Source organism: Dasypus novemcinctus, chromosome 11, assembly GCF_030445035.2.
Source record: "Dasypus novemcinctus isolate mDasNov1 chromosome 11, mDasNov1.1.hap2, whole genome shotgun sequence".
In the NCBI taxonomy this organism is placed as follows: domain Eukaryota; kingdom Metazoa; phylum Chordata; class Mammalia; order Cingulata; family Dasypodidae; genus Dasypus; species Dasypus novemcinctus.
In genome coordinates this window covers 16,474,369-16,592,023 of record NC_080683.1, presented here as the reverse complement: position 1 = coordinate 16,592,023, position 117,655 = coordinate 16,474,369, and the positions used below count along the sequence as shown (strand labels likewise).

General features: G+C 51.9%; 7 protein-coding genes, 3 long non-coding RNA genes and 1 pseudogene across 22 annotated transcripts in view; 6 read left to right on the top strand and 5 right to left on the bottom strand.

Annotated features, from left to right (window-relative positions):
* The first annotated feature begins 30,566 nt into the window (after window positions 1–30,566).
* AARS2 (alanyl-tRNA synthetase 2, mitochondrial) lies at window positions 30,567–43,252 on the top strand. The gene is made up of 22 exons (XM_004454211.5): window positions 30,567–30,833; window positions 31,628–31,819; window positions 32,740–32,885; window positions 33,090–33,257; window positions 33,796–33,940; window positions 36,000–36,145; window positions 36,366–36,474; window positions 36,811–36,849; window positions 36,956–37,067; window positions 37,592–37,725; window positions 38,118–38,262; window positions 38,501–38,673; window positions 38,797–38,910; window positions 38,998–39,138; window positions 39,854–39,991; window positions 40,072–40,181; window positions 40,332–40,440; window positions 40,742–40,864; window positions 41,092–41,202; window positions 41,791–41,874; window positions 41,973–42,083; window positions 42,546–43,252. The coding sequence occupies exons 1-22, from the start codon at window positions 30,591–30,593 to the stop codon at window positions 42,708–42,710; spliced, it is 2,958 nt and encodes a 985-aa protein (XP_004454268.2). The 5' UTR covers window positions 30,567–30,590; the 3' UTR covers window positions 42,711–43,252.
* LOC105745726 (uncharacterized) lies at window positions 34,620–45,210 on the bottom strand. The gene is made up of 5 exons (XR_001118348.4): window positions 44,955–45,210; window positions 36,965–37,080; window positions 36,323–36,454; window positions 36,021–36,178; window positions 34,620–34,867 (listed from the first exon to the last, which is right to left on the bottom strand). It is a non-coding gene; the product is annotated as an uncharacterized lncRNA (long non-coding RNA).
* TCTE1 (t-complex-associated-testis-expressed 1) lies at window positions 45,201–60,924 on the top strand. Of its 3 annotated transcripts, none has more exons than XM_004454209.3 (5): window positions 45,201–45,524; window positions 51,882–52,239; window positions 53,236–53,804; window positions 56,789–57,238; window positions 59,576–60,924. In XM_004454209.3, exons 2-5 carry the CDS (start codon window positions 51,975–51,977, stop codon window positions 59,783–59,785), a joined length of 1,494 nt encoding a protein of 497 aa, XP_004454266.1. In that variant the 5' UTR covers window positions 45,201–45,524; window positions 51,882–51,974; the 3' UTR covers window positions 59,786–60,924. The 3 variants fall into 3 exon arrangements, with proteins under 3 accessions (XP_004454266.1, XP_004454267.1, XP_004454265.1); XM_004454210.3 differs by having other exon boundaries at window positions 45,260–45,323; XM_004454208.3 differs by lacking the exon at window positions 45,201–45,524 and adding an exon at window positions 50,626–50,891.
* Window positions 52,753–55,216, bottom strand: LOC131280387 (uncharacterized). The gene is made up of 3 exons (XR_009187917.2): window positions 55,044–55,216; window positions 54,004–54,102; window positions 52,753–52,882 (listed from the first exon to the last, which is right to left on the bottom strand). It is a non-coding gene; the product is annotated as an uncharacterized lncRNA (long non-coding RNA).
* On the bottom strand, window positions 60,233–68,287 carry TMEM151B (transmembrane protein 151B). The gene is made up of 3 exons (XM_058306810.2): window positions 67,890–68,287; window positions 65,370–65,810; window positions 60,233–64,208 (listed from the first exon to the last, which is right to left on the bottom strand). The coding sequence occupies exons 1-3, from the start codon at window positions 68,013–68,015 to the stop codon at window positions 63,081–63,083; spliced, it is 1,695 nt and encodes a 564-aa protein (XP_058162793.1). The 5' UTR covers window positions 68,016–68,287; the 3' UTR covers window positions 60,233–63,080.
* Window positions 68,288–73,535: 5,248 nt separating this feature from the next.
* NFKBIE (NFKB inhibitor epsilon) lies at window positions 73,536–80,832 on the top strand. Its single transcript, XM_012523583.4, has 6 exons — window positions 73,536–74,138; window positions 76,400–76,502; window positions 77,172–77,394; window positions 78,354–78,442; window positions 78,573–78,812; window positions 80,224–80,832. Exons 1-6 carry the CDS (start codon window positions 73,771–73,773, stop codon window positions 80,287–80,289), a joined length of 1,089 nt encoding a protein of 362 aa, XP_012379037.2. The 5' UTR covers window positions 73,536–73,770; the 3' UTR covers window positions 80,290–80,832.
* Window positions 80,833–81,878: 1,046 nt separating this feature from the next.
* Window positions 81,879–85,292, top strand: SLC35B2 (solute carrier family 35 member B2). The gene is made up of 4 exons (XM_004454214.4): window positions 81,879–82,024; window positions 82,544–82,737; window positions 82,914–83,068; window positions 83,791–85,292. Exons 1-4 carry the CDS (start codon window positions 82,014–82,016, stop codon window positions 84,727–84,729), a joined length of 1,299 nt encoding a protein of 432 aa, XP_004454271.1. The 5' UTR covers window positions 81,879–82,013; the 3' UTR covers window positions 84,730–85,292.
* Window positions 85,293–85,543: 251 nt separating this feature from the next.
* HSP90AB1 (heat shock protein 90 alpha family class B member 1) lies at window positions 85,544–91,808 on the bottom strand. Its single transcript, XM_058306808.2, has 12 exons — window positions 91,694–91,808; window positions 90,004–90,150; window positions 89,467–89,673; window positions 89,197–89,356; window positions 88,918–89,051; window positions 88,478–88,783; window positions 87,879–88,044; window positions 87,492–87,682; window positions 87,248–87,395; window positions 86,861–87,129; window positions 86,024–86,357; window positions 85,544–85,899 (listed from the first exon to the last, which is right to left on the bottom strand). Exons 2-12 carry the CDS (start codon window positions 90,148–90,150, stop codon window positions 85,790–85,792), a joined length of 2,172 nt encoding a protein of 723 aa, XP_058162791.1. The 5' UTR covers window positions 91,694–91,808; the 3' UTR covers window positions 85,544–85,789.
* On the top strand, window positions 87,972–93,583 carry LOC131280386 (uncharacterized). The gene is made up of 2 exons (XR_009187916.1): window positions 87,972–88,084; window positions 88,791–93,583. It is a non-coding gene; the product is annotated as an uncharacterized lncRNA (long non-coding RNA).
* A 3,845-nt stretch (window positions 93,584–97,428) lies between these two features.
* Window positions 97,429–97,543, top strand: LOC111759522 (U6 spliceosomal RNA; annotated as a pseudogene).
* A 13,469-nt stretch (window positions 97,544–111,012) lies between these two features.
* Window positions 111,013–117,655, bottom strand: part of SLC29A1 (solute carrier family 29 member 1 (Augustine blood group)) — a 12,584-nt gene continuing 5,941 nt past the window's right edge. For 5 of the 11 annotated variants that reach the window (XM_058306806.1, XM_058306800.2, XM_058306801.2 and 2 more), the window contains 13 exons: window positions 117,482–117,566; window positions 117,180–117,265; window positions 115,235–115,316; window positions 114,875–115,077; window positions 114,636–114,775; window positions 114,179–114,313; window positions 113,994–114,091; window positions 113,786–113,864; window positions 113,219–113,310; window positions 112,851–112,959; window positions 112,531–112,616; window positions 111,962–112,161; window positions 111,013–111,681 (listed from right to left, as the gene is read on the bottom strand). In XM_058306806.1, coding sequence (XP_058162789.1) covers window positions 111,570–111,681; window positions 111,962–112,161; window positions 112,531–112,616; window positions 112,851–112,959; window positions 113,219–113,310; window positions 113,786–113,864; window positions 113,994–114,091; window positions 114,179–114,313; window positions 114,636–114,775; window positions 114,875–115,077; window positions 115,235–115,316; window positions 117,180–117,208 — 1,365 coding nt within the window. In that variant the 5' untranslated portion in view covers window positions 117,209–117,265; window positions 117,482–117,566 and the 3' untranslated portion in view covers window positions 111,013–111,569. The remainder of the gene's footprint in view (window positions 111,682–111,961; window positions 112,162–112,530; window positions 112,617–112,850; window positions 112,960–113,218; window positions 113,311–113,785; window positions 113,865–113,993; window positions 114,092–114,178; window positions 114,314–114,635; window positions 114,776–114,874; window positions 115,078–115,234; window positions 115,317–117,179; window positions 117,266–117,481; window positions 117,567–117,655) is intronic. The other 6 variants (XM_058306799.2, XM_071218473.1, XM_058306802.2 and 3 more) reach the window with 3 other exon arrangements.

Genomic DNA, 117,655 nt, shown 5'->3' with positions numbered 1-117,655 from the left:
CACTTACTGAGTGCGTTTTCTGGGCCTGGCATGTGGTGCACATTATTTTTGTTAAGCAGCCAGCTGCACTCTTTCAAAATAGAAAACTGAATTTGAGCAATGGCTTGCTCAAGGTCACCCAGATAGATCGTAAGTAGCAAAACAGATTCATTTTCAAGTCTCCTCACCCCAAATCCACCACTCCTTCCATCAAATCAACTAAAATTTATTTTACTAATCCTTTCCAGCAGCCAGTAAATCGTGAGCAGAAAGCTGTTCTCCAAGTTTAGCTTAAATCCGTAAATTCAAATTTTAAACCTAGTCTCTCACTTGAATGAAAACATTAGGTTTTGATTTTTAATAATTTTGGTACTGATTATAAAAGATACAGATGATGACTGTAGAAATCTTGGGAAATATAGTAAAGTATTTTTAGTACCTACAATCCCATAATACAGCAATGAACCACTTTTTCTGGATATCTCTTGCTGTGTAACAAATCACCCCCAAACTTTGTTGCTCAAAACAATGAAATCTCAGGATTCTGTGGATTGGCTGGGTAAGGTAGTTCTTGCTTGGAGTCTCATGTGGTTGCAGTCAGAAGGAGGCTGAAGCTCTCTCACTCAAATGCCTGGTGGTTGACTTTGGCCATCAACTGAGAGCTCTGCTGGTACACGGCATGGCCTCTGGATCCCAAATGTAATCCCAAGCGAACCAGGGAGAAGCTGGATTGCTTCCATAGTCACAGACTCAGGGAGATGGAACCTAGACCCCTCCTCTCAATGGGAGGGTCAAGGTCACATTGTATGAAGGACATAGGTAATGAAAGATCTTGTGGCATTTTGGAAAACACAATCTGTCATACAGCTACTAATATTAGGGACTCTTCTTTTTCGTTGCACATGTATGTTAACATAATTGGAACCAAATTACATATTACAATTTTTTATCATGTTTAATTTTCTGTTTAATTAATCCTTGGTAGAAAAGGTAGCAGCTTTGTAATAGAAATATTTGCTGGGCACCAGCATAGCTGTCAAGACTCTGCAATGCAGGGAGGGCAGAGACTTTGTTCACTGTCCCTAGCACAGCATCTGGCACATGTAGGCACTCAATAATCATTTGTTTAATATGTGAATAAATTGGTGGATGGATGGATGGATGAATGGGTGAATGATAAAATGGCACTTAGCTGAGACTCTCCCTCTCATCTCTGCATCTTCCTGGGTGAAAAGAGATCAGGTCCCTAAACTGCACCACTAGGATCCAAGATATCAAGACTTAAATGTTGGTTCCGAGATTGCAGAGTTGGCTGGTGAATTCCGGAGAGGAAACGTCGCTTGTACCTGTTGAATCCTGTGAGCGGAGATTTATAACATAAATCACCCATTCCTTTCCTCTAATAGAGGAAACCATACTGCAGGAAATTATACCAAATAAACACTCCTGGGTCCTTCTGGGTCTTGGCAGGACACAAAGTACCTGCTGTCCAGAGAAACTTTACTCTAGCAGGATGGCAGGATTTAATGACTGAGTGGACAGAGACTTTGGTAAAAAGTTTCTGGTATTTGGTGATTCTCGGGAGTTGCAAGCTAAATGGGCGTAGAGTCTGAAACAGTATTTCCCTGTCCCATCAGCAATGCAATCAGTGCATATAGGGGAGTCAGGAGAGCCTCCCCCATGTCAAAAACATCGCCTGAAATCCTCATTTAACATGCTCATCCCACAAAGCCACACCAGAGGGCAGTGTAAAACCAGCGCAGGGGAAATAACCTGCGCTCCGAGTCTGCTCTGGCCATCAGGCTGAGAGGCATCACACTTCTGTCGAGTGTGCTAGGGAAATAGGTGGAGTGGATTACTGATGCACGGTCACCTCTGAGAACTTCCAGTGGCAGGGAGAGAGGGCCTGGCAAAGATGGGGGAGAGGGAGCATCAGCCACTTCAGAACCCGCTACCACCACGAGCCCCCAAAGCCTCAGGGGATCTCACCCTCAGTTCAGGTCAGGAAACAGTTACCACGCCCCTGCCTGTCCTGGGCCCTGTGCTGCATGCAGGGATTCAACAGTGAGTAGGACATAGTCCCCTCCCTAGTTGAGCACCCATGGTCTGCTGAGCTCTTTACACATTAACTCATTTAATCTTTTTTTTTTTAAGATTTTTTATTTATTTCTCTCCCCTCCCCACCCCCCAGTTGTCTGCTCTCTGTGTCCATTTGTTGTGTGTTTTTCTGTGACCACTTCTATTCTTGCAGCGGCACCAGGAATCTGTGTCTCTTTTTGTTGTGTCATCTTGCTGTGTCAGCTCTCCGTGTGTGTGGTGCCATTCCTGGGCAGGCTGCACTTCTTTCACGCAGGGCGGCGCTCCTCACGGGGCGCACTCCTTGCACATGGGGCTCCCCTACAGGGGAGACACCCCTCTGTGGCAGGGCACTCCTTGTGCACATCAGCACTGCGCATGGGTCATCTCCACACGCGCCAAGGAGGCCCGGGGTTTGAACCGCGGACCTCCCATGTGGTAGGCGAATGCCCTATTAGTTGAGTCAAATCCACTTCCCTCATTTGATCTTTTTTTTTTTTTTTTTTAAAGATTTATTTTTATTTATTTAATTCCCCCCCCTCCCCTGGTTGTCTGTTCTTGGTGTCTATTTGCTGCGTCTTGTTTCTTTGTCCGCTTCTGTTGTCGTCAGCGGCACAGGAAGTGTGGGTGGCACCATTCCTGGGCAGGCTGCTCTTTCTTTTCACGCTGGGCGGCTCTCCTCACAGGCGCACTCCTTGCGCGTGGGGCTCCCCCACGCGGGGGACACCCTTGCGTGGCAGGGCACTCCTTGCGCGCATCAGCACTGCGCATGGCCAGCTCCACACGGGTCAAGGAGGCCCGGGGTTTGAACCGCGGACCTCCCATATGGTAGACGGACGCCCTAACCACTGGGCCAAAGTCCGTTTCCCTCATTTGATCTTTACAACAGTGAAGTGCTATTAAAATCATCCCCATTTTACAGATAAGGAAAGACAGACTCAGGGGTGAAGCAACTAGTCCAATTAGTAACTGGCAAAGCAGGAATTTAAACCCAGTCTCTCTAGATTCAGAGCCTGGGCTCTCATCACTGAGCATGAGCCTTCTTCATGTATGCTCTCAACAATAAGAGAGAATGTCTGGGCGGCGGATTTGGCCCAGTGGTTAGGGCGTCCGTCTACCACATGGGAGGTCCGCGGTTCAAACCCCGGGCCTCCCTGACTGTGTGCAGCTGGCCCATGCGCAGTGCTGATGCACACAAGGAGTGTCATGCCACACAGGGGTGTCTCCCCTGTAGGGGAGCCCCACGCGCAAGGAGTGCACCCCGTAAGGAGAGCCGCCCAGCGCGAAAGAAAGTGCAGCCTGCCCAGGAATGGCGCCACCCACACTGAGAGCTGACACAACAAGATGGCAAAAAGAAACACAGAGTCCCGTGCTGCTGACAATAACAGAAGCGGACAAAGAAGACACAGCAAATAGACACAGAGAACAGACAACCGGGGTGGGGGTGGGAGGGGAGAGAAATAAATAAATAAGTAAATCTTAAAAAAAAAAAGAGAGAATATCTGCCATCTCGGTGCCAGCCAGGCTACCTTCATTCCCATCACAGGCTGCCCAGGAGAGGCCTGGGTTGATGCCTGTTCCCAGAAACACAAAAATCTCCTTGGACTTGTGGTTCAGAGTAACATAAATAAAAGATTAAGACTAATTTTAATTATGTTATATAACACACATAATATATAAAACAGATATACAGAATGAAGATAGCAGCTGATGTAAGTGGAATGCCTGTTCTCTATAGAACAGACTGAATTAGGTGTGGGAATCTTTGAATAGCAGGTGTTGCGTTGCATTGTCTTAGTCCCAGTCCTGCATATGATCCTCTTTGGAAGCTGGGTCTGTGGAGATGCTACTTGTTAAGATGAGGCCAAATTGAATGACTGGTGTCCTGATAAGAGGAAATTTGGACACAGTAGAAGATAGAGAGAAGATAGCCATGTGACAGAGGCAGAGATTGAGCTATGCCATGGGGTGCCCCCAAGCCACTGCCAGAACCCTACAGAATTCAGAGGAGGTGCAGCCCTGCAGACACCTAGATGTCAGGCTTCTGGTCTCCAGCACTGTGAGACAATAACTTGCTGTTGTTTTAGTCACCCGATCTGTGGTTCTTTGTGACGGCAGCCCCACCAAACTCATACCAGGTTTGACCAAAAATGGAATAGGAATTCACTGCAGATTTCTTGGTGGGGAAATGGCAAGGCCGAGTGGTGTGTCTTGCATGTCCTCTGCCCTACCAGGTCTGTTCCCACCTTCCCCACCCCGCTCCACCCGGCTCTGTGCTGAGCAGGCTGACCTGTATGGACTGCATCCTCCAGCTCCCAGAGGAGGCACTGCAGGGAGGGAGGGAGACAGGGCTAGGGAGGGAGGTCAAGATACTTATTCCCAGGAAATGGATGTGGCTCAAGTGATTGGGCTCCTGGTGAAGTAAGCCTCCTGGTGAAGGTGAGCTGGCTCATGCCATGAGCTGACACAACAAGATGGCGCAACAAAAAAAAAAAGACACAGAGGAGAGAAAGGAGAGATGCGAGAAACCAGGGAACTGAGGTGGCTCAAGTGATTGAATGCCTCTCTCTCGTGTCATGGGTCCCAGGATCAGTTCCTGGTGCCTCCTAAAGAGAAAGATGAGCAGAGAAGACAAGCAGACACAGAAGGCATGCACAGCGAATGGACACAGAGGACAGCAAGCACAGGCGGCAAGGGAAGAGAGGGTAAATAAAATTAAACAAACAAACACAAGATATTTATTCCCCCAGCTCCTTCCTGCTGGGCCTCCAAATGCCTAAGACCTTCTACCTAGGCCCACGGCTTCTGTCAGGTCACCCTCTCCACACAGCTCTCTCAGTTGCTGCTTTCCTAAACCCCACACAGACCCTTGTAAACGGACTTTTTGTCAGACTCTTGAGTGGGCCGCCATCTCTTTCCTGCTGGAACCCTAGTGTTGTAGGTCTGATGAGCTGGAAAGGCACGTGGGAATGCCACTATCTGAGAAGAGGCCCAGACCAGAAGGCAAGGGGATAGATGATTTACTGGATTTGAAAAGCTGACCAAACATAGCGGGCAAAGACAACTCCAAGGTTTGTAAGCCTGAGGACACCAGATTTTGGAAAAAAGGTCTAACTATACGTTAGTTTCTGGGTGTACTGGAGAAGAAAGAGGAGTGGCAAGGAAAATAATTAACATGGTTTCAGCCAGGCTGGGGGTAGGGGGAAGTCGGTGTAATAATATGACGTTAAATGGACTTTTCCTGTTGCCTGGAATAGGCACCTGGGGTCAAAGTTGGAGACAAAGAGACATTAAGTAATTCATATTCCAGAGAAAACACCCCCCAGCAGAGGGCCAGACTCTTCCTTAGAGCCATTAAAAGGCTACCAAACCTCTGACCATGTTTTCCCTTCCAGAGAAAAGGAAGTAAATCAACATCGTGGTGGCCTTCACACCAGCCGCCATCACGACCATAAACATTATGGCGCAGCGGGTGCAAGGCTGGGGAGCCAGACTCCCAAGTGCCGCGCTGGCTGCTTCTACTGACTAGCTGTGCTCCCCTGAGCAAGCGGCGGGGCCTCTGGGAGCCTCAGTTTCCTCCTAAGGGATAATAATAGTAAGGGGGTGAGGGGTATATGGGGACCTCATATTTTTTGAATGTAATATTAAAAAAATAAAGACAAAAAAATCATTAAAAAATAAAATAAAAATATACATTACTAATGCATGGTATTAATAATAAGATGGTTTGAAGAAAATGTACACCAAATATAAGCTATGGACTATAGATGGCAGTAATTTATGATGATGTTTTTCATCTTTTGTAACAAGTCTCACAACAATGTATGGCATCAGTGGAGGGGTGTATAGGAATACTGTATGGTATACATGATATTTTTGTTAACATACAACTTCTCAAATTAAGAAAGAGAACCTCCCTGAAAGGAATTGGATGGGGAAAAAAAGGAATAATAATAGTAACAGACTCACAAACACACACATGCAAAGCACTTAGAACAAGCAGCACATGGTAAGAAGCCATGTGGTAAGAAGTCAATGCCTGTGAGCTTCTGCTATTAAGAGGATTTCCTTCTATGACCAGTTTCTATAATAAATAAAGTACAAACACAAAACTGATGGCCTGTTGTCTTAGGGACGGTGGGAGGAGAGAAAACAGTGGAAGTGATTTTCATTTCTGCAAGTGCCTGAGAGCTAAAGACCTTTGGGGAAGAAGGGAGGTTATCCCCTTAGTTAGATGCCTCCTCGCCTCCACTCAGGGTTTGAATCAGGACCAGGACCAAGACAAGGTGGCTGTAGAAGAATGCACTTTCAGGAAGAAAACCGAGAAAGACTGCCTCCTGGGGCAAATGGGCTCCCTCACACAAACGCTAAGAAAAATGCAGAAATGGCTGGGGGGGAGCCCACTGGCCTGGGAAATGCTCCCCTGGAAAAGGGGGATGTAAGAGAGAACTGAAGCAAACGTCTATGGTAAATTAGGGAAATAAATGCAAATTAGCAAGAAGGGACCAGTCTGGCTAAAAGCGTCCCAGCTGGTGTTGTGAATAGAGGAACGTCAGAGGAGTCACACAGCTCATGGAGGAAGGGCCAACTATAAAATAGTGACAAGATGCTGTGTCCTATCGAGCTCTGCCATCTGCCTCTTCATGCCCACTCGCCTTTCCATCCACGTTTTTTTTCCTTATAAGCGTAAGAATAAACCTGGGAAGCGGATGTGGCTCAAGCAATTATGCTCCCATTTACCATATGGGAGGTCCGGAGTTTGATGCCCAGGGCCTCCTGGGGAGGGCAAGCTGGCCTGTGTGGCGACTGGGCCACACAGAGTGCTGGCCTGCAAGGAGTGCCGGCCTGCACAGAGTACTGCCGCACGCAGGAGTGCTGGCCCACGCAGACAGCTGGCACAGCAAAATGACGCAACAAAAAGAGACACAGAGAAGATATTATAACAGACGCAGCAAATAAGGGAGCTGAGGTGGTGCAAGAGAATGAGTGCCTCTCTCCCGCTCCGGAAGGTCCTAGGATCGATTCCTGGAGCCACCTAATGAGAATACAAGCAGTCACAGAACAACACACAGCAAATCGACACAGAGAGCAGACAACAGGAGATGAATAAATCTTTAAAAAAAACAACAACATCTTTTTCCATGAGAGAAAGAAAGTAACAAGGGTGGAGGGTTTCTGTTCAGAATATGACCAATAAGAGTTTAGGATTTGGTCAGATGTTACCATCCACTTGATTGGACTCGTATTTTTATTAAATATCTAGGCTGAGAAAAACAAGATATGTCCTTTTTTTACTGAACTTCCTGTAACATTCCTATGGGGCAGGCACCATTATTATCCCCATTATCTCCAGTCCTCAGTTTGGAGGGGCTAAGTCACTTCCCCACAGTCACAGGTCCTTACAAAGCCCAGCTTACACCATACTAGCCCGCCATCTGCCCTTCAGAGGGCCAGTCCCCTGTGCTCACGACTGTTAAATGTAGGGAGCGTCCTAAATTAGCTAGTGGTGCCAATACCCAGTCAGTAGAGCTCTGTCCTTAGGTCCCACATGTCCCTCCTTTCTATATTTTTCCATCTACATATCGGACCGTGAACCCAAGTAGACCCAATAACTGGAAGTCTAGATCCTGCTAGGAGTCAAACTTGCACTCCCTGGAAACCGCCCTAACAATGGCAACACTGAACAAAGACTCCAGAAAGGGGAGTAAAGATCTGTGCTGCAAACAATTTTCCTACCTTTAGCAGGAACTTACTTGGATTATTCACTGGCCTTTCCTGGCCTTATCCATCACCCCAGGCAACAGTTTTCTCTTGGGGCAACTGGTAGAGAGACAAATTTAAGCATCTAAAAGAGTTTTTAAGTGTAAAAGGGTCATAACACAAATTTTAGTAGCTCCCACCAGGCAGGAATTCTCAACGTGGGGCCCAAGAACTTGGATGAGGAAAAAAAACCTAAATCTTTATTTTCACTTACCTCTCACTGAAATTAAGCATTTCTTCTATTATGAATATAAGCAAAGACCACAATAATGTTTCTCATTTTCCAGAAACATGCTACACCCAATGTGCCTTTTTTTTTTTTAAGATTTTATTTTATTTCTCCCCTTCCCCCCATTGTCTGCTCTCTGTGGCCATTCACTGTGGGTTCTTCTGTGTCCACTTGCATTATCCAGTGGAACTGAAACTGCATCTCTTTTTTGTTGCGTCAACTTGCTGCATCAGCTCTGTGTGTGTGTGGTGCCACTCCTGAGCTGGCTGCGTTTTCTTCACATGGGGCAGCTCTCCTTGTGGGGCACACTCCTTGCGCATGGAGCACCCCTACATGAGGGCGCCCCTGTGTGGCATGGCACTCCTCGCGCACAGCAGCACTGTGTGGGCCAGCTCACCACATAGGTCAGGAGGCCCTGGGGAGCGAACCCTGGGCCCTCCATATGGTAGACGGACACTCCATCAGTTGAGCCATGTCCACTATCCCAATGTTCCTTTCTCATGGGTGAAAAGGTCCTTTAAAAGTTCCAGATGTATCTTGTTCACCTAAACACAGGATTCGGATTTAGGGAAGGGGTAAGTGTAGGAAAAAACACAGAACTGCATATATAACACATTTTTTTAAATAGCCACTCTTTTGGGTACAAAACCTACGTATTTAGGAGGAAGTCTTTGAGAGGAGGTGAAGAAGAAAAATTCTGAAATCATCACTATTAGAAGCAAATGTGGTTTTGATTTATTCTGAGAGGTGGCATTCATACCGCTGCTGAGCACTTAACTGAACCCACTTAAGGGGAAGGAATCCACTTATCACCGTGACGGACAAGAGCAGTTAACCGTGAAGCTGACAGCTCCGACCGCTCACACTGGAGACCACAGGCTGACACTGACCCAGGAGCTGCAGGGCAGTTTCTCACAGCGGTGAAAGGGAATGACAGAAACACCCGTGAGGACAGTCTTCCAGGCACCACTGCCAGCCGGGGCCCGTCCTCTCACCGATGAACATTAACAAACTGGCACCAAACAAGAAAGCCGAAGGTGGCATGTGATGGCTGGGGCTCAGGGTCACAGCCAGTCCACTTCATAGCAAAAGTCCACGACTGCTAGAAAAATCATCCAGCACCTCATCCCATGCATCCGTGTTTGATTTTGATGACAAGTCTGAAAATGGGGGACAAATGCACATCAAAATGAGAACCAGCAGTAAGTGCTGTGAAGAGAGTGAAAGGGTCAGGGGGTGGAGATGAGGGAATGAGAGGAAGGGCTGAGAACACACGGTGCTCTGTAGACCAGACTGTGGATTGTAAGTCTCTCCTGAGAACATCAGGAAGCAATTTTACACTTTTGGGGGAAGGAGGGAGCGCAGAGGGCTAGATGAAAATTCAAGTGCTTAGTACAGTATGCTAAATAGTTTCTGCCCAGTTTATTTGTCTGTTATGTCACAGATGACCATGTGAACTCATTCAGGGTAAATAGAAGCCTACTCATTTATAACTGAAATTTCATTTCAGCAAAATTCAAGGACTTTTCATTTTGCTACTTTATTTACTCCATTTTTACTATCTTTTTTTAACCAGTCACAAAGCTTTGCATGAAAAATGTGCAATGAACTCAAATATTTGTTAAAAGCTAAATAAAAATATTTATAGTTTGTCTATATATGTATGTGTGCATACATGTATAAAAACGCACATATAAACTTATGTGAAAGAAAATTACATGCAATTAAAAAAAGAATCCATGCTCATATATTGCTGGGTTTGGGCTTTGGCTAAAGGCTCAGCCAAAATCCACACCCAGGTGTTAACTGTGGGGACTGGAGAGGTCAGCAAAATGCCTGGGGTGAGACCCCACGGAAGCCAGAAGCCAGCCTCACCCACGTGTCAGAGCAGGAGCGTGCTCACGGCAGGCCCTTCTCCACCTTTGTTCTGCTCCTCTGCATTCTCCTACCCTCTAACCCAACCCCCCGTAATACAACTCTCTTCCTGAGGGGGAAGGGGGAAATGACTGAAAAAGAAATGTCTGAGGAAAAGAAAATGTCAAGTGCGTTTCAGGCACCAATATTTCTGCTCCAAAGTAATTAACTACTCTTTTTTTTTTTCCAGTCTGCCAAGAGCCATCTAATACCTTCGATTTATCATTCCCTGCAGTCCCCTGCTCGGGTGAGGTTAACATCATCATCTGCAGAGCAGGAAGCTGACAACCATAGTTAAATAATTTGCCCATTATCTATCAGCCTGGCATTGAGGATGAGAGTGAGCGAACTCGCTTGTCTGTGAGCGCTGTTCTAATTCCCAGAGGCTCCTGGCTGCTCCTTTAGCTTTTACCACTACTAAAGATGAAGGAAAAGACAATACTAGCTTCTGATTCCTGGAAGACATACCCTGTCTAATAGCTGCTTACCCAAGGCCCCAGAGGGTAGCACACTGGCCAGCCTAAAGTTTGTCAGAACCTATTCCATGGGTAGGAGGAGTTTGGAACAAGAAGGAAAGGAGAAATTCAAGGTGTTGGTTTCATGAGTCTCTGAGTGGACTTTTTGGCTCCAGCTTCCATAAAACCCAAGTGCTCCTATCTTTAAGGAAAATTAACAACCCCAAGAGCTAGAACACTGGCAACAAAGCTTCTCCCACTACACTTGGATGTCTCTCCAAAGAGCCTTCCTTGATGCCCCAAGGTGGGATGGACTTTGTGCTCCACCAGTTTTGATCACTTTGAATATCCACATGCTCATCTATGATCCCAGCACCCCACTGACCGTGAGATCCTTGATGGCGAGGACGAAGACTATTGGTCTTGCCTGGCAGGTAATATGCATTCCATAAATATTTATAGACCAGAATTGAATTTAAATACTCTCCTTATTATATCAACCAATAGAGTGTACCTCCTTTTTCTGCCACCACTAAGGAATTTTCTAGAGATGTTTCCAGATAATAGCCCGTTGACCCTCTTAGGCTTCAAAGCTTGTTACTGAACTCTTTCTAAAGTGTTTTGATATTTCCTTGACTTGTTAACAAAATACAGTCTTGGGGATTGAACCATATTCCCCACAAAAAGGATGTTCAGGTCCCAATCCCTGTCCTGTGGGTGTGAACACATTTGTAAATAGAACCTTTGATGAAGTTATTTTTTAAGGTGTGTCCAAACTGAATGAAGGTGAGCCTTAATCCAACGTGGCCAAGTACTTACAAGAAAAGGAAATTGGAAATGGAGAAAGAAGCCACGGGGAGCAACCAGAAGCAAAGTCAATGGTACCTGGAAGAAAAAGAAGATAACGTCACCTAGTCCAGGGGCCATGTGACAGAAAAGCTAAGGAACCCCCAAAATTGCCAGTCAGCCAGAAGATACCAACCCTGGGAGAAAGCAAGCCTTCTAGCCTCTGAAACCAGGAGCCATTAAATTCCTGTTGTTCAAACCCAACCCATTGTATGGTATTTGTTTTAGCAGCTGAGACGCAAAAACATACAGCAAACATAATGTAAACTTTCCCTGATGTCTCAGGGTGTATTCATTGGCTTGTGAGTTTGGCTGCTCTGACGTAAAGTGGCTTAAATGAGAGAGTTTATTTCTTTTGCATATAATAAGAATGCTGAAATAAATAGTCCAGCACTCACAGGGTGACTCTGCAAGGTCAACTCTTTCCATCTTCTTGCTCTGCCATCCCTGAGTGTCACCCCATCTCTTCCACCCCCAAGACCCCATTCCAGCCCAGGGAGAGGAGGAGGCAGGGCAGAGCTTCTGTGACCTGGCACACTCACTTCCGCTCCTATTCCAGGGGCCAAAACTTAGCCACACCTAGCAGCAAGAGAGACTCAGCAGTCAGGGTCCATGGAACGGTCGGAAGTCCTATAACTCTAAGAAAAGGGGAAACTGGACATTGGGGGACACAGCCATCTTTGTGAATTTTAATCATAGCACTACACTGTTTTCTGGTGGTTCCTGCAAGAACAATGGAAACATGCAGGGATGACTACTAGCCAAGACCCGGCTGCCAGGCTGCTCCTTCCGGGTTATCAGTGTGCTTGCTTTATAGAGGCCTCAACTCCCAATCTGCCCAGAGCTGGAAAACCAAATATCTGAGTTTTTTAGAAGTATGTAGCTCAAATACACACATGTGCGGACATGCATAACCAGATGGGGGTGAGGCAAGCATGGTGACAAATGATAGAGGCTTTGGAGCCTGCCCGCCTGGGTTCAATACCCTGTTTTACCACTTAAGTCTGGTGACCTTAGCCAAGCCACTTAACCACTCTGTTTCTTCATCTGTAAAATGGGAATGATAATAATAATTTATCTCATTGGGTTGTTGAGAGGATTAAACAAGTTCCTACATGTAAAGCATGTTACCTGGCACATAGTAAGTGCCCAATAAGGAGCTGTTATTATTCGCAGAAGCTAGGTTACTGCTTCCACAGGACCTGAGCGAGAATGGGAAAGGCCTTCCTTTGAGTCGAGGTTTGTGGGCTTTATGGAGCACTCTTCTTTGCTCAGGGGCTTTTTTCTCTCACACCCAAGCTCTGGGCTATGTCCCAGATGGCTAAAATTGCTAGAAGCTGGGAGCCCAGAGAAACAGAGTAACCATTTTAAATTGAAATCAACTTTAATTTTGATATGTTTTATCTCACATCCTGCATGCATTTTTAATAGCATCTCAAAGACAAAAAAGTAAGCTGATAGCAAATGAAAATTGCATTAATGTTAGGATTCCTAATTGTGTTTACTTTTCCATTCTCCAGAGATCCTTATAGACAGAGAAGGGCCCCATTTCATGAAGGGATAATGGAAGGCTATGTTCTCATTTATCAGAATGCCTTTTACAGAAGGGCTTCCCGTCATAAGTCTCTAGACCAAAGCCAGAGTATCTTCATTCCTAAAAGCTCAAACAGGAAAAGGGGAGTTGCAGGAAAGTCAGATACTCTGGCAAGTGAGCCGATCTGACACCCCCACGCCCCAGCCATCCCAGGCGAGGCCTGCTTTTGTAGTATGTATCCTGGAAAACAATGTTATTCTGCATCCCCAAATCCAACATAAAGGAAGTGGTCTGTCCAAACACCTTTCTGAAAGGGGAGAGATGTGATGATAAATTAACCTGCAGAACAAACGAAATTTAAAACAAAGTGAAGAGAATTAAAATCAATATTTTTTAAAATGTACCCTGACAGCTGAGCCACATATATTACATTTATTAAGATGCAGAGCCTTTGTCTCACACCTGGTGCTGCACTGAAATTATGGTCAATTGGGACATGCTGTGGTCTTAAATCTTTCCTGTTATTTATTCCAAGGAACTGGATTTCATTGTCTTGTTATTCTATATACTCTTTTTACATTTATACATTTTATACATTCTTGAATAGAAAATTCATTTACATAGTTCACAAAATCAAAAGCTATGAAAAAAGTATACAGGGAAAGCTTCTCTCCCACCCCATCTTCCATCTGGCCAGGTGCCCCCTCTACCCCATTCCAAGAGAAACCACTGTTATTTCTTGAACATCCTTTCCAGCAATAAGCAAATATGACAATGGATTCTTTTTCCTTTTCTTTGTGTGCAGAGTAGTATACAATACACCCTATTCTGTGTGTCTTTCTTTTCACATTTGGAGATCTCTTCATGGCATTACATAAAGAACTTCTTTATTCCAGATTCTCTCAAGAAAGGGAAAAACACTACACAGGATCCCCAGCCTTGGGCAGTTCTGATGAGAAAATTAATTTTTAACCATCCAATCCCTAGGAAAGCTACTATAGACGCTGCCACAAATGAGCTGTATCGCCTGGTCAAAAACACTACCTAGCTAACGCGGTGGGGCTCGCTGATATGCTGATTGTACAACTAAGCCCTACTTTACTTCCCTTCATATCAGTAAAACATCTCAGGCCTGCAAGTGGAAGGTGGTTTCCCAAATAACACAACTTCAGCATTCATAACCACATGTAAACGAAACTGCTCAAGCTTCAGCTTTTTTACAAGTCATATGTACTACTTTTATAACCAGAAAAAGATTAATAAATAGTACTTTTTAAAAGTCAGTGAATAAGTGATGATGTTCAGGTAACATGCACTCTATGAGATCTGGGTCCTTTAGGCCCCACTCTCTAAAATGAATACCTCTAAATTGGTTAGCCAAGGTAATAACCTTTTATAATTTTCTATCTGTCTGTCAGATGAAGAATTAATGGCCAGGGGCTGCAGCTGAGATGATGAGAAAAATCCCACCGGACTCAGCACTAGTGATGAGTGGAGACTTGCTTTAGCACAAACCAAAGATACATTGTAAGAATAGAGCAGACAGGAAAATGCCACTCTCCAAGGCGTCACAAATGGTTCCACCCTGGAAAGGTTTACACAAGAGGCATGAAAAGCTCCTAGAGGGGAGCGGGTATAGTTCAGTGGTTGAGTGCCTGCATCACATGTATGAGGTCCTGGGTTCAATCCCCAGTAACTACTGAAAAAATAAAATAATTTTTAAAAGCTCATAGGGTTAATATCCAGGTACACAACTGGCTGCTATCTCTACAATCACCTTCTTCCACTTTTGTAGCCACTTTCCACCCCAATTATGTATTATGTCCCTCTGACGTCTGCCACAGGTGGCCTGGCAAAGGTGTGGATATGAAGTCATGGAAGGGGAACAGATATGGCTCAAGCTGTTGAGTGCCTGCTTCACACATGGGAGGTCCCAGGTACAGTTTCTGGTGCTCCGAAAACACACACACACACACACACAACAAGCAAACCAAAGAAAAAACCAGCTCAGGGGAGCTGGTGTGGCTCGGTTGTTGAGTGCCAGCTTTCCCCATACAAGGTCCTGGGTTCAATCCCCAGCCCTGGTACCACAGAAAGAAAAAAAAAAAAAAAAAAAGAAGTCATGGAAAATATTCACAAGATAGTTGACTTAAGAAGCCACAACCTAATTCATTGTGTCATATGAAGAAAAAAATGTGTTAACAAAAGAAACATGATTTGCATGGAGTCTAGAAAGGAGGAAACCCAGGACCAAAATGTGAGAGTATATCTCCAGCCTTGGTTAGAAGAGAACGTGACAACAACACCAGCCAAGGTGAACATTCTGACTGGATTTTCAGGCACGCCACCCTAAGTCAATGACGTCAGTCACTAAGACATCATCCTGCTCACTCCCCTTGCTATGATGCTATGTTCACCAAGGAGGCTCCTGAGGACATCTGCTTCCCATGCTCACAGGAGAGAGAACGCTGTGGCCATCTGCCCCAAGCATCTGATCTCCTTGGCGCTTCGATTTCTCATCACTCTGGTCTGTGTAGTAAAATCTCCTGCAAACTGGGTTAGCATGATCTAGACACACGGGGGCACTCACGTGTTTTTGTCTTTGGACTTGTAGTCCTGCGTACCAAACGCTGAGCCCTGGTACTGCCATGCCATTTGGAGAGTCTCAAGTGGCCTGCTGACCTCCCCTGGCTTACACTGCTCTCTGGACTCCCTACGGCTATAAAAGACTAAAGAACCATGAAACCAGTAATATGAGCAATCCCCTCGTCCAAATAGGTATACCCCAGGTGGAAACTCAAGAGCAATTGCCCTCTACCTGCCTCCCTCTTGCCCACTCTCCACTCATGGTCCCCTTAGTTTTTTTTACCCTTCTCCCTCTCCCATCCCAACATACACACATCTCAGGGGTCCTAGTTCCAAGTCAGTTGATTTCACACAGTCTCCCCCTCAGACCTCTGTATTGCTTTCTGCCCTTAAGGTCCCACATTCGCTAAAGAAGGCTAAGTCCTTCAGAGCAAAACTTCTCCAAGACAAAAACGTCCCCTAAAATGTTTTATTGTAAAAAATTTCAAACATAAAGAAAAGTTAAAAGAATTATACAGTAAACACAATATCTACCACCTAGATTCTATACTTGTTAACATTTTCCTGTATTTGCCTTATCACATATCTATCCATCAATCCATCATTTGATGCATTTCAAACTAAGTTGCAAATATCAGTCAGTGTATTTTACCCCTAAATACTTGGGCGTGCATGTCATCAACTAGATTCAATACTTGTTTAGGTTTCTTGGTATTACACACTATGAGGAAGCAGACATGGCTCAACTGATAGCACGTCCGTCTACCATATGGAGGGTCCAGAATTTGGTCCTCAGGGCCTCCTGACCGTATGGTGAGCTGGTCCACACACAGTGCTGCCGCACGCAAGGAGTGACGTGCCATGCAGGGGTGCCCCCCGGGTAGGGGAGCCCCACATGCAAGGTGTGCACCCCACAAGGAGAGCCGCCCTGTGTGAAAAAAGGCACAGCCTGCCCAGGAGTGGTGCCATACACACGGAGAGCTGACACAGCAAGATGACGCGACAAAAAAGGTGCAGTTTCCCAGTGCCACCAGATAATGCAAGTGGATGCAGAAGAACACACAGTGAATGGACACAGACAGCAGATAATGTGGGGGAGGGGGAAAAGGGAAGAGAAATAAATAAATCTTAAAAAAAAAATTACACACTATGAAATGTTTTGACATGAGTTTGACAAATGTATACAACAGTGTAACTAAACCCATCGAACCAGAAAGTTCCCTCCATTGCTTTTCTAGTTTATCCCTGCCTCCACTCCTCAAAGGCAACCACTTAAAAAAAAATTAGTTGTTTAGTTTTGCCTGTTCTAGAATTTCATTAAATGGAATCATGAGGCATGCACTCTTGTGTTAGGTTTCCTTCCCTCACCATGTTTTTTGAGATTCATCCATGTTTTTTGTTCCTTTATATTACTGAGTTAAATTTCATTGTATGAGTATACTACAACCTGTCTTTTCTCTTGTTGATGGGAAATTGGACTGTTTCAAGTTCTTGGCTATTAAAAATAGAGTTGCTATGAATACCTATGTACAAGTCCTTTTTTTTTAAGAAATTTTTTTATTTATTTCTCCCATGCCCCCTTGTTGTTTGCAGGTACCAGGAACCAAACCCAGGACCTCCCATGTGGGAGGGAGGAGCCAATCACTTGACCCACCTCTACTCCCTGCTCGTTGTGTCTCTTGTTGTCTTTCTTTGTTGTGTCTCCTCGTTACATCATCTTATCAAGTCATCTCGTCGCACCAGCCCGTTGAGTCATCTTGTCATGCTAGCCCATCACACCAGCTCACTGTCTTGTTCATCTTCTTTCAAAGGCACCAGGAACCAAACCCAGGACCTCTCATGAGGTAGGTGGGCACCCAACTGCTTGAGCCATATTCGCTTTCCTACAAGTCTTTTTGAAGATGTGTTTTCATTTCTCTTGGTTAAATACCTAGAAATAGAATCATTGAGTCATGGGGTAATGTAATTAATTATTGATACGGTTGGATATAGAGCTACCATTTTGCTATCTGTTTTTTCTCTGACTAACCTGGTTTTTGTTCCTGTGTTTCTCCTTTCCTATCTTGTTTTGAGTTAGCTAAATAATTTTTATAATTCCATTTTCATCTTTTTGCTTTTTTTAAATTTATTTTTTGCTTTTAGCTGTACTGTTGCATTACGTTTGAGTGGTTACTCAAAGACAATGATTTTCAAGCATTTTGATCTCAGGACCCCTTAATACTCTTAAAAATTATTAAAGACCTCAAAGAAATTTTAAATGGGTTGTATCTATATTTATTAGAAATAAAATATGAGAATTAAAATATTTACTTTTAATTAATTAAAATAATATAGGCCCACTACATGTTAACATAGCATATGTGAAAACATATGTGGAGATCATGTGGAAAATAATTATATTGTCCACAATTTTAAATATTGGTAAGTAGAGTAGTGCTGTTTTATATTTCTTGCAAATCTCTTTAATGTCTGGCTTATTAAAGACAGCTGGAATCTCTTACCTATTTCTGAATTTCAGCTGTTGCTATGTTGTTTTGGGTGACATCTATAAGGAAAATTCAGCCTCACACAGATATGTTGCTGGAAAAGGAGGACCTTGCAAACTTCTTGAATAGGTTTTAGGTACCTCAGTGGTCCTCGTACCACACTTTGAGAACCACTGCTCTAGGTCACCTCCTTAACTTTTCAGAGTCTGCTTAGAGCTAATATTATACCACTTCATGTAAAATGTAAGAACTTTATGACCAAATGGTTCCATTTACTGCTCCTGTCCTCTATGCTATAGTCATGCGTATATATAACATATATATTACACATCTATCACATAACATAAAGGACAGGAGTGATAAAAGAACTATACAACTTCCACCACATGTGCCCTCTGAGCCAGCAAAATTTCTTCTTCGCAAAATCATATTTTTGTGAGAATAGGCCCTGCTTTTTGTGGCAAGGCCTGTTCTGACTAATAAAGGATTGTGAAAAAGGAAAAGAAAGAAAAAAGAACTATACAACTGCAGAATTCTTATGCTTTAGATAGTTATGAGTATTTTAAATAAATTAGAAAAATAAGAAAGCCTTTTATATTTATCCACATAAATATCATTTCCTGTGCTCTTCACTTCTCGTGGAGGAAGTTTTCAAGATTTTCTTTGCCCTGATGTGTAATCTTATGGAGACTGTGGACTAAAAAATTTTGGGCATGGGACTGAGGAAAGACCAAGTGGTCATCTGGGTGTCTCCCAAAATCTGAATGGATAAAATATCCAGTCTGTTGTTTAACTAACTTTTCATCCTCAGGTGGTTGTTTTTGGGGTCCCGGAGCCCCTGGATAGCCCCCAAATGGGAAAAGCGGGGCCTAATAGTCTAGTGATTATGGAGAGTTGAGGGGCTGGAGTAAAAGAAATTATTTATAGGAACTAAAAGGAAGGTTGAAAGTGGAAAAAAGAAGGAAAGAGGAATGGGGGGTAAGGGGTGATGAGAAGGGAGAGATCTCAGATGAGCCAATTTGGGGAAATCTCAAGTTTCCCAAAGAGGCTACTGAAGTTCTGGTGGTTGTGGTGGTTTGAAGATATATGTAGTTCCCCAGAAAAACATGCTCCTAAACTCATCCCTCTGGGTGAGAACCCGTTTCAAGAGGGATCTTTTTCTATCTCACACCTTACACAAAAATTAACTCAAAATGGATCAAGGACCTAACTATAAACCAACAACCATAAAACTCTTAGAAGAAAATGTAGAAAAACACCTTCAAGATCTTGTGGTAGAGAAGCGGACATGGTTCAACTGATAAGAGTGCCTGCCTACCATATGGAGGGTCCAGGGTTGGATCCCCAGGGTCTCCTTACCCATGTGGTGAGCTGGCCCACGCACAGTGCTGCCGCACGCGAGGAGTGCCATGCCACGTAGGGGAGCCCCAAACGCAAGGAGTGCGCCCCGCAAGGAGAGCCGCCCTGCGTGAAAAAAGAGCAGCCCGCCCAGGAATGGTGCCACACACGTGGAGAGCTGACACAGCAAGATGACACAACAAAGAAGAGACATAGTTTCCTGGTGCTGCCTGACAATGCAAGCAGATGCAGAAGAACACACAGTGAATGGACACAGAAAGCAGACAACAGGGGGGAAGGGGAGACAAATTAATAAAATAAATCTTTTTTAAAATTTTTAAATATTAGAATATGAGTCATCAGAAAAGAGAATGAGGATAGAGAATGGAATGCTGAGGATTAATCTGTACAGAATTGGCAAAAAGTTGTTTGTAAATCTTTGGAAATGAATAAAAATGGTGAAAGCACATCAAAGTCTTTATAACTAGCAGAGGTATTATATAGGTATGACAGTGGTTGAAAGGAAAAGTCTAAGGACATTAAATTACTAGAAGGAAAGCTAAAAACTGTAACATGGGACTGTATAACAGTGAAACCTCACGTGAAATATGAATATGGGTAATATTGCATATATGACTGTTTTTACAAAATATAAATACAAATAAACTAGAGAGATGGAAACAGCTATATATGGCAAGGGAAGCATGGACAGATTGAAAGGTGATAAGTCTTGTGTTTGGTTTTTGTTTGTTATTATTTTTATTGGAATCATGAAAATGTTCTAATAATGATTGGAGTGATGAATGTACAACGATGTTACTATACCAAATACCACCGACTGTGCACTTTGGATAGATTTATGCTGTATTAATATCTAACAATTTGATGAGGTTACTTTGGTTAAGGTATGGCCCATCTCAATCAGTATAGGCCTTAATCCTATTACTGGAGTCCTTTAAAAGTGGAATCAATATCAGACGGAGAGACAAAGCCACCAGCAACGGGCGGAAGCTGAAATTCAGTGGAACTTGGAGAGGCCAGAAGAGGTCGCCATGTGCACTGCCATGGAACAGAGGAATTGAGGACCAAGCATCACTGGCAGCCAGCCCCAGAACACCAGTCTTTGGGGAGAAAGCATTGCCTTGATGGTGCCTTCATTTGTACATTTTCCCAATCGCAAAACCATGAACTAATAAAATTTCATTGTTTAACCCGCCCCATTTCATGGTATTTGCTTGAGCAGCAAAAAACTAAAACAGGAGTCCTTAGTGAAATCATGCCATGGAGAAAGAACGCTGTAGTGGCAACACATATAGTCAACAGGAGTCTTTAGAGAGGGAGAATCAGAAAACTGAGAATTTTCCAGACTGAAGGGAGGCACCAAAAAAAAATTTTTGTCATGATCCCAACAAAAGAGGAAGATAAAACCTTAAATGAGATCTTCACAAACAAGACAAACAGAAAAGACAGAGGCTTCACAGAAAGAGCCAGGAAGAGTCCTTCTCAGGGGAAGGGATCAGGGATTAAATTCCCCACTCACGAGCCAAAAAGACTTCCTACCAGGAAATTTCTCACTCAAATGGAAAGGAGTCAGGAGAAGCCCCACTCAAACTGAGCAAGCCAAGGTGTGAATCCCTACTCTACAAAATCTCAGGGTATGAAAGAAGTACCCTAGAAAGAATCATAGTCAAGTCCTTTCCATGCTTTAATGGACCTTTGTCCTGAGCACTGGATTAGGAAGGAGTTAGATTCACCATGGAGTCTCTATATCAATCAAAGTGAAGACGAAGGCTTCAGAGGTGCACACCTGGGGTCCTGGATGAGAGATCCAGGGGTCCAGTGATGAATCCAATCCTATCCAAGTCATGGTACCAAGTAACTGTCAAAGAAAAAATGGCAGCACACAATGTAAAACAGACAAGGATGACTTTATTCATAGCTACAGTACAATGGTAGGAGAGAGAGAATAGAACTCAACTGCAAAGAAGAAAGGGGATGGTTGAGTTTTATCGTCAGGGCTTTCCATAGAAACAGAACTAAAGATATTAATGACATGTGTGTGTGCCTGTAAATATTGAGATTTATAGGATTTATAGGATTTAGCCTGTAAATATTGAGATTCATAGGATTTAGATTTATGGGGATTGGCAAGTCCAAATTCCACAGGGCAGGCTACAAGTTGGAAATTTTGATGAAGGTGAGGCTGAATTTCCCAGAAGCTGGCTGGTTAAATTAGATAGGAAGTTCTTCTTCCTAACTTCTGAAGGCCTCAATTCTGGCTTTAAGAACTCCAACTCGTCAGATGAGGAGACTCCCCTCATTGCTGGGGGCAATCTCCTTTGCTGACTGTAGATGCACTCAGTCATAGATGCAATCAAATAACTATAGATGTTAACCCATATACGAAATACCCTCATCTTAATAAACAGGCCAAAACAATTGCTTGACCAAACAATTGGACACCATAACCTAGCCAAACTGACAGATGAAATTAACCATCAAGCAAGGATAGAGGTAAAGGCCATCTGACAAAAGAGGAGAGGGGGAGGTTGGGGGCAAGATTGATAAGTTGGAATAACTAGTATCTGCAGTAGTCTTTTCTCTGTTTTTCTCTGCAGTCCCACTGCTGCTAGATTAGTTTCAAGGTAGTTGGTGTACGGGAAGGAGAGGATAAGGAGTACGTAAGAAGCAAGGCCAGCAGGAGCTAGGTCAAGAGGAAGAAAAAGTCTTGGTCAGTTCTTTGTTGTTTTGTGGGTAGTTTATAATACATTCTTTTTTCAAACCCAAACTCATTACACATAGAGTCCATGCTTGTATTTAATTTTAATTTTTTGTTTTGAAATAATTTTAGACCTAAATTGTCTAATACAGTGTCCAGAAGCCACATGTGGCTATTGACATTTAAACTTAACTTTAAAATAAGTAAAAAATCATTTGAAGTGTATAATAGCCATGTGTGGATAGCAGCTACCTACTGCACGACACAGGTAATGAATATTTCCATCATTACAGAAAGTTCTATCAGACAGGACTGTTTTAGACTTACAGAAACATTATAAAACATTGCAAAAATAGTACAGAGAATTCCTGCATACCCTTTACCCAGATTCTCCAACTGTTAACATTTTAGTGCACACACGTTTATTTTTTTAATTGAACCATTTGGGAATAAGTTGCAGACATGATCCTACTTTACCCTTAAAATCTTTAGCGTACATTTATTAAAAAAACGAGGGGAATAGGATTTGACTCAACTGATAGAGCACCGCCTACCACACAGGAGGTGTAGGGTTCAAACCCAGGGCCTCTTAACCCCGTGTGGAGCTGGCCCGCACGCAGTGCTGCTGTGCGCAAGGAGAGCCGTGCCACGCAGGGGTGTCCCTCACGTAGGGGAGCCTCACGCACAAGGAGCGCACCCCATAAGGAGAGCCGCCTTGTGCAAAAAAATGCCACACATATGGAGAGCTGACACAGCAAGATGAAGCAACAAAAAGAGACACAGATTCCCGGTGCTGCTGACAAGAATACAAACGGACACAGAAGAATGCATAGAGAGCAGACAACGGGGCAGGAGGAGAAATAAATAAAAATAAATAAATCTTGGAAAAACAACAACAATAAGGATATTCTCTTACATATCCATAGTAGAATTACCAAAATAAGGACATTATCACTGATACAAAACTATTATCTAATCTACTAACCTTATTCAAATTTCACCAATTGTCCCACTAATATCCTTAGTAGAAAAGAATAAAAATTCTCTGGATCCAATCTGTGTGATAATTGCATTTGATTTTCATGTCAACAAGTTAAAAAAGCTAACAACTCCTGAACCCACTGGGAAATCTTATCATCACAAAAAGCGAGACAATCAGTCATTATGTAGAATCTGAGATGATTCTCTAGAAAGCACTGTCTGAGAGATATCCTCACACACACACAAGCCTGAATCTAATCAAGCCACTAGATCAAGGGTTGGTAATAAGGGGTTTGTGAGCTTGAATTGAAATTCAAAAAAAAACGTTATTCTTGTGGGGCCATGTTGGTGAGGGTGTGATATATTTATTAAATAATACACAGGAGAGTGTGGACTTAGTAAGGGCTCCATGGAACAAAAAAGGTTAAGAACCCCTGCTCTGGATCTAACCAGTACTCCACAGTAACTGTAGGGCTAGAAGAACATGTAAAATACCATCAGGAGGAAACTATCAACCCAAACCTGAATGTGGGAAACACTACAGGACAAATAACCAGTTTCTTTACTACACAAAGAACATGGAAACGTTTTTAAAAAAGAGAAATGCCACAGATTAAGAAAAATTTCAGAGCCATATCAACTAAAAGTAACATGTAGACATTGTTTGGACATTGATTTGAACAAATCAACTATTAAAAGACATCTTTAAGACAATTGTGGAAAACTGAAAAGGACTGGGTATAAATGATAATAAGAAATCATTGTTAATATCATTGGGAGCAATAATGGTATTGTGGTTATGATTTTTAAGTCCTTATCTATTTATTAGAGATACATATTAAAGTGTTCACACATGAAATGATATAACTATGACTTGCTTTAAAATAACTGGTTTACATAGAAATAAAAATCATGTTTGGTATCAAAATAAAACAAACACCAGCTTAAAAAAAAAGGGATGAGTGAGGGAAATGATGAAACAGGAACAGAATGCTGAAACCAGGTAAGGAATAATGAAAGTCCACTACTACTCTACTTTTGTGTATATTTGAAATTTTCCATAGTAAAATGGTTAAAATTTTAACTTCTAACCTTCAACTTCTAACCGCAGTATCACCGTTTCTCTTTTCAAGACCATCATTAATGCTTTTTTTAAAGATTTATTTTATTTATTTTTCTCCCCTCCCCCCCCAGTTGTCTGTTCTCTGTGTCCATTTGCTGCGTGTTCTTCTTTGTCCACTTCTGTTGTTGTCAGCGGCACAGGAATCTGTGTTTCTTTTTGTTGCGTCATCTTGTTGTGTCAGCTCTCCATGTGTGCGGCACCATTCCTGGGCAGGCTGCACTTTCATTCGCGCTGGGCGGCTCTCCTTATGGGGCACACTCTCCGTAGGGGAGCCCTACGTGGGGGACACCCCTGCGTGGCTCAGCACTCCTTGCGCACATCAGCACTGCACGTGGGCCAGCTCCACATGGGTCAAGGAGACCCCAGGTTTGAACCGCGGACCTCCCATGTGGTAGACGGATGCCCTATCCATTGGGCCAAGTCTGCTTCCTATCATTAATGTTTAATGACGTTTAAGCCTTCAAGAGCATATGTTCTCTCAGTCATTCATTTGTTCAAATATTTATTGACAGCACTACTCCACTGCCAGCCACAGGCCTGAAGAAATTTTTCTCCAGGTCTGGGATAGAAACAATTTCTTGGCAGGGCCATACAAAGGCATCTTGACTTCACAGAGCAGAGCACTGGCTCAGAACCAGTATAGAAAGACCTGGATGTTCTACTTTTTAAAAAGATACCCTACATTTGTTCTGTGCCTTGCTAATTTTCAAAGTATTTTTCATCTTTATCTTTTACAACTTGTGAGTTAAGCAAAATATAATTATCCCAATTTTACAGGAGAGGAAGTGTAAATCTTTTTGCACATGATCACAAGATGAATTAATGACAAAACCAGAACTGAAACCGAGGCCACATGAGCCTTTTTCTAAAAGCATACCATTTCAATGACATCCCAACTGCCTCCAAGCTCATTAAAGCATAGATACTGACAGAAAAATAAAAGAGGAAATTAAATACCATGACATGAACATTTCCTACACAACCAGAAGTAAAAACGTGTTCAAAGTCAGGGGCTAATAAGTGACAGTGCTGGAATTTAAACCCAGATCTGCTTGAATTCAAAGACTCTGGTTTTTCCACTTCTCCAGCCTAAAGAAGCCCACAACCAGGAAACAAGATGACACTTTGGTTGTCTAAAGTACCCAGCATCCATTTCCAACCCTCTCTTCCTTGCCAAATCCTATTGCAGAAGCTGAAAGAAGCCAGAAACTCATTTTTGTAGACTCCCTTTAGGAACCAATCTGGACAATGAGACGTTGCTGAGGGACTTCTGTGTGTTTTCTCATGAGTCGGGTAAGTTGTGTGGAGCTGTCCCTTCTCCCTTCTCCCTGGCCTTGACTATGAATGTCATGTCTAGAGCTGAAACAGTGATGTAACAAGTATGAGGATAAAAAAACCCAACACAACAGAAGGGGGAAGAAAATGGAAGGTGAAAAGGAAACCAGCCTCAGTAATCAACAGAGGTTCTTATTATTTAAAAATTACAGGCCACACACTAAGGATGGTAGACCAGACATGTCATTATTTTAAAAATTAAAATCTCAACTAACAAAGAGATCCTTAATGCTTTGTTCCCTTGGCCAATAACTGACTCCTCTGTAGATTTTAAATATTTAATCATATCCCTTTCAAATACCATTTCTGAAGTTTGCTTCCCCTCCTCTGCTTACTGTGTCAAGTTCCATCCTTGTGCTGCATACCCACCCCCCCCATCCCTACCTGACTCCTCCCTGAACTTTAAGGCAATTCTTAGAAGGCCCCTGGGTTATCCTCATGTATAAACAAAAGCCTACAATTTTCAAGCTTAAAAGAACTGGGAGTTGGAGTCCACAGTCTCTGTGGAGTAATGCTGTCCTTCCTTCCTGCAATGTGTTCTTGTTTTTAAATCCCCAGGCTGGGATCTTCTTTCCACGCGCTAAGCCCCAAACCACTTGCTCTCAGTGTAATGCCTTCATTACATAAGCCACAGTTAGGTGCGTATTCTGAGCACAAAGCAGAATTCAATTCAAAAAACATTTACAGGGAAGCAGACTTGGCCCAGTGGTTAGGGCGTCCGCCAACCACATGGGAGGTCCGCGGTTCAAACCCCGGGCCTCCTTGACCCGTGTGGAGCTGGCCATGCGCAGCGCTGATGCGTGCAAGGAGTGCCCTGCCACGCAGGGGTGTCCCCTGCATAGGGAAGCCCCAAGCACATGGAGTGCGCCCCATAGGGAGAGCCACCCAGCGCAAAAGAAAGTGCAGCCTGCCCAGGAATGGTGCCGCGCAGAGAGCTGACGCACCAAGATGACACAACAAAAACAGACACAGATTCCTGTGCCGCTGACAACAACAGAAGAGGACAAAGAAGAACACGCAGCAAATGGACACAGAGAACAGACAACTGGGGCGGCGGGGGTGGGGGGGGAGAGAAATAAATAATAAAATTAATATTAAAAAAAAAAAAACCTTTACAGAGACTTACTTACTAAGGCCTGAAACTGCACATGCAGCTTGGGGTTAGAAGTAAATCTGATACATTCTTGCACTCTAGGGGCTCACTCTAGGCAGAAAGGAGATGTGAGCTCAACTAACCATAATACAAGCCACAATTACTTCAATCCTATACCTACACTGAGCATCAACTCACAAAATGGGAGAGCTCAGACATGAGGATATGTGGCAAAGATACGGAGAGTGTTCGGAAACTTCCCTCCTCTAAAGGTATCCTGGCCTGCAGGGGTGGCCTGGCGTATTGTCACACAGCAGCCTGCGTTCCTGGCACCTCCTCAGAGCTCCAGCCATGCCCCAAGCCTGTCTCTCCACATTCACCTGTGTCTTATTATCATCTCTAAATGTGCAGGTCCAAGGTCCTGGAGCAGGTACATCTTCCATATGGGAGTCTGACGAGACAAAACCCGGGTTCAAATCCTGATTGGACAATAACAAGCTCTGTGGCATGAACTGATCTGCGTCTGGGGAATCTCGGCTGTAAAAGTGGGATAAAAATAGCGTCTACATGGTAGGACTTCTGTGAGGATTAAATGGGCTAAGGAAAAGCACTTAGCTTTGCACATAACTAAAGCTCGATTTAATAAAAATATATTAATTACCGTGGACCCTCAAAAAATGCTTGTTGATCGAATGGCCTTTTCCAGTTCTCCAAACAGCCGCGAGCGAGGCAGGGAGGGGCACTACGCACCATTTCACAGATAAAGAAACTGAGGTTCTGAGAGACAAAGGAGTTTCGTTCCGTGGGCTTTTAGTGACCTCCAAAGCCGAGCTCTTGTCCCCCCGGGATAAGTACAAACCCCCAGCCTTGCGACCGGCGAGGGTCTACTAATTCTTGAGTTCCAGGTCTGGGGCGGCTCCTCTCTCTAGAGACCTGCCATCCGGATCCCCTGAAGCCCCGGCCGCGTCCCCGCGCGCCACTCCCCTCCCGCGCTCCAGGCCAGCAGTCTCTAAGCCACAGACGGACCCAAAAGGCACCTTCGCTAGGCCCCGGGGTGGCGGGGAGACCAACACGCATGCGCAAGACCGGCTCCCACTTGCTCTAGGTGAGCGCCACTTGCTCTAGGCGAGCGCTGCTCGCGCAGAAAGTCGAGAACCCTGGGGTCCTCAACCCTCCGGCCGGGACCACGCTAATGATTCTCCTAAAGCCTGTGCCCAGACTCCTCAAAAGTCCTCTTTTACAACCTGGTCACTCAAGGTATAGCGTAGTAGACTAGCAGTAACAGCATCACCTGGGAACCTGCTAGAAAGGCAGAATTTAAACCCTGCCCAGGACCTAACAAATCAGCATCTGCACTTTAACAAGATCCCAGGAGATCTGTAGGCATATTAAACTTTGAGACGCTCTGCTCTCACCAATCCAGATAAGACAATGCCATAATAAATATGTCAAACCCGGAACACCTCTAGTCAGCCAGACTTTTAACCTAGACATTAAAAGAAAGCCTTAAATGGTTTCTAAGTGGAAATTCCCAAAGCTGAGTTCCCTGTGCTCAGTAGGGTGAAAATTCCCTCCTAGTCCAGCCCTGGGTCTGACCATCAGTTCAGTACAGAATGCATCACTGATCTCGGGTTCCTGCTTCTCAAAACCACCGGGAAAATCAGAAAGAACAATTTCCACTCCCAGAGTAAAGGGGAATAAGCGGGGGCTCAGAGAATAGGGTGCTGCCTGGAAGTGCCAAGATAAATAGGTGAAATGGCAACATAAGAGAAACCTCAGTGCCAGAAAAGACAAAGCACAACAATAGAGACAGACCCCAAAACAGTGCTCACAAAACTCAAAGTAAAGAGGCACTATTTGCATTTTAAATCTCAAGATAAGGGAAGCGGATTTGGCCCTATAGATAGGGCATCCGCCTATGACAGGGGAGGTCCAAGGTTCAAACCCAGGGCCTCCTGACCTGTGTGGTGAAGCTGGCCCACGCACAGTGATGATGCACGCAAGGAGTGCCGTGCCACACAGGGGTGACCCCCACGTAGGGGTGTCTCCCAAGTAGGGGAGCCCCACGCACAAGAAGCCCACCCCGTAAGGAGAGCCGCCCCGTGTGAAAAAAAGTACAGCCTGCCCAGGAATGGTGCTGCACACATGGAGAGGTGATGCAGTAAGATGACGCAACAAAAAGAGACACACATTCCTGGTGCTGCTGACAAGAATACAAGTGGACACAGAAGAACACACAGCGAATGGACAAAGAAAGCAGACAACTGGGGCGGGGGGAAGGAGAGAGAAATAAATAAATAAATGAGTCTTTAAAAAAAAAAACCTCAAGATAAATGTCTTACAAATACTAAGACAGTGAATCAGTACTCCTACGAGAAGTTCCCAGGTCAGTAATTTCCCAGTCTGATGAGTTCTTTCCATCTCCATCTACCCTGGGAAGCTATAGATCTTAAATTTAACTTCCTCATCAGATGACAGTGGCAAATCAAAATACCACATCCCAATCCTTTGCTTCACTGGGGAAAAGTAAAAAAAAAAAAAAACAAAAACACAACAAAAGACTGGAAACAAAACCTTCTTCAAATAGAAAACAACTAAAAACATATGAAAAACAAAACATGGCTCTGTACTAAATCCACACTAGTATAAAAACATGGAGTTCCTACTATAACACAGAAACTTTCTGGGCAAAAACTGAAAAAAAAGTTGACAGTTCTCGGTAGAGGGCCCAGCTAGATTTCTCTAGCAAAACACTCCCATCTCAGTTTGGGTAAGAATTTCACAGTCTTGTCTCAAGATCATCAATTCCACAGAAATCCCCATCTGGCCCTAGGTTCCTGTTCCAAAAACACTGGAAAAAAACAAAGCAGGCAAAACACACTTTCGAAACAACACCTTTAATCTATGTGGGCGCAGGGAGAAACAGAGGATCATGGGATCACAGAAGCTGTGGGCTCTGTCAGAATACAACATTGAGTGTTCACTACCACTACAGAAACTCAAGTCCCAAGGAAAGACTACATATTTCCCAAAGGGATCACATTTCAAAAGACCCCAGATACCATAACTCACAAAAGATAGTGATCAAAAGAGCCTTCCTCTGTGTGAGGCCTTCTGGGTGACCACACCAGCCTCAGCTCTACCATCCCTATGGGGCTTCAATCTTGGTAAATTCTCTTCTCTTCCCAATATGTTTCATTTCCCAAATGAAGGAGCAGAGGGCTTCCTGAGAAGCACCAGGTGGACCCTGGCTGAACCCATTTGGATCTGTGCCAGCCTCAGGTCACAGCTACAGCTGTTACCATGGAGAAAAAGATAGAAGGGGTGGGGCAGATATCTCTGCTTCATTGGTAGGTTGGGAGAGAAATCTCTCCAGCTATAAACTGACAGCTTGTCCCTGTCCTGCCAACCTGGATTCTCTCTCATCCCCAGGCAAATTAATAGACCGAATGTTTTCAAGCAATTAATGGAGCAGATGTTGTCGGGCTTGTGTCTCTGCTAGACTCCTGCTCCAAAGGGCTTGCTACCATTCCCAAGGACAAAAAGGCCTTCTCCAATGCCAAAGGCAAAAGGAAGTGGCAAGTGCCTACAATAGAGCCTGGCACACAGTAGGTATTCAATACATATTTTTATAAATGACTCTTGAATGTTGATACCATGTCTCTTGGCATTCTCTGCCTTCCTTCCTCAACCTGGAAACACATGCACACGCTCTCTCTTTCACACAGCCGAAGCTGGATCCACACCTGTTCAATGTAACACCATTCGTAAGCTTACAACATTAATAAGTATAACAACAATCACTACTAAAATACAGGTTTCCGGAGGGCAGGGATTGTGTGAATTTTGTAACTAACGTACCCTAAGCGCCTAAACAAAGTGTGGCACAGAGTAGGTTCTCAGCGAGCATTTTTTCATGCCGGATGAACTGAGGGCCTACTATGGGCCAGGAATTGTGCTAGGCCGACTCCTGCAGGCGTCCCCTTTCCAATCACTTCCACCTAGGCGGCAGAGGCGACCCTCTGAGTCCTCCCATCGCCAGGGGCCGCTGTAGGAAACGTCTGGTTTCCTTCCCACGTTACCACCTAGCCGCGTCGGTGGCCTTTGACCCCGTGAAGTCACCGCCCGGCGCTAAGATGGCGGCGGCGGTGGCGGCGGGAGTCGGGCGCCTGCGGGGGGCCCTTCGAAGGCCGACCCGGTGGCGGAGCCCCAGCCGTCGCTTGCTCTCATCCGCACCCCGCCCAGCTCCGGCTGCGGCCGTCAGGGACGCCTTCCTGAGCTTCTTTCGGGATCGCCATGGCCACCGGCTCGTGCCCTCGGCTTCAGTGCGGCCCCGCGGCGACCCCAGCTTGCTTTTCGTCAACGCCGGCATGAACCAGGTGTGGGGAGGAGCTGTGCTGTTGGGGGGTGGTGCTTGTCGTGTTGCCCCTCCCACCCGGGGGAAAGGTGCTGCCGGGATTGGGCAAAAGGAGCAGGGGGCAGGGCTCATGGCTTTTGTGGCAAGAGGGCGGCGCGTGATTGGAGAGAGTGATTGGACCGGGGCTCCGCCATCCAATTAGGGTTTTGCGGAGGCTGTGGCTCCACCCGGGAGCCTCTGGGTTGGAATTGAGAAATGGCAGGTGTGGAGGCCCTTGGGGGCAAGCTGGTGGCTTCATTTATTCATTCTTGACTTACAAACCCATTCATTAGACATGTTACTGAGCTAGGCGCTCTTCTCTAAGCTTGTGGCTTTGAACAACCACTTTCCTTTTCTAGACTTCATCATCCTTATCTGTAAAATGGGAAGTAGTATAACCTTAAGGGCTATTTAAGGTCCCTATGAAATGCTGACATTCTAGGGATGCCCAGTACCCTGTGGTCTCATTTCTGTACTCTCAAGTTACTGTGTGTGGTTAAAGAAACTGAGATAGAAGATACAGCCATTTAGCGCCTTGTTTCCAGCCACCAATACATTGTTCCTTCTTTCACCGTGCCTATTTATTTACCCCTTCTCTGCATCACATACACCAGAGACGGGTGCCCCCACCCTCCCAGTTTGCTCCCCTAGGCCAAAGACCATGCTGCCCCTCTGGGGTACAATCAGCCCTTAGTCTCAGCAGCCATCCCTGTCCCCACTCCCCATCTTTCTCTTCTACTGAGGTTGGACGCCCTGCCCTCATTCATGTGCTTCCAGTTCAAGCCAATCTTTTTGGGAACTGTGGATCCACGAAGTGAGATGGCAGGCTTCCGACGTGTGGCCAACAGTCAGAAATGTGTGCGGGCTGGAGGACGCCACAGTGACCTGGAGGATGTGGGCCGAGATCTTTCCCATCACACCTTTTTTGAGATGCTTGGCAATTGGGCCTTTGGGGGTGAATATTTTAAGGTGAGTCTCCAGGGAGTCCTGGAGTTAGAAAAGGGTCTGTGGTCAGCCAAGAACGGGGTCAAGGTTAGTCCTCTATCCACTCTCCTGGAGTCTGCTTAGGCAGCCCCTCATACTAGACACAGAGGCAACTGCCAGAGGAACATGTATAAGAGAAATGTGTCTTGCTTCCCTCAAGCTTATAAATTCCTTGAGGGTAGAGATCATGCTTCCTGCGTAGTAGATGGTTAGTAACTTATAAGAATAAGTGGGGAAACGGACTTTGGCCCAGTGGTTAGGGCGTCCGTCTACCATATGGGAGGTCCGCGGTTCAAACCCTGGGCCTCCTTGACCCGTGTGGAGCTGGCCATGCACAGTGCTGATGCGCGCAAGGAGTGCCGTGCCACGCAAGGGTGTCCCCCGCGTGGGGGAGCCCCACGCGCAAGGAGTGCGCCCGTGAGGAAAGCCGCCCAGCGTGAAAAGAAAGTGCAGCCTGCCCAGGAATGGCGCCGCCCACACTTCCCGTGCCGCTGACGACAACAGAAGTGGACAAAGAATCAAGACGCAGCAAATAGACACCAAGAACAGACAACCAGGGGAGGGGGGGAATTAAATAAATAAATAAATCTTTAAAAAAAAAAAAAAAAAGAATAAGTGGTCGGACAGTAAGCTAAAATGCAGGCATTAGAGATCACCCAAGAGAGCATGGGTAGAGGATTTCATGAAGAAGGTGGGACTTGTTCTGGGGCCCAAAACAAGGCAGGATTTGGAAGAGGGGGAGCAGCTTTGGGGGATGAAAAAAAGAGGCAGAAATGGTCCTGGTTTGTCATGGGAACAAGGTGGGCAATGGAATTGGGTTTGGTTTAAGCTGAGAACTGAACTCATGGACTTGACTTTCACTTCTGTGGGCCTTCCTTTCATCTGCCCTCCTCTCCTCACCCCAGGAGGAGGCTTGCAGCATGGCCTGGGAATTGCTGACCCAAGTCTATGGGATCCCTGAGGACAGGCTCTGGGTTTCCTACTTTGGTGGTGACCCCAAGGCAGGGCTGGCCCCAGACCTGGAGAGCAGAGACATCTGGCTCAGCTTGGGGTAAGTCCACCTCTTCCTTTTGTCAACTCTTGGAGGGCAGAAGGGTTGAGAAATAGACATTACCACCATGGGTCCTCAAGAGTCTCAGCATATCCTAGGATACTATGGGGCCAGTCCTGTTCCTCTTCTTGCTGAGCCAGACTTTGGCAGGTGGAGTTCTCATGGCAGAGAGAATCCCCACCACTTTCCTGGTTTTCTCCGCAGAGTGCCTGCCAGCCGCATACTTTCCTTTGGGCCACAGGAGAACTTCTGGGAGATGGGGGATACTGGCCCTTGTGGGCCCTGTTCTGAGATCCACTATGACCTGGCTGGTGGGGTGGGAAACCCTCAGCTGGTGGAGCTTTGGAATCTGGTCTTCATACAACACAACAGGTAATGGAGTGCTGAAGCAGAAGGAGGTCCTTGGCTGGGAAGTGAAAAAGAAGGCAGTCAGGAGACTTTGATCCATTTCTTATAAAAACACTTAAATAATACTTACTGTGAGCCAGGACTTTACAGAGACTAACTGATTCAATCCTAGTCTTTGCCCTTGACAATTTAAACTAGTCATCGCTGCTCTCTGACCTGTGATCTGTGATCAGTAGCGATATGATGGAGTTGAACTAAATGATCGCTAACATTTTTTTCTAGCTTTGATATGTTTTTTTCTAAGGGTAGAGATTTATGTCCTAGGAGGGGATGTCTAGTGCCCAGGAAAGGGCCCAAGTGGGGGTGAGGGTGGGGATAAAACTTTATGGGAAAGGACAGGGCCCAAGGCCATTGTCACCTGCCTGTGGCAGGGAGGGAATGATACTGCCCATCTGATTCCTACCACTATCAGTGACCCCGTGGGACTCTCCTCATTCCTCTACTCCCCTTGGGTACCTCATATCTGTAATTGTGGGTCACCTTTCCTACCTTTCCTGGCTAGAGAGGCAGATGGAAGCCTGCAGACCCTACCCCAGCAGCATGTGGACACAGGCATGGGCTTGGAAAGGCTGGTGGCTGTGCTGCAAGGCAGACGCTCCACCTACGACACTGATCTCTTTTCCCCGCTGCTCGATGCCATACATCAGGTGAGCCTGCTGCCTCCCTTCCAGAGGCCCCTCTGACCTGCTTGCCACCAGCCCTTACCCCCATTGCTTGCCATCTTTGTTGAGAATTCAGAGTATTCCCTGCATATGGGGACAGTAGCCAGCCAAGGACCCTAGGGTGTTGAGTATGAACCTAGGATTTATTACTTGATTTGCTCCTAATTCCTTCCTTCCTTCCTCCCTCCCTTCCTTGCACACTTTGTGCTAGTTCCTATGCTTGGTACAGGGAACACAGCAATAAGCAGAAAAGAGATCGTGGAGACTACATTCTAATGTGAGAGGTAGACCACAAATAAATGCGTTAAAGAGCAAGATGATAGCTTACAGGTAGTGAACAGGCAGTAAACACGGATGATGCAACAGTAACAACGAGTCGGGGAAGAATAGAGGAATCTCTGACCAGGTGTTTGGGGAAGGCTTACTGAGGAGATGGCCTTTGAACTGGAACCTGAATTAGAAAAAGGAACCAATCACAGGAAGCTCATTCTAGGCAGAGGGGACAGCAGTTTTCAAAGCCCTGAGGCAGGACAAAGCTTGACATGTGCCAGGAACAAAAAGGTCACCAGCTAAAGGAGAACGTGAAACAGAATCACATGGGATATAGTTGGAGAGTGTGTCGATTAGCTTTGCTTCATAATAAACCATCCCAACACTTAACCACTTAAAACAACCACCATTTATTTAGCTCATGAGTCTGTGGATTAGAAGTTTAGGCTGGGCTTAGCTGGGTGATTCTCTAGGTCTTGAATGAATTTACTCTACACCTCTGTGGTCAGCTGTAGTCAGGAGGCAGCACTGCTGCTGGGAGTTGACTCATTCTCAGTTGTGTCGGTGGGAGTGACTGGGCCATGTGTCTCATCCTCCAGCAGGCCAGCCTGGGCTTGTCCACATCGCAGCCCAGCAAGGTTCCTGGAAGGAGAGCAGAAGTACATGAGGCCTCTTGAGGCCTGGGCTCAGAACTGGCCCAGGGTTGCTTCCACCACATTCTACTGGCCAGAGCAAGTTACACGGCCAGCCCAGATTTAAGGGATAGAGAAAGATTCTACGCCTTGATGGGACTAACTGCAAAGTCGCATTGCAAAGGGCATGTGTACAAGAAAGGGAAGAATTGGGCCATTTATGCAAACAATCTGCCACAGAGAAGGCAGCAAATCAAATCTTATGAGGCTTTGAAATCCAGCATGTGGTTTTTATTCTACGTGGAGTGGGAAGGGAATATGGTCTGATTTACACTTTTAAAAGTCCACTCCTGTGCGGCGTGGAGTATGGGCTGGAAAGAGACAGGAGTGGAAGCTGGGAGACCAGTTGGGAGGCTACACTAGGGCACGGCTTAGGCTGGTAGCAATGGAAGTAGAAAAAAGCAAGTTGATTTGAGAGATCTCACAGAGGCAGAAACAAAAGGATCCACTGAAGTATAGAGGGGAAGGGAAAAGAGAAGTCAAGTATGGTTCCCACATTCTGGACTTGAGCGACTGGGTGAATGAATGACAGGTCTATTTACCGAGAAGGGAAAGCGTGGGGGAGAGACAGGTTTGGAGCAAGACAAATCGAGCCCTCTTCTTTGGAGCATATACACGTGTCCCCGGCTTATACCCTCCTTCCCTGCGCCCCATGAAGGCTGCAGAGGCAGGAACAGGTAGTGGAGAGCACCTGGAGTCAGGCAGGCCAGTTTCACTCCTGTACGTCCTCATGCCATTTAGTGCCTCTGAGCCTCAGTTTCCTCTTCTCTAAATCAAGGATAATCATACCTGAACGGGCTCTTTTGAGGTTTATACATCATGTTTTTCAAAAGCCTACCCAGTCCTGATAGCAGAAGCTCAGTAAACGATCACAGCTAGGATCACTGGTCGTGCTGAATGGCAGCCACACGAGGACAGGGAGTGGCTCCCATGCATCCCTGAGGCTGCTCTAGCCTGAGATCTGCCCTGCAAGGCCATTCTGGATGTGGTTGGCTTCTGAAGTGAGGCAGATGCTTCAGATGTGATGAAGAACATCTCCCTCCCGGGCTAGCAGCCATGTCGCCTTCTCTTCTGCTTTTCAGGGCTCGGGGGCACCTCCTTACCTGGGCCGGGTCGGGGCGGCAGACACGGGGCACACAGACACAGCATACCGCGTGGTGGCTGACCACATCCGCACACTCACTGTCTGCATTGCTGATGGCGTCTACCCTGGGATGTCAGGTGCCCCGTGAGTCTGGAAGGCTACAGAGAGGGACAGGAACTGTTGAGGGTTGCAGGGGAGTAGAGGGAAAGAAACGGAGAAGTGGGTTAGGACGAGATAGCAGAAGGGGTGGGGGGAGGAGGGAAGGCTTTGGGGCAGGAGCACACCCTGGACCCTGTCCTGCCCATGCCCCATACTGCTCACCACGGCACTGTGGGGTTCATATCTGGGCTCTGAACCTCTCTAGGCTGGTGCTTCGTCAGATCCTCCGTCGAGCCGTGCGGTTCTCCGCGGAGGTCTTACGGGCGCCGCCTGGCTTCCTAGGCAGCCTGGTGCCTGTGGTGGTGGAGACACTGGTAAGGGCCGAGCTTCCTTCCCTGAGATCTCCCAGAGCCTCTCGCCTGGGCCTGCAGCATCCCCACCCTAAAAGTGCCCTCAGCCGACTGAGAAGCTGGGATTGTTCACAGGCAGCAGGGAGCCTGCAGGAGGCCCCCTGGTCCAGGCTGCTGAGCCTCTGGCCTGGGGCCCCCTTCTGCCTGGACCCCCATCCCACAGCGAAGCAGATTCCCCATTTGGGCCCCTCCCCCAGGCCTTCGGCTTGCCTGAGCTTCCAGGGCAGGTGTGCTCAGGGAGGCCCAGGACAGCCGGCTGGTGGCCTTTCATACCTCCTCAGCCCTCTCTGCCCCCCCCAGGGAGCCGCTTATCCAGAACTGCGGAAGAACCCAGCCCAGGTACTGGATTCTGATTTCGGGGGGAGGGGGCTGACGAGAGAGTCGTGGAGAGAGACTCTCCCTCCAAGGAGGGCCCAGCTCCACTCCCGCCCTGCCCTCCGTCCAGATAGCCAACCTGGTGTCTGAGGACGAGGACGCCTTCCTGGCCTCTCTGCAGCGGGGTCGGCAGGTCATTGATCGGACCCTGAAGAGCCTGGGGCCTTCCGATGTGTTCCCTGGTGAGCGGGGCGCCTGGCGAAGGCAGAAGGCAGGAGGGGCTCTCGTGGGCCAAGGACGGCAGGGGCTGCTTCTGTGCAGGCAGCTCGGGGCCAGCCCTGTGGCTCACAGGGCCCCCACCGCCACTCCGATGTCCCTCTCCCCTGTACTCTTCCTCCAGCACCTAGACTCCCCTGCGGCGGGGACGCTGCCCTGCTGCTCGCCCACTCCCACGCAGCCCACCTAGTCCTGCCTCCGCCACCTGCTTCCCAGGGCCTGCTCTTGCCTAGATTGAGCCTCTCTCCTCTTTGGGAATGAACCGTGCCCAGGGAGTGCCTGGAGCTACCTCCAGCTCTGGCCTTGGAGCAGGAAGCCTAGAGACGGCCCCTCCTCTGGGCCTGCGCAGTGTGGGGAGGGGCCCTCAGGCTTGGAACCTGGTGGCTTCTGTGTGGCTGGGAAAGCTCTTACCCTTCCTTCTCCCTCGTTGTCTTCCCTCTCCCTCTGCTCCCCACTCTCCCCAACGCTTCCTGCCCTTCCTTCCTTAAAGCTGAAGTGGCCTGGTCCTTGTCGCTGTCTGGGAACCTGGGGCTGCCCCTGGATCTGGTAGCGCTAATGCTGGAGGAGAAAGGTGTGCAGCTGGACTCAGCCGGGCTGGAGCGGCTGGCCCAGGAGGAGGCCCAGGTACAGGCTCAGGGATCCCCACCCAGGGTTCTCAGGGGCATTTCAGCCCCCTCCCCAGCCCTGAGCTCCCCAGGGAGGGGCTTCGGCTGCTGAGGGGAAACCAGAAGCAGAGTGACAGGACAGGCTTTCCAGCGCCTCGGGCCCTGCCCACAGCCCACGGGCAGTGGGCTCAGCAGAGGCGAGGAAAGCTCTGCAGGATGCAGAGACCTTGCAGGACGATGCCGCCCAGCCAGCCAGGGTCTCCAGCAGCCAGCCAAGCCCCAGAGTCTTCTTCCACAGCGGGCAGCGGGGTCCACAGCTGGTGGCAGGGACAGGACTCTGCAGAGGTTCAGGTCCCCTTGAGGGCTTGTCTCTCCACGTACCCCTTCCTAAACCGCACTCCTGTCCTGCAGCACCGGGCACAGCAGGCCGAGCCAGTTCAGGAGCAGGGATTGCAGCTCCACGTCCATGCCCTGGGGGAGCTGCAGCGCCGAGGGGTGCCCCTGACCGATGACAGCCCCAAGTACAACTATTCCCTGAGACCCAATGGGGGTTATGGTGAGAGTTGGGGCAGAGGTGGGTGGCCAGGGGTTTGCCGGATCATGACTGGGGGGGACATTGGAGGACACGTGCTCCCAGCCCTCATGCATTGCCCCAGCACAGCCACCAGGGGTCGCTGCGGCCTCCAGCCGGAGGACCCTCAGCCCCAGGCCTGTTGGCCTCAGATATGGGCACAGGCCCACACTCCACCCTCTGCCCCCTCCCTAGCACTGATAACCATTCCACACCCTGGCAGAGTTCGGAGCGTGTGAGGCCCAGGTGCTACAGCTATACACAGAGGATGGGGCAGCCGTGGCCTCCATCGGGGGAGGCCAGCGCTGTGGTCTACTCTTGGACAAGACCAACTTCTACGCCGAGCAGGGTGGTCAGGCTTCAGACCGTGGCTACCTGGTGCGGGTGGGGCAGCAGGTGAGCCCAGTACGCACACGCAGAGGGTAACGCTGCGGGAGGCAGGCCCGAGTCTGACAGCAGCCAAGGGAGGGAAAGGCTACATGTGGCCACTCGAGTGCCTTAGCCCCTGCCCTTCCCCAGGATGTACTGTTCCCAGTGGCCCGGGCCCGGGTCTATGGGGGCTTCGTCCTGCATGAGGCAGTGGCCCCTGAGTGCCTGCAGGTGGGGGACCAGGTGCAGCTGCATGTGGACAAGGTAAGGGACTGTTCTTGATATTCTGCAGCCCCTTCTCTCTCCACCCACCACCCTCACCCAGAACCCTGGGTGACAAAAGTGTTTCAGGCCTGGCGTCTCGGCTGCATGGAGAAGCACACGGCCACCCACCTGCTGAGCTGGGCGCTGCGGCAGACCCTAGGCCCTGGCACCGAGCAGCGGGGCTCCCATCTCAGTCCCGAGCAGCTGCGCTTTGACGTGACCACCCAGGTGAGCAGGGCACAGGAAGGCAGGCTTCGTGTGAGGTGACGAGGGTGAGAGACAGTCTGGGGTTGTGGGGTTGTGGGCAGCTTGGCCAGTGTGAAGGCCTGGGCTCTGGGCCTGGCGCTGCTGCTCCAACGCCGTGTGGCCCAGGGCAGGCCCCTTCCCCTCAGGCTCCTCCCGTCAGAGCCTGCGGGCCCTCCAGCAGTGTCCTCCTGTCATCCCTAGCCACCCAGCTTCCCCATTCCTGCCGGCACCCAGGCTGTTCTGGCTCAAACTGTGCGGTTCTCTTCTCTGCCATTCTTTCTCCCTCCTGTCCTTGCATATCTGGCTCCAGGCCTTTCTCCAGGAAGCACTTGCTGACTCCACCCCATCCCACCTGATTACTCCTGGCTCCTATATCTCCTCCAGCCTGAATTTCTTTTCCATGAGGCTCCCTCTGTTGTGAGCTCCCTGAGGACAGCGTTTCCATCTTCTATTTCTTCCTCATCTTCTGGTGCCTAGCAGAAGGCCTGGAGCTTCCAGTGGGCCCAGTTCCCAGGTGGCTTTTGAAAGAAAAGAATTGTCTGCTCCACAAAGGTTTATAGAGCACCTGTTACAAGGCAGCCCCTGTTCTAGAACCAGGGGCCAGATCAGTGAGCGCTGGCAGCTGCTTACTGCATCAGTTACCAGCATGTGGCTGACCGCCTGTTGGTCTGTCCATCTCCCCCCACCTCTCCACCAGGTCCCACTGACCTCACAGCAGCTCCAGGCAGTGGAGGGCACTGTGCAGGAGGCCGTGAGGCAGGACAAGCCTGTGTACGTGGAGGAGGTGGCCTTGGCTTTCACTGCCCTCGTCCCTGGCCTGCGTTCCCTGGATGAGGTGAGTTGGGGGAGCCCCCTTGGGGAAACTCGCCTGCCCGCCTCAGGCCAGTTGCCAGGCCTGTCCCCTCTCACCCTCAGGTCTACCCAGACCCGGTGCGGGTGGTGTCGGTGGGGGTGCCCGTGGCCCAGGCACTGGACCCAGCCTCCAAGGCCGCCCTGCAGACCTCCGTGGAGCTGTGCTGTGGGACGTGAGTCACTCCCTTCTGCTAGCTCTAGCCTGGGGCCCGGGGGCTTCGCCCGCCCTTGGTCTTTGAAGCCACTAGCCTCTGGTCTGGCTCAGGTTGCTCCCCTTCTCCTGTCATTTCCCCCAACTTCCTCTTCTCTCCCTGTGTCCACAGGCACCTGCTTCGCACGGGGGCCGTGGGGGACCTGGTTATCACTGGGGAGCGCCAGTTAGCTAAGGGCATCACCCGCCTGCTGGCCGTCACTGGGGAGCAGGCCCAACAGGTTGGCCAATGAGCAGGGCCTGGGAGGCTGCTGGGTGTGGGTGGGGGGCAAGCGACAACTCACCCATGCTTGCAGGCTCAGGGATGCTGGGCAGCAGAACCACTGTCCAAACGTGCCGTGATGGGGCATGCCAGCTGTTCATAGCTGGCATCTGTTAGGGTTATTTAGTGCCAATGACTTGATTGGTCCCGACTGGCTAAATCTTTGTAATTTGTCCCTGGCCAGCGATGGGTTGAGAGACTCTGTCTGGGGAGGTGAGTGTAAGCCAGGCAGCTCTGACCATCCTGTTCCGTCCCCGCAGGCCCGAGAGGTGGGCCAGAGTCTGGCCCAGGAGGTGGAGGCAGCCGCAGAGCGGCTGAGTCGGGGCAGCCAGGATGTGGTGGCAGCACAGCGCTTATCCAAGAACATGGGACATCTCACTGTCGTGAGGGCCAACACCCCCCACCATGGAGCGGCTCCCCTTTGGGGTTCCTATTCCCTTCCCCATGCCTCCCCAGACCCTTCGAGTTTGGATGGAGTCTGGCTGGCCCAGATGTTTGTCTGCAGGGTGGGATGTGGTGGGTGTGGTATCTACCCTGGCCCTGGCTGGTTCCGGCCTCAGAAGCTGTGGCTTAGGGCAGGGCAGGGGTGAAGGACGGCTTCCCGTCACAGGCTGTGGACAACGCCGTGATGCCCCAGTGGCAGCGGCGGGAGCTTCAGGCAACGCTGAAGTTGCTGCAGCGGCGTGCCAATACTGCCATCCGCAAGCTGGAGAAGGGGCAGGTAAGAGGAGCGGGGTCAGATGCCAGGTACCCCCAAGCAGGAGTCACAGATGCTCCCACATGCACACTGAGAAGCCCAGAGGGCTGGGGCTGTGCTGGAGCTAGGGGCGGGGGTGGGTGGCAGCCTTCCTCCTCCTGCCAGCCGTTCCCCTACTCTCTCTGCCAAGCTGTGTCTTCCCTACCTTCCATGTGTGGCCCAGACTCTCCCTCCAGGAAGCCTCACTGGTGTGATTAACACCATTCCACCCTACTGGCTCCTTGACTGGGTGGCCCCCTTCCTCCCACCCCTCCTGGCCCAGCTGGGCTCCAGCATTCGTCATTTCACTCCTTTCACTGCCAGCGACCCATTTGTAGGGGGCTGGGGCTATGATGAAGAGGTGGGCGAGAGGGGGAAGGACACAGGTGGGCCCAAAAAGCGGAGGCCATTGCAGGCAGAGCCCCTCCCATCTCTGCTCAAAGCTGAAGATTTTGTTAGGGTCCAGGGAAGAGGATGAAACGGGATTGGGAGGCTGGGGCCCAGTCCAGAAGAGGGGGGCCGATTGAAAACCTGCCTCCCGGCCTCAGCCCTGCTTTCCTTCTTGCCTCGCAGGCTGCAGAGAAAGCCCAGGAGCTGCTGGAGCGGCACACGAAGGGGCCGCTGATTGTGGACACAGTCCCCACTGAGTCCCTCTCAGTGAGTGTTGGGGGAAGGGGCCGGGGAAGGGAAGGAGATGCCTGGCAGGGGGCTGGGAGGCGGGGCAGCTGCGGCTCACCCTCTCCTCCCCTGCCCAGGTGCTGGTGAAGGTGGTACGGCAGCTGTGCGAGCAGGCCTCCAGCACCTCCGTGCTGCTCCTCAGCCCGCAGCCCCTGGGGAAGGTGCTGTGTGCCTGTCAGGTGGCCCAGGTGAGGGAAGCGAGACAGCCCCCGTCCCCACAGCTCCTGGTCCAGCTCTCTGGCGCCACTCCTATTATTCCTCCCTGACGCGGGAGCCAAGGCAGGGGGTGGGGTGGAGGTGCTCTTTGAGGACACCCCAAGACAGACAGAGGGCTATCTCCCTGTCCCTAAAGACCACCCTCCCTCACCCAAGAGAAGGCGCCTCCTCAAGAATCTCACCAGAGTATAGTCAGCATGAGATTCCCTAAGCGACCAGCCCACCCCCACCCCCACTGCCACCACCCAGGCTTCACATCCCCTGCAAAGGAGCATCAGAAGTTCATCAAGCTCCACCCACAGTCCAGCCCGACCCTTCTGTCCCCTCACGCTGGGGAAGGGGTGCTAATCTCCTGTGACTCCACTCTCACAGGTGGAGTGGCTGGTGGCAGGGAAGGCTGTTCTTACGGCTTTCCCTTCTGTGTCTGTCCCTAGGGTGCCACCCCCACCTTCACAGCCGAGGCCTGGGCACTGGCCGTGTGCAGCCATATGGGGGGCAAGGCCTGGGGCTCTCAAGTTGTGGCCCAGGGCACCGGAAGCACTGCTGACCTGGACGCTGTCCTCAGCACAGCCCGAGCCTATGCTCTCAACCAGCTCTGACTCAGGACCACCCAGGAACCTACGTGGACTGAAGGGACACTGGACAGGAAGCTCCCGGAGCCCTGAAGGAGCCAGCAAAACCCCAGAGGGTGAAGCAGAGGGCTGGAGGCTGAGCAGCTGAGCTGGAGGTCGCTCTGGGCTGGACCTTGCAGCTGCATGGCTGGGGAAGGCAGAGTGGGCCCAGAGCCCACCCCTACCATGTTAAGACACAGGCTGCCAAGGCTTTCACTGCTCATGAAAAAGCATCTCAGAGGAAATAAGAAGATCCAGCAGTTATCCTCCTAGCTACCTGGTATGCCTACCCCATCACCGTATCTGTCTCCTCACATTGAGTTGAAAGGCCACCCAGGATCCAAACCAGGACCATCCTCATCACCAGGTGCCCAAACTGGTTCTGTATGCAGGGCTCTGCTGGGCACCCACAAAGGACTCCCTGGCCACCAAGATCTAGAATGGTCATGTAAAAACCATTACAGCTGGGGTGGACAGAGCTTTTCTGATGTCACTTCATTTCATCAACAATGTCTTCTCATTTTAATTAAGGCACTGCTCGTTGGTTAAATTGAGTGGCAGGTACTGGTCTGCTGAGAATGGGATGGAAATCAGCCAAACTTCCTACTCTGGTGAAGCTTCCTTCTAGTGGGGGAAACTAGCACTGAACAAGAGAAAGAAAAGGGTGTCGGATGGTGGAGAAAAATTAAACAGGGAAAGTCCATCAGGAGTGTGGGGTGGGGTTGCTGCCTCACTGAGAGATGGCATCTGAGCAGAGACTGGGAGATGAGAATGGGAGCCACGCAGCTATCTGAGGGAAAAGTATTACAGGCTGAGGTAACAGCCAGTGCAGAGGCTCGGAGGTGGGAGTGAAGGCCAGTGTGGCTGAGCACAGTGTGGGAGAGTGGCAGGAGAGGGGGTCCAACAGGTGCCAGGACAAAACTACATTCATTCTTCTATAGGTGGCAAAAGATGTGATAGCAGGGAATCAGGCTGTTTAAACAGGAGTGGAAACAAGGGTCACCATGGCCTCAGGCACAAAGAGCAGCTTGCTTTTCACCAGCTTTCTTAATTCCACTGGAGGCCAGAGGGCCCTTCCCCGAAACCTTGACTTTTAGCTCCTCTTCTATTCTTTTTGTTTCTGCTTAAGGAAAGCCTTATCATGTCCACTTCCTTGGTCTGCATCAGGGCCTTCTTGCCATCTTCGTGGCCAGATATGGCGCCTGACGCCCCTTCCCCAGACCCTGCCACCAGAAGCCACCCCAACTCTCTTTTTTTCTTTTTTTTTTTTTTTAAGGAGGTACGGGGGATTGAACCCAGGATCTCATATATGCAAAGAAGCAGCTCAACCACTGAGCTACACCCATACTGCCCAACTCTACTCATTTTAAAACAAGTTGCACAGCACCTGCCCCCAGCCTGAGCTGAAGCTGAAAAGACAGGGTCTAAAATTGGCAGTTCAGAGAAGGCAGAGGAGGGATGGTGGGAAGCCCTCCTCTCCTACCAGGATGAATGCCTGCAGGACTGAGCCAGAGACTGGAGCTCCACCTCTGTTCCCAAAGCTCTGTCGGAAGATGAAAGAAAGGACCTCAAGGAGACCCATCTTCAAGGCAGCGGCTCCCTGGCTACTGAGGTCTGGGGCTATCCAGTAAAAATATCAGAGCAGGGTGGAGCCCCCTCATCTGAGATGCTGGCTTAGCCAAGTAGGCAGTTTAGCTTGGATTTCAGCTCTACCTCCATGTGAAACTTTTCCTTCCACCCAGGCTGCCTCTCCCCTCCTGAAAGACAATCTCTTTTCCTTACTAGCCACTCCCTCCAGGAAATCAGAGGTACCACATCCTGTCGCCCCAGGGCTGTGGGGAAGAAGGGGTTGGCATCAGGCTTGGGGCTGTGTGAAGAAGTGCTGTGCAGGCCTGGAACCTTCCGCCTCAGGTGGCAGATACCAGCCTCGTTGGCATGGCAGAGAAAGATGGAAGGCGCTGCTCTGCAGGGATGTGGGAGGCCACAACTCAGCTAGGGGGTGAGCTCGGCCAGAGCTTGGGTAACTCCTGCAGCTGCCCTGGAGGAACTCCTTTCACCCTCCTCATCTTCCAGAAGAGACGATCACTGACCTATTCCTGGACCTGCCCCTCCACACCCTGCACACCCCCACCCCACCCCCATTACAGGCAAAATGTACGAGGAAGGAACAAACACTCCCGTCCAGGTGCCCTGTCACACCCTCCCGCCCGCTCTCCCCCACAAGTAGCATACCAGTCCCCCAGGCACACGAAGTAGATACCGCGAGGCCAGAGTTGCCACCTCCCCGGGGCAGGCCAGGAGGAGCTTCCTGAGGAGGGGCTGCCAGGCGTGCCAGGCGTGCCAGTGAGCCCGTGAGCCCGTGCCGAGGCACGAGGCCGCAACCACAGCGCGGGACCAGTCTTCCGCGCCCCCTCTGCACAGCGGAACGCGGGGCGCTCGCGGCCGTGCACGTGACGCGCACGCGCTCCCGGGTCTCCCGGGTCGGCGGGTGAATCCCGAGCTCCCGGCGCAGGCCCGCCCCTGGCGACGCCGGGCGTCCTTAACGACCGGCGGCGGCCGCGCGGGAGCCTGAGCGCGGGGACGCCGAGGGAGCGGCAGCGGGTGAGGCGACCTCCTTGACAGGGGACTCGCAACCCTCAGGGCTTCCTAACGGGCTGAACTCTCCGTGTACCCCCACTCATGCCGGCGGGGCCTGGAAGCCCCTCTGCGCCCGAGAGAGAGAGGACCAGCGCCCGTAGCCCTCGCAGGCCCCGCAGCCCGAGCCCGCCAGCGGCCGTCGTCCCGGCTGCCCACGTTTCCCGGGTGAGGATGGCCAGCTCTGTACCTGCCTGAGCCTCCCACCCACTGGGGCTCGTCACCCCTTAACCACAGCCACCTCTGCCAACTGTCTCGCCCAACGGGTAGAGGGGCCCGAGTAATGATGGGGAGTGGGTGCGGGAATTCCACGGAAAAAAAGAGGGGTGAGGAGGGGCCTCTCATAGGTGGTGGGAGGGAGCGGTTGGTCTTAAGCCCCCGAGCCCCGGCTTCTCAGGCTGGCCCCCACCCCAGCTCCAGGGGCCGCAGTCCCTCGTGCAGGTCCAGAGGCTTCTGCACCCGCCTCCGTCCCACTGCTGGTCTCCCTTGGTTGCCCAGGAGACCGCAGGAGCCTCTAAGGCCCAGGTCGGTGGGGGAGGGACGCTGGCCTTTGGAGCTGAGCTTCCCTGCTGGGGTGTCTGAACTGAAGGTGAGGGGTGAGGAGGAAGCCACTGGAGTCTCTTTAGAGACAACAGACCTAAGTGGGCAGGAGCTGGGAGGGGGCCCAGGCGCTGCCACAAGTGTTGTGACCTGTCGGTTTTACTGGGCCAAAGACCAAGTATGCTGGGCCTGGGCTCTGTCCAAGAAAACTTTTTGCCCCTCTTCTTGTGATTCCACAAACTGGGAGGTGGGAAGTGACTTGACACTACGTAGGGTCTGACATGGTGGGCATGAGATTACCACAGGGGAGGCATAGCCGAAAGCCCAGGGCTCAGGACAGGTGCCTGGGGAGGGCTTCCTTAGTGCTTCCCGGAGTGGGGGAGAAGCTGGCTAAGAAGGCGGAGAAAGCCAGCTCAGGGAGGCGGGTGGAGCCCCGGGGGGCTGTCAGACAAGCCCGGGAGGACAGAGGCTTGAGGAGGACACGGCAGGCCGCGCCAATTGCCACGCAGAGCCCCTGGAGACTGAGGCACGGAAACACCACCCTCAAGGGACCCTGTCCCCAAGAGAGCATTGAGGCTGGAAGCTAGATGTCAGGGGACTGAGAAGAGCTGGCAGTGAGAAAGGGAGGGAGAGGGGTCAGGGAGGAGGAGGAAATGAGGCTGTGGCTGGAAAAGGCAGGAAGTGCAGGCCTGCAGGCCAAAGGTCTTTCCCGATGAAGGGGCACAGTGTCATGTGAGAGGTGGCTGTGGAGGGACAGGAGGAAGCCGACAGTCAGAGAGAGGTGTGCTTGGCCACAGAGTTACCGACCTATCAACCTATCAAGGGCCAGCGCGGCAGGCATCTTCTCCACGAAGGGGAAGGGAGGAGAGAAAAGCTGAATGGCCGGGATGTGCCAGGGGCTGGGAGGGGAAAGGACCCCCCCCCCCCCCCCCCCCCCCGACAGCTTGATGTTCAGGCAGCAGGTGTTCAGGCAGGGGTGGAGCCTCTGCCCAGAGGAGGTGGTTTTGCTCTGGGACCTGAGAAGGACGACGGTCTGAGCCTGCCTGTAGGAGGAGGAAACGTGCCCAAGGGCCCAGGTGCACGTATTTCGTATTTCGTTTCATTTTGGAGAAAAGCGCACTTTAAGAATGCACACCCGGTTAGGGCCCGAGGCCTGGCTGTTCTCCCAGCCCAGGGAGGCCCTCCCTGACACACCTCTCTGTATAAAAACAGGACCCCCCTCTTCCCAGGGAGTGGGAACGTGCTCTCTTCTTACCTAGCCGAGAGTGGGGAAGGGGTGGGGAGGGGGACGCACCAAGCGCCTGGGGGAAAAGCGCTTGTGGTTACAGGCAGGACACCCACTCTCAAGCCCTGGCCACAGCCCTCCTGGTATCCTAGGACCAGTCGTTTTCTGCTTGGGGCCTCAGTTTCTTCATCTGCAAAAGGGGGAAAAGGAAACCTACCCTGCCTTCTTTATAAAGTGGTTGTAAGGCTCAAATGACAGAACGGTTCTGAAAGGACCTTGTAACTGTCCACTGCTGAGCAGATGTAAGTTGCTGATACTATCCTGGAGCTGGAGAGATGGGGGGCACTGGGAGCTCAGGGTCCTCAGGAGAGGAAGAGGCCCCAGCGATGACCTGTCAGGGCCTGTGTAAGACCCTCCTTGGCTGTCCCATTAAACTATTTCATCTGCAGATTTTGGATCTTTTCATCAAACTGTGGGCCTATCCCAACAGGACACATGGGCAGTTCAAAGGGGCAGAAATCCAACCCTTAGCTTCAGAAAAAGGGACTTATTAGAAGGCCACCAAGATGGGTTTCCCAGTGTTAGGAGCTGCTGAGGAAGCAGGCAGTTCTGGGGCCCTCGGGGACTCGCAGTGGGGACTGATGGTACCAGGTGCTCTGTCTGTCCATCTCCCGTTTCTGCTGGTCTCGACCAGGCTTCCTTCCCTCCTGCTGCAGACAGACCTTTTCCCTGTGCAGGGAAACAGCTTCCAGAAGCAAGGGATCTATATCCTGCCCGGTTATTTGCCCTTCTGTCTGCCTCCACTGGGAAACATCCCAGGAGGACCTGCCTGGTCCAGCTTGCATCAGGTGGGCACCCCTGAGCCAGTCACTGACCAACAGGACGTTCCAAATGACCTGTTATCAGGGGACGTGGGGCAACCCCAGACACCAGCTACCCCTCCCAAAGCAGGCCTGCACTGGGCTCAGGGTTAGAGATGAAAGGAGTAGGAAGCTGCCGGCCGGAGGAGCTCACAGCCCCGTGGGGGTGGGGAGAGGCTGGTCAGTTGGGTTGCTGCAGTGATGTAGGTGCTGGCAGAGGGAGATCTGACAAAGGGATTGGTTAGGGGGGAAGGGGGGGAAGAAGGGATGGAAGGCTCCAGAGAGGAAGTGGTCCCTTGGGCCTGAAAGCACTATGCTTGGCCTCCGGGCAGAGTGACCAGTCTGCGCCCAGGTCAGGCAGCCTGACATGGCCTGCGGGGTCCAGGCACAGGGGTTTATTTACACCGGAGGCCCCAGTCGCCAAGGGCCTTGCCTACTGTGTTGGGGAAAGGGCCGCTCCCCCTGGCGTGGCGCTGACCCCTGAAGGGTCGACGCAGAGGCCTGCCACGGCTGCAGTGGGAGGGCGAGGTGACAGGGGCCCAGATGGGACATCGGGGACCAGGAGCTGGGCAGACAAGGAGGCCTTGAGCTAACAGCGGCAGGAAGCAAGCGGAGGGGCCAGCCAGAGCGGTGGAGGCAGGACAGTACCTGGATGTGGGGGCTAAAGGAGAGGTGACCCCAGCTTCTGGGCCAGCCTCCGGTGGATGGGGAGCCCAGAGGAGTTGCTGTGGGGGGAGGCACCAAGTCCTCTCCAGGGTGGATGGGGTTTGAGAGACCTGCGGGGCACCTCACGGGCCTACCTTGGGAACTCTGAGAGAGGGGAGAGCCGGAACCCATCAGCAGGAGTGAGTCAGGAGACAAGGCAGAATCCTTAGGGACCTCAACACGTGCAGGGTGGGAAGAGTGAGAGCTGCTATGCAGGCGTTTGGAAGAAGAATGGTCAGGAAGGTAGGGGGAGAGCAGAGAGAGCGGTGGTCCCGGGAGGAGCTCACTGTTTATATCGTCCTTATAAAATTAATAACAGGCAGGCAAGGAGTTAGTTCTGCTCATTATTCTTTTAAACAGTACTTATGCTGCATATTTAATTATTTTTTATTAGAGTATTTTATTGGTGTTTAAAAATAGATTTTTAAGAAACATTTTAGAACTAAAATTATTAGGATACGCTGAGCCTTTGTGTGTGGCAATAGTTTGCTTGTCAAAAATATTTTTGTAATCTCTGCTTTCAAAAAATCAAGAAGTGATTAAATGAAAACTGTCAACTCTGACCTTATCATGAGTTCATGTTTTCAACATTCGTCTCAAGAACCACTTTGAACCTCATGGTATGGCTGTTTCTGTAAAAGCTGAAGGCTGGCGGGGACTGTATTTTATACCAACCATGCATATGGCAGATCTAAGGGGCCAGGGGCTGCCCCTTCCTTCTGAGGAGGAGGTTTGGGGTCCTGGGACACGGCCAAGGACAGGCCCTGCAGTGTCATGCCAGAGGCCGCTGCAGAAACCAAACAGCAGCAGGTGTGATTAGGGCCAGACCTTAGGAAGAACTGGCAGGTCCTGAGAGTGAGGCACTAGGCAGTGAACTGGAGGGTGCCCCGCCTGGCCTCGGGTGGGGTTTCCCGAGGTGCAGTCTCCCTGGGCAGGCACTGCCTGCTCCCACGGGAAGGCTGGATGGTGTCGGGAGTCCTGCCTGGGGAGGCGGCCCAGGGCAACACGCTCCCGTCCCCTGGGGCTCCCCCTGCCAAGCCCTCGGGTGCAGCCCACAGGGTGTCCTGACCTGGGATTCATCTGAGACAAGGGGGACCCTGGAATGCTTTAGGCCCGAACCTGGGAAGGCCTGCCCCCCTGGGAGCCCGAGTGGGCCCCGGAGCCCAGCTGCCAGCCTGGCAGGGGCACGGCTGGCCCGGGGGCTCCACCCCACCCCCTTTGCCAAGACGCGAGGGCCTCTCTGTCCTGCCGTCTCTCCAGCCCCCGACACTACCGGCCTCTGTGTCCTTCCCACCTCCCCCGGATCTCAGAAGGGACCCAGAAACCTTCCACTCAAAGAGGCCATCTCAAGTTAGTACTCGAGAAGCAACGTCTTTGGGGTAGACTTCCTAACTTTCTCAGTGCCTTCACTGGGCACACCCCTCTGACTGTCCTTGCCCCGTATCTCAGAGGAATCTCCACTACAACCCTCAGAGGAGGCTACTATTTTCCAGTTTTACAGATATGGAAGCTGAAGCTCAGGTAGGTTTAGTAATTTGGCCGGGGTCACACAGCAAGTAATTGGCAAAGCCAGAAAGGCAAACTCATCTGGCACCAATTAAAGCAGCAGCCCCTCCCATCCCCACCCTCTGAGGGGCCGTTAGTCAAAAAGTAGGAGCTGATTATTCCACAATTCTGGACACCTCCTGCAGGTGAATTTGCATTTGATTTGCATAAGGGTATTGTCACAATACCCAGATAGCTTCCCTCCACTGTCCCCCACCCTTGCCCAGAGATGAGTCTCTCCCTTTCTCCCTCCCTCCCTCTCTCCCTCCTTCTCTCTCCCAGGCTCTTCCTCCTTGAAAGTCCTGGCAGGCTGGAGAGCACCATCTGTCCCCTCCCTCTGCCAAGGACACCCTTGCTGGTTCAGGGTGTTTCTTCCCACTGGCCACCACGTGGTGCCCTGAGTCAAGGTGCAGACCTGCGGAGCTGAGCACCAGGCAGCCCCACTTCCGCCTCGGGACGGGGACACCTACGGCGGGCAGTGGTGCAGGGACGGCAGATTGGGGCGGGGGGATGATCCCCAGCCCCAGACACATCCTCTGTCTCCCGTTTTCAGCTCTGGATTTAGCTCCTCTCGCCTCCCACGCCTGCCCGCTGCCGTCTGGAACGCCGGGAGGCTGGGAGAACTGGAAGCAAGACAGAGCTGGAGAGACTGGGGGGAGCGTGAGCCTGCGGGGGGGGGGGGGGGCACGGGAAGGAAGGGTGCTCGGGGGCCCAGGCAGGGCAGGGGTCCGACCCCCCCCCCTCCTTTCTCTCCCAGCCTGCGCGGTCCAAAACAGAAGTCATTAGCCACATGTGACTAAGATTTTGAAGGAAGAGGAAAAAAAAAAAAGAATGTAAAATATCTCAATAATTTTAAATACTGATTACCTATTTAGATGATAACATTTTGGAAAGATTGGGTTAATATAAAATTAATTCACCTGTTTCTTTTTACATTTTTAATGTGGCTACTAGAAAATTTAAAAGAGCGCATGCAGCTTGCATTCAGTTTCTGTCGGTCAGTGCTTGCCAACACCATCCTCTGGGTCAGGCAGTTGTTGTTCTATAAAGTACTCAGTGTGGGAGCTGTTCTGAATTAAATGGTCGTTTATTATAACTCCGTCTTTTGGCAATCCTCACCCCACCTTTCCCCCGCAGAGGGACAATGTAGTGTAGAGTTAAGAGCATGGACTTGATCAGCTGGCTCAGATCCTAGCTTGTCAGCTATAAGCTGTGACATCGGGCAAGTCAGATAACCTTTCCGTATTTCAGTTTCCCACCTGGGAAGTGGGAGTAATTTGTGTGCTATCTCACAAGGCTTCTGCGAGGATTGAGTTAATATGCATGAAAACTAAAATGGAGTGTCGGACTCACAGCAATTGCTGTCGTTGCTATATAACTATTATTATCTAAAACTTTGGGCTGCTCCTTTCTAAGTTTCTCATGTCAGACAATATACTATGCCTTTTTGGATGGATCATTTTATTTACTCCTCCCAGAAATCCCACTGGTAACTGTTATCCTCATTTGCCAGAGGCTCAGAGAGTGTCAATAATTTGCCAAGGCCATACAGTTAGACAGGCCCTGACGCACCTTTCTGTGCTACCTCTCTTGGTAAATGTCCACGGAGACCCTCCAAAGTAATACCTTACCCCCTTTCTCTTGATCCAGGTCCCCATCAGCATCAAGGACCTGCCAGGCTGAGAAGCTTCCCACCACAAGGTCGCCGAGGGGCCACCTGCCCCTGCACGGCCAGCCTCCACCATGCAGGAGAACGTCACGCCACCTCCACTGTCGGTGCCCAGCCGGTCCTCAGACTCCACCCAGGACCGTTCCTCCACTACGGGACAAGCCTCGAGCTCAGCGCCCCCATCCTTGAAGCCCTCGGTCATGGCCGCCCCTGTGAAATCCAAGGGCACAAGTCTCGGTCAGATGCGCCGGATCATCGCGGAGGATGCCGAGTGGTCCCTGGCCATCGTGCCCCTGCTCACAGAGCTCTGCATTCAGCATATCGTCAAGAACTTTCCGAGTGAGTCCATCCCTTCCCTTCCGTGGGCAGGAGGGAGCAGGCCAGGTCTGTGGCAGTGTGGGCGGGCACTGCCTGGAGCTGAGGCCTCCGAGTTGGGGTCCTGGGGTAGCCCCCGCCCTCCACCCCAGGGGTGGAGGTGCCCTCATCCGCACTGGACACTTCCTCCACCCGGGGCTGAGACCGCTCCTCTTGCTGGCCCCACTTCCAGGCCCCTCCAGACTCCTGCACACACTGAACCCTCCTGGTCTTTGCCCTCTCCCGGCATTTCCCAATCTCTCCAGCAAAACCCAGCCCAGGCCATCCTTACCGCCTCCCCCAGAGAGCCCTCCCTGCTTAAACACCTTCTACTCTGATGGAGTCTTCCATGTGGTGACAGGTTCTTGGTTTATTCTGTATGCCACACCTCTGCTTACAACAGTAGGTTGTTCTGTGAATGTTGGTCCTTTCCGAAAGATGAGTTTCCCCCCTCTCTTACCAGATAGGAAGCTCTCTAAGGGCAGGGCAATCAGTTTGTCTATAGCACCTGTCATCGGGTGATATATATTCCAAATATATATTCGTTTGCTCACTTGTTTATTGTCTGCCTCCTGTCACTAGACTGTAACTCCAAGAGGGAGTTTGTCCGCTGTTGTCTGCCCAGCACCTAGAACAAATGGGTGGCACATAGTAGGTGCTCAAAAATGTTTTCTTTGAAATTAATGAAACTAATCAGGTTGAGCACCTCTGGAGTCTAGGACTGTCTCTTCCGGCAGACTGGGAGATGACTGAGGGCTGGACCTGAGACAGGCTGCTGAGATGTCCTCCTTCAGGCAGGAACTTCCCCAAGCCGGGGACTGTGTGCCCCCCTCCCAAACTCCTGAGGGCAGGGGCTGCCCCTCCTGCCAGACTGAGGTCTCTCTCTGAGGTCGCGGGAGCGCCTGCCCGACCCTCAGTGTGCCCCGGCCTTGGGGCATCCCCAACACTGCCACCCCTGCATTCCTTCCTCTTCTCCCAAAGACAACCCTATCCTGAATCAGCTGCTCCCGGAGCACAAGCAGAAGGTTCTGGCCTCCCTGTCCCCGGATCTGCCGCTGGCCGTGACCGCCAACCTGATCGAGGATGAGAACTACTGGCGCCGCTGCTGCACTCAGCGCTGGCCCGTGTGCCACGTGGCCAAGCACAGGGGCAGCTGGAAGTGCATGTTCTTCGAGCGGCACCTGGAGAACCTGCTAAAGCACTTCATCCCGGGCAGCACGGACCCCGCCGTGATCCTCGACCTGCTGCCGCTCTGCGGGAACTACGTGCGCGCGCTCCACTTGGATCAGTTCCTTCCACCCGTGCGGCTGCCGCCCGCGCCCCGGAACGCGGACCAGTCAGATTCTGGCAGCGAGGGAGAGATGGAGGAGCCCACCGTGGACCACTATCAGCTGGGGGACGTGGTGGCTGGCCTGAGCCACCTGGAGGAGCTGGACCTGGTGTACGGCGTCAAGGACTGTGGCATGAACTTTGAGTGGAACCTCTTCCTCTTCACCTACCGTGACTGCCACTCCCTGGCCGCCACCATCAAAGCCTGCCAGACTCTCAAGGTACCACCTGCCACGTAGCCTCCCCGCCCCCCAAGTCTCAGCTCCGCCCCCCATTCCCTCTCTCCTCCTCTCCTCCCCTGTCACCATCCTCTTCCTCCCGTTGCCTTCTCATTCAGTGACCTAGTGTTTTTCATGCACCCTGCACCAAGCTAGGTTTTAGGGATACCGAGTTGAACAAGGCACCAGCCTTCCAGCTCACCTGCCGTGTGAAACATCTTCAATCCAGGCCCTGTTTTAAGTGCTGAAGATGTGACGGTGAACAAAAGGACACCATGTGTGGCCCTCTGGAGCTGACAGTCTGGTGGGATAAGAGACATTAATCAAATAATCCTATAAATGTAAAATCACAACTAGGATAAAGTTGCCAGAATTAGCAAGTGAAAATACGAGATAACCTGGTTAAATTTGAATTTCAGGCAGAGAACAAATCTTTTTTTACGTAAGTATGTCTCAAGTATTGCATGGGACATATTCTTGCTTATCTGAACTCCAGATTTAACTGGGTGGCATGCATTTTATCTTGCAACCCTAAACCAGGATGATGCTATAAAGAAGAGCTACTCCCATCAGAGAGTATGAAAGAGGAATTTGGCCTCGCCAGGGAAGACTTCTGTGAACAAGTATCACCTAAGTAGAAATGAGCAGGAGTAGGAAATGTAGTCTAAGGAAAGAGGGGAGAATATTCCAGGCAGCGGAAGCAGCACAGACAGAGGCCCCGTGGGCAGGGCGGACCTGCCAAGCCGGAGGGACTGAAAGAGAAGGCTGCCCGGAGGGGAGCGAGGGGCGGGGGAGGGCCTGGGGGGACAGTGGAGAGTCCCTTAGAACACAGAGTCCGTCTTTATCCTTTTGAGTTATGGGACACCGTCCCACGGTTTTAGGCAAAAAGAAGGTAACATTACTGCATTTTTATGGGAAGTGATCACTCTGCTTGTAATGGAGAATGGCCAGGGCAGAATCACAGTGGACCTTGTAGATGACCGAGGAGACCCCTGTGAAATCAAGGTGGACAGGAGGGGAGTTGGAACGAGGCTGGTGACTATGGAGCCTGAGAAAAGTGGAGAGATCCAAGGAATATTTAGTCAATCAGAACAGCTGGGCTTGCTGGCATTAGAAGGATCTGGAAGAAAAGGAGAACTCAACATGGAAGCTTTTGGCTTGTGAAGCTAGATGCATAGGGGACTGTTTGCCAAGACGGCGTGTAGGAAGAGGAGCAAGAGTTTTGTTGCGAGCTTGAGGTACCTTGGAGGGATCCCAGAGGAGTCATTTCATTAGTGGGGCAGATGGGTCCGCTGCTCAGGTGAGAGGTGTGACTTGAAGTGACGATGTAAGCCACCTTCCCAAAGGCGGCAGCCAAAGCCCTGGAGGTGGAGGATCTCTCCTGGGGCAGACCGAAGGGTAGCCCTAGCCTGTGGTCTTGGTGGAAGAGGAAGAGCCTTCCACAGAATCAGAGGGAGGAGGAAAAGGGTGTGGCCTTTTGCATCACAGAGTGGGGGGGGGGGTTTGAGGGGAGAAGGCGGGCAGTGGTTGGAATGGAGCTGAATGGATTTAGCCCAACACAGATGTTACTGAGGGAAGAGCTATTTCAGTGGAGTGACAGTAGAGGCAAGATTGGAGGGGTGGAAAGTGAAGAAATGGAGGGACTATGTTCAGCTTTTTCAAGAACTTTGGCTTGGGGACGTGGGGGGAGGTAGATGAGGGGTTTGAGTTTTCTTCAGAAGAAACTTCCACGTGTTTACAACCAACGATAAGCCTCCAACCAGTTGCAAGAAAGTCACTGGAGACAGGGTCCGGGTTTATCGACTGAGGAAGGTTCCTGAGAAGACAGGAAGGGTGGGATGCAGGGCCGAGGTGGGGCTGGTGGCCTTGGACAAGGGGGAGGCATATGCAGTGAGTAGCACCACTGGTGGGTTTGAGTTTGGGGTCACGAAAAAGAGAGGCATCCCATCCACTTCCGAGAAGTGGGAGACAAGCTCACCTGCCAAAGGAGGCTGAAAAAGTCTGAAATAATTGCAGTAGATTATGAGAGTTAACTGGCCAGAGAAACATAGTTAGATTGGCATATAACATTGAGGGCCTATTGATGGTCGGACACAGTAGATGGGCAGCGATACCAACCAGTCCTGTCATGTGACATTTCTCATCATGTCAGTTTCTTGAGTACGGGACATGCAGAAAATAGAGGGTGGGGTTGATCCAGGATCAGGGTTTTGGCAGATAGCTGTAATGAAACGACAACAGGGATAAAAGACTCTAAGCTGACTAAGAGGGGTGGAAAGAAAGGGGAGGACGAAGGCTAGGCAGAGAGCAGAGAAGCCAGCCACCCAGAAGTCTTGAAGAAGAGGGAGAAGTGGAGCAGCCATCGGGAAGGAGAGGGTAAGGGGCTCCCTCCTCCCCTCTACAGTACTCCTCATGCTATCCCACCCCTTTCCTTTTACTCCCTCAGCGCCTCTGTCTCCTGCTCCTCACCCTCCCTTCTTTCTCCCTGATTCTTGAGCCCTGGCGATCTCCTTCAAGTGGTTCCTCCCCAGCCATGGCAGATCTTATCCAGCTGCGGAGGGCGCAGTGAGGATTCGGGGCTGCAAACAGACCTGGATTCAAAGCCTGTCTCTGTCCCTCAGTCGCTGTGTGACCCCGGGCAAATGACATCACTTCCCTAAGCCTCCATTCTCTATCTGTAAAATGGGGAGAACTCACTCTACCTCACTGGGATGCCAAGGATCAGTGATAATGGCTATGAAATGTTCTAGCAGCAGGCCCAGCTCATAGTAATTGCTCAACCAATGGTAGCCTTTCCCCACTGCTACCTGCCACCAATTCCATACCACTTTGCCACCCTGACTAAGCCTGCCTAGCCCCCAAGAGCCAACACCACGTGAGCAGAGCCTCAGGCCTCCCTGTGGCCCCCTCCTCCACCTGCAGAAGGTAGAAGGGCAAGCAGGTCACCCCTGGCCAGCAGGTGCCATCGACCCCCTCCCTGCCTGCAGGTCTTCAGGCTGACCCGGAGCCGGGTGGACGACGACAAGGCACGCATCCTTATCCGCAGCCTCTTGGACCATCCAGCCCTCGAGGAGCTGGACCTGTCGCACAACCTCATTGGGGACCGTGGGGCGCGCGCCGCCGCCAAGCTGCTGAGCCACAGCCGCCTGCGCGTGCTCAACCTGGCCAACAACCAGGTGCGTGCGTCCGGTGCGCAGTCGCTGGCTCACGCCCTGGCCCACAACACCAGCCTGCTCAGCCTCAACCTACGGCTCAACTGCATGGAGGACGAGGGCGGCCAGGCACTGGCCCATGCCCTGCAGACCAACAGGTGCCTCACCACGCTGCACCTCGGGGGCAACGAGCTGTCCGAGCCCACCGCCACGCTCCTCTCCCAGGTGCTCTCCCTCAACACCACGCTCACCAGCATCAATCTGTCCTGCAACCACATAGGCGTGGTGAGTCACCGTTTCTGGGGCCGGCGGGGACATTTGGAGGTTGGGTACTGGAATCCAACTGCCAGGGGCTACTTGCAGGACAATTGTTAAGGCCATCTACTGCCTAGATCCAATTCCAGCTGTGCCATTTAGCACTTGGGTGAGTTGCTTTGCCCCTCTGGACCTCTATTACCTATTCTGGGGAATGGGGATATTGATAGTAGCTACTTCTATGTGTTGTTATTGTGAGGATTGAGTGAGCTGTACTTGTCAAGCAGGGCCCTGGGTGAATCCTCAGTAATTAGCTGTGATTACTCAGGATGACGTCCTGTGCTAGGCACCCGATATGTATTTCTTTTCAGTTCTTTTACAGTTATCTATTAAGAGGTGTAATCTTTTTTTTTCTCTCTCCCCTCCAGTTGTCTACTCTCTGTATCCATTCCCTGTGTGTTCTTCTGTGCATATGCTTCTATCCTTATCAGCGGCACTGAGAATGTGTTTCTTTTTGTTGTGTCATCTTGCCATGTCAGCTCTCCGTGTGTGTGGTGCCATCCTTGGGCAGGCTGCACTTTCTTTCACGCTGGGCGGCTCTCCTTACAGGGTGCACTCCTTGCACATGAGGCTCCCCTACGTGGGGGACACACCTGCGTGGCACGACAATCCTTGCACACATCAGCACTGCACATGGGCCAGCTCCACATGGGTCAAGGAGGCCCGAGGTTTGAACCGTGGACCTCCCATGTGGTAGGCAGACGCCCTATCCATTGGGCCAAATCCGCTTCCCAAGAGGTGTATTCTTAACTCTACTTTAAGATGGAAAATCGAGGCTTGGAGATGTTAAGGAGTTGTCCAAGAGCACCCAATCACTAGAAAGTGGCAGAGTATTGTCCTACCCAGGACTGACTGGAAGTCCAGGTCCTTTCCCACAGATGGTGTTTCTCAAACGTTCTTGACCAAGACCGAGTGAGAAATGCAGTTGACATGACAACTTAGTGACTAGATATAGAAACATAACTGGAATGTACCTTTATTGCTCATGTTATATACTGGTGTTTTCCATTATAGTCTACTCTTTTTCATTTTTCACAATGCTGTTGTAACCCCTTAAATTCACCCCCCACTGTTTGTTCACAACCACGGTACAGCAGCATCCTGCAGTCCACATGAAATTATTTCACGTGGGGTCTCCCCCACCCAGCCTAGAAGGGGCTGTGCTGTGGGAGGCTAGTGAGGAGGGCCCTCCATATGCCCTCGATAAGGCCCCTGCACCCTCTCCTACATTCCCACAACAGTCTTGTGCACACATATGCGTGTGTGCGCACATACACACACATGCACACTGTCTCTGGAGGAAATAGGGTAGTCTTTCTTTTTTAAAGATTTATTTTATTTATTTCACCTTCCCCCCACCGTTGTCTGCTCTCTTTGTCCACTCGCTGTGTGTTCTTCTGTATCCTCTTGCATTATCAGCAGCACCCGGAATCTGTGTCTCTTTTTGTTGCATCAGCCTGCTCTGTCAGCTCTCCATGTGTGTGGCACCACTCCTGGGCAGGCTGTGCTTTTTTTGCATGGGGCTGCTCGAGGGGCTCCCCTACATGGGGAACACCCCTGCGTGGCACATCACTCCTTGCACGCATCAGCACTGCGCATGGGCCAGCTCGTCACGTGGGTCAGGAGGCCCTGGGTTTGAACCCTGGACCTCCCATGTGGTAGGCGGACGCTCTACCAGTTGAGCTATGTCCGCTTCCCGGGTAGTCTTGATTAGAGATAGCAGAAAGCTCCACGGGGCAGTGGCATAAACAAAAGGTCTGATTATTCATTATCCCCCATAACCAGAAGCCCCAGATATAGGGATCTGGGGTTGATAAATTTCAGCTCTGCCCTCTTCAACCAGGTGGCCACAGCCTCTCTGGGGCTCCTCACCTGGTCCCCAGATAGCTGCTTGTTATCTCACACTGGGGCATGCCCTGAGGTCTGTTACCTTTTTCAGAGTTAAGAGAACCATCTGCGAATCCAACCCCTCTAAATTCCCACTAACCAGATTTGTTTCACACGCCCAAGCTGAACCAGCCAAGAGGAATGGAATCCCCGTCACTGCCATAGATCCATGCTTTTTAGTCCTCTAGGGGTTGAGAAATCAATTTAGGAGGTCTTGACCACCATTTTGCAAATGGAATGGAATAAAATGAATAGAATAGGAAAAGGAATAGGAATAATAGGAAGTGTCAGTCCACTGCCTAAATAGGTTAAGTATCATTTTACAGAAGTTTGCTTCAGTCAAATCCGTATGTAAATGTGGGTACGTGTGCGATCCTGGGTGGCGATGTGACACGATGTCACACCCCTGCCCCCTGCCAGGATGGCGGCAAGCAGCTCCTGGAAGGCATGTCAGAGAACCGGACCCTGCTGGAGTTCGACCTGCGCCTGTCGGACGTGGCTCAGGAGAGCGAGTACCTCATCGGCCAGGCCCTCCACGCCAACCGGGAAGCTGCCCGCCAGCGGGCCCTGAATCCCAACCCCTTCATGTCGCCCATCCCCGCCAGCGGCCCTGAGAACACGGCGGGATGAGGTGGGGGGGGTGGGACGGGGCTGCCCTTAGCCCCAGGCCCGTCCCTCATGTCACCCCTCTGCCCACCCTGCTGCAGAGTCACACACCAGCCCAAGGGGGGCGGGGGGAAGGCCGGCAGTATCCTTGGTGAGTGAGCAAGAGTTGTGTGGGTAAAGATGTGAGAGGGAAGGGGTCTGGGGTGGGCAGAGGAAGCGCTATGAAGGGGGGACCAAGTTCCTGGACCCCCCGAGATGATCAACATCTTCCAGGAACAGCGAAGAGGGTGGGCTCTGAGGGGGGTGGGCCCACCCCACCCACCCTCCCTGACCCCCATCGCCACCATTTTCCTCTCTCCCGAGCAGATGTTTGGATCCTCTGGCTCCAGCAGAGCCTTCCCCCCTGGCGAGAGCGTCTCACGTTCACACAGAGCCAGGCTGGGGGGAGGCAGTGCCCACGCCACCAAACAGTCAGACACCCACAACTTTATTATCCACCAGTTTGATTTGTACAATCTTTGCGCTTAGAAATCCACGACAGAAAGGCCACAGTGTGATGCACCCAATTGACAGAGACCTGTCTCCTCCCCAGCCAGGCCCAGCCCACCCCACAAGCCCTTGTCCCCTGAACACAGGGGGCTTTCCGAGTACCCCCCATGAGTCCCTGTCACCAGCGCAACTGCCCACCCTGGGACACACCCACGGGAATCACGGCCACCAAGAGGGCGCACAAGGAGGACCTGACTGATGGATGCAGGCTCAGCTCCATCCCTTGGCCTCCTTGGGCTGAGGGGCCCAGAGCCTCCAGACGTGTGCTCCCCAAAGGCTGGCTCTAGGGCTGCAGCCACAGCCCAGGGGCGCCCGCCGTCTGGGACTCCTTCCAACCAGCAGGCGCCGAGCAGCGCAGCAAAGGGGCTCGGAGTGACTGCCCGTGTGTGCCTGTCTGAGCAACCCAGTCTGTCTATGCCTGACTCCCTCTGACAGTTCCAGAATGCTAACGTGTGTGTGTGTGTGTGTGTGTGTGTAGCCACAGCTGCTAGCAGAGGTCCTAATTAGAGAAACAAGAACATTCGGTGTAAAGTTTAATTTTAGAGATTAATTAATTTTCTGGTTTCAGTTTTCCCTGGCAATCAGTAAAGCTACCAAGAAAATAGACCAAAGAATCGGTTTCTCTCTAAGTCTGTGCGTGTGTGGGAGGTGAGGCTGTCTGTGTGATAGGACCTAGGCAAAAATGGTCAAGACAGGCAAAAATAATAAGAAGGGGCCCCATTCCCCTCCTCCCAGCCTGGGCTCTGCCAGAGAGAGGAGGAGCCATGAGGTGGCCAGGCTGCCCCCACAGGAGGTGCCAGCTGGCCAAGAACCGGGGCCTGAGGCCACGGCTCACCACCTGCCCCTCGCAGATGTCCCTTCGGAGGAAAGAGGGGCGCTCTACCTGCCAGGCCCCCAGGGAGCACAGACGCAGGGTCCAAGCAGGTTCAGCATCGGTGGGCAGGTGGGCCCTGCTGCCCAGGGAAACCCGGTGGGCGGCTGCTCCCTCCCACCCACGCCTGCCCCCCACCTCCCGGCCCCTGCCTTCCCACTCAGCCATGTCCGTATGAAAGTCAAGCTCAACCCCCTGATGGGCCGCGGTGTCCCCACACTCTGTGCCTCCCCCGTCCCCCTGGGGAAGAGGGGAGGGGAGCCCCAGGAGATGTTGCATAGGTGGAGGCCACGCCCATCGGCAGGTGCAGGCCTGGCTGGGCTGAAGGAAGATGAGAGAGGCTGAACGAGGTGGAGGAGGGGCTCTGACAGCGCAGAGGGCTCCCGGGCTGGGCAACGCCCCAGTGGTGCAAGGGTCACCCTCCTCAGCTTGAAATGTGCGCTTAATCCCTGGGCACTAAATCTGCTGGGAAAGCCTTAGCCAGGCGAGTGGGAGGGCCAGGGGGCTGCACACAGACATGCACACGGAAGCACATGGGGTGGGGTGTAGGGGAGGGCGCCGTGGAGAGGTGGCTTCTGAGCTCTGGGAGAACAGGACGTGGGGCCAGCACCCTGGGGTGGTGGCAGGATGCCCCTTTGAAGAACTTGAAGACCCGGGGACACACGGCAGGGCTTCATCTCACGGAGTAGGAGAAGTGGAGGCAGACGGAGGAGCCAAGCAAGATTGAGAGAGTTCCTGCCTCCGACCCTGCCACTGGGATTGAGTATTTCTCCAGTCGGGGCCTGTGACAGTGTCCTGAGCCCTGCGTGTGTGAGGGACAACCACTCTCCACCCCTCCCCATGGGTCTGGGGGAGGCAAGGATGTCCCCCCATTTCCCCAATTTTGGAGGTCCTTATTGTCTACCCACAACTCCCCTCTCCCTGCTGTCCCTCCTCTTTTACTCCCACCTGCTTCCAGAGTCCCCAGTGTCACCCAGCTCTGCCTGACGCTCTCCCCACCCAGCCATGCACCCTGGCTGGGTGGCATCTCACCCTCTCTGAAGGGAGGACCTGCCCAGAACCCAGGTGAGCAGGCTGCTGCGGGAGGCTGAGAGTTTAGAGAGAGGACTGTAGTGCGTGCCCTGGGCACGTCGCCCGCCCCTCCCCCATGCCTCCTGGCAACGGCGCTTCTGGCCAGGGAGTGGGAGGTGCGTGGTGCCTGCAGGGTGAGCGCAGTCCCCCCAGGACGCCGACCCCTGGGGCCCAGTGAGATAAACAACAGTGGAGGGAAGGGCAGAAAGGAAACACCGATCTTGTGGGCCCCTGCCAAGAAGAGGCAACATTTCCAAGGCGTGAGGATGGGGTCTCAGGGTGGATACCTGGCCCTAGCCCTATGTCCCACGGAGCTGGTTGGAAGCCAGCCGCGCTGTTCACCAAACCACCACCACCATCTGCTCAAAGGAGAGGGGCCCCTGAGTGGAGGGGCCCTGAAGGAAGGAAAGCCCCAGGTCCCCTTCCGCACAGCCTAAACCTCCCCCGCTGCACAGCAAGGGCCACCCAGCGCGGGTCCCACAGCACAGGCACCACCTAACAGTCGAAAGATCCGTTGAAAGGCTGGACGGGGAAATCTCGAGTGTGTGCGTGGGAAAAGGACTGGCCCCTTAGGAACTCAGGAGTGGGGCTGGAAGAGGCAACTCTTTGCCAGGGGGGGATTCTCAGGGAGCTACCGACTCCCTCCCACCCATCTGTCTATGTACAGGTAGGGCAGGGGTCTCGGTGCCATCTGGATCCGTCCGGCGCGCCCTCACCCACCCAGCCCCACCCCCCCAGTCAGCCCTCGTGACTCCCCCTGCTACACGCAGGAGGCACAGTCTGCGAGGGGCAGGAGAGAGGACAGCGAGCCTCCCCGGGGGCCGGAGGTCACAGTGAGGTCTCTACGCAGGAGCCGTGGCGGTGCAGCGGCCGGTGACTGTGGCCCAGACATCCCTCCTGCCGGTGGACAATGAGGACCGGGAAGTAGAGGGCGTCGTGGTAGGGTGGCGGCGGCCCGGCCTCCTCCTCCTCGTCGTCCTCGTCGTCCCCCATGCTGGCCTGGCTCGACAGCCGCGTCTGCTCCGTAGGGCAGCTCGCCTCGTTGACGCTCCCACTCCGGCTGCGCCACAGGCAGCTGCGCCTGGAGCCGTACAGGCGGCCGAGCGAGAAGCGGCTGCCCCCGCAGCCCGCGCCCCCGCCGGGCCCCGGGCCGGCCCGCGGGCTGGCGCAGATGCTCAGGGCGCTGCGCGAGAAGATGGACGAGCTGCTGGCCGCGCGCTGGCAGTGCTCGCAGCTGCGCCGGTACGGGGCCACGCCCGCCGCGCCCGGGCCGCCCACCCCGCCGTAGCGGCACGTGGGCGCGTAGCCGCCGGCCGCGCCCCCCGCGCAGCGCGCCCCCAGCCCCACCAGGTCCATGAGCACCGCCTCCGAGTAGCTGGGCACGAGCTGCTGGTTGGAGCGGATGTGCCACTCGAGCTCCGTGCTGTCCACCGTGTTGACGCGCGGCAGGCGGTGCGTGAGCGGGGGCAGCAGCTCGTCGCTGGGGCTCAGGCCGCCGCCCGCGCTGCTCGCCGAGCTGGGGCCCTCCAGGCCGAAGAGCTTCTCCACGTGGTAGTGCGCGTAGGCCGTGCGGTACTCGGCCAGCACGCGCAGCGGCCACGACAGCGTGAGCAGCGCCGCGGCCCAGAAGGCCGACGAGCAGGCGTACCAGGGCGGCCTGGCCGGGTCCGGGAAGGCCACCATGAACTCGCGGAAGTCCACGTTCTTCAGGTGCATGCCCTCGCGGGCCTCCATGTAGTCGTCCAGACCCTCGTTCTCGGCGAAGAAGCGCGCGCGCTGGCACAGGTACGCGTTCTCCGCCTCCACGCTGGCGAAGCTGAAGCACTTGGTGAAGCGCAGCCGCGTGGCTGGCGCGCCCTCCAGCCCCACCAGTGCCTTGGAGACGTCGCGCACGCCACAGCGCGCGTAGTCGAACTCGGCCTCGGCCACGTGTGTGTTGACACGTTCGTGGTAGACCTGCGGCGACAGAGAAGGTCCCGAATCGCCGGGAGCCCGCCCCCCGATGCCCGCCCCGTTGCTGCTCTGGTTGCCTGTCCCAGGGAACAGAGAACGCTGGAGCCCGGGAGGATCTTATGATCTGATTTATGGAGAAACCCGGGCCCTCCACTTAATCGGCGAGCCCTACCTGCGTATATTCTTATTTAAGGGAAGCCCTGCTTCCTCTGGGTGTCAGGCTCTGGCTATGAACTGCCTCTCTGGCTTGCCTGACCCTTTGGCCACGTGTCCCGTGCTGTGCCCTCATCACACAAACAGCCTCCCCTCCTTCCCTTCTACAAGTGTGCTCCCGACAACCCCTCTGCCTCCGTCTCCCTGTCACAGCCCCACCCCCTTTAACTATCACTCAGGCTCCTTCCATCCCAGCGCAGAGCAGAGCCACCCTCCTCTGGGACCACCTCCTCCAGTTCCTCCAGGGCCCTAGTCTGTCTAATCCTGGCAGGTCCAAGAGGTGCTGGCTGACCCTCTGCCTCTCCACTGGCCTCTCGTGGACACCCCCATTTTGCCTGCTGATGCCCATCTCCTTTGTGAGCATTACTGACTTAGGATCAGGGGGCCTGGGTTTGAGTCTGGCACTGTCACTTAGGAGCTGCAGGCCTTGGGCAAGTCACTGAGCTTAGGTCTCCTCGCTGTGAAAGAGAACTCAGCAGCAGCTCTCACTGGACAGGTGAGAGTGCCCTCTGAGACTGCGCATGTGAAGGCGTTGCCAACCATTCAGAACTGAATAGACCCGTTAAGCAGGGAACAGTGTAGAATCTGGAGCCACACTGCCGGGGTTCAAACCCCAGCTCTATCACATACTAGCTGTTTGACCTCGTGCATGTTACATAACCTCTCTGAGCCTTGGTTTCCTCATCTGAAAAACGGGGATAATAGTTACCTACCTCACAGGGTTGTTATATGAGGATTAAATAAATGATTTAATATTGTGATGTACACAGAACGAAGCCTGGCACTGAGTAAGGGTTTGATGTAATTCTATGCTTGCTATTGCTGTCTACTGTTGCAGAGCTGATGGACGCTCCCTGCTGCTCTGGGCTGTTCCTCCCCAGGAGAGGTCAGGCAGTCTGAGCACCCCTCCTATCTGGGCTTAACTGCATGACCCACCCCCCAGCCCCTCACCTGGGTGGTAGTGTAGGCGTCGCCGTTGCGGTAGCGGGTGACCTGGCGGGTGCGGCGGACGTAGTGGTAGCTGATGGCCTTCCACCATATGCATGGTGTGGCCTGCTGCATGCGGCCCACACGCTCCCGCACGCTGCTCACGTCAACGCGGTGCTGCAGCTCGTGGCGGGCTTGGCAGTGCCAACACTCCACCAGGTAGACGGCATACAGCATGAGCAGGAAAGCCAGGGGGATGTAGACATAGCCGTTGGAGCAGGGGCTGTCGTGGTACATGAGGCTATTGCCCTGGTAGGCGCTGCTGAAGGTGAGGCGGGTCACCGTGGTGACGTGGCACCAGGCCACGGCGCCCAGGCAGCCATACATGAGCAGCGAGAGCAGCAGGCACTTCCAGTGGGACTCACGGCAGAGGGACTTGGTGAAGGAGGGCTGGATGGGACGCTGCTGCTCAGAAGGGCAGGAGAGAGGCAGGGATGGGGGGAGTGAGACAGAGTGGGCAGTGCAGCCAGAGACGGATACAGGGATGGAGAGCAGAGGCCAGCACCAGGAGTGACAGCCAGGGACAGAGAGAAGGGGATGTGGAGAGAGAAAACCGAAATGGGGGCCAAGAACCAGAAATAGACACAGGGGATGTGACAGAGTGAGCCATGGGGACAGGAGAGAGAATAGAATGTCAATACAGTCAAGTGGAGAAAGAGACACCCCAAGAGGCAAGGAGGGATCAGAGCCCGAGATGAAGTGAGAAGGCCCAGGCAGAAAAGAAGACACAGATGGAGGGACAGAGTCGGTGAAACAAGAGAAGGTGTGGATGGGGAAGACAGGGGAAGACAGACTGGCATCAGTGGAGGCAGATCGCCAGCCCAGCCCTCTTCCAGGTGTTCCAGGAAAGAGGGGAGGGACTCACTGGCACCACCTCCCCACTAAATAGGTCAGCTCTTCACTTCTTCCAGATTCTCCCAGTCCTAGCCTACAGAGGAGCCACAACTCTTTGACCCATCCTGTCACAGACAATTAGCCTAACACCTCCTTTGGAGGCCTGCGGGCAGGGCAGGGAACTCCCCCGCCCCCTGGTGAGTCTCCCTCCCTCCTGTGCACTGGCATCCTTCTCTGCTCTAGGACAGGAGGGAGGGAGGGGCCGGGAGGGAGGAGGGGTCCTCAGCAGAAGGCAGGCCAGGAGGTGGCAGAGGCATGTGGCTGGGGAAAGGTGGGCCGGGGGAGGAAGGCAGAGGGAGGAAGGGGTTCGCAGCCCAGCCGTGTGTCAAGAGAAGACAGGTTTTGGTGCTCTCCCGGGGCTTGGCGGCTAAAGCACTTGGCACTGTCTCTGTCCACAGTTGGTCCAGTGAGTTGTTTACATGTCCAGCTCCTCTCTGCACTGGGTACTCGTTGAAGGCACGGCCCGCCTCATTCTCTCTGCACCCTAGATGCCCACCAAGGTGCTGCCACCAGCAGCCCCTTAATGCTTATCAAGTTGTATTCCTGGTGGTGGCCTGTGCTCTCCCACCTCTCCTCCCTGCTGCCTCTGCCCGCCCCCCCACACACACAGCCCTACCCTCCTGCTGGGATCCTGACTTGTCCCATCCATTCTGCAGGCCTGACCTGGAGGTCAGCCAGGGGAAGGGAGAAAAAAGTGGAAAGGAAGAGCAGTAACAGGCAGCAGGCTCAGGGCCTGGTGTGAAGTCAGAGGAAAGAGCTGGAGGTACAGAGGGGCAGGTGGACTAGAAAACAGCACACAGCATATACCAACAAGATCAGGGTCCATGTGTCCTGGGGAGATGTGTACAGATGCACCCCTTTGTGTGTCCACCCGGGTGGGAGCACATCTGAAGGGGTGCAGGGCTGTCGCTGACTGTGTGCTTCTGCCCTAGCGAATGCAGGGTGCACGTGGGTACACGAGGAGCAGGGGAGATGGGGGCGGGGGTCTTGGTGCTCGTCTCTTTGTTTCCAGGTCCCATCTAGATAAGGGCTTTGTACTAAGACTGAAGGTTTCTGGGCTTAGGGGCTCCCGGGGTGGGGTGGGGGGTGGCAGCAGGGGTCTTGGGAGCAGGAGGACATCCCCCACCCTCACGCACACTCCCAGGGACCCCGGGGAGGGGGGTCGTTCTGCACACATTTGACCTTCTTAGGGCCCTGGCCAGGTAACCCACCTACGGCTCTGTAGTCCCTACAAGTCTCCCTGCCCGCCCTCAAGGTAACACCCCCTCGGCGAGGTGGGCGCTGGTCACCGTGCCCACCCCGCGCGCGCCTAGCCCCCTCCCCCACCCGGAGGTCGGCGAGGCTCCGCCCCAGGCCCCTCCTCCTGCCCGGGACCCCTGAGCCCCGCCCCCGGCGCGGCCCCTTCCCCGCCACCGCGGACAGCTCCGGCCGCCGGGTGGGGGCGGCGGTGCGGGACTGCGGCTGCGGCGGGCGGCTCCGGGTGCGGGGCACCGGCCGCGCTGCGGCGGAACCGGCGGGGGCCGCGCGCGGCGGGGGGATGGGGGGCCGGGCCGCGGCCGCGCCCGGGGAAGGGGCGCCGCCGGCTCTCACCTCCTCTCGGGCGGGGCCCTCGTCCGCCGCCGCCGCCGCCGTGGGCTCCTCCGCGACCCCGGGGCCGCCACCGCCGCCGCCGCCGCCGCCGGCGCTCTCTCCCGCGGCCGAGCCAGGGGGGGACATGGCGTAGAGGGGGCGCGTCGAGCTCAGGGCCTCCCGGGGGGCTGCCGGGGGCCGGGGGCATCCTGCGCGGGGCCCTGGGGAAGGGGCGGGAGGGGGCGGGGCCCTCGCTGCTCCCCACCCCCCGGCGGGGGGAGGGGGCCCGGGTGGGGCACCGGGGGGGAGGGGTGAGGGGCTGGGGGTGAGGGGCGGGCTGATGGGGCCGGGCCGGGGGGGCCGGGGCCGGGGGCTGGTGTCACCTTGAGGCCCTCGCGGCGCCGCTCCGCCTCCCGCCCGCTCCCGCCGCCGCCTTTTGTCTGAGCCGAGCTGGAGCCAGCGCGCCCCCCCTCTTCCTTCCAGCGCAGCCGAGCCCCGCCCCCGGCCCCCCAAACTCCGCCCTCCCCAAGCCTACCTAATAACCACCCCCAAAGGAGAGACGCAACAGGGGTTCCCCCCGCACCCCCTCCCCGCTCCCAGCCCTCCTCACCTCACCCCACCACATACCTCCCAGGAGATCTCTGCCGCAACTCCCCTCTGTCCTCCGTGAAGGGGGCGCCCTAGGTTCAACCAACATTCCCCCCACCCCTAGTTCCCGCAAGGTCCCGGGGCTGAGTGGTGGGCAGAGAACTGAGTCTCAGGACCCAAGGGTACAAATGTTAGGAGAGAGCTTATTCCCAATTGGGTGGTGAAGGGTTAAGGCAGGAGCCAGACCTTGGTGCTCAGACCCAGCTGGCCTGGGATGGAAAAGGTTGGAAGGAAAGGGATTGAAGCTAGATCTGAGAAAGGACTGAGAGAGGGCAGAGGGGAGGACATTAGTACCCGCCTTCACTGAACTGTCTTCTTTCTCTAGAACAGTCCCAGAGAAGTAATGAAGTGTGTGCAATGCCCCAGGCTGGAGGTCAGGAAACCCAAGTTCTAATTCTTTTTTTTTTTTTTTTTTTAACTTTTTTTTTTTTTTTTTTTTTTTTTTTTATTCCAAGTTCTAATTCTTAATCCACGCGCTACCCTTACATTGCTGCTGCGTGACCTTGGGCAAGAGCCTTCACCTCTCTGAGCCTTAATTTCCTTTTGTGCAGTAAAGAAGTTGATTAGACACTTTTATCTAAGAGTCTAACCTTCTGTGGATGTAGGAGACAAAGTCACAGACCACAGGTCAGGCTGGAGACTGCAACATGCCACCCATTCCACACTCCTTTACCTACCTCCCCTAACACAGGCAGGAAGGAAACTGCCTACAGCCATTCAGCAAACATATATTAGGTACCTACGGAGCGCCCTATTCAGAAATGAAACGCACAAGTTCTTTCCTTCAAGGAGCACAAATTCTAATGGGGGGGGCATGGAAACCAGTCATTATGACAAAATGTGATAAAGGCCAAGCCTGATCCATCTGTGCTTGCACCAGTCCCTGTGGAATGCAACTGTGTGTCCTGTGCTACGTGAGGGTCTTTGACACATATTCACTGTTCTCCCCATTTACACATGAGGAGCCAAGACAGAGAGAAATTTACTCAAGGTCATCTGCTAGCACTAACAGAGCTACACCTAGGTTGTACCTATGTTACTAGGGTAAAAACGTTAAAAAAAAAAAAAAACAAGATAGGACCATACGACACAAACAGTGAGCCCTATTGAAAATGATGGATCATAGTTAATAGTACAATTATAAAAACGTGCTTTCGTGAATTATGACAAAGGTACCACACTAATGCAAGGTGTTAATAATAGGGTAGAATATGGGAGCTTTGTATTTTATGCATTATTTTTCTGTAAACGTACAACTTCTCTTTAAAATAAAAAAGAGGCCAAGGGGATATTTGGGGATATGAAGTTAGCATAAGGCAAAGCCTGTTTTTCTGATCTTTAGGGAGAGGTACATTTCCAGTCATCTGTCTAGGGTGATCCTGCCCCTCATCTGAGAAAGAACCACTGCCCCCCTCCTTTACCGCCTCTCCCAACACACACGCTCTACTTTCCTCCTTTCCCCTTTCCGGGCAAGGCACACATCGTGGCAGAGGAGGAATCTCACTTACTGGCTCATTTCAATATCTTTTTGGGAAGTCCTGGCCTTTCCCAACCCAGATAGGCTCCTCCACTTCCCACGTAGTTGTTATAATCATCCTCCTCCCCCCACTCCCACCGCCTTCCCGTCTCCACTTCAGGGGCCTTAGGACAACCCAAATTCTTCTGGCTAACCTGGGAGCTCCAGGGAGACAAAAGACCACCCCTTTTCTACATTCGCACACCCCTGGAGGGAGGGGCAAGGAGAAGAGGGTAGGAGGCAGGGTGCCGTGAAAGAAGCTGGCTGACCAGCTGGTTACCATGGCAACTGGCCTTTTTCCTGAGGATGAGCCCGAGACCGGGGTGGGCAGAGGTGGGGAGTGGGGCCACAACAGAGGGAACCAGACAGCACCAGCTGAGAGAAGAGGACCGGAGGGGCCTGGGCTCAACGCAGAATAGGACTGAGGAGGCGAAGTCAAAGTTCCCACTTCATCTTCCAGAGGACACCGTGCTGGTGTCTCTGCCCCTTGCTGGAAGATCTCTAGGGTGGCTGTGTGTCAAGAGTGCTGGCTCTAGTGCTGGGACAGTGGGTGACTCAATGCTGACCTCATGTGGCCAGAAAAAGGGCTGCCTCACATCGTGCACCTCCCAGGCTCAGGCTGCGTCCCTCAAATGCAGCCTCGGGGTGGAAGACAGAGGCGGTCACTTACGCTCCTAAGTTCTTGTGTCCTTGCAGAGGGCTCAGGTGCACCCCCCTCCATTGATAAAGGAAAGAGGGTTTCACTGAAGAAAAGTTAAAAGCTTTGGACTGAGGCCAGGGAAAACTGGCTTTGCACTTTCTGACCTGCCGCTCTGGGCCTGTTTCCTAACTGTACAATAGGGGTGATAATGCCAGACTTCGAACTGAGGCAGTCCAGGTCCAGAGTTTATGACTTCTTTTGAAATTATTTTTATTGTGGTAACAGATGTATAACATAAAAGCTCCCATTTTAACCACTTTCAAGTACATGATTCAGTGGCATGAATTACACTCATGATGCAGTGCTGTCAGCACCACCATCCATTTTCAAAACCTTTCCATCAGCCCTATGGCTGTACTTTTGTTCCAGCCTTTCCAGGTAGGGGAGGAATATGTCAGGGGAGGAGACTGAGAACATCTGAAATCACCCTCGCCCAAAGGGAAAGGGTTATCTCAATTTCCTTGGGCTAGGCAGCAGACTTGGCCCGGTGGTTAGGGCGCCTGTCTACCACATGGGAGGTCCGCGGTTCAAACCCCGGGTCTCCTTGACCCGTGTGGAGCTGGCCCATGCTCAGTGCTGATGTGCGCCAGGAGTGCCCTGCCATGCAGAGGTGTCCCCCGCGTAGGGGAGCCCCACGCACAAGGAGTGCGCCCCCTTAAGGAGAGCCGATCAGCACGAAAGAAAGTGCAGCCTGCCCAGGAATGGCGCCACCCACACAGAGAGCTGACACAACAAGATGACGCAACAAAAAGAAACAGATTCCCGTGCTGCTGACAACAGAAGTGGACAAAGAATACGCAGCAAATAGACACAGAGAACAGACAACTGGGGTGGGGGGTGGGGGGGAAGGGGAGAGAAATAAATAAACAAATCTTAAAAAAAAAAAATTTCCTTGGGCTTTCCTACCCCAAAACGTTGGGATAAGAACGTTCTCCCTCCTGGCTCCTCAGTGCTTTCTGCTGCACACAGGTTCTGCACATGCCCCCTCTCTGTCCTGCCATGGGGACAGAGAACAGCAGTCATCTCCTGTCCACACTCCCCCCAAACATCTTGTCTCTCCAACCACCCCTTAGAGACTAGGTCCTTCTCTTCTCCCTAGTCCTCCTTTCCCATTCCCAGTGTGAACGGACCTTCCCTGTCCCTTACCCCACTGGGTAGGGACCCCTCTGTGTCCCCCAGAGCACCCTGTTCTCCCTCTTGTCTTAGCACAAGCACTCCATATTGTAATTGCCAGGGAGCCTTTTGAAAATTGGCGCCATGGGATGTTTTGTTGGTGGTGGTTGGTTATTAGTGTTACTGTGATATTTGGTTTTGCCTTCAGCAAAGAAAACAATGTCAGACACGTAGGGGAAACTCATATGTTTGTCAAATGGGAGAATGGATGTATGAATAAAACAAGTTCGCCTGGGGGAGGGCAGTGGGGAAGCTGCTTAGTAGCTGTCTACGCTTAGCCCAGACTCCCTCCCCCAATGTCAGAGATGGAAAAGGTGGACGTTCTGTTGGGAACAACTGCCTAAGGGCATCGCTGGGCCCCAGATTACTAGTGTGTGGAGTGGGGGAGGAACGAGGAAAGGCTAAATCATGGGGCACTGGTTCGGGGCTTACCATGTGGGTGGGGATTCTCCTAAGGGCTCGCTTAGGAGGGGCGGCAGAGGCAGGGAAGGAGGAAAGATTTGCTGGGACTGCGGCTGTGGCTGAGACAGTATGACTGCGGCCTCCTTTCCTGTCCCCGCCACAAGGAACTAAACTTCCCTGACCGTTCGGGGTAACCAGATGCCGCAACCACCCGAGGCCAACGTTTTACCCCTGCGGAAGAAACCCCACGGCACCTCGGCTTTCTAGACACCAGTCTACCTAAGAAAACCCACTTTCCCAAAACGCATCCTCATGTCCATTTCTTTTTTTTTTTTTTTTTTAAAGATTTATTTATTTATTTAATTTCCCCCCTCCCCTGGTTGTCTGTTCTTGGTGTCTATATGCTGCGTCTTGTTTCTTTGTCCGCTTCTGTTGTCGTCAGCGGTACGGGAAGTGTGGGCGGCGCCATTCCTGGGCAGGCTGCTCTTTCTTTTCACGCTGGGCGGCTTTCCTCACGGGCACACTCCTTGCGCGTGGGGCTCCCCCACGCGGGGGACACCCTTGCGTGGCATGGCACTCCTTGTGCGCATCAGCACTGCGCATGGCCAGCTCCACACGGGTCAAGGAGGCCCGGGGTTTGAACCACGGACCTCCCATATGGTAGACGGACGCCCTAACCACTGGGCCAAAGTCCGTTTCCCACCTCCTCATGTCCATTTCTACGCCATCTGGGAAGTTGACACAGAGACCCCAAGCCAAGGTCCAAGAGGAACTGCTCCTTTAAAGATTATTTTGTTGTGGTGATGGTGTTTCCCCACCCAAACTCCTGGGCACTCATAGGGCAAGATGAGAAAGCAAGAGAAATGAAGAGAAATGAGAGTGAGGTAGGAAGCAAAGTTTGCCCACCCTGCCACCCACCTGCTCTCCCCACAGTAAACGAATATTCCTTAAACACGCACGAATGAATGAATGAAATTAATGAAGTGAAGGAAGGAAAGAATGAGTCCATGGAATTAGTGAATGGAATGAAGAAGGGAAAGAACAAGAGTGAGTGAACGAATGAACGAACGAATGAATCAACCAACCAGTGAGTCAGGACCGGGTAACCCCAGGCTCGAGCCGGCGCAGAGGGCGGGGCGAGGGGGATTCCGTCGGGGCGGGGCCTCCACCCGGAAGCGCGGGCAGGGGCGGGGCCCCGGGAGCGCGGCTCCCCGTGGGGTCCGAGGGGCGGAGCGCGCGAGGACCCGGCCGGGCAGCCCGGCTGCTCTCAGTCGCCGCGGCGGTGGACGCGACCCGCGCCGCGCGTCCGCCCGAGCCTCTCGCCCACCCCGTGCAGCCCCGCAGGAGGGCAGGAGGCCGCTCGGGACGCGGCGCGCGCTCTGCGAGGACCCGGAAAGGCGGCGCGGCGGAGCCGGGCGCCGGAGCGCGCAGGGTCCCGGCCCGCGGGGGCCGGCGCCGCGAGCATGTCGGAGGCGCGGAAGGGGCTAGACGAGGCGGACGAGGGCCAGTACGACTCCGGCATCGAGTCCCTGCGCTCCCTGCGCTCGCTGCCCGAGCCCGCCCCGGCGCCGGGCCCCGGGCCCTCGCACGGCGGCGGCCAGCAGCCCCGGACCCAGCCCCCGAGGACCGCCGAGGAGCCGCGGGCGAAGGAAGACGCGGACGGGGAGCGGGCCGACTCCACCTATGGCTCCTCCTCGCTCACCGAACCCCTCCCCTTGCTGCGGGGTCCCGAGGCCGAGGACCCGACCCCAGACTCGCCGCTTCTCCCCGCGGGGGCGCTGAGTCCTCAGCAGCTGGAAGCGCTCACCTACATCTCGGAGGACGGGGACACGTGAGTAAGGGGGGCGAGGGTGAGGCGGGACCCCTTCCCCTGGGACTCCCCGGGAACCGCCGCGGGCCGGACACCAAACTCCAAACTGAACTCAGTCCGCTTCTGGGCTCTCGCCAGGCCCTGACCGGAGGGCCTGGCCTCGTCCCCATCCCCGTGCCTTCCCTTTCGGGGATGAGCAGAGCCGGCAAGGCTCTTACCCAGGAAGCTGGAACCCCAGCCAGAGTCCTGGCAACCCACCAAAGAACCTACCCGTAGGAAGAGAAAATTCCCCTGACCAGTCCAGTTGTTGTTGTGGGTTTTTTTTTCCCTTGGCGGGGGAGGGGGCATCCTCGTTTGCTCAATATCTGGGATGCGGGACTTCTGCCTGCCCCTTGCAGGTTGCCATTCACCGGGGGATGGTAGGCTGGGGGAGCTCTTGGGGGTACAGGACTGACCTGGCTGGGCGGGGAGGAGGGGGAAAGAGCCAGGCCAGGGGCACCCTTGCCCCAGCAGACAGAGGCCGCTGGCTGCCCCAGCTTACTTCCTCTGTTGAGAATGGGGAAGTGAGGGCTCCTTCACACCCTTTACCTCCAGAGCCCCTCAGTCCCCCTCACTGTCCTGTCTGACCCCCTCACCTCACATTTCCAACCCCAGGCCCAGGAGGAGCTTGATGGGGATGGGGCCAGGGACCAGCTGAGGTAGAGGCAGATGTGTGAGAAGGCCTGGCCCGCTGAGGACGTACCCTCAGAAAGGAGACACTGATGAGGAAGGGGGAGCTGGGATTTGGGATGAGAAACCCAGTGGAGCAGGGGGGACCCGGGGTCCCAGATCAGGGCTGCTGGGATGAAGGGGAGGCAAGGAGTATGTGTCCTGCCCTGCTTTGTGGAGGTACAGGGTCCTAATCCCGGACTGCCTTTTGGTGCAGATGGCCTTTGATCCAGTGGGTGGGAAGCAGTGACCCCAGGTCCTTTTACGCTATGTGTCTGGATCACCAGCCCTCAGACCCAGAGCCCCAAGATTTTGGGGGCTCTATGGGGGATGCCTGTGGCTGACCTTTGAACCAGAGAGTGAGGGGTCTTCTGACCCTGGCTTCCCCTCTGAGCCTCTCGGCCCTGGCCTTTACTAGTTTGAGACAGGTGTTCAGGTTCAGTGTGTCCTGGGGGAGGCAGGACTTCCCAGGGGGTCCCCAGAGAGGGGAGGGCACTTTCCTCTCTCTGAGATGCCTGGGGAGGGGCCACTTTCCTCCTTCCGAGGTGTCTGGGCTGTGGGAGGTATAGACTTGGGAAGAGGAAGTGGGAGGAGGAGGGGAGAGTGTGGGAGAGAGGGAGGTGGCTCCAGGAATGTGACCCAGAGAGCGGGCCCTGGCCGAGGGGATTTCCAGCGTGGTTCCTCCCTCCGTCACTCTCTCCTGGGCCTCTCCTGGGCCTTGCCTGCCGCCAAACCCAACACTCTCCTGCGTGAGCAGCCCCTTCCCCAGCCCAGGCAGGCCTTTTAGCCAAGCTAGCTGTCCCGGCCCAGACCCTCGAACTCTGGCTTTCGTTTTTCTCACCTGATGTGGGGAAACCCCAGGACTGGAACTTCCCCTCCCAGCTGCCCCTTCACACCCGGTTCAAGCTTCTTGGCCCCCAAAAATCACACACTTTCTGCACTGCCCAGACCTCCACTCGGAGGTCGGTGGACAGGGAGTGCAGGGCCCCTGGGCAAGGCCCACCTGGTCTGTGCTAGCTGAGGATTAGCCCTCTGGACTCATAAAATAGGATGCTGTGCTCTCTCCTTGCTCCTCCTCCAAGAGCTGTTTTCTTTCCCTTGGAATGTGTAACATCATGTTGCTGGGGTAGGAGTGACCCCATAACCCTCCTCCTTCTGTCCTCCCTATTGGGGTGAGGGGAGGTGGGGAGCTCAGGCCTGGAAACCCCCTCTGGGCTACTCAGTCAGCTTTCAGTTTGGCTTTGAGCTGCAGCGGGCCTGGTGGGGCCCTTGGGGCAGAGGGGAGTAGGGTGTGGGCAGTCTGGATAGGAAGGAAGGCCCTTGTCCTGTCAGCACCCTGCCCACACTGCCCTTCAGCAGGGTTCTCCCGAAGGCCAGAGATGGCAACATGGAGCTCCCACTACCAGGATCCTGGCTTCCCACCCCAATCCTCACTTCCTGGTCCAAACTCTCACTTCCTGCACCTCCCCTGCGGGTGGCTAGTTACTGGTTGTGTGTTCCTTATAACCCCAGGACCCCAGCTTATCCTTTCTGGCCTGGGCTCTGACTCCGAGCCCTGCCCCTGCCCTCCCCAGGCTGATCCACCTGGCGGTGATTCATGAGGCCCCAGAAGTGCTGCTCTGTTGCCTGGCTTTGCTGCCCCAGGAGGTCCTGGACATTCAGAACAACCTTTACCAGGTGGGTGGAGAGGGACGGCTGTACCCAGATACCTTTATTTCCCCTGGTAGCCATCCCCAACAGCCAGGCAAGATTCCTCAGGCCACTCACGCAGGAAACTAGACAGCAGACACTGGCCTAGAGGAGGACACAGGTACAAGTAAGACACAGCAGTGCCCCCAAGGTGCTCGCAGACTGGAATAGGGGACTCGTGTCAACACCTGATACATTGATGGGATAGAGACACATACCAGCTGCTTGGGATCCAGTGTCTGTGTGGAGCAGCCAGGGAGGGCTTCATACAGGGGGGGACCCTGAGTGGACCCTTGAAGGAGTTTGCCACGTAGAGACTGTCTGGTACCTCTGTCTCCCCCTTCCAGGCCCTTCCCTGAAGCCTGGCCCCTGGGGATAATAGGGGTCTCAGAGGGTGAGGGACAGCTAAAGAGCCCCAAGATGAGGAGGGGGACACTTTTATCACTCTACTGCCAGAACTGAGGTTCCGAGCACTTGGGGGAGGGAGTAAGGAAGGAAGGGCTTGGTAGTGTTTCCTCGGGAGACCAGGTCTGTAGCCTTTATAAGTTGTCTTCAGAGAAGGTGCTGGCAGCTGGGGATTCCTGTGCTTACCCCAGCACGTTCCCAGAGGCAGGAGCACATCTCAGTGGCCCTTTGACCCTCTGCCTATGCCCACAGACAGCTCTTCACCTGGCTGTGCATCTGGACCAGCCAGGTGCCGTTCAGGCACTGGTGCTGCAGGGGGCCAGCCGGATGCTCCAGGACCGGCACGGTGACACAGCTCTGCACGTGGCCTGCCAGCGCCAACACTTGGCCTGTGCCCGCTGCCTGCTAGAGGGACAGCCGGAGCCAAGCAGAAGACCCTCTCACTCCCTGGACCTTCAACTGCAGAACTGGCAAGGTGCGGGCAGCTTAGGGGCCCTGTGGCGTAAGGAGGGGGCAGGAGAAGGGACCCACTCTCCGGGAGGGGAGGCTCACGGCTTGTTCACTGAGGCACTTCCAGCCCTGAGCACATAGGTACGCAGCACATCTTGGCTGAATGAATGAATGGATTAGAAATTTTCCAAGCACCTACTGTATGCTAAGTAGAGAGTTAAATCTGCCCTTGAGATGCTCAGTTTAATAGAGATCAGATGACCTCAGTAATCCCTTCAACAAAAATGTACTGAAGGCCCCCTATGTCTTGGACCCCAAAAGCTGGGCTTCTATCTGTGAACAAAACTGAAAAAGGTTGAGAGAGACAAGTCTAAGAAGTCAGTTATGCAGTACATTAGAAGGCAGTGAGTGCTACAAGAAAAGAGCAGAGTAAGAGAAATTGAAAAGTGGGGGGAGGGAGGGTTGATGTGATTTTTAAATAGAGTGGTAAAGGAAGGCCACATCGGCTGGGGGCATTTGAACAGATACTCAAAGGAGGCGAGGACATCTATATGAATCCAATGCTCTAACACTAAGCAGAGCGGGATCCAGAAAGCTAGAGGAGCACACAGGAGGAAGTGGCGTCTGGGGGAGGGGCTGGGGTGTAAGCGAGTCTCAGAGAAGCCTTCAGAGAAGGTGGCTTTTGGACTGGCCTTGAAGGAGGTAGAGTTTTAGCTGGGGTTGGGGGCGGGGGAGGGGGTGTCACGCAGCAGCCTGACCTCTGACCCGTGAAAGTTTCAATAACATGACTCTGAAAATGTGGAAACTTTGAGTTCCTTTCCTCTCAGAATTTTGAGGGGGTTTTTGAGTTTGCGTTTTAACAGTCCTGTGATCAGAGGCTTTGAGTGAGCCGTGGGTCCCTTGGGACTGAGGGGTCGGGAGGTCCCTGCAGAGAAGGGAGAGGAGTTGGTGGATGCAGATCAGCAGCGCCCACCCCCACCCTAGGTCTGGCCTGTCTCCACATCGCCACCCTGCAGAGGAACCGGCCGCTGATGGAACTGCTGCTGCAAAACGGGGCCGACATTGACGCGCAGGTGAGGCAGCCAATCAGGGCGCTGCTCGTCCCAGGGCCCGCCCCCATCTCGTCCAGGCCCCGCCCCCATCTGGTCCAGGCCCTGCGGGCTGCGTCCCCCGGCGGAGGCTGACAGCCTTTTTCCTTTCCAGGAGGGTACCAGCGGGAAAACGGCGCTGCACCTGGCCGTGGAAACCCAGGAGCGGGCCCTGGTGCAGTTTCTGCTTCAGGCCGGTGCCCGGGTGGATGCCCGCATGCTCAACGGGTGCACACCCCTGCACCTCGCGGCTGGCCGGGGCCTCAGGGGCATTTCAACCACTCTGTGTGAGGCAGGTGCTGACTCCCTGCTACGGAATGTGGAGGATGAGACGCCCCAGGACTTGGCTGAGGATGTAAGAGCCATACACTCTGTTCTGCTCTCTGGGATCTCCCACACCCATAGCCAAGACAGGAGCTGTAATTAGTGGAAAGAGCCAGACCTGATGTGAAGAGTCCCCGGGTCTAATCTCCTGCCCAGCCACTAACCAGCTATGTGACCTTGGGCAAGCCTCTGACCCTCTCTGAGTCTGTTTACTTATTTAGGTGGGACCATGGTGCCAAAACTTGGGCACCTACAGGGCACTGCAGCTAAAGTGAGTCAGTGAAGTAGGCCAAGGATAAGACAAGGAGGTGGGGGGAGCTGTGGGAAACCAGAGAGGCCATGTCCCCGGGGAGCAATCTGTTTCAGCAGATTGTGAGAGTAGGCCTGTGGGCCCAGATTTACCAGGACTTCCAGTTAGTTAAGAGAGGTGAAAGGCAGATTTTTCTGTGCATTCTTTCCCATTTTTAAATGTTCAATTTAAAAATATATTCAAAACGTTTTCTGAGCACCCTTTTCTACTGCCTTCCCACCCCACCCTCTTAAAAAAAAAAACTGACCCATGGACTGGACCACCTTTAAGGCCCCTCATAGCTCCAATTTTCTGCAATATCTTTTTTTTTTTTTTTAGTTTGAGGGTTTTTTATTAATTTTGAAAAAATTTTTAAAGAAGCTTTAGATTACATAAATGTTACATCAAAAACATAGGGGATTCCCATATACTCCCTCCCTCACTTTCCCACATTAACAACCTCCTTCATTAGTGTGGTACATTTGTTATAATTGATGAACCCATATTGAAGCATTGCTGCTAACCGTGGACTATATAGCTTACATTATAGTTTACACTTGGTCTCACACAATATTATACTTTATGACAAAATATATAATGGCTTCCATCTGTCATCGCAGCACCATGCAAGACAATTTCAGTGGCCCGAAAATGCCCCCATATTACACCTCTTCCTTCCTTTCCCTCCCCCCAGAACCTGTGGTGGCCACTGCCTTTACAGCAATGATAAAAGTTCTTCTATTGCTAGACTAGTAAGTCTGTAGTAGACTAATACTAAGTCTACGTTGTGCATTGTTCATTCCCCAATCTTGAGGATTCTGGGATGGTGATGCCCACTCTGCCTGTAATTGAGAGGGGGTTAGATCCCACGGGGCAGATGATGGAACTATCTTGCTTGCAGTTGCAGACACTCTGTTCCTTGGGATGGGCATTGCCCATCACCTCCTTGCTAGTTGTCCTGGGCTAGTCCAATGAATTGGAGAGTAGGTCTGCAATATCTTAAAGGATGAGGGCCTGCCTAAGGCCTCAAGGCTCTGCCAAGCCGATTGGGGCCACTATTCTTGAGGTTAATCGGGAGACTGGTTTCTCCAACCCCTCTACCTCTCCATGTTCCATGGCCCCTGACCAAGCTTCTCTCCTTTCTTTCTCTCAGCCCTTTCCTCTTTTGCCCTTTGATGACCTGAAGATCTCGGGGAAGCCGCTGCTGTGTGCTGACTGAAGCCAGGGCAGGGTCTGGGGCCCTGGGGGCTCCTCCTCTTCCCATCTGGAAGCTTGGACCACAGTTGCTACGGTTTGGACCCAGGCACTGTGCTCTTCTGGTGTCCTGGGGGCTGCTGAGGACAGAACCTGGGGCAAGCACAGTCCTGAGCTGAGAGGAGGGATCACAAGAGAGAGAGCAAGCCTGGAAGGAAGAGCTTCCCTGGTGGACAGAGATTCTTGGAAGATCCCTTAAAGCCCCAGGGTATCCTGGGTGAAGCCTCTTGGCCACTCTCATAGATGATGGGGGCTCTTGCTTCTACCCATGTTGGGTCAGCCTGCAAGTGCCAATCAGTGCAAAACCATGGACGCTCCTGAGTGAGGAGAAAGGCTGAAATATGATCAAGCAGGACCCTGAGGGGTCCCATCTCACTTCTGTTGAGAACTCTAACACTGTTGTCTAATGACTTCACACAGAAGGCCTTGAATTGAGCCCTTCTCAGGGGAAGGGGAAGTTTCAGTACATGACACTAAAACAGCAGAAACTTAAAGTTTTTCCCCTTCAGAGTTGTTCTGGTGTGTGTATGTGTGGAGAATTTTTTGACAGACCTGCCCTGTGACTTTGTGGTAGAGCCAGAGGGAAGGAAATTGTCCCTTGAGCAGGGAAAGGCCTTCCTGAGTGGGGAGGGTGAGGTAAGAGGGAGGGTGCTTATAGAGGTAAAGGGTGAGAATGAGGAATGAGAAAATGCAAGCCGTGAGGTCTCACCGCTGTTCTGGAGGATGCCATCCGGAGGAACCTCAAGTAGAGGCCCTGTTAAGGGTGGGCAAGAAGGGAGCAGGGACTTGGTTCTATTTTCTCTCACTCCGTGTGTTGGAAGGCCCTGCTAGGTCTGGCCTAGGGGGTGAACATGGAATTAACCGACATGGTCTTTGGCCACTTGGGTCTTGCAGTCTAATGAGTGAGACAGTCATTAAAATAATAGAATCCAAATAGATCTGTGATTACAAATCGCCCTGGGTGCTGTGAAAGAAAAGAACAGTGGGAAGAGAACAATGGAATGTGTAGAGGGCCATACTTTGGATGGTCAGGGCAAGCGTCATTCTCAGCATAAGGATGTTACGTGAAGGGGGAGAGCATTTGGGAGAAGGCCTTCAGTGAATTAGAGGAACTGAGCTGGCCAGTGGGGCTCTAGAGCCGGTGGGTGAGTGGGTCAGGAGGACAGGGGCCAAATCATGCAGAGCCTTGCCCGTCGTGGGGAGTGGAGGGTCAGAAGTGCTGATGCAGCCTAGTAAAGGCAGGCGGCTTCATCACACTGTCAGAAACGGGAGAAGTGAGCTAAGAGGAAGTGTCCAGGACGCACAGCCTCAGTGTCTCGTCCCTAAAATGACAGTGGGCACCAGTACCTTCCAGGATGGTTGTCGGGGCTAAGGGCGATAGCGAAGCGGAGGGAGGCAAGGGGCTGGGGCCCCTCAAAGGCCGCGGCTCCGGGCTTCTCGCGCCCAGGAGTAGTAGCCCAGCTCCTCAAAACCGAGTCGTGTTCCCCTCCGGGCCGCGCGGGGGCGCTGTGGCCGGGCGGCGGCCCGGGGCGCTGCGTGGTCGCGGCTGGGGGCGGAGGCGGCCGCCGGGAGGAGCGCGGCATTTCCGCTAGCTGCTCACTCCCTGACTGCTCCGGGAGGCGGCGGAGGGAGCGCGCGGCCCGGGGATCCGCACTCCCCGGTCCCCCTCCGCCCCACTCAGTCGGGATCATGGTTGCCAGGTGGGGGGCTAGGGAACGGCGGAGCCACGTGACCCAGCTCCCGGGCCACGTGACTGCCGCCCCTCTGAACGGGGGCTGGGTGGGTTCTCCGCTGGCGGCCGACTGGCCCGCACGGCGCTACTCGGAGTCTGCGGGGTTGGGTGGGCGGGGTACGCTCTTGTGTTCTTTAAGGGGCTTGGGGAGTGTCGGGCTGAGGGGTGGGGGAACCCTGGCGCTCCGGGAGCGTGGAGGATGGGGCAGGAGGAGGGGGTGCCGCCTGTGGTCTGAGCAGCCGACGAGCGCTGGAGGGAACAGAGGAAACCTGTGTGGCCAGAGGGGCGGGTCCGCCCCCGGGGAAGGAGGGGGCCCTGCCTTGCTGGCCCCTGCCCCCCTCCCCCAAGAGAGAGAGGCTCTTTGTCCCGGCTGGGCTACAGCGGAGGGGGGAGTGAGGAGACTCCGGGCCCTTCTCCAGTATGGTACCCTCCGGAGGGCCGAGTGACTGGAACTGCACCCTAATCTTCATGTCCGCTGCCCCCACAGGTGGTGGGCAGTGGTGGTACTGGCCACGCTCCCCTCCCTGGGGGCAGGTGGGGAGACCCCCGAAGCCCCTCCGGAGTCATGGACCCAGCTCTGGTTCTTCCGCTTTTTGGTGAATGCTGCTGGCTATGCCAGCTTTATGGTGCCTGGCTACCTCCTGGTGCAGTACTTCAGACGGAAGAATTACCTGGAGACAGGTGTGTGGGAAAAGGGCGGGGATGTGTTCCCGGATCAGACTGCAGCTGCTAGTCAACAGTCCAGGGATGTGGCTTAGGAAGGGAGGGAAGGAGGCCGGCCGGCAGGGCTGCTTCCTCTGGGGAGGATGAAGTACTATGCCGAAGATTTCCGGCTTGACTTTGAGTGCCTTCTCCAGGCAGGGGCCTCTGCTTCCCCTTGGTGAAAGCCTGTGTGTTTGGCAATGAGCCCAAGGCCTCCGACGAGACGCCCCTGGCTCCAAGGACAGAGCCATCGGAGACCACTCCCTCTTGGCAAGCCCTGAAGCTGCTCTTCTGTGCCACAGGGCTCCAGGTAGGTCCTCTGCTCTGTTTCTCTTCCTGGGTTGAGTCTTGGTGGGCAGGGATTCAGTGGAACCAAAGTTTTCACCCTTTCAATTGGTCCTCCTTCCAGAGGGGAAAAAAATCACCATCTTGAAGGTGAATGGAGGAACTCAACTCTTCTTTCTTCCTCTCTTCCCCTCTCTCAACACTGGTACTGAAAGTAAAGTGTACACCACCATTTCATGATTTTTAGTAGGGAATGGCCACCTTAGCTTACCCACTTTGCTGTGATTTTCTACTGTTCCATCATTTCACATCTTCCTGCACTGAAGAATCTTGCAGTAGCCCCGCTGATATAAGTTGGGGGAGCCATTCAACCCTCTTCACAATAGTGCATGTGAGAGGAGGGCAAGGATGCCGATTACATACGGCACTTGGGGTGGGTACAAGTCCAGCCTTCTATCATGTTGGGTCTTGCCTCTGAATTGGCTGAGAATTGGTAGTTAAATGCTTTGGATGGCATCAGCACTAACGTATACATACTTTGGGGACAAATGGGGTCTGGACAGTCCTAAAGCACGTCAATATGAGTGTTTCAAACATGCTTGATTCTCTACAAGCTGAATTCTGGCAGTTGCAGCCCAGACTTGAGAGGATTTGAAGTCATTTAGACATCCTCCTGAGGCAAGAGGAAGGTGGTTGAGATCTGTTTTTGCCTTCTCTTGCTGATGGGCTCCTCTTACTATCTCCCAGGTGTCCTATCTGACCTGGGGTGTGCTGCAGGAAAGAGTGATGACCCGCAGCTACGGGGCCACAGCCACAGCCCCAGGTGAGCGCTTCACAGACTCTCAGTTCCTGGTGCTGATGAACCGTGTGCTGGCACTGATGGTGGCAGGCCTCTACTGTGTCTTCTGCAAGCAGCCCCGGCACGGGGCACCCATGTACCGGTACTCCTTTGCCAGTCTGTCAAATGTGCTTAGCAGCTGGTGCCAGTATGAAGCTCTGAAGTTTGTCAGCTTCCCCACCCAGGTGCTGGCCAAGGCCTCCAAGGTGATCCCTGTCATGCTGATGGGAAAGCTGGTGTCTCGGCGCAGCTACGAGCACTGGGAATACCTGACAGCTGGCCTCATCTCCATTGGGGTCAGCATGTTTCTGCTGTCCAGTGGACCAGAGCCTCGCAGCTCCCCAGTCACCACACTCTCAGGGCTCATCCTGCTAGCAGGCTACATTGCCTTTGACAGCTTCACCTCCAACTGGCAGGATGCCCTGTTTGCCTACAAGATGTCGTCAGTGCAGATGATGTTTGGGGTCAACTTCTTCTCCTGCCTCTTCACAGTGGGCTCACTGCTAGAGCAGGGCGCCCTCCTGGAGGGGACCCGCTTCATGGGGCGACACAGCGAGTTTGCTGCCCATGCCCTCCTGCTCTCAGTCTGCTCGGCCTGTGGACAGCTCTTCATCTTCTACACCATTGGGCAGTTCGGGGCCGCAGTCTTCACCATCATCATGACCCTCCGCCAGGCCTTTGCCATCCTCCTCTCCTGCCTCCTCTATGGTCACACTGTTACTGTGGTGGGAGGACTGGGTGTGGCTGTGGTCTTTGCTGCCCTCCTGCTCAGAGTCTACGCTCGGGGCCGCCTAAAGCAACGTGGAAAGAAGGCTGTAACCATGGAGTCCCCTGTGCAGAAGGTTTGAGAGGGTGCATAGGACCCTGCCACCATACCGGGTTTCCCAATTTTTTATCTTCTCAGAGGCTGGCTTAAGGGCAAAATGCAGGTTTTTCTTCTCAGCATCCAACTAGCTGTGCAGCTGGGGGTGGGGAACCCAGGAAGCAGTCTTCTGCTTTGCCTTAAGTCACCCATTCTCCAGTAGGCACGTTTCTGAACCCCAGGGTAGAGGTGACAGCCCGGGAAGAGGCAGAAGCATCTGGAAGCACCATTCCCCTTATTCCCTAGTTTTGCCCAGCTGTTGGCCCTGCCACCAGCAGCTTACCTGTGCTTATCACTTTCTCAATACCCACCCAGAAAACTTGCATTTCTTACTTTGGTGAGAAAAGCACAAGTGTTGTAGCTCCAAATGCTGCTTTCCTGAGGGAGTGAAAGCTGGTGCTGTGCTGAGGCAGCATAGAGCCCTGCCCAGCAATGCCACCCTGTGCTCCTGATGCCTACAGCTCTGCTCCAGGAGCCAGCTGCAGGTTTTGGTACTTGGGAAATGTAATTTTTTGCTCTTATTTTATTAAATTAAATTGCTGCAGGGGCCTTGGCCGTGTTTTGGTTGACTGAAATACATGGTTTGGGGAAGGGATACATTACATGAGCTCAATCTCAGTGAATTCTAAACCACTGAATCTTTCCCATGGAAGAAACTAGCAGCTCAGAATTATCTTTAACCACAAAGGCAGAAAAAGGGGGCTTATAAAACTTGCTTTATTTTGGATGACAACCCAGTCCTGGTAAGTTACAGGAACTTGAAAGGCAGCATTCGTTATATCCACAAGGAAGAGCTGAACTGTACAAAACAGCATCTTTATTTGCACTTTAACTTCAGAACAGAAAAACTCACAGTACACAACATCTAACCCCATTGTCAAATGGGACAAGGTCCTTGCATCCTACCTTAGACACAAGGATGGAAAGGAGAGGGAAAAAAAAAAAAGATATCTGTAGATGGAACCAGGTGGGACAGGGCCACTCAGGCTGCTGTGGGAGCCAGGGGGACACTATACAGCGGGTACAAGGTCTGTGGATGGAAACTCCTAATCTACTTCTTCCATGCGAGATGCATCCTCATCACCTTCAAGGGGGGGGATCTCATCAGGAACAGCAGCACTAGGTTCCTCTGCTGTCACTTCATCTTCATCAATGCCTAAGAAATAAAAACCAATGCCATGTGAGGAGGGAGGTTCAGACCAAGCTAGAATTACATCAAGCCTGTCCTAGAGGCCAGCTCCCCAACTCCTTGCCATGCTAGTGTTGACAATGCTACTCACCCAAGCCTAGCTTGATCATGCGGTAGATGCGGTTTGAGTGGGTCTGGGGATCCTCAAGGGAGAAGCCAGAGGACAGCAGTGCAGTTTCAAACAGCAGCACCACCAGGTCCTTGACAGCCTTGTCATTCTTGTCGGCCTCAGCCTTCTGTCGCAGAGTCTCCACAATGGGGTGGTCCGGGTTTATCTCCAGGTGCTTTTTGGCCATCATGTAGCCCATTGTAGAGTTGTCCCGAAGTGCTTGGGCTTTCATGATCCGCTCCATGTTGGCTGTCCAGCCATATGTACTAGTTACAATGCAACACGGCGAAGACACAAGTCTATTGGAGATTGTCACCTGTGAACACAAATACCTAATTACTACCTTAAAATCCAACTGGTTGCTATTTCAAGTCTCTCCAAAGAAACTATAACAATGCCTAATTTTTTTATGTCAAACCTTACATAAACAGCCACCCTACAAGTGGCTGGGCAAGGGAGCAGATGTGGCTTGCACAGTTGACCTCCTGCCTCCCAAACGGGAGGTCCTGGGTTCACAGTTCCCCGTGCCTCCTGACAAAAACTAGCAATAAATGAAAAAGCCAAAAATACCTAACTCGCTCAGGGAAGCCCACATGGCTCAGTGGTTGAGCACTGGCTTCCCACATAAAAGGTCCCAGGTTCAACCCCCAGCCCCTGGTAGCTTTAAAAAAAAAAAAAAAAAAAAAGTGGCTGGGCAAAAGATCAGCTGAGCTCCAAACAAAAGAGTAAGCAGTGTGGTCAAACAAAAGAGTGAGCAGTGCGAAACCACTAATTAAACAGATGTGGAGAGCGCAAAGCAGTCCACAGGTATAAATTTACCTTCTCAACCTTTTTATCCAAGATTTCCTTCATGAGCTTACAGAGATTCTCAAACTTGGCCTTGCTCTCCTCCATTTTCTTCTTTTCCTCCTCATCCTCAGGTAGCTCCAAGCCCTCCTTGGTAACTGAGACCAGGCTCTTCCCATCAAACTCCTTGAGCTGCTGCACGCAGTACTCATCGATAGGCTCGGTCATGTACACCACCTCAAAGCCCCGCTTCCGCACTCGCTCCACAAAAGCAGAATTGGCCACCTGCTCTTTGCTCTCACCTGCAGGGTTATAGTGCATGTGACTGAGTGACCACAATGCCTCAAACCGTCAGCTCCCGGACAGCCAGCCCGCCTTCCCATACCACCAAAGAGACAGCATAAACAGGCTCCAACATACCAGTGATGTAGTAGATGGACTTCTGTGTCTCTTTCATGCGAGAGACGTATTCAGAAAGAGAAGTCATCTCATCTCCAGACTGGGAGGTGTGATAGCGCAGCAGCTCAGAAAGGCGTCTCCGGTTAGTGGAATCCTCATGTATTCCAAGCTGTAAGGGTAGGAAAAGCAAAAATACTCAAATTCACCTGAAAATAGTTTCTACTGCAAGAACAGAAAAATCCACTCTGAACAGCATTTGCCTTACCTTCAAGTTTTTAGAGAACGCCTCATAGAATTTTTTGTAGTTCTCCTTGTCTTCCGCCAGCTCAGAGAAGAGCTCAAGGCACTTCTTAACAATATTTTTGCGAATAACCTTCAAAATTTTGCTCTGCTGCAACATTTCTCGTGAGATGTTTAGGGGCAGGTCCTCAGAATCAACCACACCACGAATGAAGTCTGCAATCAGCCGGGCAAAACACTCAGTAAAAACAGCTAGGCATGATCATGTAGATTCAAGACAGAAGGTCCCACGTGCTCAGTGAACCTCCACTGGTATGTTGCAGAGTTGTTATTAATTATCAGTCCCATTAAAGATGTCAAAGGACTCAGGAAACTTTTACCCAACCAATAACAAAGCCAAGGGGATACTCACTGAGATACTCTGGTATCAATTCATCACAGCTGTCCATGATGAACACACGACGGACATAAAGTTTGATGTTGTTCTTTTTCTTCTTGTTTTCAAAGAGATCAAAGGGAGCCCGGCGAGGGATGAACAGCAATGCCCTGAATTCCAACTGACCTTCCACAGAGAAGTGCTGCAAAGGAAATCCAAACAAGCCATGGATGTATTTCAGGGTAAGAGACTGGCTTCAGTTCCAACATCAAAGATCTGAGGCTGGAACAAAGATCCTCCCTAAGCATGTGGGATAAGACACATTATAGGATAGCCCTTGAGAAATAAGCCTTAATATCCTAAATCAATCTAGAAATTGTATGAACTACATACATCCCCTAGGGTAAAGAAGAGTCATTCAAGTCAGACCCCAAATGTAAGGGGGCAGCACCCCCCTAATTTCTATCAGCAGTGAGCCCATTGGGAAGAATTCATTTCTTCACCCTGGCATTGCCTTTAGTGGACTTGTGAATCAATCCATGGCTGCCACAGGTCCTAGCCACCAAACCAGTTGACTAAGTTCTAACATAATACCAAGACCTCCTCCTCTAAGCCAACAATGCATACTTTCTTACCTTGACTGCCAGATGGTCTTCCCAATCATTAGTAAGGCTCTTGTAGAATTCTCCATATTCCTCCTGGGTGATGTCATCAGGGTTTCTGGTCCAAATGGGCTTAGTCTTGTTCAGTTCTTCTTGATCAATGTATTTCTCCTTAATCTTCTTGGTTTTCTTTTTCTTGTCCTTACCACTATCATCCTCCTCATCAGAGCCCACGTCTTCAATCTTAGGCTTCTCTTCATCATCCTTATCTTCTTCTTTCTCACCTTTTTCTTCCTCTGCCTCATCATCACTGATTTCCTTCTCTCTTTCTTTCTCCAACTAAAAGTACCAAAATCATCAGATTTAGAGAACAGAAGACCAGGGAAGGCAGAACCCAGAGACCATGAGAAGGTTCTCCAGAACATGAGACATCCCAAATGTGATTAAGAGAAAAGTTACCAGTTCATACTCACGTAAAGGGTGATGGGATATCCTATGAACTGTGAGTGTTTCTTCACCACTTCTTTGACCCGCCTCTCCTCTAAATACTCTGTCTGGTCTTCTTTAAGGTGCAAAATCACTTTGGTACCCCGGCCAATAGGCTCGCCTAAAAAGGCAATCACAATGGAATGTTAAGTAGTTGAAATTATTGCACAAAAGTACTGAAAGAGAAACTGCTTTTCCAAGTTTTTTCTGTAAGTTCCCCCAAAGAATCCCAACCCAGCCAACTCTTAACAGGAAAGCTAACTTACCATGGTCAGCACGCACAGTGAAGGAACCCCCAGCAGAAGACTCCCAGGCATACTGCTCGTCATCATTGTGCTTTGTGATCACAACCACTTTCTCTGCCACCAAGTAGGCAGAATAGAAGCCAACACCAAATTGCCCAATCATGGAAATGTCTGCACCAGCCTACCAAAAACCAAGATTTTAAAAGTCAAACGTAAGTTTAGAAAGTAAATAGCAAGCAAGAGAACATTTGAAAATATGAATGGTGGATGCCCAGCTGAAATATCCCATACCTGCAGTGCCTCCATAAATGCTTTGGTACCAGACTTGGCAATGGTTCCCAAGTTATTTATGAGATCAGCCTTGGTCATGCCAATGCCTGTGTCCACCAGAGTCAGAGTACGCTCCTGGGGATTGGGGATGATGTCGATTTTCAGCTCTTTACCACTGTCCAACTTGGAGGGATCTGTCAGACTCTCATAGCGAATCTTGTCCAACGCCTAAAAATACAAGTAGAATTTTAAAAGATTGCATTCTTAAAACCCTCTTCACCCAAAAAACCCTTCAGGTTTCTACTTCCAAACAGCCTCAATTCTGACTGTTACCTTACCGTGAAGCTTAAGAACCACAGATAATTACTAGATCCTCCAGCCAGATGGTCCTTAGGGAAGTCCTAAATCCTCCCTTTCTTTCAAGCTGAAAACAAGCCCACAGGGCAAAGCAAATCTTTCTTTACCAGTTGGCTTATGCCACTCAATAGCAGCCCCCACTAAATGTTAAACCTCTTCTTTGCAGTGCTAAAATAAACACACTGAACCCTCAGCACTCACATCAGAAGCATTAGAGATCAACTCCCGAAGGAAAATTTCCTTGTTGGAATAAAAGGTATTGATGATGAGAGACATAAGTTGGGCAATCTCTGCCTGGAAGGCAAAAGTCTCCACCTCCTCCTCTCCATGGTGCACTTCCTCAGGCATCTGCAATAAGAACAGTCCAGAATTAGAAAAAACACGATCCTGTTATTCTTGGAAGTGAAAGAGCCCATATTTGAAAGTTTATATCTAAGACCCCCTAAAAGAGTTCACTGTACTTCAAAATTATTTAAGATCTTATTTAAGTAAAAAAAAAAAAAAAAAAAATGACCCAATTCAACCATATTTGAGCTGGATGCTATCCACTCCCAAGGTAACTACAGAAGCCTATTTTTTTTTTTTAAGATCTCAAACAGCACCCTAAATAGGTAGACAATTTTAGAGAAAAATACAGTTTTTAAGAGTCAAAATTTCCTGAAAGGTGTCTTAAGAGCCCAACTCCTCAAAAAGTGGTCCTTGGTTCAGGAGCTTCAGTACTACCTTATTGTTAGATGTGCAGAATACTGGTCCCATCCCAAACCCCCACTTGAATCCTAGTAAGAACAGCAAATAATCCCTACCGTCGCTACCTGAATGTGCAAAATCACTATTACCCCTTTTTGACGGAAAAAGAAAAAAAAATAACAGCATGACTAGATTAACGCTAAAATGACACTGCTGAGACTTGTTTCCCCTCAGGTACATCTCAAACCTTCAGAACATGGAGCCACCCAGGACTGGGATTGCTGCCCACACGTAAAGGGAGACGGCAACCACTGAAAGCAAAGCAGCACACCTGCCCGACGGGGGTGGGGGATGAAGACAATTAAGTCAGGAACAAAGAACAGGGAAGGTAAAAAATTCCACCACGACCCTTCAACAGAGGAGTGCCAGACCAAGCACAACTAAAATGGTGGCCGCAGCTCGCCGGGCCGACGCTCGTCATGCCGGACATGCGCCGGCCGGGGCCACCGAGGAGGGGGCGCAACCTGCCTTTCCCTGAGCATCCCGAGACTGGGGCGGGGCGCCAGCTCCAGAAGCTTCCAGAACAATCCCAGCTTTCGAGGCGGGGAGAACCCATGGATCTTCCAGAGCTTGCCCCTTCTCCCTTCCTTACCCTCACCCCGGAAAGGCAGGAAATGTGGAGTCAGGGAGTAAAACGCGACAGGCCTTAGAGACCGAGTGTTCCTCCCCGTCAGGAGCGCTCAGAGCAATAACCCGCTGGACTTGAAAAACGCGTGCAAAAGAAGAGGCGGCCACACCTGGCGGTGCTGAGTCACGGCCCAAACTCGCGGCCCCGCAGCTCTCGCGGACCCCTGCGGCGCCCCGTAGCCGCGTCCGGAAGTGGAGGGACCAACATGGCAGCGTCCCGGGCCGGCGCGGCCACCACGTGCGGCCGGCGGCCCACCACCCCAGACCCGCGGCCCCGCGGCCCCGCACCACCTGGGGAGGCCCAGCACCGCCGTTACAGAGACGGGAGAAAACAAAAAAGGAAACAGCGGAGGCCAACAGGAGAAGCCCTGGCGGCCCCCAGTGGCAACCTAAGAGGCCAATCCCAAGGCCGCCCAGAAACAACAATCTTCCGGGCCTGAAAAAGCCGAAGAGGACGAAAGCAACTCGGAAAAGGCGATCGCGGATTTAGAGTGAGGAAGGCAGACGCCAGCCTTACCTTGAACAGAACAAGCTGCTAGTACCAGAGAGCACAGCGGGCAGAGACCGTGACCGGCTCGCGGTCTACAGAAAGGCTGCACCGAGGTGACTCAAGAGAGCTGCTGCCTGCCCCCGTTGCCCTATATAAGGCGAAGCACAGCGCAGCCGCCCGCCCCGGATCCTTCCGCCTTAAAGCGGGAAGCCCGCCGGCCCCGCACCTGCCGCCGCCCCGCCCTCCTTGACGTCATGGGCCAAAGTAGGGGAGGGGGCGCGCGCAGTCTCAGTGTGCTGGTCTGTGGCTTGTTTCCTAGGGTTCACAGTTCCCTCTCTGTAGCCTCAGGGCATGACCCACTCCCCTATGGCGTAATTGTACATTTACAGGCTATCCCCCTAGAAGTCCAGTTTAGGGAGACCCTAAGGAGGGGCACACCTTTAGGTGGGAGTACTTGTAAAGCGAATTATCTGTGTAGCAGCAGAGGTGGAGTCAACGTCCTCAAGCACCACTCCCAGCCCCGACCTCTCGTAGAATCTCCCCTTCTCCACAGAAGACGGGAGCTCTCTTCGAGGAGGTGGTGGGGAGGGGGTCGGAGCCCAGCTCGGACGTTCGCGTGGCCCCATCGCCGGGCCTCCTCGGGACGAGGAGAAGGGCGGGGCGCGGGCGCCGGCCGAGGGCGGGGCGCCGGCCGAGACTGGCGGGGCACTCTTTGCCGGTGAGCGGCGGAAGGAGCGGCAGTGGCGGTGCTGCGTTCCTTCCAGCAGTTTCCAAGCTCTTCTCGATGGCCCCGCCCCCCGCCCCGTCCCCTCGAGGCTCCGCCCGCCCAGGCCCGAGCCGTTCTTCGGCAGGCTCGGCCGCGTGTTCGGTGCTGCCGGAGTCCGCGGCGTGGGGAGGGGCAGTCCCAGCCCCGCGTGCTCGGTACTGCCAGGGGGGCCGCCCCTTCCCCAGCAGTCACACAGCGCGCGGGACCCTCCCAGGCCGCCCAGGTGCGCAGCAGCAGCGGGCATCCTCTCCCCGTGAGCGCGGCGAGGTGTTTTGCAGACCGGTTTCGGGTTTTTTTTTTTTTGGTCTCCTAACCTCTTTCTGCAGTTGTCTGGACCTAGGAGTGGGACCCGTGCAGGGTGGCGGAGGCTCGAGAAGGTCACCAGCCCACTCGGGCGGCCTAAAACCAAATTGCTCCTCTCCGGCTGCGGTCCCGGAGCTCCCAGGTCGTGGGCCTGCCCGGCGTCCCACGGATCCTGACTGTGCCCCTTCTGCCTGCCCTGCCCGTTAGCAAGCTGTCCTGGCCTTTCCAAGGCCACCTCCTGCTGGGCCCGCAGCACCTCCAGGGGAGAATGGCCACTCCCTGCTCTGTGCGTTTGTGTCCACCCCTGGAGTGTTGGGGGCTTCGGGGTTGCCCCTACCTCGCCAGCCCTGACACCCAGTCTTCCTTCTAATTCCTTGTTCCTTTGTTAACTTCCAAAAAAAGAACTACTTTTATCTTCCTTGCCCCGACTTCCTTCTCATAATCCCTGCTGCCAGGACCCCCATTTCATCTCTCCTCGATCTTTGACTCCCCTACCTTATGGTAATGAGGCAAGTTAATATAATAAAAAGAGTTAACAGCTGGGCCCTGGCAAGCCGCGTGGCCTTGAGAACCTGCCTGGAAACCAGGGCCAGGTGGTGGAGAGGAAGCCGGGGATAACGCCAAACAGGCCTTCCGATTGGTCCCAGATAACTCCAAAGGAAAGGCCTCTCATCGGTCCCCTGAGTACTAAGGGGTGGGGCAACCAACGAGGAAAGCAAACAGCTGGGAGTCCTCCCCCCGCCCCCACCCAGATGCTCCTCTTTACCTGGAGGTAGCCTGCATCCGTGTCTGGGTGTGTGCTTTGCTTTTCTCTGGCCTCCCAATAAATTCTCACTGGCTTAACTGAACTGGCATGTTCTTAAATTCTTTCATGTGGCGTCGCCAAGAACACAGAGGGATGCAGTGCCTTCCGACTTCAGTAAGAAGCCTATAGTCTAGAGTGTGGGAAAGGGCGTGGGCTCTGCTGCAAAGAAAGCCCCAGGACACACTTCCTGATGAAAATATCAAATCCAGAGCATCATCCCTCGACACACCCTCTCTCCCTCTGGGCAACTAATTCATAATCTCCCTGGTTATCAAAGAGCATTCACTGTGTCTCCCTACCCTGCAAGGAGGTAAAAAAACACAACTGCACATTCTATGAATGGGGAAGTAGAGGCTTCAGTGCTTCACTAGGTCGCTCAGCTCAGAGCCCTTGCTCCACCACCTCCCTCCTTGCTCCAGAAAAGGGTTGGGGGATGTCGTTTCTGGGAAACCAAGTTCTAAACTGACCAGGAATCACTCCTCTGGTGGGTTCCCCTGAGTTGGACAACCACCCACGGACGCCATCCCACCCCTGTCGGTGTCAGGACAGGAGCCTCCTCAAGGACTTCCCCAAATGGGGAAATCACAAATCTTGCACCAGCACAGAAACTACCTTCTCCAGGAAGCCTTCCAGGACAACTTCCAACTGTCACCCCTCTTTACTTGACATTCACTGAGTGCCCACTGTGAGCCCCACCTGGGAGTGCAGAGATGTATAAACAGAACAAGAGCGCCCTGCCCTTTGGGGGCTGCAGCAGGCCACGTGTGAACTAGAGGGGTGTGGGAGGAGCAGCGGAGGCCCCCAGCTCAGCCTGGGGAAGGGGCATGCTCAGCAGTAATGGCTAGCCTGGCCATGACATAGGTCATAGGAGAGGTAAAGCATGGAAAGCCATCGAGTTCTGGGAGAGGCACCATGAGGGAGGCAGGAGCCGAAAGTGGCTCTGTAGGCAGTGGGCTGCAAATGCCGTGCTAAGAAGTTCTGAGAAACCAACCAGACCATTAAAGACAGGCTGAAAACCATCTGGGGTCCCAAAGCACCTGCAATCCTCAATGTTCCCAAGAGGTGGTCTGCTCCTGATGCCCTCTTCTCCTGGTCAGGTCTCAAAGGCCCAGCCCAGCCTTGCACTGTGAGAAGGCAGCCAGCTGAAGCAGGGGTCCACAAACTATGGCCTGCAGCCCATGACCCTGCTTGTTTTTGATCAGCCAGTGAGCTAAGAATGGTATTTTGTTTTTAATTTTTTACTTTTGGTTTTTTCTTCTTTTTCATATTCTTCATATCCCTCCCTCCCATACAGCTCCCTCGTCTGTTTGCTCATTGTTTTGACTTATTTTTATTCATTGTTTTTACTCGTTGTCTGTTCATTGTTTTTTCTTTAAAAGACACTAGCAACCAAAGCCAACACCTCCCATGTGGGAGGTGGATGCTCAACTGCTTGAGCCACGTCTGCTCCTTGCTCATTTTTGGTTTTGCTTGATGTCTGCTCATTGTCTGCTCCTTATTTGTCTTCTTTAGGAGGTACCAGGAACCAAACCCAGGACTTCTCATGTGGGAGGCAGGCACTTTACTGCTTGAGCCACATCTGCTCCCAAGAATGGTGTTTATATTTTTAAATGATTGAAAAACTTAAATAATATTTTTGACAAGTGAAGATTCAGATTTCAGTGTCCATAAATAAAGTTTTATTGATATACAGCCACACTCATTGTGTACTATTGTCTGTGACTGATTTTGTGCTAGCACAGTGAAGTCCAGTGGCTGTGACAGAGATTGTACGGCCTGCAGAACCTTCAAGTTTGATCTGGATAAAGCCATGTGAAGTCTGGCAGGGAGCAGAGACTCCGCCTGGACTGAGGCCTGGCTGCTGCTCAACTGGGAATCCTCCACTTGATGAAAGGCAGTGTCCTCAGATGAGGGACAATGGGTGAATCACGTAAACCCAGGCTCAGGATGTCAGGGATTGTATGAACCCTGGGAGCAGTTCTCAACCCTTCATCCCCAGAGCAAGTGACCTCCCAAGCTCTGCACCTGCCCACTGCATCCTTCACTGAAGGATATCAAATGATTTTTTTTCTGTATCAATATCAGGTGTTTTTAAATGCCTTATTCTATTCATGTAATTAATTCATTAATACATTTTCTGATATTAAACTAACCTTAAATACCTGGAATACGACGCTATTGACAAGGTCTATTTTTGTAAGAAAAATAAAGTATAGGCAGAAATGGCTTGGGGAAAAATGTTCTAGAATTTAAGGACACTAGGAGAAGCCTGGACACAGCCCAGAAGTGAGAGGAGAACAGGAAAAAAATCTCGACCGAAAGACTGTGAGTAGAAGTTGCAACTGCAGATGCTAGCAGCCTTTCCTACACTAAGAGCAGACAATTTTGAAAGCTCCAGCCTTGGGTCAGTGGCTACAGACAGAGGAGGGGTGCAGCTTAAGGTGCATTCAGCTTTTGGCCAACAAATTTAGTCGTCGGTATCCCAGCAGCCCTTCCAGGCTGGGAGGGGCCGCACCGTTGTTTCCCCGGGAGCTAGCACCCGGCTAAAGAGATCTGTCTTAATCACCCTCCCTATTGACCAGGACTGGTTGTTGAGGATGCAGAGGGGAGTGGATTTATTTCCTACTCAGGAAAAGGGAAGGGGCTGCCAGCAAAGGTTGGAAAACAACGTCTGAGAAAGTTTGAATTCCGAGGCTCTGAATAGCCTGGAGGCAGGATCCTCTGACACAGCATTGCAGCCCCGGTTGCAGTGGACACACTCTGACCCAGGTTTGAACTGAAAGGTCTGTTGACAAGCGCCACCTGCTGGCTGGCTAAGGAGGTGCATTTGAGGAAATTTAAACAAGAGAAGCTTTTTCCAGCCTTTATAGCTTTCCTCCCCAAGGCCCTTTGAAGTGGGTCTGTAGCCCATTACTGGGTCCATGGTCCTGATTTGAGCAACTAACAGGGACAATCCTAAATATCTAGAAGAGGTTGAATCAAGAATCAAAGATTGGAAGTGGCTGTGGCACAATCAATTGGATTCCTGTCTATCATATGGGAGGCCTGGGTTCATATCCCAGGGCCTCCTTGTGAAGGCAAAGCTGGCCCATGCCTGTGGAGAGCTGACGGCTGGCGCCCATGGAGAGATGGCCCACGCCCACAGATAGCTGGTGCTGCAAGGTGACACAACAAAGGGAGACAAGCAGACACAGAAGAACGTGCAGCAAATGGACACAGAGAGCAGACAGCAAGCAAGCTGCAGGGGGGAGGATAAATAAAATAAAAATAAATCTTAAAAAAAAAAAAGAAGCAAAGAATGGCAGTAATACACAGCCTCCTGCCACTAAATCCCTATGAAAGTGAGAGAAATTGTGCATCAGAGTCAACTCACCATCATTATCTGATGCCTAGAGGTCAGCAAAAAAAATCACAAGCTGTACTAAGAAAATGGAAGAAATGGCCCAAGCAAAGGAATATATCAAAGCCAGAAATGAAACACAGGATTTAAGACAACTAATCAAGGAGATTCATACAAATTTCCAAACTCAATGAGTTGAAAGACAGTATAACTAAAGAAATGAAGGACTTCAAAAAGACACTGAATGGAAGTGGACTTGACTCAATGGATAGAGTGTCTGCCTACCACATGGGAGGCCCATGGTTCAAACCCAGGGCCTGCTTGACTCATGTGGAGCTGGCCCACGCTCAGTGCTGATGCACGCAAGGGGTGCCCTGCCATGCAGGGGTGTCCCCCACATAGGGGAGCCCCATGCACAAGGAGTGCGCCCGATAAGGAGAGCCGTCCAGTGTGAAAGAAAGTCCACCTGCCCAGGAATGGTGCCACACACATGGAGAGCTGACACAGCAAGATGATGCAACAACAACAAGAGACACAGATTCATGGTACCACTGACAATAATAGAAGTGGACACAGAAAAACACACATGGAATGATACAGAGAAGATTAGCATGGCCCCTGCGCAAGGATGACATGCAAATTCGTGAAGCGTTCCATATTTTTGGACCGTTGACTATGGGGTGCAGTGATGCTCAGAGATGTGCTTGCCAGGTACAGTGGATGTGTCGTGATGGTGGGAGAGAGTGTTGCTGTGGGGGGAGTGGGGGGTGGGGGCGCTGGGGTTGAATGGGACCTCGTATTTTTTGAATGTAATATTTAAAAAATAAAATAAAATAAAATAAAAAAAAGAGCAACACACAGCGAGTGAACACAGAGAACAGACAACTGGGGAGGGGAGAGAAATTTTTTAAAAGACACTGAAATTTTTTAAAAATTAAATAAGTAAATAAAAAGAAGACACTGAGCAAGCACATAGAAGAATTTGAAAACCTGCACAGAAAAATAGCAGAGCTCATGGGAATGAAAGACATGATGGGGAGATAAAACACTCATTAGAGGCATGCAGCAGCAGACTCGAAATTACGGAAGAAAGAATAAGTGATAGAGAAGACAGAATAGCTGAAATTGAAGAGAGAAAAGAACAAAGAGAGAAAAGAATGGAAAAAATTGAGCAGGGACTCAGGTTGTTGAATGATAACACAGAGCTCAAAAACATACGTGTCATGGAGTGCCAGGAGGAAAGGAAAGGGGAAAAGGGGCAGAAAGAGTATTTGAGGAAATAATGGCTGAAAATTTCCCCCAACTCTCATGAAAGAAATGAATTTATATGTCTAAGAAGCACAGCATGCCCCAGTCAGAATAAATCTGAATAGACACATATTACTCAGAATGTCAAATGTTAAAGATAAAGAGAACGTTCTGAGAGCAGCAAGGGAGAAGTAAACCATCATGTACATGGAACACCCAGTAAGACTTAGTGTGGATGTCTCATCAGAAACCATGGAGGTGAGAAAACACTAGTATGATATAATTTAGATAATGAGAAAGAAAAATTGCCAGCCAAGAATTCTTTATTCAGAAAAATTGTCCTTTAAATATGAAGGTAAGTTTAAAATATTTACAATAAACAGAAACTAAGAGAGTCCATAAAAAAGAATCCACCTAAGCATTAAAGGGAGACTTACAGAAAAAGAAAAGACTGAGAGGCTTGGAGGAGAGTGTGAAAGGCAAGAATAGCAAGAATGATAACCAAAAGAGTAAAAAGATGAAAATAAGATATGGGGAACAGGTTGTGGCTAAACTGATAGTGTCCACCTACCATATAGGAGGTCCAGGGTTCGGTACCTAGGGCCTCCTGACCTGTGTGGTGAGCTGGCCCATGTGCAGTACTGCTGTGTGCAGGGAGTGCCATGCCATGCAGGGGTGTCCCCTGTGTAGGGGTGCCCCACGTGCAAGGAGTGTGCCCCACAGGGAGAGCTGCCCATGCGGTGAAAGTACAGCCCACCCAGGAGTGGTGCCGCACATATGGAGAGTTGACGCAGCAGGATGATGCAACAAAAAAAGCGACATAGTTTCCTGGTGCCACTGACAAGAACGCAAGTGAACACAGAAGAACACACAGTGAATGGACACAGAGAGCAGACAATGGGGGAAGGCAAGAGAAATAAATAAAATAAACCTTTAAAAAAAAGAAAAGATATGACATATGAAAACCAAAGAATAAAATGGTGGAAATAAATAATGCATTTTGCTGAATGTTTCAGTAATATCACTTAATATAAATGGATTAAACCTCCTAATCAAAAGATAAAGGCTGACAGAATAGATTAAAAAAACCATGAGTCAACCATATCATGCCTACAAGAAGGGATACAAACCAGCTGAAAGTGAAAGGGTGAAAAAAGAAACACCATGCAAAGAGTAACCAAAAAAGAGCAGGGGTAGCTGTAATAATATCCAACAATACAGACTTTAAATGCAAAAAAGTTATGAGATGCAGAAGCAAGCGGAAAGAAAGAAATAATAAAGATTAGAGCAGAAATAAATGAAATTGAGGATAAGAAAGAGAAAACAAAATCAAAAGCTGGTTCTTTGGGAAGCTCCATAAAACTGACAAACCCTTAGCTAGACTAACAAAGAAAAAAAGGAGAGAATATGCAAATAAATACAATCAGAAATGAAAGGGGGGCAGTTACAACTGACCCCACAGAAATAAAAAGGATTATAAGAGGATATTAAGAGAAACTGTATGCCAACGAACTAGACAGCCTCGCTGAAATGGACACTTTTATTTTTTTAAGTTTCTCTCCCCTTCCTCCCTCCCAGTTGTCTGTGCTCTGTGTCCATTCGCTGTGTCCACTTGCATTCTTGTCAGTGGCACCAGGAAACTGCTTCTTTTTGTTCCGTCATCTTGCTGTGTCAGCTGTCCGTGTGTGCAGTGCCACTCCTGGGCAGGCTGCAGCTTTTTCACACGGGGCAGCTCTCCTTACAGGGTGCGCTCCTTGTGCGTGGGGTCCCCTATGCAGGGGACACCCCTGCATGGCACGGCACTCCTTGTGCACATCAGCATTGCACATGGGCCAGGAGGCCCTGAGTTTGAACCCTGGACTTATGTGGTAGGCAGATGCTCTATCAGTTGAGCCAAATCTGCTTCCCGACAAATTCTTAGAAATGCACAAACAACCTACATTGGCTCTGTAAGAAATAGAAGAACTTAACAAACCAATTGCATTTAAAAAGATTGAACCAGGCATCAAAAATCTCCCAACGAAGAAAACTCCAGGATGAGATGGCTTCACAGATGAATTTTGCTAAGCATTTCGAGAAGAATTAACACCAATCCTGTTTAAACTCTCCCAAAAAATTGAAGAAGGAAAACTACCCAACACATTTTATAAAGCCAATGTCATCCTAATACCAAAGCCAGAAAAAGATACTACAAGAAAACAAAATTACAAACACGTGCAAACATTCTCAACAAAATCCTTGCAAATAGAATTCAACAGCATATCAAAAGAATTATACACCATGACCAAGTGGAATTTATTCCTGGTATGCAAGGCTGGTGCAACATAAGAAAATCAGTCAATGAAAAACTCATAGCCAACATCGTACTCAATCGGGAAATGTTGAAAACTTTCCCTCTAAGACAAGGATGCCCACTGTCACCATTGTTATTAAACATTGTATTAGAAGTTCTAGCTAGAACAATTAGAAAAAAAAAAATCAAAGCCATCCAAATAGGAAAAGAGAAAGTAAAACTCTCACTACTTGCTAATGACATGATCCTGTATTTAGAAAATTCTGAAATGTCTATAACAAAACTACTTGAGCCAATAAATGAGTTCAACAAAGTAGCAGGATACAAGATCAACAAGCAAAAATCAGTAATGTTTTTGTACTAGTATTGGACAATATGAGGAGGAAATCAGGGGAAAAAAATCCATTTACAATAACAACAAAAATACTTAAAAACCTAGGAATCAATTTAACCAAAGAAGTACAGGACCTATATGCAGAAAACTATAAAACAACACTAGTGGAAATCAACAAAGACTAAACAAATGGAAAGGTGTTCTGTGTTCATGGATTGGAAGACTGAATATTGTATATCAATTCTACCCAAACTGATTTATAGATTCAATGCAATACCAATCAAAATTCCAGCAGCCTACTTTACAGAAATAGAAAAGGCAATTAACCAAATTCATTTGGAAGGGAAAGTGTACCCAAATAGTCGAAAGCATTTAAAAAAAAGAAGAGCAACATGGGAGGAATTTCACTGCCTGAAACATATTACAAAGCTACAGTGGTCCAAACAGCATGGTGCTGGCATAAAGATAGACAGATCAATCAGTGGAATAGAACTGAGAGTCCAGCAACAAGCTCTCACCCCTATAGTCAGCTGGTTTTTGACAAACAATCTAAGTCCATGTTAACTGGACAAAACAGTCTCTTCAACAAAATGGTGCTGGGAGAACTGGATATCTATAACCAAAAGAGTGAAAGAGGACGCCTATCTCACTCCCTATGCAAGAATCAACTCAATATGGATCAAAGACCTAAATATAAAAACAAGAACCATAAAACTACTAGAAGAAATGAAAGGAAACATGTTAAAGACTTTGTGGTAGGTGGCAGTTTCTTGGTCCTTACACTCAAAGCGCTTGAAACAAAGGAAGAAATAGATAAATGGGATCTCCTAAAAATTAAACACTTTTGCACCTTACAGGAATTTGTCAGAGGGGTGAAAAGGAAGCCAACTGAATGGGAGAAAATATTTGGAAATCACATGTCTGGTAAGTGTTTAATATCCATGATATATAAAGAGATGTTACAATTCAACAATAAAAAGACAAATGACCCAATTTAAAAGTGGGCAAAAGACTTGAATAGACGTTTGTCCAAAAAAGAAACAACCATGGCAAAAAACACACAAAAAACAAAACATGAAAAAACATTCAACATCACTAATGATTAGGGAAATGCAAATCAAAACGATGATATATCATTTCACACCTCTCAGAATGGCCACTATTAAAAGACAACTAAAAGTATTGGAGAGGATGTGGAGAGATAGGAATACTTATTCACTGTCAGTGGGAATGCAGAATGGTACAGCCTCTGTAGAGGACAGTTTGGCAGTTCCTAAAGAGGTTGAATATAGATTTGCCACAGAACCTTGCAATACCACTCCTGGGTATACCCAGAAGAATTGAGAGCAGTGACATAAATAGACATCTGCCTACCTTTGTTCGTAGTGGCATTATTCATGATTGCCAAAAGTTGGAACAACCCAGGTGTCCATTAACTGATGAATGGATTAAAAAAATATGATGTAGACACACAATGGAATATCATGCAGCTGTAAGAAGAAATGAAGTTGTGAAGCACATGACAACATGGATCAACCTGGAGCACATTATGTTGAGTGAAACAAGTCAGACAAAAGGAAAAATAATGTTATGATTGTGCTTGTATTAGTCATCCAAAGGCATGTTAATGCAAAATAACAGAAATCTGTTGGCTTTTATAAGGGGCATTTATTTGGGTTAGAAGCTTACAGTTACCAGACCATAAAGCGTAAGTTACTTCCCTCACCAAAGTCTGTTGCCACATATTGGAGCAAGATGGCTGCCGACATCTGCAAGTGTCCAGCCTACTTCTTTTTTTTTTGACTTTTCCAGTGGGGATTTATTTATTTTTTTCCAAATTCTACTCGATTTATTCATTTTTTTAAAAAAATATTAATTTCAAAAAGTATGCAGCCTACTTCTTAAGGCTCCAAGGTCTCAGCCTCTTCCAATATCAGCTGTAGGCTGGGATAAGTCTTATCTATCTCAAGGGGCTCATTTCTCTCCGGGCTCAGATACTCTGCTCTCTCCACAAGGCCAGCTGTAAATTATGAGGCAAATGGCTCATCTGTCTTCCCAAGGCTTCTGCTATGTCTAAGGAAGCCTTGTCTCTTCCTTCACATATCTGCTTCTCTGTGTGTTTCTTTCCTGGGGCTCCAGCATTAAAACTCCAACTAACTCCTCTGCCATGACATGGCCAAATGAAAACTTTAATCATTATTTAATCAAGTAAAAGTGAAACCTCTGAATACAATACAATCTAATATGCCCAGAGGAACAGACCAGTTTACAAATATAATCCAATACCTATTTTTGGAATTCATAAATAATACCAAACTGCTATAGTGCTATTATGAACTAAATATATTGTGTAAACTCATGGAGTTAACAACTAGAATATGGGTCACCAGAAAATAGAATGAGGGCAGAGAATGGAAAGCTGAGGATTTATCTGTGCAGAATTGGTAAAAAGGTTGTTTGTAAATCTTTTGAAATGAATAGAAAAGGTGAAAGCACATCATAGCGTTTGTAACCAGGAATGCTATGATATGGATATGACAGGTTGGAAGGGAAAGTCTAATGTCAAATATATTAGTAGAAGGAAAGCTGAAAATGTAACATGGGCCTGTATAGCATAGTAAAACCTCAAGTGAAATATAAATATGGGTAATATTGCATATATATGACAGTTTTTCTTTGAGACTGAACAAATGTATATTAATATCAGGCAAAAACACACACACACTAAAACCTAAAAATCAAAAAACATAATGCTGAATGAAAGAAACCAGACACAGGTACTATATATAGTATGATACCATTTATATAAAATGTAAATATAAATCAATCTGTAAAGATGAAATTAGATTAGTGGTTATGTAGGGCTGGGGAAGGATAAAGGATTGAGAGGTGACTGCTGAGGAGTGTGGAGTTTTCTTTTTTTTAAAGATTTATTTATTTATTTTCTCTCCCCTCCCCCCCCACCCCGGTTGTCTGTTCTCTGTGTCCATTTGCTGTGTTGTCTTCTTTGTCTGCTTCTGTTGTCGTCAGAGGCATGGGAATCTGTGTTTCTTTTTGTTGAGTCATCTTGTTGTGTCAGCTCTCTGTGTGTGCACCACCACTCTTGGGCAGGCTGCACTTTCTTTCACACTGGGCAGCTCTCCTTGCGGGGCGCACCCCTTGAGCATGGGGCTCCCCTACACGGGGACACCCCTTCATGGCACAGCACTCCTTGCGCGCATCAGCACTGTGCATGGGCCAGCTGCACATGGGTCAAGGAGGCCCAGGGTTTGAACTGCGAACCTCCCATATGGTAGACGGACGCCCTAACCACTGGGCCAAGTCCACCGCCTGGAGTTTTCTTTTTGGAGTGGTGAAATTGTTCTAAAATTTTTTGTGGTGATGAATGCACAACACGGATTATACTCAAAGTCATTGATTGTACACTTTGGATAGATTGTATGGTATGTGAATATATCACAATAAAACTGCTTTAAAAAAAGATCTGTTTTAATAAACACTGCCTGGATTCAGTTCGCTAATATTAGGATTTTCTTTAGATTTGTGTTTGTGAATGGATTGGCCTTGTTTAATTTTCGTATAAATGTTATTTTAGTATAAACTGTGTTGGGAACACAATGAGGGGACTTCATTTGTATCCTGACTCAAATATACAAACCATTAAAAAAAAGTATAAGATAATTGGAAATTTGTTCACCGATTGGCAATTTGATAGTATTAAAGAATTATTTTATTAACTTTAAAATGTGTTGGGGAGTGTTACTTCTTATTTTGCTTTCCAGAACACTTTAAGACTGAAGTGATCTGTGCCTTTAAAGTTTTGTAGAACTCATTCGTAAAACTGTCTGTTTTCTTAGTGGAACTATTTTAACTAAGGAGCTATTTTTTTGAAATATGACTTAAGACTATTCAGGTTTATCCTTGAGTCAATTTTGTTTAATAATTTTTCTAGATGTTTTTGGAAAGTTTAAATGTTATGGGCATAGAACCATCCATATTATTCTTTAGCTACTTTTAAACTTTTGCATTATCTGAAGTATGCCTTCTTTCTTATTCCTAAATGGTTTTTCATCCTGTCCCTATTTTTCTTGATCAGTTTCACTAGAGGCTTGTCTATTTTATTTATATTGATCTTCCTGTACATTTCTGCTTGTTTAATTTTTATTATCTCATTACTTCAGTTTTCTTTGGATCAGTTCTGTTGTTCTTTTCCTATCTTCTTAACTTTCATATTTAGCTCTGTTAAATGTTAGCCTTTTCCCTTTTCCAAGGTAGGGATTTAAGTCTACAAATTTCTCCTCCTCTACTACTCCACATGTTTTGATATATTTATTATAATTCAGTTTTGAGGATTTTTCAGTTCCTCTTATGGTATCTTCTTTGATCTTTTTTTTTTTTAACTACCAGGGCTGGGGATTGAACATGGGACCTCGTATGTAGGAAGCTGGTGCAGCTGGTGCTCAACCACAGAGCCACATCGGCTCCCTGAGTTGCTTGTTGATTTTTTTCCATTTTGTTTGCTTGCTTTTTTTTTTCTCCCCCCTTTAGGAGGCACCAGGTACTGAACCCAGGAATTTACCATGTGGTAAGCAGGTGCTCAACCAGTTGAGCCATATCTGCTCCCTTTGATCAATTTTTAAATGTTTTAAATACCCAATTTAAATAAAAATGTGGATATACAACGTACTATGTATGATACTGGTTTCTTTGTATTTGAGGCTTCTATTGTAACCTAGCATGTGGTTAATATTTGTAAATACTCCATGTTTTCTTTTTTTTTAAAGGTTAATTTATTTATTTCTCCCCCCCCCCCATTGTTTTGCGCTCACTGTCTGCTCTCTGTGTCCATTCGTTGTGGGCTCATCATCTTTTTAGGAGGTACCAGGAGACTCCCACGTGGGAGGGAGGTGCCCATTGGCTTGAGCCACCTCTGCTCCCTGCTTGTTGTTTCTCTCATTATGTTTCCTCATTGTGCCTCTTTGTTCCATCATCTCGTTGCATCAACTCACTGTCTTGCTTGTCTTCTTTAGGAGGCATCGGGAACTGAACCCAGGACCTCCCATGTTGGCAGACGCCCAATTGCTTGAGCTTCATCCTGCTTTACTTTTTGGAAGCTGGCACTCAACCAGTGAGCCACATTGGTTTCTCTTAGTTGGTTTTTTTGCTTGTTTTGCTTGTTGTTTTTTTCTTTTTTCTTTTTTTTTCAGGAGGCAGCAGGAAGTGAACCTGGAGCCTCCCATGTGGGAAGTGGGCACTCAATTGCTTGAGTCACATCTGCTCCCCTCCATGTTTTCTTGAGAAAAAGACATATTACCTAATTATTGGATATAGGTCTAAATATTGTAAATTTTAGGAAAGTGGATGTGTCTCAAGCCATTGTGCTCCTGCCTACCACATAGGAGATCCTGGATTTGGTTTCCAGTGCCTCCTGGAAAAGACAAGCAAGAGAAGGAGTTGGCATGACAGGCTGGCGCCGGGAGCTGAGGCAACAAGATGACGCAACAAAGGAGACATAAAGCAGAAACACAATGAAAGAGACAAAGCAGGGAGCGGAGGTGGCTCAAGTGACTGAGAGCTTCTCTCCCACATGGGGGGTCCCAGGTTCGGTTCCTGGTGTCTCCTAAAGAGAAGATGAGCAGACACAGAGCACACAGTGAATGGACACAAGAGAGCAGACTGCGAGTGCAAACGAGGGGTGGGAGTGGGGAATTTTTAAAAAGTCTACTAAAAATATGTTAAATCTTAAATTATGACTATTTGTGTTGAGGGAAAATCCACGGGTGGCCCCTCAGGGCATAGTTTGGAGAAGGAAGAGGCCGAAGGAAGAGTCCAGGAGACCAGACCAGCGTGAGGGAGAAGTGTAGTTTCGGGCATCTGCGAGGTGGATGACAGGGTGGTGGGAGGCCGACCTCCCTGGGCAGAGGTTGATGGAGTCTCTCGTAGGCACAGGAGGCAGCGGGATACGCAGGGAGGCCCGGCTGGAGTCATCCTCTAGCCCAGGGCTGAAGCTGTGGTCAAGGACAAAACCACTCAGGGGAGTGGGGTGAGAAGAGGGACAGATATTGTGACCCAAGCCATTTCTGAATTGTAAATCGGGCATCCTTAGTAGCCTGTTCTATCAATAAACATCTGACTGCATCTCGCCTTCCTAAGGGTGTGGTTCCAGTGGCCTAAGGGGTGTGGTTAAGTCCTGCCTGTCTGCCTGCCACCACCTACCCAGCCCAAAAATGGCTGTTCTGCCATCACCCCCGCCAGACCACTCTGGGTCTTGGGTGTTATTCAGTGTTCCAGGCCCCCTTTGACTAAAGGTAAAACTTAACCCTGAATTAGTCAGAGGAAGGTGTGAGGGGCTGGTGGCACCACAAACAAGCTTGGCCTACTTAACTGTTTTGCCTGTTACCTGTCCTGTCCCAGGCACAAGTCACTCTTGCGAAACGTGCTGGTTTCACCTGAGTTTCTAGGCCATTCACTGGGCTCAGTGCCTGCCTGTGCCACCTCCACCCAGATAAGGGAGCAGAAAGGCTGTGACAGTGTTGCTGGGTTGAGAGAAAATCAGAAAGGAAGGGATCAAAGTCCCTTCAGGGAGGTCCTGAAAGAATGTCAGAAAAATCTTTGCTGGTTTTACCTGGTCAAAGTGACACAGGACTTTAGTGTCTTAGGCTTGGGATCCCTGGGGGAACTGAAAAAGAGAGGACTCTGAAGTGTTTTGGAGGCAGGTGCACAAATCTGCAATAATTATGGTGCCACATGATGCATGATTCCCTTCACTGCTGGGGAGCTCTTACCCTCTGAGAGAGAGAAAGAGAGAGAGAGGAGGGGGAGGGGGAGAGCGAGAGGGATTGATTTACCGGTGCCTTGCAACCTACAAACAGTTTTTCCATCCTTTAAGGCTTTTGGCATCATTTTTAAAAAAGTAAAATGGGCATGTCAGCACTTCATAGGACCGTTGGGGAATTTTATGAGCCAATGTAGCACAGACAGTGGCTAAAGTAATCTATTCATCATCTCAGTGGAGTTTCACGACCCCCTGAGGTAAGGAGGACAATTGTTACTACCCCTGCTTTATAGATGAGCGGCTTCAAGACGGAAAGCGGCTGGTTCAAGGTCATCCAGATACCAAGGGCAGCGCGAAAGGTCATGTGTCGTCGTCGTCCCCCTCCCGCCCCCCCACAGGGGCTCTCCCGCACCCAGCAGCCTTGCACTCCCACCAGGGGGCGCGCGGGCGGGGTGACGTCATCCCCTCCCGCGCCTCGGCCGCGCGGGGCGAGACCCCAGCACCCCCCCACGGTCTTTCTGACCCTGTGCTGTCCCCTCCGTTCTCCGCCGTCCGCGGGGACCCTGGTGATTCGCACTGGGGATGCGGGGGTGCGGGCAGTGAGGCTCGGGGCGAGGCTTCCGGGGCTGGAGTTCCGGGGCAGGGGAGGGAGCTGCGCAGGGAGGGAGGGCGAAGAGGCGGCTTGAGTGGCGGAATGGCGCCGTCCTGAGGCCCTCCCTGATGGCCTTGGTGCCGCGGTGTCTTCACCTACGTACGGCATCCGGGCTGTCCTCCAGGCGCCCTTAATTACCTCAGCCAGCCCACACATAGTTAACCTATCCTAAGGGCAAGCAACGAGGGCCACAAGATGACTGGTTTGTCCGAGCCACACAGTACCCAGGAGAGGCCCAGGACGGAACGCCCGGGTCTGCACCCAACTCCCGCCTCCCCCACCCGCCGTCCTGGAAAGGCCTGGAAGAGGACGACTGTCACCAGCAGAGGCCCTGCAGGGCAGGACAGCCAAGACAGGCGACTTCATGGGGTCCAGCTGGCTCACAGAACTCACCCTCGTCTGCAGCCAGAATGGCAACTTGCTCGCACCCGGGGAGCACCAGGACTGCCAAGGCTGCAGAAGTTTCTGGGTGGGCACATCTCCCTAAAGGCACCCTCAGGGGAAGCCATATCACACCGAGACTGGCTAGAGGAGCCAGCCAGGACACCGGGCCATAAACGTGCAGGGGGATTACATCCTGCCCATCTCCACACTCAATGCTAACCTGCCCCAGGAACCAGGCAGGCCTTGGGAGCCTGGGCGGGGACTGCCGTGTCACATCTGCTGGCTGGCTGACCTCTGCCACTCTTCCCATAAGACTGAGCAGGGTTTCAGCCAGGGCCTGCTGGCTGGAGTACAGCGCTCTTAAAAGGACTGCATTTCCCGGCTTATCTCCATTTTGAATCACTATCATAGTTTAACTCTGAGAACAACTGGTTCTTCCAAGAGTTAGGATTCTCCTGTGATCTTTTTCCACATTCACCTCAGAGATAGGCAGATAATTCCAACTAGCTGATTGATTATATTTAGGGTTTCACTTCTGCTTTCAAGGGTGGCCGCTGATTCTGCAGGGGCTCTTAGCTTTACAAGTGTTTGTAATCCCAGCAATTCACTGTAAAATGAGTAAACGAGAGGGACATTTCTGTAGAGGCAGCCACCCAACGAAGACAGCTGCTGAATACAGACTGATGCTTCGAGAATTGTCACACAGAAGGTAGGTGTGCCCAGCAGCAAGTCACGCAGGGCCGGGGATACCTGGGATGTTCTCACGCTCAGCCTTTCCCACCTTACGGGAGGCCAAGTGCTAGAAGGAGAGCGGTGAGGATGCGGGGAGCACGCCCGCATTCAGCCCTGCCCCCTGCAAGGTGGTGCGCTTGCAGAGGTGTGCTTGCACTGTGGTCAGGAGCCAGCACGCGATGGCAACTAACTGCTTTGTGTGGAGAAAAAACCTCCCACCGTGGGACACGCAGATATGATGAAGCAAACATTTTCAAAGTACCTCTGGGAATCAGGTGCAGTGCTTGCAGCTTGACGACTCAAGCCACGAATAATGAGTAGACCTTGCCCTCAAAAACATCTCATTGTGCCAGCTGGATTAAGATGCTAATCTTTGTGAAGATAACTCACAAAGTTACAAAAATCCCAAGGTGCAGAAAGGGAAGAAATTGCACAAACTAGCTGCTGCTGGGATAAAAATCAGGAAATGCTTTGGAAGACAGGGGCATACTCCAGGGAGAGGAACATCAGCCTAAATTTGTTTTGAGATTATTTTCTTGTGGTCACGCCACTGGCAGGCTGGATAGGAAGAAACCTAGGAGGAGGAAGTCAGGCCAAACAGGGCAAAGGGATCCAGGGAGAAGACTGGTCACCAGGGAGCCCAGCAGGATTCGCAGGAAGTCAGGGACATGGAGGGTGGGGGAAGGGGGAAGCGAAAGTGCTCGGCTTTGTCTTTCAGCTTGACTCACTGGCAAGCCACACTCCACAGACTGCAGGAATACTCCGGGAGCCCTTGCTTTAGAACCTGATAGGAAAGGAACATCTTATTTTCCACCGACTGCAGATACAAATTAGCACAGGGACTTCAATACTTCAGTTCCCAATAGTACTTAGGGCTTCAGAGCTCACTAGAGAGATTTAAGAAATGTGCTAACAGCCCTGACCTTGGGAGCAATCTGCTGGCCAGGGACCAGTGAGCAGACCGGGCTGTGAATCCCTCCTGCCTCCCGGGGAGGGGTTGGAGGCACATGCCACCGGGGCCAGTGGCCAGAGCTCTGCCCCTACCTTCAGCCAGGAAGTCAGTTTTGAGAGGGGGGGCCCCAGCAGCATGGCCCCCACCAAGGCACTCGCCGGGGCCCCTCTGCATCCACCCTTCCCTAGGTCAGTTTGGGATGAGAAAGGGGAGGGCCAGCTTCGATGTCAGGACACACAGGCCCCTTGTTCCCCAGGAAGGCTGAGTTTTGGTGTCAGGGCAGGGTGCCAGGCAGGGAAGAACCCTCAGGCCTCGGCCTCTTCCTGCCCTACCTGGTGGTGCAGAGAGCAGCCAGAAGCAGGGCAGGGTGTGTGGGGGTGGAGTGGGGGGCCAGTCCTGGGGAACTCATCCCTGGGGCTGAGGGGTGAGGACAGACTGGATGGGGTGGCAGTGAAGACAAAGGAAAGCTGTCTCCATCCCCAGTCTTGTGGAAGAAGGAATAAAGCAGCAAAGAAAAACTTGGCCTCTCTCTGTCTCAGCCAACAGTCAGGGTATCCTGTCTCCTGGCTTGTGCCTTTCATGGGGGCGCCAGTAGGGGGCGATGCAGCCCCTCTGAGACCAAGAGGGTGACCTGCCCTTGGAGCTGGGCCCAGCCCTGGCCTAGCCCCAGCTGGGTCATGCTCACCCCCCCCAAACCCAGCTGCCAGCCCTCCACCATCGCGGGCATGAACCCGAGGGCTGGGAGGCACAGGGAGCCACGGAGAAAAAAAAAAAAAAAAAAGTTTATTTAATTATAGAGCCTCTGAAGGCACCTGGTTTCTGCGAAGTATTAAAAAAAGGCAATAAAATGCACGATGGGTAGGAACTAGGCACGGGGAGCAGGGGATACACTGGGAGAAGGGAGGGGGGGAGGAGAAACATCGGATCTGACCATACAAGGGTCAGTTCTGCTCCCAGCCATCCCTGGTCCAGGCAGACGAACGTGCACACATACAAATATAGATACACACTCACTCGCCGAGCCCAGGAGCCTCTGCTGTCCTCCTCAGAGCTAAGCCTGAGCCAAGCGCAGGGGGCCCGGGCAGATGCGGAGACCGCGCCCCCTCCCTGCACTCCAACCCTCAGGCCCGCAGCGGGCCCCACCGTCCATCCTCAGAGGCTCCCTCCTCGGGGCCTGGCTGCCCCAACCCAGCACGGGCAGCGAGACAGCGGAGGTCAGCTAGAAGAGCAGCTCTCCAGACCACCCCTGCCCATCCTTGGCAGGAGGAGGAAAGTGGCAGCAAGCAGGCGGGCCACGCAGTCCTTTCGTCCAGCCACGGTCACACGATGGCTCGGAACAGGAAGGAGAAGACAGCCCCCAGCGCCAGGCCCAGGCACAGAAAGAAGGCCATGATGGTTCCTGCCGTCTCCGCCTCAGCCGGCGCCACTTTCCTAAAGCGAGGGGGCAAGGGTACCTTAGGATAGCCCCCAGACCCAGCCAGGGCAGGGGCCGAGGGAATCTGCAGACCGAGCCTTCCTAACCCCACCCTGACTTTTCCCTCCGGGCGAGGACGTGAGCTTGGGGCTGTCTTCCGCCTCGCCCCGAGAGGCCCCCTCACCTGAGCTTGGTGAACCTGGCACCCAGTCCCTGCCCCGCTTCCTCCACCGCGTGTCCACCCCTGGAGCTCTGAACCCCGCCTGAGGCTGCTCATCCCGATGTAGCCCGACTCACTTGGGCCCGAAGCACATGCAGAGGCTGGCAAGGTAACCGTTGGAGAAGGCAAAGGCGGCCATGAAGAAGATGTACCAGGCATCGTGCTCGAAGACCACGGCCAGGTAGCGGCGGGGCTGGACGTTGCACAGCAGCAGCAGCGGCACGAACACCAGCCGGGCCACCACCAGGCCAGGCAGCCAGCGGCTGTCCTTGCCAGGCTGCGGGGACCAGGGCAGAACCTCAGCCCGCCTGCCCCCGGGCACGCCCAGACCCCCAGGGCTCCATCTGGGGCCCTCCCCAACTGGACTGAAACCTCCAAGCCTGGTACTGATTGGGAGGGGGCACAGTGGAACCTACTGGAGTGCTGGAAATATTACTATCTTGATCTGGGTGGTGATTATACGGGGGTGTGTGTGTAAGGTCATCAAGCTGTACACTTAGGACTGGTACATCTGATTACATATAAATTAAGTCTTGGTAGGAAAAAAGCATGGTACTCTTACCACCATGCCTTCTTGGGTCCCTTTTCGGGGTCTCGGGCTAGACTTCCCTCCCTCGGGTCTGGTGTCCCTTCTTCCTCCACTTACCCACATGACTACAGCTGTGAGACTCCGACCCAGCCAGTCAAAGACATTGAAAGTCAAGAAACAGGATACAGGAATAAAATAGTCTTCTGGAAGGGGAAGAAAGGGGATTAAAGGATCACTGTCAGGCCAAGAGAGGCAGGTTTGACAACGGTGATCCTCACTGGGCCCGTTTCCTCAGCTGTGAAATAAGAGGCATCCAGCCCAGGGAAGGGCCACTGGACCCAGAAGAGTCCAGCTGGGGAGGTCCAGGCTCCCTTCCTCCCCACTCCCGGCCCTGCTCTAGCCCCCGTCCCCATCTCGGAAACCCATGATGTCCTTACTCCAGGCACTGTGCCCTGCGATGCTGGACTTGGCCTCAGCAGTCACGGCAGGAAATATTGCAATGGTGACCGTGAAGACGAAGCAGACAGAGAAAGCCAGGACCGAGATCTGGAAAACAGGGGCAGGGGACTCGCCCAGGCTGCTCCTTGATCCTCAGGCGGCTGTGCAGTAAAGAGCCACCAACCACCACCACCCCCGACACACATGCGCAAGAAAGAGGATCCAGGGGAGGAGGCCGTCTCCCGTGAGGAAGGAGTTGGGTGGTAGTAGAGAGAGAGCAAAGGAAGGAGAGAAAGAGGGTGAGGGGTAGAGGGCAGGACATCGGGCCCCACATCCATTTTTTTTGCTTTGACTTTTCCCCACATACGTTTTTGAGGATGGCCTTGATAGAGGGGCTTTGGGAGAAGGCCTGAGAGGTGGAGGCTGAAACCTCTTCTTTCCTCGTTCTTGGTTCCTCTCCTGGGGAAGACAGGTTGTAGAAAGATTGTCAAGCCGCGGGGGAGGACAGAGCAAGAGGAGGTGATGCAAACATTCCCCAAAAGGGCTGGGGTGGTTTCGGGGTATATACCCCCTTAACCAGTCCACAGCCCCACCTGAACCCTCAGCCCAGGCCTCCCCTCCAAATCCCCACAGCGGGAGTCCCGAGTCCTGACCGCTCCCCCTTTGGGGCATGTTACTCCCCTAAGAATCTGAAATTGCTTCTTACTTCTTCAGTCCAAATGCCTCCACATCCAAGGCCACCTAGAATCTCTCTGTATTTTATCTTTCCCAGCCTTTATTTCCCATTGTCCTCTCCGTCCCACCCCAGGTCCCTCTGTCCACCTCGGTCTCATCACTGCCCACAAATACAGTGCCCTCATTCTTGTGATCTTTGCTCATGCCACCTCCTGCCCGGCACGCCGCCCTGCACCCCAGCTCCCCTGGCCATTCACACCTTTACTAATGAGGTCCAACCTGGTCTCCTGCTCCCCCAGCCCTTCGAGCTTGAGCTGCTGGTAGTAGCAGTAGAATTCCTACCAAGTAGGGGAGACAGAGAAGGTAGATTCAGATGAACTCCAGAATTCTCGCCTCCCCACCCCTCAAGTTTCAGCTGGAGCCCTGGGCCTCCCATACCCCAAACCCATTTCCCCCCCATTGCTCACCAGCCGAGGCAGGCCCAGGTAACAGATGATGGCCAAAATGATGACTCCACAGGCTGTGATAAAGTAGCCAAAGGCACTTTCCGAAAGCTCTGAGCCACCTGGGGGTGGGTGGTGTCAATGATCAAAGACAGGCCCCATCTCCCCGCCACAACCAGGATGACAGGCAGGTGGGCAGCAGGACTTACTGGCAATGGCACAGATCATGGCCACTGAGGCGAAGAAACCCGCCAAGCCCTGGCCACTCATGATGGGGGCTGTGTAGCTGGCGGGCAGGAGGCCAGCCAGACCAAAGAGGCTGCCCTGCAGGATGGCACCGTACGCTGAAGGAACAGAGGGGACGTCAGTGGGGGAGGGGGGGCAAGGCTCACTTCCAATGTGGCTGGTGGCTGGGGGTCCGTGGGAAAGGAGATCCCTGGAATTCCTGCTTTGTGTCCAGTAGTCCTGATGCTGAGCTGCTATTCCTCCTGCCCCGCCACCCCCCAGTCCAGACCTGCTTAGACTTCTGAATCCCAACTGCCCGTGGCACCCATTTCCTCCCAGGGGAGAAATGGGGCTCCTCTCTGGCTGATCCTGGGTCGGAAAGAACAGTGGGGTGCGCGGGGAGGTCTCTGCCCCGCAGGCCCCCTCCAGGCCCCAGCTCACAATTAATGAGCATGATCTTGATCATGGTGATGATGAAGAAGGACAGAGCATCCAGCTGCACCTTCACCAGGAGGGCCGTGACCATGAACACCAGCAGGATGGCCGCCAGGCTGCCCAGAATCCGTACGGACTGTGGGATCCTGCCGCGAGAGGCCAAGGATGGCAAAGGGGGGCGGTGACGCCAGGCTCCAGGGCGGGGGCAGCTGCAGCGGAGGGCGGGGCGGGGCGGGGGTGCCCACCTCTGATGCAGGAAGGAGTTGAGGCAGGTGAAAAGCAGCAGGGGCAGCATGGCACAGAGGGTCATGACATTGTTGAAGATGGAACTGAGAGAACTACGCTCTGGCGAGGGTGCTGCGGGGGTGGCCAAGGCCTGGATGTCCGTGCCCAGTTGGGCAGTGTCGGAGGACACATTCTGGGGCATTTCCAGGCGGTTTCTGAAATACTGCAGGGGTTGTAGATGGAGCGTTGGTGGAGCGCTGGCGCCCCTCCCCCTGCGCCTGGAGGTACAGGCCAGACCTGCACCCCGCCCCCGCCCCTCCGTTGCCCGTGTAGGACAGGGACACGCTCCCTTGAGCCCAGTCCCCCTCCCCCAGCCTCACCATAGTGGCTGTCATGAAGAAATTCCAGGGGAGCAGCGTACCCAGACCCAATATGAAGAAGATGAGCCAGACGGCTTTGCACCTGGGGGAGAGGACAGGGGGTCCCGGGTGATTCTCCATCCCACCCTCCTCCAGACCAAACCTGGGGAGGTCCCTCCCTCCCTGCACTTCGGTCTCTCAAGCCGTCCCTCTGGGTTGGTGGCCACGTGTACGGCGCCTCCCTCGGGGGTGTATCTGTTGGAAGTTGGAGTGGGAGGAGCCAGGGGGAAGGGGGCAGGAGACAAGTCCGGAGGGGGAGCCAGAGCCGTGGGGCTGAAGGGCAGGGCCAGCGGAAGGCTCAGGGGACCCCACAGGCTGGGAACCGCTGTGACCCACGCATCCGGCTGGTGAGGGGAAAAGCAAACAGCAAGTGCCTCCTTCACCCCCACCGGGCAGGCTGGAAGTGATTATGCCGTCTGGGCAGGGAGACCGCCGCCCTGCAAAGAGGATTCAGAGGTCGAGAACCTCCCAGTCCATTCCCGGCCTAGTGGGGCAGGAAGGCGGGGTGCCTGGGGGCGGCTGGGAAGTCAGGGAGGTGTTTTTTCCTGGCCCAGACAGAACCAGTTTTATAAGTCACACCACCTAGGGCAGGCCAGGAGGTGTAAACAAGGGCTGCCCCAGCTTTGGCCGGGGTACTTCCCCACACCCTACACCCCAGGAACACGCCTGGGATGGAACAGCCCCCCAAGACAAGTGACCCTGCAAGTTTAGCAGCCCAGGCTCCTCCCACCCTAATTTCCAGACTTGCTTCCCATAATCTCCCCAGAACCTGCTTTCTTCACAGAGATGAGAGATAAAACCCCAAGGCGGCGAGGGGCCTGGTCTGACCGGCGGAGGGGCCTGGACCGTGAGCAGGCCTTGCACCTGGAGGGGCCTGGGCAGGCACCCAGCGGCATCACGCCAGCCACAGCCCCCACCTCCCTCGTATACTTGGCACTTGAAGAGGGATGAGGGCTTGGTTCAGTGCCCAGGAGGAGGGGAGAAACTCCCAGCCCAGGTCACACGAGAGAGCGGGTTAGAACGGGGGCTAGGAAACAGGCGAGAGCAACAAGGTAGGCTGGGAGGGGAGCAAACAAAAAAGGGGTTCAGGGAACTGCTACGGGCGCAGGGAGGCTGGGGTGGAGGCAGGCAGGCAGCCCGGACTGGAAGAGAGGAGGGAACTACCGGGAACCTGTACCTAACACCCTTCCCACAACCCCTGGGCAATGGCCATTCTTACACCTACTTTAACTACGGAAACCGTCCCTGAGGGATGCGCGAAGTGCCCAAGGTCCCACAGCCAGAAGTGGCCTAGGGCAGGGGTGTGTGATGGGGTAGGGAGGCCTGAGTTGAAAGGAGGGACCCGCCGGCACCTGGAAGGACTTTCAGATCCCACGTATCACTGGGTAACTTTCTTGGGCCCTGGACCCCTCGGAGAACTTAAATCAAGCTATAGCCCCTCCCCCGAAACACACAGGCATGGCCGTAACTTCAGTTCTAACTCGACAGAGCGCTCGGGCTCCAGGCGTGTGGAAAGGAGAGGAGGATCAGATCAAGGCCCGGGTGGACCGGGGTCATCTGAGGCAGAGGCCATGGGCAGCTCTGGGGGAGAAGGCAGTTCTGCCAGATGTGCTCAGGAATGAGGGGGTACTGCCAAATGTCTCCCCACAGAGGTGGCGGGAGGGGCCGGAAGCTGCTGGCTGGCTGGAGAGCAACAGTGGAAACACTGACAGGCCAGGGAGGGACTGCTGCCCACCTACCCCCGCCCTTCCCACAGAAAACCAGCACCCCTGACCCAGACCTGACTCACAGCTACCTGGCCGGGAGGTCCGACAGTGGCGGCAACCCCGGACTCCCAAGGACACTGCACTCAGCCCTCCGGAGACCCGTTTCCCCCACCCCGGATCCCAGCCCGGGGCCCCAGTACCTGTCCTGAGGCTGGTGACTGGTTGTCATGGTGATGGTGCTCCTGGTTTTGCCTGGATGACAGGAGCCCCCTCCCTCTGAGGCCTGCTGGGGGGCAGAAGCAGTGTGAGGCCTTCTCTTGGCCCTGCTCCCCCACAGGCCTCCTCAGACCCTGGGCGGGCACGGCAGACAGCGCAGGCCAGCCCCAGAGGCCACCAGGACCCCTCAGCTTGGGCGTGGGCAGGCTCTGCTCCCTGACCCCCACCCAGCCCCCGGCCCAGCAGGGCGGTCCTTTCGGGCACCCCCAGCCTGCTCAGGCCCTACCTGGCTCCCGGCCTGGCCGCTGCCACTGCTATTTTTATCTAGCAGGCGAAGCCGTTTGTAAGCTGGGAAACAGGAGGGTGGAGAGCTAGAGGGAAGGAGGAGGAAGGATGATTGAGAGGGAGGGAAAGACAGTCAAAGAAGGCAGGGAAGAAGATGAGAGGGGTCAGGGACAGT

Bases quoted from the DNA above. Each gene is read 5' to 3' on its own strand.
- SLC35B2 (XM_004454214.4), top strand. The intron at 82,738-82,913 runs GTGTGTGGGAAA...TGCCTTCTCCAG, and splicing joins GAAGAATTACCTGGAGACAG to GCAGGGGCCTCTGCTTCCCC. The intron at 83,069-83,790 runs GTAGGTCCTCTG...ACTATCTCCCAG, and splicing joins TCTGTGCCACAGGGCTCCAG to GTGTCCTATCTGACCTGGGG.
- NFKBIE (XM_012523583.4), top strand. From the start codon at position 73,771: ATGTCGGAGGCGCGGAAGGGGCTAGACGAGGCGGACGAGGGCCAGTAC. The intron at 74,139-76,399 runs GTGAGTAAGGGG...TGCCCTCCCCAG, and splicing joins ATCTCGGAGGACGGGGACAC to GCTGATCCACCTGGCGGTGA. The intron at 78,443-78,572 runs GTGAGGCAGCCA...TTTCCTTTCCAG, and splicing joins GGGCCGACATTGACGCGCAG to GAGGGTACCAGCGGGAAAAC.
- TCTE1 (XM_004454209.3), top strand. From the start codon at position 51,975: ATGCAGGAGAACGTCACGCCACCTCCACTGTCGGTGCCCAGCCGGTCC. The intron at 53,805-56,788 runs GTACCACCTGCC...CCCTGCCTGCAG, and splicing joins AAGCCTGCCAGACTCTCAAG to GTCTTCAGGCTGACCCGGAG. The intron at 57,239-59,575 runs GTGAGTCACCGT...GCCCCCTGCCAG, and splicing joins CCTGCAACCACATAGGCGTG to GATGGCGGCAAGCAGCTCCT.
- HSP90AB1 (XM_058306808.2), bottom strand. From the start codon at position 90,150: ATGCCTGAGGAAGTGCACCATGGAGAGGAGGAGGTGGAGACTTTTGCC. The intron at 89,052-89,196 runs GTAAGTTAGCTT...TTGCCTTTTTAG, and splicing joins CACTGTGCGTGCTGACCATG to GCGAGCCTATTGGCCGGGGT. The intron at 87,130-87,247 runs GTATGTTGGAGC...ATAACCCTGCAG, and splicing joins GTCCATCTACTACATCACTG to GTGAGAGCAAAGAGCAGGTG.
- AARS2 (XM_004454211.5), top strand. From the start codon at position 30,591: ATGGCGGCGGCGGTGGCGGCGGGAGTCGGGCGCCTGCGGGGGGCCCTT. The intron at 37,726-38,117 runs GTACAGGCTCAG...CCTGTCCTGCAG, and splicing joins TGGCCCAGGAGGAGGCCCAG to CACCGGGCACAGCAGGCCGA. The intron at 38,263-38,500 runs GTGAGAGTTGGG...ACACCCTGGCAG, and splicing joins GAGACCCAATGGGGGTTATG to AGTTCGGAGCGTGTGAGGCC.
- TMEM151B (XM_058306810.2), bottom strand. From the start codon at position 68,015: ATGTCCCCCCCTGGCTCGGCCGCGGGAGAGAGCGCCGGCGGCGGCGGC. The intron at 65,811-67,889 runs GTGAGAGCCGGC...CCTTCTGAGCAG, and splicing joins AGGGCCCCGCCCGAGAGGAG to CAGCGTCCCATCCAGCCCTC. The intron at 64,209-65,369 runs GTGAGGGGCTGG...CTGTCGCCGCAG, and splicing joins ACGCCTACACTACCACCCAG to GTCTACCACGAACGTGTCAA.